The sequence below is a fragment of the Acomys russatus genome, chromosome 23 (assembly GCF_903995435.1).
Source record: "Acomys russatus chromosome 23, mAcoRus1.1, whole genome shotgun sequence".
Taxonomy (NCBI): domain Eukaryota; kingdom Metazoa; phylum Chordata; class Mammalia; order Rodentia; family Muridae; genus Acomys; species Acomys russatus.
In genome coordinates, this window is record NC_067159.1 from 54,772,224 (window position 1) to 54,896,977 (window position 124,754).

Genomic DNA, 124,754 nt, shown 5'->3' on the forward strand with positions numbered 1-124,754 from the left:
TGAAATTTTATACCCTTTGATCACTGTCCTCATCCTCACCAGCACCCCTAGCCTCAGTCCCCCCATTCGACTTTCTGCTTCTGTTAGTTTGATACTTTAGACTCTACACACAAAAGCAGAGACGTGGTATTTGCTGTCTGTACCAGGCTCATGTTGCTTAGGATGCTATTCTCTGATCCACTCAGGCTATAGCAAATGGTTGAATTTTCCTTTTAGCAAGGCTAATTAATGTTCCACTGTGCATATACATAACATTTTATTTGTTCATTCATCTGTTAGCTATCACGTAGATTGCATAACTTGGCTTTGGTAAATACTGCCACAGTGATCATGAGGATGCACACGTTTCTTCTGCAGGCTGATTTCAAACGTGGGTGGACACTCAGAATTGGGATTTGCAGATAGGATGGTCATTCTGTTTTTAATTCCCAGTCTTCCATAGCATCTGTATCAATTTATATTTTATCAACAGAAGACCAAAGTCTTTCCTATACATTATCCTTGCTTCTTGTCACCTTCTGTCTTTCTTGTAGTAGCCGCCTGACGGGTGTGAAGGACATCTCATTGTGGTTTTAACTGCACTTTCCGAACTATTTGCACACATCACTGTCTATTTGTAAATCTTCCTTTGAAAATTACTGACCACATTCCCTTGTCCCCAGAATGTCTGGATTTTATTACTACCCTGTTTCATGAGAGGTTTTCTGTACTTCAGTAAAATGAAACCCAAGTCAACTCTATCTCCACAGGCTGAGATGGCACAGGTGGCTTTTATTGCAGTGGGTAACTATAGCAATTTGAACTTAATTTTCCTAGGTTTGAATCATAGATCAAGCAAATGTTCATAAAACTTTAATGATTTTTTACCTTGACATGAGAATAATGAGCTGAAGTTTTTCTCCAGGGCCTGTGAACTGCCCTTGATACAGCATACTTTGATAACACAGTACTGCAGCCCCAGGGCCCCATGGGCACTTCATCAAAAGACCCTGAGTTAGAACACACTCTGGACCGTGCACCGTAAGCCCTGGTCACTCAGGCACTCAGAGAGCCACGGTGCTCATGTCCTACTTAGGAGTGGGGTTTGGGTAGTGTCCAAGCAGAAGCAGCAGGAAGGACTTTGGAGCCATCTGGTCCAAACAGGCTTCACTGGTACGTGGCGATAGCTTTGTCTGAACTGTCTGTGCTTGTCTGTGGCCACTGTCAGCCTCTTTGGGGCTTATCTTGGTGTTTATCCACACGTTCCATGTTCCATGTCTTCCTTCTCATTCTTCTTTCTCTTCTCTAGTCCTCACGAATATGCAGAGTGTATCCTAGGCTAAGAATCACATCAGTTGATGATAACACAGTTCTGAGCTGCCCTTGTTCTTAAGGAATTACCACATAACAGAAGGGGCTGGTGACTGACAAGAGTTTGCAGTTCAGTGGAGGCACAAGCTGGGTACAGCAAGAAAAGGAGTCCCTTTTTAGTGTGGTCTCATGTCACTTTGGTTCATAAGATTAGTTTTCACAGATTGTCATTCAGTGAATAATTATTTAGCATCTATTATGTGCATGAGTCCTTTCCACCCCAGTATCTAGTTCCCCCACATTCTTGTCCACTGTGATGTGAGAGTCCTTACCACACAGCCCTGCTGCCATGACCCGAGCTGCCTTGCTGTGCCTTCTCCACAACACCCTGCAGCCCTCTGAACCCATGACTTGAGCTGTGCCTCCATACCTTCCCCTTCATGCCACAGGGAGGCCCCCACTGCTGTGACCTGAGCTGTTCTACCACAGCTTCCCCTCCTCAACATAATGAGGCCCCTCTGAAGCCATGAGCCAAAGTAAGTCTTTCCTCCCTGAGTCTTTTCTGTCAGGAGTTGTGGTCACAATAACACAGAAGCAGCTAAATGTGAAAGGCACATGTTCTGGAAGAGAGAAAACACAGAGCAGACAACATTTAAGGAATAGCGTAAACACAGGGAGGAAGTGAATGGGGTAATGTGGGGCCTGGGATGGGGTGGGGAACACAGTTGATGCCAGAGAAGAGCTTCCCGTGTAGATGTGAACTGCAGAGGAGTGGGGAGTCAGGCCGTGGCAGGGTGCTCTGCGTGCTAAGCTTTGGATGGGGGAGTTGGGCAGCAGCAGGATGCTCTGCATGCTAAGCCTTGGGTGCAGTGGAAAAGTCACTGAAGAAAGCATGAGTTCTTCTAACGTCTGCTTTCTAAGCCACATTCTGACAGCTATGTGGACAACAGTTTTAAAGTCACCAAAGTCAGAGGTGAGTGGACACTTTCAGAGCCGCCTGAGTGAAGGGCGAGGTCACCTGGATAAAGTGGTGGTAGTGGACACAGAGAGGAGAGACATGAAAACTCGGGATACATTCTGGTGGTGTAGGTGAATCTGCCTATGGGCAGGATGAGCCCTGACAAGCAAGAGGTAGTAAAACATCAAGAATAATGAGGTTTGAACAGGAGGCGGGTGATATATGGAAAGATGGCTCCTTGGTGCAGTTGGTCTTGCAGAAAGCAAGACGTTGGCTGTAGCTTTGTTAGTGTGGAATGCCAACTAGGTAGCTTCCTGATGAGGATGTGCATAAGTTGAATAAGAGCAGCTGGAGAGAGAGAGAGAGAGAGAGAGAGAGAGAGAGAGAGAGAGAGAGTGTGTGTGTGTGTGTGTGGTGAGCGTGCGTGCATATTTTCATGTGTGAGGACATGCACAAATGCATATAGGTACATGTTGAGGCAGAGTATCTCAATCGAAGCCAGAGCTCATCAATCTATCTAGTCTCCCAAGTAGCTTGCTTTGGGTATGGGTCCCCATCTTTGCCTTCTGAGTTTAGAATTAGAGATAGGCTGCCATGCCCACCAGACCTTTAAGTGGGTTCTGGGGACCTGAACTTGGGTCTTGATGCTTTCTTGCCATGTGCTGTGACTGCAGAGCTATCTCCCCAGCCCGTGCACACCCATCCCACGATGTGCGTCTGAATTTGTGTCCCACTCACAGAGGTGCTTCGCTTTATTACTTCCAACCCTGCCACGCCTGGCTCTATTGAGCTGATGGCCAACATTGCCCTGGCCGACTGCAGCACTGCCTCTCCTGTATCTGTGCTACTTACACCATCCTTTGCCTACAGTAGTTACGGGAGCTGTTGATGCAGTGCAAACCGATGAAAGAACTATGGCCTGTCTATGTGATGGGAGCTGGCAAATCTGGATTAAACCAGCCTTACTCAGAGCTTGAACATTTTTCTTCAGTTTATTTTGAAGATCATTTACAACTCATCCTTAAGCCGCCTCATTATGTCTTTCAGAAACATTTGTAAGAGAACAACTAATCAAGAGGTCTGGGGTGTTGGGAGTACATTGAGAAAAACAGATGTTTGCTATTTAAAGCTGTGTGGATGATTGTTAATTCTTTTTCCAGTGAAAAGACGTTCTTATCCACTAAATAAATATATTGTCTTCAAGTGCGAGCCCTTCTGTGTCATGGCGATGGGACAGTTTCACTGATGGAGTCGGAAATGAAAATGCCTGCTCATTTTGCATAGTAAGGAAGATGGGCAAGGAAAGCAATGGTAAATTATTCACTCTTCTTAGCCTAACATGAAGAAGGTGAATGAGAAAGTGCCGTAGGATTCTGGGAAATGGTAGCAGGCTGCATGTCCTCAATAGCCAACACGTTTGGCTGACTGTGTAGGCACACGCATGTCCTCAATAGCCAACAAGTTTGGCTGACTGTGTAGGCACATGCATGTCCTCAATAGCCAACACATTTAGCTGACTGTGTAGGCACACTAAAGCTGCAGTCATGTGTAAATGTAAATATCAACATTTAGCCAAATGTAAAGAGGAAGTGGGAGAAGGGAGTCAGTCACACCTATGATTTCCTACTACCCTGAACTATAGAATTTTTTAAAAATTAGTATCATTTAGTACTTAAAATAGCAGATTCAAAACAATTACCCATTTGATTAGAAAAGAATTTTAGAGTTTACTCAGTTGGGCCTCCTGTTGTGGGTGGCATAAACAAGTCTGAAAAGATTGGAAAAGCCCTAGTGACAATGATGTGGTGCTGTGCTGGCACGGTGCGTGGACTCATGTCTCTAGGTTAGGCCCGTACCAGCCTACCCTGCCTGTGCCACAGAGAGGGAAGGGTCCCCTGAGTTCAGACCATTGACTGGGTTCACAATTCCTCACCTGCTGTACACCTGGTACCCACAGTTCTCCCCTGGCGTGCACTGCCCATGGTTTTCCCCAGTGTGTGCTGTCCACAGTTCTGCCCTAGTGTGCCACGGAGCACCCCAGTCAGGTATGGGGGTCCCTGGGACGAGGGTCCTCGAAGACTTGGTGGGCAAGGATTTGGTGGTGACAAACAGAGACAAATACAGAGGCAGTTTGAATCTGAGTGTATCTTGCAGGCAAGCAGTGTAGATTATTATACACATTTTGAAACAGGGAGTGTTTTGTGGTTATATTTTCCACAGAATAGATTCAAGGGGGTCAGTGAAGCAATCAGGCATCTAGAATACACAGTACAAAGTACATAGTAATAACATCATTGTTTCTAAGTCATTAACTTGGCACAGGCAGATATTACATTCTCAGGTTGAGCCAGGGGCCGGAGACAGTCCTCAGTAAGATTAACTTTTTGCTGTTAGTCAATGTCTGACACCTTGTTCCCATTGATGACTACCCATCCATCCCCTCCCTCACACACTCCTGTATAGGGGAGAGGTGGATGAGGTATAGCAGCCAATCCATAGGGTCCTCTATATCTAGGAGGACACCAGAGACTGCCCTTCAATACATATGCCACGCCATATGGAGTTTTGTATTGTAGGAATTGAAATTCTGCTTTTACTCTCACTCTTGTCCGAGCTACCTTTTCCTCGAATGGGCTCTGCCTTTGGTAAAGACCCTTCATTTAATTGAGGGGATTTTTCAACCACCTCCTTTTCCTGTAATTGATTTAAAAAGTTCTCCATTGTTTTTTATTCTTAAGAACTTTCAGGATGACTAATAATAAATTAGGCGCATGAGGAGGAGGCGTCTCATTCTGTGGTTTCTAGGCTGGCGCTTTGTCTAATTCTCCTCCTGGCACCGTATCCCTGGTCACCTTGTTGTTGCCTTGACTGTGAGTGAGGAGAATAATAGGACAAATAAGAAGGAATCCCAGGAAGCAGGTCGCTATCAACACTCCAAGGGAAAGAACATCATGGCCTCTTCCAGGAGACTCTCCATTTTGGGGTCATTGCCTCAGGCCCGCGGAACAGCATTGTCATGGGGACTCTACTGGAGGTGGCGTGGTACTGGTGTGTGCTGCCCACACTTCTCCAGTTCCCTGAGCTCCCAGCACTGGCTGGCCAGCACTTCTCAGACCACCAGCCCCAGGACTATACTTCCACGCATTGAGCTAACTCCAAATGAGCAAATCTCAATGCAAAAATGGGAACAACACAAACCCAAGGCTGCACGTCTCCTCTAAAACTTGCTAACCCTAGAGTCCTAGACTCCAGTGAAATGAATGACTTCAAAGAACTTCCAGAAAAAAAAAAACCCTCCAAGAATGATTATAACTATTAAACAATGAATCTAACAACCCCAAGAAGACAAAAGCAAAGAGGAGGATGAAATGTTAAATGTCAGTACAAGACAGGAGGGTAGATTCAATAGAGAGATAGAATCAGCGAAGAACACCAAACTGAAATGATGCTGGCAATGAAAGGCCGAGCGAACTAAATGAAATTCTCAGTGGGAAGCCTCATCATCAGAGTATCAGAGCCACAAGACAGGGTAGAAGAATCACATTACTCAGAAAAAGTCATGATAAATTTATTAAAAAGCCATAAACAGAAAACAAGAGAGTTCCAAGGAACACTGAGTAGACCTAACCTTCAGATTAGGATGGGCCATAGCAGAGGTATAGAATATTCTTAGTAAAATCATAGTAGAGAAGTTTCCACAGCCAGAGAAACAGAAGCCCATCTAGGTATAAGAGACCTACAGAACTCCACCTAGACTGGACCATCAAAGAAACCCTATGATGTATTATGGTTAAAACATCAAAAGATGCAGGATAAAGAAACTGTATTGAGAGCTGCAAGAGCGAAGGATCAAGTCACTTATATGGGCGGGGCCATCAGAATATCATTTGATCATTTAATAGAAACTTTTAAAAACAAAAGGAACTGGAAAAGTGTATTACCAGTTCCAAAGGATTGAGTGCCCCACCCCCACAGACTATTATACCCTGAAAAGCTATTAAAATTCAAAGAGAAGTAAAAGCTTTCTGGAGGAAGTTATTTCCACTAAGCCAGCTCTGCAGAGGATATTTAAGCAATACTTCCGTCTGAAGAAGAAGAACACAGCCAAGAGGCCACGGTGAACAATTAACAATGCAAGGTCAGGGAACCAAGAGGGCTGAGAGAACATCACAAGCTCAACAGAACGACCGGAGTGGACACATCTCTTAGCCACGGCTCTGAAGCTCAGCACTTGCAATTCCCTAGTGAAAAGGCGCCAGCAGCTTGGAACACAAAACAGGATCTATCCTCTTGTTTCTTCCAAGAAAATCATGTTACCATCAATGATTGCTGGATGCCACCATAGGGTAAAGGACAGGAAAGTGTACCCAAAGCAAATGGATGTTAAAAACAGAGTTAATATCCGACAAAATAGACATCCATCTCTAGATATCCATCTTTAGTTCCTTCTTCCTTATTTCCTAGTATATAATAATTGTCTAGTAGGTCTAATGCTTTGGATTTCAGTGCAACGTTTTATGTTTTGTGTCTTGCTGCAAGAGGAAGTAAGCTGGTTGTGAAAGGAAATCCATATTTATGCTCTTGATGGGGAAAGAGGGAAGGAAGAACAAGTCTCATTATAAATTGAGTGCTGCCTCAGCCCCCTGAATTATAATTGTCCTGGTTGCTGAATGCTCTCTGGCTTCTCCCAGACGGCTGACAGCACTCGGAATTAAGTCACGTTGTGACAACCTGCCTATATGTAACAATCACCACAGTCCTGACTTGAGATCACTCAGAATTAAGTCACATTGTGTCAACGTGCCTATATGTAACAATCACAGTTCTGACTTGAGATCATTCAGAACGAAGTCACATTGTGGAGACATGCTTCTGTGTAACAATCACAGCTGTGACTTGAGATCATTCTGGAGTTTACCTGACGCAGTAAGTGAGGTCTAGAGAGAGCAGGTGCACAATATGTATTCATTCATTACCCCCAGCCATACAAAATAGCTGATGTTATTGTCAATAACTTTCCATTTTCAGTGCAACACTAAAAAGAGTTACACTGTTGACATCACAAATGAGGTTTGAATTAAATTTCTTGTGGAAGTATCATTCCTGGTAACTTAAGACTGAACCTGATGCAGCTTGGAGTAACTGGACTATGAAAATAAGAACTTAAGTAAGGACAAAGATGTAGCTGTTAAGGATGAATTAAGAAAATGTTGATTTATCTTGGAAAAGTCAGAGTTATTCATATAATGCATGATGTTATAGTGTGATTATAAACACAAATTGGATATAATACGTACATATTTGAATATCTTATTCATCTCATTATATTTTTAAAATAATCCTGAGCATCAGCTGAACATCTATGTCTTTCATAATTCATGTGGTTGAAAGCCAACTCCCTGATGTGACAGTACAGTATTTAGGTGTGGGTCCCTTTAGGAGGTGAAGAGATTGAGAGTGACGGAGATTCAGTGTTGCAATCAGTGTCATAATGAGAGACATAAGCAAAATTTGTTCTTACTATGTGAGAACTCAACAAGGTAAATTTTCCTAGAGAGTATGATCTGAGGGGCTCAGTGGATAAGAGTACTTGCTGATCTTGCAGAGGACCTGGGTTCTATTCCCATCACCCACGTGGTGGCCTGTAACATCAGCTCCAGGGTAACCTATGCCTTCTTCTGGCCTATGTATGCACCTGTGTGCATATGGTGTGCACAAACACATGCAGGAGCATTCATGCACATAACTAGTAAACAAGTCTCAAACCCACAGGCAAGAGCAGAGAATTAATGCCTGCATGCCTAGTGCCCAGCTTGCTTTATCTCCTCTCTGTCTATTGATCCCAAAATGCTGCCGCCCACACTTCTCCTGTATCGAGTTAAAAAAAGGCAATCACCTCACCCAACAGATATGCCCACAAACTAATGTGATCTAGATAATCCTTCACTTATGCTCCCTTCCCAAACGATTCTACATTGCCTCAAATTGATATTTAAATCTACGCATCGCAGCTCTTTAGATCTGGGTGTGCACACTGTTGTCCTCACCCGTGTGGCAATGGCTGCTAGGCAGTTGTAGCTTCCGTATCTACAGAAGCTGATTCCAGAAAGTAAACAGCAGGTCCTGGCTCTGAGACTTAAGATCTAATTCCTTTACCACGTGCTTAAAATCAACTTGTAATTAAAACACTTTAATAACGGCTAAGGGTTTGCTGAGTCGTAGATTTTGTTTGTTCATGCTGCAACAAAATTGAACCACAAAGTCTTTGCAACAAAACTCAGTGCACATACATCAGTGTATCAGCATGGAGCTATGTTTATAGAACTTTCTGCCATTTGGGTTGATCTGGCATCTGCGTCAAAGGCCGTTTCCCGTCTGCTACTCATGTACTCATAGAATGTGTTTGTCCAGAGACCAGGGATGGGGAGGGAGAGGAAAGATTGTGTTTCTCTTCTGTGCAAATATTAACATATCCCAAAGCACACGGAATCTGTACAGGATCACATGAAGCTAAGTAAAAACCAACACAGTGCAATGTTTGACAGACTTGCGTCTAAATGTCAGCTTGGCAAGACCTGATTGTGGGCTTTCTTGTTTGAGAGTTTGACACACTTTTGACAATGAAACCTGCACCTCTGAGGTTGCAGATTGGTAGTTGTAGAAAGGCTGTGGGACGAGGATTGGGTCAGGGTGGGGTGTTGGCAGTGCTGCTGGTGTGAAAATTGAACTGGGTGTTTTACACGGAGAGTGCTAGATTAACTTTAAGTCGTGGTGCTGAAGAGCAGGACACAAGCTTTGCCATCTATGTTACCACAGAGATCATGTCCTCACGTCTGACAGGCACCATTAATGCTGTGGAGACCTTGCGAGGGGACACCACAGAGGCTGACACTGGCCATGTGCCCTGGGCTGAAAGTCGAGCATGGAATAAGATGCTGAAGAGCGAGCCAGGGGTGAGACCTCTTCACTGACAGCCCCGGGGGACCATGTGTGTTAACCTGGCATTAGTGTCACCATTTTACCCTTTCTGGAGCTTGTTTGTCCTGAGAGTCACAGACATGAAGCCACATTTCACCATGCAAAACCTATCTGTAATGTCCTAAAACTATACTTTCATGGGGCTTAGTGGTCTGTACTTGGATTAAAAAAAAAAAAGCAAACAAACAAACAAAACAGATTATCTTGCTTATAATTAAATATACTCACCAAAGTAAAATGTTTAAACATATACTTCAGTTTAATTTACACAGCAGATTTAAGTAATTACCAAGATTGTTGGAGGGGCTTTGGGGTGGGGGGGAGGGGGGAGAAGCACACAAGCATGAGTGACACATGTGTATAGAAGTCAGGGACCAGTTGTGGGTGTTGGTGCTTAAGCTCTGTTCACCATCGCTTTTGGAGGCCACCAATTCAGCTAAGCTGGCTTCCAGTGAGTCCTGGAGATCTGTGTGGCTCAGCCTTCCCCAGCAGTAGAATTGCTAGTATGCATCACCACACACAACTTTTGTCTTTTCAGCTTGGTTGCTGGGGGCTACACTGAGGCCCTTGTAGGCAAGAAATTGACCGCATGAGCCACCTGAGCCTGATGCTTGTTTTTAAGGGACCCGGTCGGTGGTAGCTTGTTGTAGTAGCCCAAGTTGATTAAGACACCCAAGATGCCCATTCTGCACACCAGGATAGCTTTGCAAAGTGATGAAGACATCTCCCTGTAAGTGTGAATGGAAAATGGGCGGGGGGGGGGGGGGGGATTATACACTTACAGGAGTAGTCATTGAGAATCTGTCATTGGATCCGTCTAAGGAATTCACTATATTTAATCATTGAACCATTTATACAAACCAATAGCCATAGGCCCCTTCTGTCTATGGTTGTTGGGCTTGCTAGCCTGCCCCTGTCATCTGAGCTCCAATGGAGGTTGAGTGAGGATGACAGGCTCAAGGCTTGCCTGGGTGACACAGCAAGTACAGAGCCCACCGCAGGTGCTTCATGGGACTGTTTCAAGGTGAAAAGTGAGAGGAAATGGCTGGGGATATAGCTCAGACGGAGTCTGCGTATCTAGTTTGGCCTAGGCCCTGGTCCTTCCACAATACCAAAAGCAAAAGTCACTTTGGTTCCTGGTGCATTTTCAGTGCTTGGGGTTTGGGGTAGGGAATGGCTGGGGTGAGGTATGGTCCCTACTTCTGGTTTAAGCCTTTCCTGGGTCCAGGACTTCATCCTGGGTCTCTCACTGGTCTTCCCTGCTAACACACCCTACTTGTATGGTGATAAGTCAGGCCAGGTAGCCAGCTTTGTGGTACCAGAGATGACTAAAGAATCACAGCACACAGTCCCTTCTTCTAAAAATCACACTTCTGAAGTGTGTAATATTCTGACTTGGGAGGTCTGTTCCTCTTGTTACACATCGCACCCAGCCTTTAAAACGCAGACATCGTCCCTTCCATTTCTGTTGCTCTGCTCTTGGGTGTCTCTGCCTAACTAAGTCAGCAGATTTATGAAATGCCGGGCGTGCGACTTTCAGGAGCTGGAAGCTGGTCTCGGCACCCAAGACGTGCAGAGAGCGGCTCTGCGGGTGAAAGCATTTGGTGCTCCGGGTCATGTGCTATTGGTGAGGAAGTTTGCTGGTGTCCATGGCACCTGATATATAGAAAAAAACCTATGGCTTAAATATTACCAGAAATTATCTTAGGGTTGCTTAGAAATTATCGTCCTTGAGCTGGTGTCTGCTCTGCATGCAAGTGTGCAGGACTGAGTTCTTTATTGTTGCTTTTGGTTTTTCGAGACAGGGTTTCTCTGCGTAGTCTTGGCTGTCCTGGATTCACTTTGTAGACCAGGCTGGCCTCACAGTCTCTGCCTTTCCTGAGTGCTGGGATTAGAGGCGTGTGCCACCACATCCAGCTAGGCCTGAGTTCTTAACCATAAAACCAGGTGTAGCAGTATGCACTTCTAAACCCCAGTGATGGGGAAGAAAAGGCAGGCAGGGCCCAAGGCTGGTGTTCCAGCTCGCATAGCTGAAATGGGGAGAAACCCTATCTCCCAGAAATATAAGGTAAAGAGTGACAAACAAGACACTGGAAGTAGACCTCCAGCCTTCAGGCATGCACATGTACATGCGAGTAATACTGCGCGCGCGCGCACACACACACACACACACACACACACACACACACACACGCTAATTTAAGGAAGGGGACTAGATGTCCGTGAACTTTGCTTTAGTGTTCTACTTTACTGTTTGGCCACTGAGTCCTTTAAACTATCAAGTAAAAATCATAGCATTAAATAAATTTAAGTACACGAATGCCAGCTTTCACTCTACTAACTGCCTTCTCTCACTCATAAAGCAGTTCTTCTGTAAATGGGTCTTTTGGTTTGTTCCAACCCAAGTAGGTTCTGAAGCTTCTGTAACTGTGTAGCCCTGACTTCGTTCCTACCAGTTCTTTCTTTGACATGTGTCGTGTGTTCATATTCATGTGTGCACGTGGAAGCCAGAGGATGCTGCTGCCTTCCTTCCTCATGAGCTCGTGAGTTCAGGTGACTGGCTGCTATCCCTCTCTCAGGATGTTCCTGTCTCTTCCTAGGCAGTGCTGGAGTTACAGGCATGGGACACCTCACGCAGCTGCTTTTATCCGGGTGCTGGGGATCCAAATTTGGGTCTTCATGTTTGTGTGGCAAAGATTTAGTGAGTGAGCTATCTCCCCAGCTCCTGCTTTCCTTTTTTAAATTTGCTTTTTAGAAATAGTTCTTTTCTATTTTTTTAATCTTGTTTCCCTGATTTTTTTCTCTTTTATCAATTTCCTCCTTTATCTTTCGTACTTCAGATTTTAATGAGTAGACTCACAGTTTCCTTGTCTTCAAGTCACTTTTTTTTCTTGTCTTGATTTCAGCTGCCACATTTTCTTCTCCTTCCCTGTCTTTTCCCCTAATATGCCACTGACAAGTGTTACAAAGGCACCATTCAGTAACTTGTCATGTGTACTTCATCAAGGCGGGCTCTTTTTTGAGACACTAGGACAACCCACCACCCTTGCAGGTAAAACAAGCCAAAACTGACCAGTCGCAAAAAAAATGAGAGACACATCTTTGATCTCTGAAGACTCAGAGGAAACACACTTTTATCAAGTTGATGCATGAAATCAAGGGGAAGCCCAGAGATTCAAAAGAGACAAGCACAAGCTGCGTTAGTGTCTCCTTTCCCTCCCAGTTAAAAAGCCTTAGAAACCTGTTCTCACCTGTTCAGTCAGCAGGGTGTCTTTGAAGAACTGAAACTGCTCCTGTGGGGTCCCGTGCCTCCACACACTGCAGTGGTGTCCAGCGAGAGGACCCGGACCTGGCAATGGTGCTGTAGTAATCAGGCTGGGATGCACTCTCTCCCCTGCAGCTCGCATCTTCCCAGCTCTCAGACCCAAGGTTTTTCTACTTCATCTCTATTCATTCTGTGTCTGGATACCTGATGAAAGAAAACACATCGTTTTCGAGGTACCTGTCTCTGCAAGAGTTTCCAGTAGGCGATGAGCCAGCTGAGATTGCAGATGTGAGTGACTTAATTGTTGTCACAATCCAGGTGAGAAAATATCTGTTACAGTTAGATGTGAGCTCTTAGGTTCCTTAATATCTGAAATACCATTACTGCAGATTTTCCAGGAGACAGGTTCACTGGCCTCTGGGGCCACTCGCTCCTCCCAGCCTCCTCCTGTCTCCTGTTGCTTTGTTCTGTCTGGGGCTCCTGGGCCACACCCTGACTGTGCCCACCCTTGGAGCCTTGGCTTTTGCTCTCCCTTCCCTCTGTACACAGGCCACTCTTCATGTTCAGTTTCACAGCCTCGCTTTTATTTTCAATCTAACTGATCACATGGTCTGCCCTCGCTTTATTTATTAGCCTTTCCGCACTAAGTTGGAGCCATGAGCCTGCCTTGTCTGTCCAGTTCTCAGTGTGCTCACTACACCAGGGAGGATCATGGTTAGGGACACAACTGTTATCGCAACAATGAGAGAACTGGCTGTTTTTGTTTATGTGTTTTGTTTTGTTTTTAATGTGGTTCAAGATATTTGTTTGAGCCAATGAGAGTTCTAGGTAGCCAGGTCTCTATCCCATCTCAAGTGTCCATGCTTGATTTTGTGCCTTGGTTCTTACCCTTTCTTTGGCTGGAACTGATTTCTCTTTTGCCACCAGGTAACATCATATGTGACTAAGACGTGAGCCGCCTCCTCTCACTCGTGACTCATATCGTCGCACTTGTCTCTCCTCTGCTTTGGCTCCGGGCTCCTTGACTATAGAGCTTGGCTTTGCCTCTGCGCTTCAAAACGTTGTCTTTCATGATACCCTTTTTATCTTCATGAGCTTTTGTGAAATCATGAAGTTGTGGTCTATAAGAGGTTGTATTGTGGTTTTCCAACTTTTCCCTTCTCGCGAAGGGAAGTAAGCCTAGGCATACTTCACTCTTGTCTTTTTCTATGTGCATACACACACATGTACATACATGCGCGCACACATGCACGTACACACACACACACACATGCGCACACGTGTGCTTCTCGGAGCAGCAAACAGCGGATGTACTTTAAACATTGAAAACCACCTGCTAGTTGTTTATGTGACGGCCTGAGGAGGAAGGAGCCCCATTCGGGCATGGCTCAGAAAATAAAAGTCCTGTACAGACATACTGAAAAATGTCAGGAGACCAGGGCTGGAAACTAGACCTCATGTGTGTTCTGTGGCAGTGCTCGGTTTCTTTATGAGGATCATGGTCATTCTCGAACAAAATAATGCTGCTGTTCCAAGTGTCTAATGCTGAAATGACAGAGACCCTGCAGTTTGTGACATGTTTTATGTCTAATGATCAAAAACTATATGAGCATTTCAACATGCAGCCTGTGAGGACTGCAGTGTGTGTATTTATAAGGACTTTATTTCCATTTCATACTCCATTCCCTTGAATGTGAGCATCAAGGACTATATAAACAATTGAAGTTAAAATATAAAGTCATTCAGCTATAAGTTCCAACAACTTGCTACTCTTCTGTTATGGTTCCAGGTCTAGAATAGGTTTTGCTGGGAAATGAGCAGAGGGTTGTCTTACTTTGAATTGTATAAAAATACAAAATTCTCTGTTTTCCTAGACTAATCTTATGAAATACATAAGTACTTCATAATAAAGAAAACCACACATTCTTTAGATAATCCATTTGGGTGTACTGGATATTGTTAGAAAAATAATATTCTTAGTATGATTTGTGTGTAGTGTATGCATGTGTGTTGCAGGGCACACACATCTGTACATGTTTGTGTGTGTGTCCTTTGTTTTCTTTCTTTCTTTATTTCCCTCTTTCTTTCTTTCCTTTTTTCTTTCTTCCTTTCTTTCCTTCTTTGAGGCTGGGTGTCCCACTAACTGTGGAGCTCTCTGCTTTGGCTAGATCACTGTCCAGTGAACTCCTGACATTGTCATCTGTCCATCTCTCCAGTGCAGGGATTTCAGGCACATGCCTGCCACATCTGGCCTTTTTCATGGGTCTGGATATTTAAGCTTGGGTCCTTATGTTGGTGTGGTGGATACTTTACACACTAAGACATCAATCTAATTCCTGTAACAATTACTCAACTTCTCTCTGCGGGATTCAGGGATCTTTGATGATTTGTCTTTCTCAGCATCCATTCCAAGCTCCTGTCTCTCCAGCCTGCTGTGATACAGAGGCAGAAAAGCCCAAGGCTTCATGTTTTAACCACCATCCTGTAGCAATGGCCACGCTGCAGCTCTGACCAGTGACTCAAAGAAGTATTCCAGGGACTTTCAAAGTCTAACTCGGGAGAATTAGGTGCCTGTGTGCAGCCAACTTGTGACGGGGGTGTTGACAAGAAGCTGTGTGTGCAAGCTAAGCATGAGGTCAGAAAGAGGCAAGTGTCCAGTTCTGAAGGATGTGGCACATCAGCTCAGGATCCAAGCATAGAGCAGCTTCCACAAACAAGTTCTGTGGGATTTAACACACTCGTCTTAGTTTTGCTCCCAGCCCCACAGTCAAATATTTTTAGTGAATGTACCACTAAGTTCCCATGTGAATACATTACATGGAGAGCATTGTTAATGATCTAAAAGTCAACAGATATTTTAAAAATCTTTAGTTTTGAGGGAAAGTGAGACAGCTCAGCAGGTGCTTGCCGGCAAGCATGATGCCGTGAGTTCAGTCACCGGAACTCAAGAGGTGAAGGAGTGACCAACTCCTGCTCCTCTGACCTCCACATGCCTGCCTATGTACACATAAGCAAATAGATGTTAACACCTACAGAGTTAAAAAATCAGTCTCTTTGCCTACTTATCTATCTATCTATCTATCTATCTATCTATCTATCTATCTATCTATCTATCACCTATCTGTCTGTCTAATCTATCTCCCTCTCCCTCTCATAGAAATGGCCCCATTACTAGAAAGTTTGTGGTATATATAGCCAATTCAACTTGTACATTGTATCAGTTACTTTTTGTTGCCATGACAAAGAAAAAAAAAATCAAGAAAAGCAACTTGAAAAAAGAAGGACTGGTTTTAGGTCATAATTTGAGGACACAGCCCATCATGACAGGGAAGGCATGTTTGAGGGAGCACAAGGCGACGGGCATGTTAGATCCAGTCAGTAGTCAGAGAGGGATGAGACTGGTGCTTAGCAAGATTTAGCTGTGACCAACAGGACACCCAAACCACCACAACGTAAAACCTTTGTTATCCTGGGACAAGTCATGCTCGTCAGCTGGAGCTGAGGAGTTACACTGGGTAAAGAGAGACCAGCATCACTGAGGTGAAGTCTTCTGGCAAGTGTTTCCTGAGACCCAGCACACAGAAGCTGTGTCCCAGAGGCGGCCAAGGTTGTACCTTGCACTGCTAGCCAAACTTGGTTTTGTAAGCAATGTTATGGCATTTTTATTAAAATGTAATAAAAATTAAATAAATATAAGATGTCATAAAATATAAAAATGTTATGACATTTGTATTCATTCTTTGAAAGTACCTACAAGGTGTTAAATCTGATGTGCGTCCCCTGGGGAGGCAGGCATTGGGTGGCAAAGCTTTGCTATGGAAGCTCACTGTTGATTACTTCATCGCCTCACAAATCTGCTTATTTTCACTACAAAGCCAGAAGCCTTCTACATAGGTGCACGTCTCCCAGCCACACGGGTCCAGCGCTTGGCGGAACTGCTATGAGTGGTGTATGCACTCCTGGTCTCCCCGAACACTGAATTATAGCGCTCATAAACTGCAAACAATGCTTTGTGGCTCAGAAACTGTGTTTCCTACTTGTGTGGGTTAAATTATGATTAGCTTCTAAGATGAGAAAGTCTGCAGTGCATTCAGGGTGCATTCGGCACCAATGGCAGCGAGGTGACGCTGTGGGTCAAGGTGACAGCTGCCAAATCTAACACCTGAGCTCAGTTCCCAGGCACACTTCAGCTAGTTTCCTCTGACTTGCATTTGTTATTGTACCTGCTTTGCCTCTCCAAAATATGTTTAAACTAATTTAAAAGCTAATTAGATTTCTAATGACCAAAGTTCAAAATTTCAATCACCATGACTTAGTAGATGTGCAATCCCAGTATGGTTTTTTCTTCTGGGAACATGTCCCTAGTGGCTTTATACCTACCTAGCTGGTAGTGTCGTCTCCATGAGGCTGAGAAATATCACTGCATCAATTTCAATATCTGAGCTTATTTCTATGACTAGGGGTTACAAAACAAGATATAAATTTGTATTTTAAAAGTGCTTTTAATTTGAAAATATAAGGAATCGGTATACAATTTAAGAGGTACACAAAGATACATTAAAAATGGTTCTCCCTCCCTCGCTGTTTCTGTTGCCATTTTTAAACAGTCACTAACTCCATCCCCCCATGTAATCTATAAAAAAAAAATCACTTAAAATGTGTTTTTCATTTAATGGACACCCAGTTGTAAATATAAACATGTTTTACAAATGAAGAGGTTTCGTTGCTAAGCTAATGTGCAAAACTAATTTTTATCTCTCAGTATGAAAGCACTATGATGTCTGCCAGGGCGTCTGGTGTTTCTTAGTAACTGCATTGTGGTGGCTACGCCTGGTGTGTGAGTGCTCAGACGCACACGTGCTGTTTCAGTATAAAGTTTTCCTTTCCTCTTCTGTGGGCTAATATGGTGCCGGCCTATGACAAATATTTTGCTATTTCTTTCTATTTTGTGTCCCTGTTATATGTGAAGTGTGTGTGGGGTATGTGTGTATATGAGGTGTGTGTATATGTGTGTGTGGCATATGTGTGTTTGTGTGAGAGGTGTGTGTATGTATGTGTATATGTGTGTGAGATATGTGTGGTGTTTGTGTATGTGTGCGTAAAGTTTGTGTGTGCGATGTGTATTTGTGTGAGAGGTATGTGTGCATATCTGCATTTTGTGTGTATATGTGTGTATTGTGTGTGTATGTTTGTGTATGTGTGTATTTGTGTATGGTATATGTGTATGTGTGTGTTTTATGTGTATTTACTGTGTGTATATGTGTATTGTGTGTATATGTGTTTGTGTGTTTTATATATGTGTGTGTAGGATGTGTGTATGTGTGTGTGATGTATGTGTATTGTGTGTGTGTGTGTGTGTCTGTGTGGGTATACAGATGTATGTGTGTGGGTATACGGATGTGTGTGTGTATGAATGTATGTGTGGTGTGTGTGTGTGTATAGGTGTGTGTGTGTGCATATGTATGTGTATGTGTGTGTATGTGTTTTGTATGTGTGTGTGGATGGATGTGTGTGGTTTATGTGCATGTGTGTGTATGTGTATTGTGTGTGTGTGTATGTGGTGTGCATGTGTGTGTATGAGGCCTTACACACCTGTGGTATACACTGGGGGGGTATCCTGTTTTATCATCTGCCTCTTTATTCTCTTGAGAAAGAGTTTCTTGCCTCACCTGGAGCTGGGCTGGTGCACAGGCCCCTCCTGTTTGTGACTCCCACAGTATGAGGCAACAGTTGTAATGCTCAGCCATACTGTATATTTTATATAGGTGCTGGGGATTTGAACTCAGGTTCCTGAGCAGCATTATCCATCTCCACATCTTCAATAATAGCATCTTATACTGATAGGAATTCTCCATAGCAGGCATTGCTAACTTTGGAGAAAGGTGCAGGCTGTCCAAGACCTGTGTGTGTTGTACCTCTGCTGTGCTGTCCCTTTGGTCTATGATGCCAGGTGTCAGGTGAGGAATGCCTAGGACCTGCCCTTGATTTCCTTTCTTTTTTGAGACATACGCTGTCTTTGTATATAGTACTATTCCGTACTCCTGCCTTGCCTCACACTTGTGGAAATCCTTCTGCCTCTGTCTCAAAAATGCTGCGGTGCAGATGCCTGCCACTGTGTCCAACATGGCTTTCACTACAGCAGCAATTTACAAAGTGATTTCCACCTGCTGACAGATCCTAGAATGCTGTGCAAAACTCATAAAAGTCATGAATCATCCATGAAGACCAACTTTATCTAGTCCCTACTCCATTGGAAACCAAAGACATTTATAGAAGCATCACCTAAAGTCTGTGGAAAAAGTAGGCTTTGTTTTCCTTGGCAAATAGAAAATATAAACCATGCCCAGCTAAAGCTGTTTTCTCAAGATAGCAGGAGCTCAAAAGCAAAGATAACAGAAGATTGATCGTGGAGAATACAGAAGGCTTTAGGACAAGTATTCACAATTAACTAAAGTGGATGCACACTCAGCAATCTTAAGTGACCTGGTGACTTGGATGGAGTGGTCCACGTAATCCTATAGTTCTGTAGGATTTTGATTTAGTTATATTTTAATTTTCTTTTTTAAATTAATTTATTCTTGTTACATCTCAATGTTTATCCCATCCCTTGTATCCTCCCATTCCCCCCCCCCTTTTTCCCATTATTCCCCTCCTCTATGACTGTTCCTGAGGGGGATTACCTCCCCCTGTATATTCTCATAGTATATTTTAATTTTCAACAACAGTTCTTAAGTTCCTTAAATATTATCCCCACATAGTAAGTATCCTTTTCTCGATGGGGGTGCCGGCACCCCCTTTGAAGGCAAATGGGACCTTTGATACAAAATATTAAGAGATTTGAAAAGCCACAGTTACCCTCAAATATCCAGAAATACAGGTCGATGTAACAAACAGCCTTCTTGATTAAGTTCCTGACTTTAACAAATGAAATTCTTCCAGGTGTCCTAGAACTTCACAATGAAACCTTAAAATGTGTTCTAGGCCTCTTCTCTCACATGCGTGTTACCCACACAGATCAGTCTCACACCAACTTTCCTTCCTTCCCTGTCCCACCCCAGGTCCACAAACCTCTCTCCCACATTCATGTCAGTTTGCTGTATGTTGTGACCACTGAGTTTAGCCAGGGCACACAGACACATACAGACACACACACCACACACACATACATAGACAAACAGACAGATACATACACACACATGCACACACGTGCACATGCACACACACATGGTACAAAGCAGCTACTGTAGGGGACAATAACTGACCTTTTAGGCAGTGTTTCTAGGAATTAGGAAGCAGGGGGTGCAGGTTAGTTCCTCACACGCAAGCCCTGAGAGCTTGCTCCCCTCACAAAACCACCAGAGTGTCTATTAACCCTGAAGAGCAGAGAGATGTAAAGTGCCAGGACAGAAGCTTTACTGGCTCACAACGGATGCGTAGCCCATCGTGACCAGAGTCATGGTGGCTGGAGCTGTGGCCCAAGGAAGCAGGAGGCATATTTATATTATGTCCCTACCAGGAAGCAAAGATGGATGTTACCTTCAAGGCTAACTTCCCACTCCTGCCGGCGAGGCCACAGTCCCAGAGGCTCCACAACCTCTCCAAAGGGGGAACACTCACCAACTGGGGACCAAGTGTTCAAACACAGGAGTCAGTAGGGAGCACTGACACCATGTTTGCCCAGACTCTACCGTAAAAAACTCCCCACGTTTTACCAGATGAATGGCTTGTCATTGACTGAGGTGACAGATGCCACTCACGCCACATTCTACACTTGGCAGCACACATCTTAGTCTCTGACAAGTCTCTGAGAAGTGAAGCATTTGTTCTGTTTCCTGGAGGAGGAGGAGGAGTGTGTGTGTATGTGTGTGTGTGTGTGTGTGTGTGTGTGTGTGTGCATGTGTGCACAGGTGTATGTGTATGTGCATGTGTGTGTGTCTGCACATGAGTGTGTGTATGTATGTGTGAACATGTGTGTACGTGTTTATGTGCATGTATGTGCTTGTGTTTGTATGTCTGTATGTCTATGTATATGTGTACACATGTGTATGTATGCACACGTGCATAGGTGCATACATGCTCTTGTGTGTTTGGGTGTACCTGCATGTAGAAGTCAGAGGACAACCTTAGTTATTACTCGGGTGCCATTCACTTGAATTTTGAGACAGGATCTTCCATTGGTTGGAACTTGCTGTATGGCCACTGAGCCTCAGTAATTTTCCTGCCTCTGCCTCCCCAGCACTGCGGTGAACCCACAGACTAGCATGTCTGGCCCTCCAGAACATGGACTCAGGGTCACATGTTCCCATGACAAGCACTTTATTGACATCTGATGCTCCAGCCCTGGAGTTGACCTTTGTACTGAGAGCATGTGGGGCAAGAGAGGGACGATGGTGTCACTCTGTCCCATGGGGGTCATACATGCTGCCATGTTGGAGACAGGACCTTTCCGTGGCTGGAGTTACCAACTGTGGGAGCCAGTAAGCTGACTCATTAGGCAGTGACAGGTGATCTGTCGAAGAATAGTGACTCCCTGAGCTTCTGTTCTCACTCTAGCACTCATTATTAATGACCTTCCAGGATGGATGATATTGGAATTCCATCTGCTGCAAAGAAAGAAAGCTAGAAAATGAATCAGTTTCAGCGTGAGGGCAGGAAGCTGTCCCCTAACAGGAAGCCGTGTGACGTCACTGGGGGGGGGGGGGAAGCCAGCTTTTAGCTGAGGCGCACTGAGCAAATAAAGCTGTTGCCACTGTGGACTTGACTTGTTTTCGGTGATTTTCACTTTATTGGTGGCATGTGTAAACTAGGTCAAAGCAACTGCATCTCTAGACAGCTCACTCACCGTGTTGGGGCAGAAGAAAAGAAAATAGAATCTGAGCTCGGAAGCACGGAACTGGACCTGGACAGTTAGCAGAGGCTGCCGTGACTGGCCTGTGGTCAGGGGTGTCTGTAGGCAGTCACGGTGTGTGCGTGGGTTGTCAGGCCACGAGCTAAGTGCTGCTTCCCAGGGCTCCATGTCTGGAGTCAGAGTTAAGCTAACCTTTTCTACAATGGTACAAGACACATTTTGCAGGCTGGGTGACTTCTTATTTAACTACCAAATCCAGCCATTATAAAACAAAATTGGCCACAGATTAAAAAAAAAAAAATCTTACTTATGGGCACTAAAATTTGAATTTTGCTTATTTTTTATGTTATAAAATGCAACTACTGTGCTTTGGGGTCTTGTTTTATGAGCAGTTTTGTTTGCTTGCTAGACATGATTTTTCTGTTTCTACATGGCCTAGGCTAGCCTCAGACTCATAATACCTCTCTCTGCCTCCATGCCTCCAGGATTGTGATTTATAGCTATGTAGCTCCATGCCACACCAGTAGGAGGAGACAGAGGTCCACGGATCTGAGACTACCCTGGTCTACACAGCAAATCCAGACCAACTGGGGCAGCATGGTGAAACCCTTTCTCAAAACAAGCGAACAAAGTAAAACTCATTCACAGATCAGCACATAAGCAAGTGGACGCCAGCTTTGCTGTTGTACAGCAGCGCTCCATCCCACCTCCACTGCGCCGGTCTATGTTACAATGAGGAGAGTGTAGGTGTGAGAAAATGTACAAAGGGGATTTCTGACGTCTGCAGATCTGAGAGAAGTCTTGTCTAGTTGAATGCTTACTTGAGAAGTCCCACTTTGAGCTGCTTAAAGAGTGAGGTTTTATTTAATGGGGTAGAGACGCCAACTTGGACACTTTTGAGAGTAAAGGGAACATTGTTGATGGGGTCTCCAGCCCCACAGGTGGAACCGAGCTCCGATGTACCAGATGGGGCATGCGGTACCAAGGAGGGGAGTTGAGTGGTTCTGCGAGCAGAATGCTCTGGACGTGACTGGGAGACACTGAACTAACTGGGCATGAGTGAAGAAGCAAGCTTAGGTCAGTAGACGCACTGTGAGAAGCGATGAGGCGAAGACCGCCCTGGGAAGGAGAGGGTTCTTGAGCAAGGATTGGACTTTGGGGTGGACGTTCAGAAAGTAAGGTGGCTGTGAGGCTCTGCTTGAAGGAGGAAATGATGTCCCCATGTCCCCGTGGTATCTGATTACAGAATGACTTGGGCCGAACAGAGTGCCTCAGGAACCCAATTAAAAGAGGACAGCAACAGGTTAGAGAGAAGATGAGAAAACCTAGGCCCACTGCAGGCAACAGGATCAGAGAGTGAGAGGTGGATGAAAGTCAGAGGAGAGGACCTGCCACTGACTATAGAAGATGCCACTGAATATAAGAGAAAGTGGGAACTCCCAGTATTTTCAGTATAGGTGGCCAGGCATGTACCACATTCACAGTTTAGAGATGTTGGGGGAGGGGAAATAGACGTAGGTGCATGTATAATTGAGTCCCAATTCTTACATGTTTGGGAATTAAATAGAACTGAGCAAAGTACTTTTAGAATTTAACTCGAAAATACATTTATGCCGGGTATACTCAATCTGAATAATGTTTTTGGAGGCTTTCTGGTAAACAGGGCGTGAGCAGCCTTGCTTTGGAAAAATGAGACTTTGATTGGCAAGGAATAAAGAGGAGAGTTGGGCCTATTTCTTCGTTAATATTTGCTCCGGGACCCCATGGGATGCGGCCCACTTTCCAGTTCCTACAGTGGCTCTTAACATTTGCTGTGATATAAAAACGAGCCCGCCTGAGGAGAAGGTCCCTGGGGACTGCCCTCTAGCTCATGTGTGCTTCAGAATTACTTTCAGACAGAAATTCCACAAACCACTTATTTTAATATTTGTCTTGGGATTTTTTTAAATTATCCAAATGAAATACATGATCTAAAAAATCCACCTCATTTCCTGTACAGTCATCCTGAGCACAAAAGACTGGAACAAAGATAAATCTCAACAGCATGTGAAGAGAGAAGTGGCCTGATGTGCCCCTTGGCTCACACAGTCGTACCTAAGTTGTAGCTCATATTCCTTGGCAAAATACTTCCCAATAATCCTCTAGGCACTGTTTTTTTCCAGAAAGTATATGAAAAAAGAGACAGAAGTAAATAAATACAAAAAGTAGATAATTATGACAGATATTTGTAAGTACCTGAAAGTAAATACATGAGCACAAAGAGACACAGGCACAGAGACCCACACGCACAGAGACACACATGCACAGAGACACTCACACACAGAGACACACATGTACAGACGCACACACACACAGACACACATGCACAGAGACACACATACACAGACACACACATGCACAGAGACACACATGCACAGAGACACACATACGCAGACACACACATGCACAGAGACACACACAGAGACACATGCACAGAGATACTCACACACAGAGACACACATGTACAGACACACACACACACAGACACACATGCACAGAGACACACATACACAGACACACACATGCACAGAGACACACATACACAGACACACACATGCACAGAGACACACACACGCAGAGACACACATGCACAGAGACACACACACAGAGACACACACGCACAGAGACACACACAGAGACACACATGCACAGAGACAGACATGCACAGAGACAGACACACACACATATTCAAGCACATACATAAACACAAACATGTACAAAGGAACACCCACACACACCTCTCACTTGTGCTAAAATACTACAATATTGAGATGTGTCCCATTCAAAATATTTTGCTCTGAAAATTCTCTTGTACAACTTTTAATCCTATCAAATTGGCTGACTTTTTTTCTAAACAGTATCCCCCAGTACAGCCAAGATTATATTTCTCCCGCCTCATCTTCCTGAGCGCTGAAATTACAGGCCTTACCTTGTATGCTTAGATTTTTAAAAACTTAATAATAGAGTCATAATTAAGTTTCAAATAAAGACTCAGTAGTGTTGCTCAGTTTAATGATGTAACTAACTTTTAAGCCATTGAAAGCTAAACACAATATTACAATGGAAATAAGAAACAATTTTTAAAACCTTGTTTTCAGGGCTGGAAAGGTGACTCAGTGGTTAAGCGCACTGTGGCCCTTTCAGAGGTCTGATATTGGTGTATCAGTGCCCATATGTGATGCACAGACACACACGGAGGCAAAACACCCGCACACATAAAATAAAAGTCAAAATAATGAAAAAAGAAAACTTTGGGAGTTCTTGCTGTTCTGTTGGTTTATAATCATGATTTGGGAAATTAATGGGTCTCTGAACTGTATTCTTTCTAAATCCAATCTGACAATATCCATTTTGCACAATTCTGGAAAGATTAGAGTTTGAGAACATTTTCAGCAGCTTGTATCAGGGCTAGAATATCCACAACCCTGTTCCTCAGAGAAAGTTAGTGTAGTTAGTCCTCTCTGTAAAATAGCCATGCCAACGACACACGTGGGAAAGACGTGCAGCAAGGACTGGTTGTTTTAGAGCATATGTTGGGAAGGCGTGAAAAAGAAAACCACGTGACCAAACTACTCAAAGTACACTTCAAATTTGACCTTTAAGAATCACTAAACTACGCCTGAAGTCCCAGTGCTCAGGGAGGCAGAGGCAGGCAGGTCTCTGTGAGTTCCAGGCCAGCCTGGTCTACAAAGTGAAGAGAAACCCTGTCTCAACACCCCCTACCCGCCACCCCCACCCTCCACCTCCCCCACCTCACACCCCCACCCCAGCCAGAAGAGTCACTGAGGTGCTGAGGTGACTACTGTGCAAATGACTGGCTTGCAGTGTCAATGAGAGGACCCTTGCCTGAATGTCAAACCAAAGAGGAGTCAAGAGAACTTACCAGCTGATGTGAGACGCTGAGAAAAATGAGAAATCCCCAGCACCTGTGTAGAAGTTGATGGATTTGTCAGCTCACTTGTAATTTCAGCCTCTGAAGGCGGAGACGGGAGATCTCCCGGGCTGCCGCACATGACTGGCTGCTGCACGTGACTGGTCGCCGGCACGTGACTGGTCAAATCCGAGAGCTCTAGGTTTGAGTATGGGCTTTGCCTCGATGAGGTAGATGGAAATTGATTAAGGAAGTTTCCCAATATCAATGCTGATCCCCCACACATGCGAACACACGTGTATACACGTGCAGTGCATACACATGCACAAAAAGAGAAAAATCCACGTGATGTTAGAATTTGATGATCTCTAAAAATGTTTACGTATGAGCCAAGAGAGTATAAAATGCATGGAGCTCTGAGGGGGCTGACTCCTCACTCCTACTTAAGTCTTTGACAGTACAAGTAACGTCTCTCCTGCCTCAGAGACACTGGCTCTAGGAGGCTTACAGTTATTTTGTCTTTATGTTTTTGTGAACAAGTGACTCGGGGCCTTTTTTAATTCTTTGTTCCTCTTTGTCTTCAGGAGTTGTACGGATGCTCTGTGCTGTATGATCTTCGTGCTATTTGTTATGGGCTACGTCCTGTTAGGACTCGTGGGTGAGTAACCCAGGCTCAGACAGCAGTGACTGCTGGCTGGTCATCAAGCTCGCTGGACACGAACGCTTCCCTTCCTTCTTGTTATAGACTGTTATTGTCTCTGGCCTTATTTGGTAGCAGATACAACACTAGATAAACACAAACCAAGAGCAGCCAAATGGAACCCAGGCCACTTAGGTGGGAAGGCAGCAAAAAAAAAAAAAAAAAAAAAAAAAAAAAAAAAAAAAAAGCAAAGGCTTCTAGTGGCTTCTTAATAATGTCTACACTTTAGTTCTTTAGTTCTGCTAAGGGGCTGACTGTATCAGTGCTGCTGCCTGCTGCAAGAACTAGGAGGTAGTTCTTAGGGTCATTGGGCAGTCTATAAACTTGTTTATTCATAAGCTAGCCAAGGGTAAGAGGCAGTGATTTCACCACCTAATTCATTGTTTTCATTGAACCCTGCTCTCTCTACCTACCAGGAAGAGCCTCTCTTGTTTGCTGTTAGGTTAAAGATCTTTCTAGAACATAAAACAAAAAACACAACCACATAAGATTATTATTCTTTAAAAGCACAAAAGGAAAACCAAAAAAAATCATATATTTTCCTCTTAAAAGGTTTTACAATTGTAGTCAGTACACCAAGACGTATAAATTCTGTCTTCTGGTTATTGACTATTGTTAGGGTAAAAGCCATGGAGAGCAGATATTAGCTTCTAGCACTGATAATTACTGACATTCAGTTAGCACAGAGAGTGACTTGCACCAGGTCATAGAGCACTGTAAAATATTCTGGCCTTCATTTTTATCCTTTAGTAAGAGAAGTGTCCTGAAGATGGTAATGAAAAGTAACTCCTGCAAGCTAATCTCCATATCACCATGCAAACTATTTGGAATTGGAGAATTTGAAATTCAAAACAGGAAAATAGGGAGAAGAAAAATTTAGTAGGCATTAACAGAAGAATTAATAATATGTTCTTGGAAGGCTCGCAAAACATCTCTCTTGTTCTCAAGTATTTAACTTCGGAACTTCTAAACATTAGTACCGATTGAGTACAATCTGCAGGTTGAATATTATGAAATATTTTCATATGCAAGTGGAATTTTAGCCTGACTAAATTCAGGACACATTTTTCTAGTGTACATAAATACTTGGTTATTTTTACCTACTGTCATTGAGATGTGTCTCACAAGAGGTGGAGGATTTGAAGCCAGAAGGTCTAGATTCTCATATTCTTCTGTGGGGTTTAGACAATTTATCTAGTTTACTCCTTGGGAGGGATAGAAACACTTGCTGAATTTCAAGGCCAGTTGTGAGGGATGGTCAGCAGTGCACAGCCGTGTCTGTGGTGTAGGGGAGAGTACTGAGCAGTGCACACAGAACATGCTTGCCTCAAGGTGCAGTAAATTTGTTTTAAGTGTGACTTACAGTACTGTTTCTATTGCAAACCATACTTTTGGTTATTAGAGTTTGAGTGCAAACAGGACTTCCCAAAGGGCTCCTGCTGTGAGCAGAATCTTTCCTTGCAAGGCCTAACTTCCTGGTGGGCTGAGTCTCTGTTCTTACAGGGAACAGCTAAAGCCACCTCTGTCCCTGGCAGGCTCAGAATAGGAGCTTCCACCATAGTTTCCTCTGGAGCAAGACAAGAAAGAATCCCACCACTTCCTTCAAGATCTCTGGATTCAAGTTGTAAATGCTTTAATTCACATAGTAAATTGGAGAGCACATGTTCCTCAATTGAAGCCAGTGTCCAACATTAAATAACTCAGCATTTCTTGCAAATTAATCCTAATGGCACTGAGGGAATCACATGACCCAAGAAGTTCATTAAATATCTACATACTATGTCTGGCAACTATGTCTCTCTTTGTTGGTTTGATTTAAAAGTATAAACCTAATCCCTGCTATGTTTAATGCTGGCCTGGAAGAAGATTGCAGGGATACAGTTGGCAGGGGTAACAAGAAGTGTTAAGAATGGGGTTCCATGCAAGAATGGGGGGGCTCCCCTGAGAAGGCGCTTTCATGGCCAGCTGTGGTGCTGGAAGCACTGTGGTGTCTGTCTGTCTGGAAGCACTGCGGTGTCCGTCTGTCTGTCTCTGTTACACCACAGTGCTCATGAGTGTTACCATGCTTGTTAGTGACCTCCTGATGGTGCAATAAAACATTACACTCAAGGCAACTTACAGAAACGTTTATTTTCGTCTTATGGTACCAGAGGGTAAGGGGGTCCATGATGGAAGTGGGGTAGAGCAGCGAGAAGCTGAGAGCACAGCTCATAGCACAAACCCTAAGCAGAGAGAGAAACTGGAAGCAGCATGAAACTCTCAACGCCATCCCCCAGGGACGAACTTCTTCCAGCAATGGTGCACCCCACTGTCTTAGGGACCAGGGGTTCAAATACCCAAGCCTATGGGGACCACGTCTCAGTCATACCATCATACCATGGAAGAGCCATTCTGCCACGCACGCACACACACAGCATCAACAGCAGGGAAGACACTACTCTTTGTGCCTTGTATGTGGGTGGCCAGCAAGGGCAATGCCCACAGGTGAGGAGGGCTTTGCAGGAAGCTGACAGAGAGAAGACTGTCTGCTGAGTGGGTGGAGTGGATTCTGGGTAGAAGGGATCAAATCTCCTCAGGTGATCATGTGAACTTCATGATAATAGCCCACTTTTCCCTTTGTCACTGGCAGTTGCTGATCAGTTATTGCAATAATAGGAATTCTTGTTATGCAAATTATCCTCTGTAAACCTTGGGGTAACAGTATACATATAAAAATACAATTATAACAGTCTACAAATTTTCGTTTTGTTTTTCCAGTTGAACGGGTTAGTCCACTGTTACATTTACTTAGGAAATACCTCAAGTTGGAGCCCAAACTCTGTTTTGGTTTTTTATGTTTTCCTGCAGTGATTACCCTTATTAGCAGAGAGGAAGGAAGTTAATAAGGACACTGATGCATGCAGGCCCAGAACTCTGTCCTGCTCCTGTGAGAAACCCAGAAGTAGTGAAAAAGCCTGAGATAGCACGAGAGGTCCAGACAAGAGTGTGAGCTGGGCACCTAGGGTTTATTACCCCTGTTGGAATGATGACTTTCTGTCTGAGAGACCCCAATTGAAAGACAAGCTTTCCCCCCAATCCCCAGATCCTCAGGTTATGAGCACAACACAGGCACATTAAGCCAGTGTGCCCGAGAGAAAGGCAGCAGAGAACCAGACAGAGCCTGGAAACAGGAAGTAGGAGCTTTGTGGAGTTAGCATTGTCTCTTCGCGGTGTTAGCTTAGGGAGTTTGTGTTCATTTTGGCCAGGAGACCTAGCTGAGCAGCTGCCTGATCTATGCTGATGTGAAATCTCAGGGAGTTTGAGGGATTACCTCTTCATCTCTTAGGACAAATTGGTCTTTTGTTAATCCTGAGGCTCACCAGAGAAAAACTAATTCCACCATTTTGGGCCAAATTTGAGGCACGCTTTATTAAATATTAAATACTGACTATGAGGTGAGCTTTGGTCAGGACAACTCCCTGAGATCTCCCAGATGAATGGCCTGAGGCACGTGCTGCGAGGGTTTATGAAACAAACCTACAGGCCACCGTGCTTTGCCTCAAGGCCCTGCTATTTTCCAAGAACTACAACTCCCAGAATTCCAGAAAGTTACCTGGTCTTTGGGCAGGAGCTTAGAGGATAATTTTGGGAATTACACTTTTTCCATTGAAAGGATATGAGGAAGGGAGAAACTCCCTGTAAGGTCACACACTCATGTGACCTTTTCAGGAACAAAGATAATTTTAGTATGACTTTTCTGTTCTGTCTGTATAGAAAAGCAAGGGACTGCTTCTATACAAGTAAGTGTAATTAAACACTTTAAATATTATTTTATTCATTTGAATTTTACATGTATTAGTGTACAGTGGACAAAATATTGTAGGTATTTGAGATGTGCAGCATAGAGAGTTTTTAGCTGGCATTTTGCTATTTGTGCATCTTGTATGATTACTGTCGTGCTTAGCCTGCTTAGCACACATGCATCGCTTGACATAACTGCCTTTTCTGGGGGGTGAAGAACTTACGGTGTGCTCCTTGAGAACACTTCAAGCGTGCAACGCATACAGCTGTACAGTAGGTCTCTGGAAGCCAGTCATATTGAACCTAAAGTTTTATTATTGAAACACAGTCGTGAGCAGTTAGTACCGAGTTAGGTATGCTGTGACTTAACAGCTCCCACTTTATGGGTCCTGGCTCCGCCAAGCTCCTGCACATGCGCTGTGCTGAACTTAGTCCTGTGGTGTGAATCATGCCTCTACCCTAAAAGGTGATAAAACGCAGCCTCTTCCTGTTGTAGAGATTGGTACAAGACTCCCCTCGCCCTGCCCTGGGGGTGGGCTGGGTAGCTCAGGGACTTGGTCCAGAGATGAAGGCTGCTCTCTGAAGGTTCCTTTACCTGCCCCCTCATAAGGCCACTCGCCCTTCCGCTCTCCTTCTCCCTTCCCCTCGCCCCTCCTCCCTGTGATGAAGTGGCTCTCAAGGCTTTGAAGGGAAGCCATCCCTGTCCCTCTCCCTCCTTTAAGGCTCCTTCATAGTTAACTCTCCACCATTGTACTGTTTCTAATGCTTTCCCTCCCACCTCAGGCCTTGAAGCCTTCTCATTCAAATAAACCTCATACCTGAAGGGCATTGTGGATTATGTGTCCTTCCCTGACCGGCTGTTGCTGTCATCTCCAGTTTTATTTAAAATTTATATCCCTTGATCTGTATCTTCCCACTTTCCCCACCCCCTCACTCTCGGTTGCTGCCTTTCTATTTTCTGCTTTGTGAGTTTCATTCTGGTTAGAGTTCACGTATTAGTGAAATTCTGTTGCGTGTGTGCGTGTGTGTGTGCCTGGTGTGTGTCACTTAGCATAGGACCTCTGAGCTCACCCCTGTGGGGTTTCCTCCTTTTACTGATATCTTATATGTATATTCCGTGTGTGTGTGTGTGTGTACACTCTCCTTAGTCATTCATCCGTAGACAGACACTTAGATGGTTTCTGTGACTTGGATATTGTGAGTAACACTGCAGTGGACATGGGAATGCAGACTTCTCTTTGTGTGCTCTCACATGTGTCCCCAGAAGGAGGATTGCTCGCAATTTTAATTTCAGTGTCTGGAACAACCTATTTTCCATGATAATAGAGCTAATTGACGTTCCTACCTACGAGGCACATGGGGCTCACTGTCCCCATGCTCTTCTCAACTCCCCTCTGCACTCCACCAAGCGTCCTGCACTGCTGTCTCAGGAGTAGACACACTGAAACATTCACTGTGAGAGAGAACTGGCCACATCAGACAGGGGCCACGTCATGCTTCTTGTTGACTCATAAGCAAAATGGACTTACCTGTCAAGTCATAGCTATGGAGCATTGTTTGACCAAAATTGAAGAATAATTTCTTCAATTCAGGAGCAGGCTTTTAAAACTTTATTTCCAGTATTTTGAGAATGGTTGTATCACATGAATGAAAAAATATGTTGTGCACTAACAGGATGACAAAGACCAGTATTAAATGTCCTTTTGCTTTCTTTGTGAATATGGACACATAAAGTAAACCGCACAGTCACACTTTGGTTTGTGACATCTTCAGTTTAAAAAGAAAATGTTTGGTCTGACTGAGATTTGAGCTTGTCTTTAGTGCTGAGTGGTCCTGACTTTTTGTTGGATTTTACTGCGCACATCTGTGATTTCCAGATTTCTTGAAGTATTGTTAGCCTAAAAAGGACTGGCTTGTACTCAAGAGCATGACCTTAAATTCACCACTGGGTGAAGGAGGCCACGTGTGAAATAATAAACGTTTTCTAACCCAGGCACCTGGAGACAGGGCTGCGTCCCAAAGTGTGTCTATAGCAGCGCTGTCACCAGCGTGGATCCTCAGAGCCGGCTTCAAGTGTCCCATTATCTGCTTCACTGCATTTGTAAATTGCATGTGTTAAAAAGCCATAAACACAATTTGGCTGGCCTGTTCCTCACTTATTAAGACAGTTAAGATGTACCTTTGAGGGGTACACACTAATGACCTGAGAGCCAACATCCCCGTCCAGCAAGTGCCTAAGGAATGAACGCCTTAGCTGCCCAAACTGACTTGCAGCTAATTTTTAAGTGCCAGTGTGAGGCACCAGGTGAGATCATTTTCTCCCCGACAGAGGGCTTTGAAATGGCTGCTACTACTCTACTCAACCCAAGAGCACAAGAGCACAGCAGGAGCGTGTTTGGGAACATCTGAAAATGAGAGAAGACATTAGATAGTACTGCGTGCTCTCCTGGACGTACAGGGTTGTACATTTTCTTGAGATGAGTGATAAGATCGCTTGCCCAAATAAGGCTTTCACCTGTCCCTTGCCAACTGTTTCCTCTGGGAGCCACCTCAGCAGAATGTGCAAATGTGCAGTCCCCCCTCCTCCCCCGCCCCACGCACACATACCATATAAGTATGCATCAGTTCAGCTAAAGTGGTCCTTTAAAGTTGTTTCTAGGAGCTGGTGAGTTGGGGCCGTTAATTAGGTGTTGGTCAGGCAATCATGAGGACCTGAATCCTGTCCCCAGAACCCACCGCTGCCTGTGGTGATGTGCAGCTGAAACGCCAGCCCTGGTGACGACGCTGGGATAGATAGATCGGACAGCCAGCCTAGCAGAATTGGTGAGTTCCAGATGAAAGAGACCCTGCCTCAAAAAAACAAGGTGCACAGCACCTGAAGCACGACAACTGAGGTTGACGCAATACCACACACACACACACACACACACACACACACACACACACTCACACACACATACACACTCACACATACACACTCACACACACTCACATACGCTCACACATATATACACACAACTCACAGACACACTCACACACAAACACACACACTCACACACACTCACATACTCATTTACACACTCATATACTCACATATTCACACACACTCACATATACTCACATACACATTCACACACCCTCACACATACTCACACACAGACACACTCACACATACATACACACTCACACATACACACTCACACAAACACACACACTCACCCACACACTCAAATACTCACACACACTCACATACTCACACACACTCACAGACAGACAGACACACACACAACACAGAGTTATTTCTAAAACACTGGGTTAATGAAGGGGGCAAAATGACCGATTCCAGTGTGTACAAGTTGCTGTGCAAACTGTTGTTGGTTTTGTTCCCCTTCATAACCCAGACAGTTTAGTTGCAGAGTCTACACTCTAACCTACTGAGATACACTGGTTTTTCATGACTGAAGAAGTGCAGTGAAGTGGAGGGTGGGGCAGAACCCTTGACTCTTCTCTGACGCTGTCTCTCACTCCTTCCCCTCATCGTTTCAACAGTGCCAGAGCCCGGGTTGGTCTGCAACTCACCATGTAGCCCAGGGTGGCTTCAACCCCACGTTCTGGGAACACGGGCATTAGTCCCACTCATGTGGGCTTTTCTACAGGACTGGGTGGCATCAGGTGGCATCTCCTGGGGCCAATGGAGCAGATGCTGTGGTGTCTTTTACGAGCTACTCTTTTTGTTGTTTTGTTTTGTTTTGTTTTTTGCTTTGTTTTTTGTTTGTTTGTTTGTTTGTTTTTGTTTTGTTTTGTTTTTTTGAGGCAGGGCTTCTCTGTGTAGCCCTGGCTTTCCTGGACTTGCTTTGTAGGCCAAACTGGCCTTGAACTCATATTGATCCACCTGCCTCTGCCCCCTGAGTGTTGGCATTACAGGTGTGCACCACCACACCCGGCTTCACGAGCTGTTCTTAAAAGCCACAAAATCCAGTGGTACTTTACATTATGTTTCTCAGAAGCAAGTCATAAGTCCATTTCACATCCAAAATGTGAGGGACTAGACACCTCTTCTAGGAGAAATTCTGACTATAGTTGCCACAGCTGATCTCACTCCATCTCTCCAGTGTGCCAATATGCATATCATTAAAGGATTGATTGGTTCCTATTTATCATTTATATTAAATAAGGATACTGTGTTTATTTAAAATATATTTTACTAAATGAAGATTTCATACATTTATTTTGATGATATTCATCCAATTCTTCTCAGAATCACCCCTACTCCCCTCCTAACTCCCAGTCTGGTTTGTGTCGCTAGGTACATAAGGGTACTCGGCCATCCATTGGAGTGCAGCGGATGCACCACAGGCCTTAAAGAAAACTGACTCTCCCCTTACAGCAGACATTATATATATATTGACATTTGGGGAAATGTTATTTTATTAGTGACCATTTTGAAAGGGACACTTTGTTGCAAAGTATGTGATGTGTTGGGTACCATAGTCTTTTGGGTGACTTCTTAGCTAGATCAGCTATGTGACAACACTGTGCGTCACCTTGTACCAGAAGCGCACACTTGTGAAGACCTCTTCTAGACCAGATCTGACAGAAAGATGACATCTTGAATGACATGTGTAAGCTTCAATTTTCTACACTTGAGAGTGTTTTCTTAAAACAAAACAAAACAAAACCAAGCATACAAACAAACAAACAAACAAAAAACCCTGGAAACCAGTGAATTTATTTCAGTGAGTTAATGTATTTTAAGTATCATTTCACTAAATAAATAAATGGAAAATTTAAAGGGTGTCACTCCAAAATGTAAGTGGTATAAAAATATCGAGGAATTCTTTTATTTTGCACACTATGTTTGAAATACGTGTCTGAGAGGGTGTGGCTGGGTTGGCAGGGTGCTTGCCTAGCGTGCACAGTGTCCCACGCTCAATCCCTGGACCACACGGACTAGGCATGTCAGCACACACCTCTGACCCTGGTATGCTGGGGGCGGAATGGAGGAGCAGACATCCAGAATCATCCTTGGCTACATCTGTAGTCCACCCTGGCATGCAGAAGAGTGCATGCTCTAACCATCTGTGTAGTTCTTAGCGGACACGTGACTCCTACACCAGATGCCCCTGACTTTCTGAACATCATCAAACATGCACATCTCCTTTCCTTTTCTTCCTGGAAGCTTAGAGCACAGAGTCTCCATGCTCCCGCTCAGACTCACACCACCTGTGGCCCGGTTTCTTCTCCAGAGTTCCTCAGTAAACACGGCCACAGCTCTCAGTTCCCGAAAGTTGAGAACGGAGCTCCCTCTTGCACACCTTCATCCTTTTCTCCTTCTCTCGTCTCTGCACACCCAGATCCAGCTGGAGGCTCCCTCCCCCTCTCGCCCTCCTCGCCTCTCTGCAAGAACAAAGCTACCAGGTTACCTGTGTTTGGGTTTCCTTTCCCACACAACAGACCTAGCACTGTGCTGCTGTCATTGCTGCTTCCCAGTGTGGGCGGCAGGCTTTTCACTGCTGTGACAAACACCTAGGAGAGTGTAAAAGCGGGAAAGGGGTGTGGTGTCTCATGGATGCAGCCCTTGGTCACCTGCATTGCCTGAGGTGGGCTGACCATCAATGTGGGGACACCAGGTGTTTTTCTCAGTGCAGACAGGAAGTGGGGGAAGATAAGAGGGCCAGGGACAAGGCACAGCCCACCAAGATCACTTTCTCCCAGTGACCTACTTCCTTCAGGTTCGCCTTCCTGAGTAAAGTTCCTACCACCTTTTAACACTTCTGTGAACTGTCAGATGTATCAGTGAGTTAGGCCAGTAACTTCAGAGTCCATAGGTAATCACCTCCCAGGGCCTTCCACTCTGGTCACTCTGCAGTAGGGACAGAGTAACTGTTGTAGCAGCTACTTCCCTTCCCAGCCATGGTTCTTACTAGTGAAAAGTTCTGCCATGGCTGTTATAATTGTCAGCTTTGCACAATTTGAAGTGAGTCTGATTGGGGTACTGTCTACACAGGTTGTCCTGTGCATGTCTTGGAGGTATTGTTTTGATTACCTCAACTGATGTAGGAAGAACCAACCTTAAAGTATGCAGCAGCATCGCCTACTGGCGTAGGGTGGTCCCAAGTGCTGTCTGAGCAGAGACATTGGCTGAGCACAGAAGCAAGTGTGGCTCATTTCTCTCTGCTGTAGATGTTGGCTGTGATATGACTGCCCACTCTCAGTTATTGCTTTGACTTCGGAATGACACCATGAAAGTGTGAGCTAAAATAAGCCTTTCTCCCCTAACCTGCTTTGGTCGTGGTATTTTATCACAGTGTCCTGCCTATTCCTATCTCCTCTGTTGCTCTTAATCATTCCAGGATCAAGCACCATTCCACCTGTGGAAGCTTCTAGAAGACCCCTCCCCCCCCAAAAAAAACCCCTATGCATCAAAGTCTGGTTTCAGATTTTGATATTTGAGAAATTAGAAAGCTAACATTATCAAATTCAGAGTGGGTTCTGAGGGCTCCCCAGGTTCCACCTTCATCATCTTTCTCTGCAGTCTCAATATTCTATGTATTTTGATACCATTATGTTTATGTTTAGTAGTTCATTGGAAAGTTGATATTCAAAATAAGTAAATAAATCGATCTGGTTGTAGATAATAGAAATATATATCTAGATCTCTCTATCTGTCTATATGTATATATATATATACATATATACATATATATACAGAGAGAGAGAGAAGAGAGAGAGAGACAGAGAGAGAGACAGAGAGAGAGAGAGAGACAGGGGGAGGGAGATGGATAACATAGATACTCAATACTGGGAATACTCTCTGGTCTCTACTCCTTTGGGGAGCTTTTGGCCATCTATAATTACTGGAGAAGGGAGAATCATTCTTTTTTGAGGGTGTGGCAACTGGTTACTGGGGTTCCAGTGCACGGCTCCACACCCATGCACATATGAGAAGTGCTAGCTGGACTTATTAAGGAATGAATGCAGAGGAGGGAAGTGTGTTACGGTGACACGGGGGGAGATGGGTGGATGTGATCATATCGTGTGTGCATATGTGTGAAATTCCCAAGACTAAAGAAAAATTATATAAAAAGGAACCCAATGTCTAATTTACAGTTAATAATTATTTAGAATGCTGGGCGTGGTGGCGCATGCCTTTAATCCTAGCACTTGGGAGGCAGAGGCAGGTGGATCGCTGTGAGTTCAAGGCCAGCCTGGTCTACAGAGTGAGTTCCAGGACAGCCAAGGCTACACAGAGAAACCCTGTCTCATAAAACCAAAAAAAATTACTTAGAAAAAAGGATAAAACATTTTAGGATAAAGCTAAAAGATACACATTAAAACACAGAGCTAGATAAAGCTGGATTTGTCTCTTAGGCTTAGCCAATACATGACAAGCCAAGGCATAGGAGTGGTGTCGTGAGGTCCAGTTGAGCACCAAGCACTTGAACGTCATTTACACAGCTATTTATAGTTCATTTTCTTTATTCTGGAAAATAAGGACAGGAAGACATGGCAGTGGACAGCTATCCCATCTCACAAGCTGATATTTGAAGATGGAGCCGATTTGTCATCTGTAGACAAAGGAAAACCTTCCTGGTACTTAGACACTGAACAGAAAAGCTTGGACTGATGAGGAAAACACTGAGGGGAAAAAATCCTTCCTTATTCCGAATCCTCATTCACAAATTGATTTTTTTTTTTATCATCTCAAGTCACACCAGCCACATACATAAGGGTGATTGAATTATAAGGCAAACTGTCAGATCCAATACACGAGGGTTAGGAGAAGGCCAAGCAACGGTAACAGACGCAAAGGACAAAGATGTGTTTTCATATGCAACCTAGACTTTTAAACACTGTGCTGTTCAAATTTGAGAAGGTAGAACCACTCAGTTAGAATGAACAAGTATTAGCTAATTTGGTGGTAGAGCCTACTTTCTATCTATATAGGTTTGTGGTCTAGCTGTCAAGCCAAGCTCACCATCCACATGAAAACAAACAAACAAACAAAAAGATGATGGTTTTTTTTAAAGCAGAGCTCAGTGTCTCCACAGAAAGTATGGCCCAATCCTTAGTCTCCTGAAATCAGGGCATGCACTGTGTGCATTAACGCTGAGATTGTCAGACATATGCTGCGGGGTCTTTCCTGCAGGTGCCGCTGCGGTGCCCTTGGTTGCCCTTGGAGAGCTAGTCGGTTCATTCTGCTCAAGTTTTCGGCATTTTTCACTTCTGTTTATCCCCAAAGCATTACGTCATGCTGCTTGCTGTAAATCTATCAGCTCCGGGATGAAGTCATTTCTGCTAGATCTTTAGAAAAGGCACCGTCTTTTTCCAGGAGAGCTTTTGTCTGTGCCCTCTTCTCCTCATTTTAATAACTCTCATTTTCTAAGTGCATTACCTCATGTTTTGGCTGCAACCCAGATGAATCTGGAGGGAAGACAAACGTGCTTTCAGAGCGATTCATCCGTATTTCACTTTACTTTTCATTAAGAAATTACTCTTTTGAAGAAAATCAATAATGTTCTATGACCGAAAGGGAAGGGGGTGAGCGCTGAGGTGCCAATTTTAATCTCTCCGATCAGACTGCCTTCAGCCAGATGTTGCTGATGGAGAATTTGTCCTTTCTTGTTCCTGCAGCTTGGGCACATGGTGACCCCAGGAGAGTGGTCTATCCCACAGACAGCCAGGGACACTTCTGTGGTCAGAAGGGAACACCCAATGAGTGAGTATGGCGTGCTGTTATTTGCATGGCTTTGCTGACCTACACACATCAGCGCCAGCCCCAGAGGCTTCGCCCGTCTCACACACAGCTGTAAGAGATTTGGAGATTCCATACTTTGCACCGCCACTCTGATCAGTGCAAGGGTGAGACCAGGGACTTGTTGGCAGCCATATTTAGAGCACGCCCTTTGGACTGGGCTATTGTAGGTTGTACTGAACAGTAGTGACTGAGCAACCTGCACCTTGCCACTGTCAGACCGTTTTTTGCCATAATGTTTACTGACAATCATTCTGCCTACCCGTCACCTCAAGACAGGGATTTTCTGTGTAGCCTTGGCTGTCCTGGGCTCACTTTGTAGACCAGGCTGGCCTCAAACTCATGTTGATCTGACTGCCTCAGCCTCCCGTGTGCTGGGATTACAGACGTGCACCACCATGCCCGGCTCATTTTTCTTTTGTAGTGTTCCTAGGTCTTCAGTGATCTCCAGGGGCAACTTGACATCTGTGGGCAGTGCCCTAATAGCAGAAAAGATGTGCCCAATGTCAGTCATAACAGAGGTGTCTGGTTTGAAAGCAAGCTTTCTATTTTACCTAAAATTAAACAGGCAGACAAAGCCATAGGTCACATTTTAACAAACTTGTACCCCTTTCTCACGATCCTTTTCTTTTCTTTTTTTTTTTTTTTTAAATCTTTACTAAAGGGATTGCGGCTAGACCTTGTGGCTCTTTGCAACCAGTTGAGTTTCTGGTATTGAGTAATTATGAAAACACAAAATCTCAGTTAACAAGAGGGTTGCCACCAATAGAAACACAGCCGAGACAGCGTCAGTCCTAACTGTACTGCCGCCACAACCGAGAGCACATTGCACTAAGGGATACAGCAATTTGAAGGCAGGCATTCAGTAAGGAGCCGAGGAATCCATGGGGTGGACCAAGGTAGAGAATAGAGAAAACCTAGAGGTTTGGGGGACGGAGAGGGAGACTCTTAACTGTGCAAGGGCAGATCTGGAGAAAGTTCCCCCTACAAAAGGCCCCTGTGTAACAGACACCTAAACTAAATTTAAATCCAGGCAGTAATTGTATTTTAACCTTAGAAAACTAAAACAAACAAACAACAACAGCAAAAATGAAGACTTTTACACTGTGGGGGCAAAGAAAGCACCAGGTGGTGAAGAGAAAAACCAATAGAAATCTCTAAATTCTCAGTTACTTTGAAACAGGCTATTTAATTTCATTTTTAATATATTTTATTAATTTATTCATATTAATCTCAATTGTTATCCCATCCCTTGTATCCTCCCATTCCTCCCTCCTTCCCACTTTCCCCCTACTCCCCTCCCTATGACTGTTCCTGAGGGGGACCTCCTCCCCTGTATATGCTCATAGGGTATCAAGTCTCTTCTTGGCAACCTGCTGTCCTTCCTCTGAGTGAAATAGGCTATTTTTAAACAGAAGTTGTATAACAAGTGTTCCAGGCCTGAGTCGCTGTCCCACTTACATCAGACAAAGAGACAGCACCTGAGGTGGCACCCCGAGGCAATTTTTGCCTCACAAACAGATTATTCATCCAAATACAAAGTCTGATAAAAATAAAATTGAAATGGAACAGATTTCAAAAGCATATGAGTGACAGTATGTAACAGACTCTTTGGGAAGATTCTCATGGTTGCTCACGGCTCTGTCCATACTTTTTTTATTTTAGCTATATCTGTGTCATGGCCTTGAAAACATCGTTTGCTTGTGGTTCTATAGTCCTTGTTATAATATCCTTTTATATGTTTAAATTTCCAACTTAGCTGAAAATCACTTTTGTGTAAGTAGGATGAAGCAGGAGTGAAGCTTTTTTTTCTTTCCAACTGCAAAACCAATTATTCCAAAATATTTTGTTGGATAATAGGATTTTATATTTTCAATTCCTTATAAAAATATTCTATAGTAAGCATATTTTTATTTCTGAACTTTAAGGCTATATCAATATATTTAAGACTTTCTGTAGCTTTTAAGTGTATATTATTTATTCATGTGTGTTTGTATGTATGTGTGTATAAACATGCATATAGATACACGAAACCCATGAGGCCAGAAGAGGTCACTGGACCTTAGACCGGGTAGTTTTATATCAACTTGCCACATGCTAGAGTCATCAGAGAAGACTGTGCCCCAACTGAGAAAATGCCTCCATAAGATCTAGCTGTAGGCAAAGCTATATGGCATTTTCTTAATTAGTGATTGACATAAAAGTGCCCAGACCATTGTGAGTGGTGCTATTCTTGGGTTGTGGTCCTGGGTTCTATAGAGAGTCCACTGAGCAAGCTGTGAGGAGCAAGCCAGTGAGCAGCGCCCTCTGTGGCCTCTGCATCAGCTCCTGCCTCCAGGATCCTGCTTGAGTTCCTGTCCTGACGTCCTTGGATGATGAGCTGTGGTTTGGGTTAGTAAGCCGAGTAAACCCGTCCCTCCTCGGGTCGCTTTGGTCATAGCGTTTCATTGCAGCAATAATAACCTCAATTAAGCAGATCCCCTGGAGTCGACGTCTTAATTCTCATGATAAACGTGTACCAGTTTAAAATTCTAGTAAAAAATTATTTTAAATTATGACTATAGACTTAATAGTAAGTAAAAATAGTTATAGAAAAATCAAGCTTTGTTTAATATTAAAAATTTGAGGTAGGGGACTGGAGAAGTAGCACAGCATTTAAGAACACTGCCTTCCCTTTCAGAGGACTCAGGTTCAATTCCCAGCTCCCGTATGGAGGCACATCTTAACTCCAGTTTCAGGGGATCCAACACCCTCCTCTGACTTCCACAGGTGCTTCATGCATGTGATGTGCAACTATATATGCAGGCAAGATATATATATTATAATGAAAGTTTGGTTGTTTTTTTTTTTTTGTTTTTTGTTTTTGTTTTTTTTAATTTAAGGGGCTAGAAAGACACTTCAGCAGTTAAGAGTGGCTTATTGTTGTAGAGAGGTCCCAGGATTGGTCTCCAGTTCTAGGGGATTGGATGCCCTCTTCTGGTCTTCATGGGCAACAGGCAATGCACACAGTGCCCATGTACACGTGCAAGCAAAACACTCATACATATAAGATAAATACATAAATCTTAAAAATTAAATATGTGTAAGTGTCCTTGAATAAATATGTCTAAGAAAAATATTAGAGTAAATCCGTCAGAACAGTGATGTTATTATACAGTGTGGAACGGTCATAAAAAGGGCAGAAATGAACCCAATTGTAAACATTTTTTGGGGGGATTGGTGATAGAATCTAGAGTCATGCACAGAGACATGAGTGTTCCACGTGAGTCATGTGTCTGGATCCCATTCCTCTACTTATGTATTCTTCAAAAATTTTTAATTTTGGAGCCAAGTCTAAGATGCCTGTGGTGGCCTTGGACTCACTTGCAGCCTTCCTCCCTTGGCCTCTGAGGTTATAGTCCTGTGTCACTACAGAGTTTTAAGTCAGTAGCAGGAAAATGCATTATTATGCAAATGATATTGAGTTAAATGGAACGTTATTCTTGAAAGTAAACCACATATCTCTACCACAGTTCCTACCTAGAAAGCACTGGGGCAGTGGAGTCTTTGTGTATAAGATAAAATCAGAAAGTAACACAAGGCAAGAGTGAGTGCTTTTATAAAATTGTGGCCTAAACAGCATCTTCTCAACATAATAGCAAAACCAAAAACATAAGAGAAACTTTGAAGAATTCTGTCACTGAAAGTAATCCACCCAAAAGTCCAACTGTGTTGGCTCACCCCTGTAATCCCAACACTTGAGAGGCAGAGGCAGGCCGATCTCCATGAGTTCTAGGTCAGCCTGGTGTACAGATTGAATTCCAGGACCATGGTCTACAGATTGAGCTCTGAGTTCCAGGACCACATAGAGAAACCCTGTCTCAAAAAAACAAAACAAAACAAAACAAAACAAAAAACCCAACCAACCAACCAAACCACCAAAATCAGTGTAGACAAAAGTAAAGATAAACAGCAATCCAAGAAAAACAAAGAAACACGATTATTAATGACAAATAGAACAATGCCAGTGGCTTTATGATATGAGCACAAGAGTTGTGAGTGAAATGGTGATTATCCAGGGGCTTTCAAGGTGGGTCAGCAGGTCAGGATGCTCACTGTGCAATCCTGGTGTCCCGGGTCTGACCCCAGAACCCCATGTAAAGGTAGGGTTCTCTGACTCTCATGGACATGATTGCACACACATGTGCACAATGTGTCAATTTTTTTAAAAAAAGTTGATATCTGCTAAAAAAAATGAGAAAAAAGTCACAAGAGGGAACAACGTACTGCAATGTCCAGTGGCGATAGGAAACCTGTTATCACAGGTGAAAGTGGAAGCTCAAATTTAAAAATTATTTTTGCACAGGCAGACCACACCTAAGACAACCTCTGCCGGGTACCATGGGTAGGGCATAGCACTCCTGAGGTGACCCCAGACACCCTGAGGCCCAGGTGCCACTAAGATGAGCAAGTACATGGTGAAGAGTTGGAAGAGAAAGAGAAACAGAAGGTGTGTGCACAGTGAGGAGAGGTGGAACTGGAGACTTGAGGGTAATGAAGAACAGCCTGATGTGAGTAGGTGGTGATGCCACCTAAGGCCACGGTGAGGTCCTGGCTTGTGCCTCCACCAAAGGCAATGTTTGGGTCCATGGCCCTGCAGCAGCAGGAGGCCTGTCACCACCAAAACCCATGTGGACATCCATGGTCTGGGCTACTGTCTGGAACCATATTGAGGTTTGAGGGCTTTGCAGAGCTGGCCCCGCCCATCACTAGCATTAAGGAGAGCTGGCCCCATCCCCGTCAGCAGCTCCCCACCCCAGTAGGACCCACCTCTGAAAGGTTCAAACACTTCCCTAGTGTTCCCCACTGGGACCTAGCCTTTAAGGATGGCCTGAGAAGCACTCTCAGAGGGATTCAGACTGCCTCCTGTCAGAGCCAAACAGTAACAATGATACTAACCGAGCAACTGTAGCCAGTCCCAAGCCGAATGGTATGCAAGCAGCCTACTTGTCTGTCAGAGAGATTGAGTAAGTGGGCCATGTTATGACTCTATAGTTAAATACCATTAATGCTTCGAGTTACTGTTTACAGGTGTGTTTTTGACATGGAAAAGTGCCTGATATGGTAGCAAATCAGGAAGTCAAGTTGGGCCAGAGAGATGGCTTAGTGTATAAAGGCTGCCATACTTGGCCTCCTGGGTTCAATTCTTCGAGCCCACATGGTGGATGGAGAGGACTGACTGACTCCTGTGAGTTGTCCTCAGCCTCCCATAGAAGGGGCCAAGGGGGGTGACATAATTAGTAAAGTGCCTGCTATGTGGGCATGTGGATCTGAGCTCAGTCCATTCAGCACATGTTTAACAGGCTGGGTCTGGGGGCCCACACTTGTGATCTCAGTGTTGGGGAGCCAGGAGCAGGCAGACCACCTGACCTTACCATCCAGCTTACTTGGTAAACTCCGGACCAGATAGGAATCTTGTTTTTAAATAAAAAAGAAACAGGTGACTCCTGAGAAATGACATCTGTGTTAATAACCTTTGGCCTCTATGTACACACACACACACACACACACACACACACACACACACACACACGCACACCAGATGCAATGAAATGGACTCTCATGTAATGTTAAATCTAGGCCTAGCTGAGAAAAAACGTATTCAGTAAAGTAAGGCACTAAAGAAATAGGCATGCTTCTGTGCCGGGATGCAGGGTGAGCATCTCAGGATGAGTAGATGGTTTAGGCGAATCCAAGGCAGGGCCACACTCTGGTCAGTATAACCACTGAAGTGACTGTATTCCTGTCAAGATGGCCTTGTGGGTGTCCTCGGATTCTCCTGTAAAAGAGATTCCTGTTTCAGGGTACACCAGCGGTCGTACCTGGCATGGTGACGAATCCTGCCTTTTAAGTTTTAGCTGTGCCCAACCAGGACTGCGGAGGAAACACTGCTGGTTTCCTGAGATACCAAAGCAGATGAAACTCAGGCTTCAGAGGGCAACAGATGCTTTGCGGCCACGTGTGAATTTCTCTGCCTTTCTTTCAGGACAGGGGAACTTGCTCATGACCTTTGGCTTCAAAGCATGCTGTACATATTGCCTCTAAAAAGTGGGAATTTGGTTGATTGTGGCACCACCTTCTGGCTACTACAAGAACTTCGGCTTACAAAGACTCCTGGGAAGGATTTCCATGCACATCCCTGAACATGAGAAAGAAGGAAAAAAGCCTTTAGGTCACCTCAGAACTGTTCACAAAACGACAGCTTTACCCCCCAAATATGCCTGGATACATGACCAACCCCTATTAGGTTTAATTTTTAAATTTTTCATTAAAATACTATATACATTTGAAGCACATTAAACGGTAATGAAGAGCCCATAATGAAAGGAATGCCCCCAACCCTGACTCTTTGCCCATAACTGCGTTCCATAGAGACACTCTTTCTGACCTCAAGTTGGTTCTTCCAGGTTTTTTAAGGTATCTTTTGATGCTATCTCTAGTCTATTAGTTCATACTACGTTACCCATAGAGCTATCCATTGATAACCTGCCCTGGAAAACCAATTTTATTCCTCTTTTTATCCACACCACCCATGTCTGGGCTCAGAGTCGTCCTCGCCCCTTGTAGTGACTTGTTAATAAAGTTCTCTACTTCCTGTCTTGACTTGACCGGCTGGACCCTCTTTATGCAAAAGAATATTACCTCCCACACCTTCTCTTCCCCCGCCTTTTTTTTTTTTTCTGTTTTTATATTTACTTTTACTTATATGGTCCACCTTGTCACCATGTATATTAGTTCTGTGACTTCAGCAGAGCCCAGACTCCTCTGCTGTGTTTGATGATAAAAGCTGGAAGCGCAGTCTTTATTCACTGCCAGGCCACTGTCCTTTTATTTCTACCATGCTTCTGACATTAAATCAAAATTTGCACTTTAATAATACTATAGGATCAGCCCACATTTTAGTTTGTCTCAACATAGAGCTAAACACACACACACATATAGAGGTGGGGGAGAGAGAGTGGAGAGGGAAGAGAAAGAGAGGGGTGTGGGGAGGAGAGGGAGAGGGAGAGACCACACGTAGAATTCTATTTGGCTAGTAATTTTATCTTGAGCACTGTAATGGTTAATCCTGTTTGCCAGCTTGACATGACTCAGAGTCACAATGGAAACCAATCTTCTGGCGAGTTACATTAATTTGAGCAGGAGTGTGTAAGGCACCATTCCTGAGCATGGGGCCTGGAGTCCATCAAAACGAGGAAGCAGGTGGAACCCCGACATCCACAGCTCCCCATTTCCTCACTGTGCGACGCGGTCGCTTGTCTCATGATCTTGCGGTGACTCCCCGCCATAGTAAACTGTGCCCCTTCCTTCCCACCTCTTCCTCCCCACACTGCTCTTCTCAAGTGTTTCGTCACTGTCGCAAGACAGGAGCTAGTGCCGATGGCCTCCACCAGGACCAGCCCACTCTTCCATGTGCCCCCCTTCTCTAAAGAGTGGCCACGCTTTTGGTCCACTCAGGGACACTGTGGGTGACTGTAGGCCTCTCACAAGCTTTGATCACATCTCAGAATTTGCCAGATTTAGCAAGCAAAGTGCAGAATGCCCAGTTAAACTTCAGCTTCGGCTAAACAGCAGCCGTTCTCTTAGTGTGCCTTCTGCACCCCTATGCTCAGGTGGCTCCCCTCTTGTTAGCTCTTTGTTTTGGTGAAGGTTGTTCTTGATTGGCCTTCCTGAGATCAGAGAGCACAGGGGGAGAGCCTGTGGAGGCGCTGGAAATGGGTTTTCTCCCATGGTTTTCCTTTCTCCGTGTTTGATTTATGGCACAACGGCATAGAGTAGTAGCTTGAAAGGTGATTTTCCCCAGGAGTCTGAGGACACCGCGTCCTGCGGCCCGAGTGTCTAAGGCCAAAGTGGTGACCGTGCTGGGTGGTGACCTTTTCCTGTGGAAAGTGTTTGAAATAGCACACTTCTGATACTCTAAAGCCTCACGATTCAGAACAAGTCTTTTTTCTTCTTTTTAAAATTTAATTCTTAAAAATAACCATCGAGAGTCACACGTTTTGTTGTAGCATTTTTTTTCAAACAGAATTTGTTTTTGTTGATTTTCCTTCTGCCTCTTCTCCCCTCCCCCCTGACCCCGATGCACACTTCCACTCTCACCCGCACGACATAGTCTTCTTTTTGCTGCTGTGTCTTGTTGCGCTCTCTCTGTCTCTGTCTCTGTCTCTGTCTGTCTCTGTCTCTGTCTCTGTCTGTCTCTGTCTCTGTCTCTCTTTCTCTCTCTCACACACACACACACACACTCACACACACACACACACACACACACACACACACACACACACACAAAGAGCTGGATCTGAACATACAAAATGAGTGACCCCTGTACTATAAAGCAATAGTACTTAAAACAGCATGGTACTGGCACAGCAACAGGCTGGTTGATCAGTGGAATCGAATCGAAGACCCAGATATGAATCCACACACATATGGTCACTTGATTTTTGACAAAGAAGCCAAATCCATTCAATGGAAAAAGGATAGCATCTTCAACAAATGGTGCTGGTCTAACTGGAGGTCTATGTGTAAAAAAATGAAACTGGACCCATATTTGTCACCTTGCACAAAACTCAAATCCAAGTGGATTAAAGACCTCAACATAAAACCAGAGACACTAAGCCACTTAGAAGAAAAAGTGGGAAAGAGCCTGGAACATATTGGCACAGGAGACAACTTCCTGAACAGAACACCAATGGCCCAGGCCTTAATGTCAACCATTAATAAATGGGACCTCATGAGGCTGAGAAGCTTCTGTAAGGCAGGAGACACTGTCAAGAGAACAAAGCGACAGCCTACAGACTGGGAAAAAATCTTCACCAACCCTACATCTGACAAAGGTCTAATATCCAAAATATATAAAGAACTCAAGAAATTAAACACCACCAAACCGAATAACCCAATTGAGAAATGGGGCTTGGAACTAAACAGAGAATTCTCAACAGAGGAGTATCAAATGGCTGAGAAACACTTAAAGAAATGCTCAACCTCCTTAGTCATCAGGGAAATGCAAATCAAAACAACTCTGAGATTCCATCTTACACCCATCAGAATGGCTAAGATCAAAAATTCAAGCGACACCACATGCTGGCGAGGATGTGGGGAGAGAGGAACACTCCTTCATTGCTGGTGGGAATGCAAACTAGTACAGCCACTTTGGAAATCTATCTGGTGCTATCTCAGAAAAATGGGAATAGGGCTTCCTCAAGACCCAGCTATTCCACTCCTTGGAATATACCCAGAAGATGCTCCAGCACACAACAAGAAAATTTGCTCAACCATGTTCATAGCAGCCTTATTCATAATAGCCAGAACATGGAAACAGCCTAAGTGTCCCTCAGTAGAAGAGTGGATAAAGAAACTGTGGTACATATACACTATGGAATACTACTCAGCTATTAAAAACAAGGAATTCCCGAAATTTGTGGATAAATGGATTGAGCTAGAAATGATCATAATGAGTGAGTTAACCCAGAAGCAGAAAGACTCAAATGGTATATACTCACTTATATCTGCATACTAGCCCAAGGGGCATGTCCCACGAAAGCCTTCACTTACCAGGAAACTGGGACAGAGGGGAAGGCATCCTATTGGGACTCTAAATGAGAGACGCATGGGAGAACAGCAAAATAAAAGGATCCAGAGGGTCCTAGAAATCTACAAGTAGAACAATATGATAGGCAGATTTGGGCCCAGGGGTCCGGCTCAAACTAAGGCACCAGCCAAGGACAATACAGGAGGTAAACTTTAAACCCCTTCCCAGATCTAGCCAATGGTCAGAATATTCTCCACAGTTGAGTGGAGAGTGTGATACGACTTTCTCACGTACTCTGGTGCCTCACATTTGACCATGTCCCCTGGAGGGGGAGACCTGGTGGCACTCAGAGGAAGGACAGCAAGTAGCCAAGAAGAGACTTGATACCCTATGAGAATATATAGGGGGACATAATCCCCCTCAGGAACAGTCATAGGGGAGGGGAATAATGGGAAAATGGGGGGGGGGAAGGAATGGGAGGATACAAGGGATGGGATAAACATTGAGATGTAATAAGAATAAATTAATAAAAAAAAAAAGAGAAAGGCTCAAAAAAAAAATGAGTGACCTTCTGATGCAGGCTCACTTATTATAATACTTCCCAAATCAATCCGTTTCTTGCAAGTTTCATAATATTTTTCTTTATGGCTGAATAACCTATGAATTACAACATAGGTCTTTTTTCCCCTCAGCTCTCAGTGAATCTTGTGGGTGTATGTATGTGTTTGTCTAGATGTGTGCATGTGTCATGTGTGTATGCACGTACACATGTGCCTAGATGTGTTCATGTGTAATGTATATATGCATGTACACATGTGGACATGCATGTGGAAGCCTGAGGTCGATGTTGGGTTCTTCTTTGGTTGATCTCTACATTATTTTTTATGGATCTTGGAGAAGAACCTTCAAGCACTACTTTACAAAGACAGCTCAATCCCTATCGGCAGTATAAACACCTGCCCTTACGCCCACAGGTAGGTGTGGTCCTCACCCCTCACCAAGGAGACCTCTCTTTGCAGCAGATGGAGACCCTCCCAGAAACAACAACCAATCAAAACGCAGACTTGTGGAGCCTAGTTTCAATGGACATGTCTACAAAACATACCCACACCTAATATTCAGGGACCATTAAGGAAGCAGGAAGGGGCAGAAAGATGGTAAGAGCCAGAGGATTGGAAGTTTGCTGCGATATTGTGTCTCCAGAAATGTCAGAAGCTACACCAACACAACCTCACCAACATGGCTGCCTAAACATGAGGTGAACAGGGATGACACCAGTAGACACGCCATAGTGCATGAGGGAAAGCAAGCCCAGGAGATCTCAACCTAGACAAAGAGCTACAGGCAACAAAGGAATGCTGACAGGGAGAAATAGTTTTCTTCAGGGAAAAGCAGGCCAACTGAAGATCCAATCACAAATGATCAGCCATGAAAACATATGTATGAGTTGCATTATACAGACTGAGCAGGTTGAGTCGCATTATACAGACCAAGTATATATATATATATATGTATATATATGTGTGTGTGTGTGTGTGTGTGTGTGTGTGTGTGCAATACAAACATACATGTGATAGCAATTAATGAAAGAAGACATGAATTTGAAAGAGAGCAAGGAGGGATATGTCTGGGGTTGGAGGGAGACCAAGGAAGGGAAAATTGTATGACTATATTATAATCTCAAAATTAGAAGAGAAACAAAAAATGGTTTATTATGCATGGCTGTGGTGTTTGTATATCCATGCATACGTGTGTGCATGTGTAGTTGTGCACACTCGTGTGTGCCCTCAGGGGCCAGATTAGGATTTGGGACATCCTCTTCTGTCACTCTCTGCCTTGTTCATTTGAGTCAGGGTCTCTTTTCAGTCGGCTGGTAGCCAGAGCCCCCAGAATGGTCATAGCTGTACTTCCCACAGCACCAGGGTTACAAGTTGCTGTGAGAGCACAGTGGCGTTTAGACGATGCGTCCTCAGGATTGGCACTGGTGATGGGTTGATTACTTCTTCACAGTGACAGTAACGACACCCTGTGAGGCTCCGTCAGGAGGCTCGTCACATAAACATGAATACCTGATTTGAATTCCCAGTGCCTATATAGAAGTATGGCTACTGTGGGCATCTGTAGTCCCCAGACTGACAGGGCAGAGGTGGGCAGATTCCTGGAGCTCATCAGTCACCCATTTTAATAGTTGTCTAAGTAGCCAAACCAATGAGGCCTAGGTTCAGTGAGAGACCTTGTCTCAGAAAATAGAGGAACCAAAGAGATGGCATAGAGGCTGAGAGCACTTTGTACCCAGCCATGAGGACCCGAGCTCAGAGCCTAGTGCCATCTAGTAGGAAGGGCATCTCTTTGGAGAGACAGCGAGCCCTTGCTTAGTTGTTCAAAGTGTGATGACATATGTTTAGAATGCAGTTAGGTACTAGGCTGCTTTAGTAAAGTAGTGGTTGAAAGTTCTTCTCCAAGACATAAAAATAAGGTGGAGAGAAATCAAAGGAAAAAAAAAAAACCCAGAGTCAATCTCTGGCCTGCACATGCGTGTGCATATGTGTGCATACACACCTCATTACACTAGCATACACCCATGCATGCAAACACCACCTCTCTTATGAGGGATGGGAGGGTCCTTGACTAGTTGTTTGAAGTAGAATGTCAGCTTCGCTTTGCTCCCCTCCACACGCCTGCAGGTCTGTCCTGGTGAGGCGCCACCACCATGGTTTCTACTAACAGGCAACGTACAGCCAGGAAGATGCCTACTGCACCAGTCTGCCTCACCTCTGCCTCCTGCTACATGAACTCCTTTAAGTTCTAGCGTCTCTTCCTCCTCAAACAGGCACAGAGGCAGGTCTTCCACAGCCGAGGTCGTCAGCAGCAGAGTGACACACTGGTCTGTCCTTCAGGTTCTGTGAGAAGTTCTCAGCCATTTGACATTGGAAAGACAGCCCGCCTCTCCTCAGCAAAGCTCCTCTGAACCCTCCTGTATCTTGCCCACAGCTCGCTCTCTAATCCGCTCCTCCTGCCATTTCTGCTTACATGCTCAAGGGCAGGAGAAGGTGGGAGTAAGGAAAAAGACTAGCTAGACTAGCTGTCCTGGAGCGCTTCCTAATTCTTAGGTCTGGATCTTATCGGGAGTGGAGGGGGAAGTTCTTTTCAGGAGCCCCTTGCTCATTTCTGCTCTCTATACAGTCACAAGAGTTAACTAGGGGATTGGATAAGTTCTTGGGGAAAATTGTTCTTGAGTTGTTAAAGCTGTGGCTTTTGTTGTTGTTGTTGTTAATTTTGTTTTGTTTTTTTGAGGCAGGGTCTCATGTTGCCCAGGCTGGCTGAGAGCTATGAACTTCTGATCTAGCTACCTTCACCTCTCAAGTGCTGGCATTAATTATTATGGGGTGCTGGGGGATCAAACCCAGAGCTTCAAGCATAGGAGACAAGCCCTCCACAGATGAGCTAAATGCGCCCCCCCCCCCGCCCCGTCTGTGCTTCTTAACATGTAGGGACCATCAACCTCTGAATCAACCACTGAGGAGCTTAGAGAAAGGGTTGCCTGTTTCTCAGCCATGCGGGCAGACATTTGGACCCTCGGGAGTTGAGAGGGAGCTAGGAAATGCGACCTAGAACCAGTGCTCACGCTTTCCTGTTGTACACTGAGGTCGCACACTCAGGCCCATGTCATCTAGGGTCCTTTCCACACCACTGTTAAGTAGGCAGCCCTAGTGCTGTCTTCAGCTCCCTAACGAATAATTGAAAATCAAAGAGAATGTCAAATGACAGGGTACTTTTCCATTGGAAGCTTATGACTGCCACTTACCACATAACACATGCTTATGTTAAAGGAATCTTTAAATACAAAAATTAAATGAAAGAACATAATCTCAAAATTCATATGTAATAATTTAGTTTTACATATAATTTAAAACTTATTTCCATAGTAAGATCATATTTTAATAATAATTTAAGTAAATTAAGTAACTTTCTTTTTAAAATAAATATATTAGTAATTTCTGCTTCCATTTAAACATGTGTCAACATCATTTCCAATGACAATGTGATTGTCTGCCTCCTGTCATACAGTCTCTCCCTGGTGGACAATCTATTTCAACTTTTAATAACTACAAAACAATGCTTTGATTATTAGGCAATGTAAAGGCAGCTTGAGAATACACGCATCTGTATGCAGAAAATGAAGTTGACCTTTAAAGGCAGTGCTTTGAAGGTTTTTGTGGTTTGACATGCATCCCCACCATCACTGAAAAGATTATGTTTTCTTTTTTAACAGGAACAAGACCATTTTGTTTTACTTTAACCTATTCAGATGCACCAGCCCGTCCATGATGCTTAGACTGCAGTGCCCCACCACACAGGTAAGGCTGGCTGCTCCTGCGGTGCTGTTCGTAGTCCCTGACATCCTGGGCAAAAGAAACAATCAGTTCTGTGTTGAGTCTGTGTCTATGTGGTGAGACGCAACAATGATGTCACGTTCATTCTCATCCAATCAAAGCTAAGGCTGACATGGATGGTTTCACAGTCACTAGGGAACCTCAGCGGTGCTGACCATTTGTTCTTATGAGTAACCACAGTCCAGAAGTCATTGCCTACTTTTTGTTTGTTTTGTTTTGTTTTCCTGGCCTTTATTTCACACAAATCTGTACAAGTTTTTAACATTTAAATTATTTTTTAAATTTAAAATATTTTTTCATAAAATATAGTTTTATTATGGTTTCCCCTGCCCCAACTGCCCCCAGCTTCACCACCCACCAGAATTCATTCTCTCTCTCTCTCTCTCTCTCTCTCTCTCTCTCTCTCTCTCTCTCTCTCTCTCTCTCTCTCTCTCACACACACACACACACACACACACATACACACACACACACACATTAGGATGCACATGGACATCTATAAATAAAAATAAGTAATAATTATGATAAGAGAAAATAAAAGCAACCAAGCCAGAATAGGACAAAACAAACAAGCCAAAGAAAAAAGAGACAAAGAAGAACTTTAAGAAACACATAACCAGTGCTGGAGCACACACACTCACACTCACAGATAACAGATCTTCTAACACTCACACTCACACACATGGATAACAGATGCTGGAGCACATACTCCACTCACAGGTAACAGATGCTGGAGCACATTCTCACACTCACAGATAACAGATACCGGAGCACTCACACTCACAGATAACAGATGCTGGAATACACACACTCACAGATGGAGCACACACTCACACACAGATAACAGATGATGGAGCTCACTCACTTACACACATGGATAACAGATGCTGGAGCACACACACTCACAGATAACAGATGCTGGAATACACACACTCACACTCACAGATAACAGATGCTGGAGCACACACTCACACATAACAGATGATGGAGCTCACTCACTTACACACATGAATAACAGATGCTGGAGCACACACACTCACAGATAACAGATGCTGGAATACACACACTCACACTCACAGATAACAGATGCTGGAGCACACACTCACACATAACAGATGATGGAGCACACACTCACACACAGATAACAGATGATGGAGCTCACTCACTTACACACATGGATAACAGATGCTGGAGCACACACACTCACAGATAACAGATGCTGGAGCACACACTCACACTCACAGATAACAGATGCTGGAGCACACACTCACACATAACAGATGATGGAGCACACACACTTACACCCAGATAACAGATGCTGGAGAATACACACTCATACACAATCACCGATATGGAGACGAGGGGAGAGGCGAGAGAGATGAGAGAGACGGAGAGAGAGGGGAGGGCAGAGAGCGAGGAGGGAGAGGGAGGGGAGAGAGAGAGAGAGAGAGAGAGAGAGAGAGAGAGAGAGAGAGAGAGAGAGGAAACAGACTGTGGAGCACACACACTCACCCACAGATAACACACAACTGGAGCACATGCATTCACACACATAGAGAACCCATAGAAACAGAAATCAGAAACCAGTATATATAAGCAAAGCACCTGAAGTGCTAGATAAATCAAGCCCAGTCATTGTGTTATGAAACAGAGCTCCTGTGAGCACTGCACTCACCTGCCTGCTTCCTCTGAAGGGTGCAGGCAGGCTCCTGCTCCTCAGTCTACACTTTGCTCTATGCACAGAGTACTCTTCTTCCAGGTGGCTCAATGACTTGGCCACCAATATGCAAATCTTTCTGTGATCATGTGCGCGCACACGTGTGTGATGTGTGTGAGTGTGGAGACCACAGATTCACTTTGATTATCTCGCTCAATTGCTCAGCCTTATTTTTTGATAGAGGGTCTCTCACCGAACCCAGAGGCCACTGATTTAGCTAGGCTGGCTGGTCAGAGGGGCCCCAGGGACCGTCCAGTGTCAGCCCCCAAGCACTGGGGCCACAGGCCTGTGCTGCAGCAGACTTTTCACATGGGAGCTAGGAACCCAAAGTTAAGTCCTCCTCCTGTATGAAGTCCAAAAGCGCCTCATTTAAAATTGGAACTGAACCCATCCATCCATCCCTCTCTGGCCTCTTTTCTGGCTTCCTGTAACAATTATTCTTGTCTCGTGATGAATGTTTTATTGTCTCTCTCCATGAGTTAAAAGACAAGCACCTTGAGGGTAAGGATTCTTATCAGTTTTGTTTCCTGCTGTGTCCATGTTATCTTCCACCCCTCAGGGTAGGTGATCAATAAATATCTACAGAATGGATGAATTAGGAAATCAATGGTTGAGTCTTCCTACTCTTTCCACTACACCTTACAAACCAAAGTCCCTGTAATAAAACAAAGGTTTTGCTATGTAGCAATCAAATGTAGTAAAATCACATGTTTGTTATTTTTTTTGTTTGTCTGTTTGCTTTTGGTGACAGGGTTTCTCTGTGTAGCCTTGGCTGTTCTGGACTCATAGACCAGGCTGGTGTCGAACTCACAGGGATCAGCCTGCCTCTGCCTCCTCTAGTTCTGGGATTACAGGAGTGTGCCACTGTGCCAGCTATATTTGCTGGTTTCATAAATGATTTTCTTGATTATCTAAGATATATATACACAGACACACACACACAACTGCACTTGCGTATCCAGTGCTACTCATCCCGCAGCAGTGTATTTACAGATCAGAGCTGTACTCTGTGCCTTACGTTGCTGTCAACTGGCAGCGTGGTCCAGACATGTGTCGCAAGCACTTAAAGAACAGACCAGGATCAATTAGGACACTCAGCTTTGGTGTGACCTTCTTCTCTAGCTAATTATATAATTATAATTGCTTCTAATCAGCATCCCTTTTGAAGTAAACAAATTGGTCTGATGGGAGGAATGAAGAAAGAGCAGTTGCTATGGCTTTTTTAAATAGTTCATTTGTGTTTGGGATGAAATTTTATGTGATTCTTTTGGACAGACTGCTTTTCCCCATTTAATTGCTTCCTTTCCTGTGTTATATATGCACCAGTTTGCATGTGTGGTATTCACTGTGGATGTGTTTGTACATGTAGAATTGTCTGCGTCCCAGAAGCAGCGCCTCACATTATATAGAGCTCAAGAAAGTGCTTGCTTCTTGAGGTCTCACTTTTATAAATGCACCAAAATGTGTCTACTTCAGTCTTTCACTGACTCAGCAAAGAGTCAAAGCTAACATGTCTCGGAGGTATCTCTGAAATGTTCATGATTTACTCAGCCTGGCTCCGACCAGAGTGAACTTTCCCCATTCCTATTGATAATAACTTTGACCTTCATGTTGGATGCTGTCAGTGTCTCTATATGCAGCTCTTCAGCTTTGAGACCTCCAGTGCTTCCTCTAGAAGTATGTGTGTGTGTGTGTGTGTGTGTGTGTGTGTGTGTGTGTATGTGTGAGAGAGAGAGAGAGAGACAGACAGACAGACAGACAGATAGTCAGAGACAGAGACACAGAGAGAGACAGAGACAGAGAGAGACAGAGAGACAGAGACACAGAGAGAGACAGACAGAGAGGGGGAATAATCACCATCACTTTGACCTGCTGTTATTCTCTGCATTGTCGTAACCTTCTGCACACACATTGCTCTCTGAACAATGCTGAGACCAGTTCTAACTAGCCTATGGATACAAAAGTATAAATATTTAGACAACAGTTTTACAACACGTGCATTCAGAAAAACAACAGCAGTAGCTTCCCGCTAGGGCCTATGTATTCCCTGTCCGTGTACTTTTAAACAGGCTTATAGTACCAGGTATCATCAATTCTCTACTGTAGAGCAGGCCTCAAATCTAATTGGAAAGCATCTGGTTACCTACATAACAGCGATGCCACTAATGTACCAGTGGGCACATCCTGGTGTCAGGTTGACACTGTAGCTCACAGGGTTCACAGATGAGTAAGACATTCCAGCAATATGAAAACTATAATTGATGCTGTGAGAATAAGCTGTTGTTGACTGCGTAGCCCGAAGCAGCGCATCTGTATCTATCACCTACTGTGATGTGGCAGAGAGTGCACAGAAAGAACCTAAAGAGGATGGAGAAGGCTGCTGTGGAATGCGGTCTTCTGGACGCAGTGTGGTGGTTACAACCGTGAGCTCATAGCAGGCATGTGCAAGGTGGGGCCCATCAGGATCCCAGCACAAGGGGGTGGGCAAGGGGAGGCTCGTGAAGGATGGCTCCTCCCTGGAGCACTATTAGCAGTTGATGGTCGGATGCATGGTGAGGAGTTATCTTCATCAGCAATATAGTCACTAGTAAGTTGCTGGTGACCCCAACCCCAAAATAACTCCCCACCTGTGGTCATCCAAGCAACCTTAATTATACTTTGTGGGTCAAAAATGAAAGTAGAAGAGGAGGAGTTTCGGCAGGGTGGGAAGAAGAGGAGAGAGGAGTAAAGGCGGTATGAAATACATTGTAGCATCATGAAAAACGTCTAAGGATTGTAGCATTGAGAAAGAATAGTTATTAGGATTGACAGGAGAAGATGGAGTGGTGAGGTCGGGGATTTCCACAGGAGGAGCCAGACTGGTGGGAGGTGCACAGAAGGTGGTGCAGCCCTCTCAGTTTGATGTGGCTTTTATGTCTTTTCTTTTGTTTTTTAATTTTTTAATTAATTTATTCAGGTTACATCTCAATTGTTATGCCTTCACTTGTATCCTCCCGTTCCTCCCTCCCTCCAGTTTTATTTCCTTTTAAAACCACAATCAAAAGCAAAAACAGCAGACCACACCTCACTGCTTCCATCGTCTTTTAATGAAATTATTCACTGGGTTGCTGTCACTTTGTCGTGGCTCTGCGGAAGCCCACAGTAAGCTGGAGTGTCACTGATGTACTCCAAGTCCATCGCTGTAGAGTGACTGCGCAGGAGGCCTCTCTTGCCCATACCTGCGTAGTACTGATAAACGACTTTGTGGCAGATATCTGGACTTGACTCATTTCTCATGGTGACAAACTCTAATTATGTTTTCAGAATTGTGGGAAACGCACGGACACACTAATGAATATTTCCCGTGTACGTTAACAATTGTCAGGGGATTTCAAAGCCATTTTATTTATATAGAAAACAAAGCAAGATTCTAACCTAGAATATACACAGGCTCTGCAAAATTAACCTTGAATTGTGCACCTGATCTGCTAATTCAGACAGCTGTAGGAAAACGCCTTATGAGGAAAATCACGGCAGAGACGGAGAGATGCTCCGTGGTTAGTAGCACCTGCTGCTCTTGCAGAGGACCTGGGCTCAGTTCCTGAGAACCACGTCAGGTGACTCACAACCTCCTAAAGCTCCAGCCCCAGGGAATCCACTGCACTCTTCTGGCCTCTCTGGGCACCTGCGTGCACATTGCACACATTGACATGCACCCACACAAGTGTGCGCACACATGTGTACACACACAGGCACACACCACCACCACCACCAACAGCTAAAGTGAAAACCTTTAAATCAAGTTTTAAAAGACTCATCATTGTCCTATGGTAGAAGTCCCCAAACCTGCACAAAGAACTATCCCTCACAGGCTGAATGGATATAAACTCAGGACAATCGAAGTAAAGTGGGTGGTTATGAAACGTTACCTTATAGTTATGCAAAGTGACGAGCGTGTGGAAACTTCTGTTTCTCACAACTATTCATGGATCTGCATTTACCAAGTTAAAAATAAATCCATCTAGAGTTTTTAAACATAACCCCCCCCCCACACACGCATGAACACATACACAAACACACACACAAACATATTACAGGCTAGAATCTGCATATGAGCAAGAACCACTGCTTTGGGTTCTGAGTCTGGGTCACCTCACATAATATTATGCTTTTCTAGAGCGCTTGGTAGTAAGTGTGTGAGGAGGGATGGATGGGGGCCGGGGGGGGGAAGGGGAGGAGGACATGGGATGAAAGAAAAAAATATGGGGGTTGCAAGAAAGGAACGGGAGCAACTGGGTGGATGATGGGAAAGGAGGGCCACAATAACACCGGGTGTGAAAATGTTAAAATGTCTCTAATGGAGAATATGCTGATTAAAAAACCCAAGCCTAAATACCGATACTGTCCAATATCTTGTTTTAGGACAAGACTGAGAAAGCAAGAAGCACACATTGGTAGAATTATATAGTCAACTTAATTTTATACAATAAAACTAGAGCCGTGATTTAAGTCACTTAGATGGAAAATGATGCTTACTCCACACTGGCGGGGAATTCAGAAGCCGCCCCACCGCGCTGATGTCTAACCTCAGTTCGTTCTTGTCCCGCCAATCACTGAGCTTCTCTGCTCCACAGATCTGCGTCTCCAGGTGCCCAGAGAAATTCCAAACCTACCTTGAAATGCAGTTTTTGAACAAAAAAGACAAACACCACTGGGAATACTACCGCCAGTTCTGCAAGGCCACGGCCAGGCCTGCGAAGGTGCGTGCTCGAGCTCTGGCCTGTGAGGAACTTAGCTGCTGTTTCGATCTTAAGTGGAAAAATGTCCAGATCTAGAAAATGAATGTTAGTGGTGCCGTTCTAGTGAAACACAAGTTCACATGGACACTCAAAGCACAAACTGCTCACGTCTTGGTGTATCAGTGTGCACACTTGTGGGGCAGAAAAGACTGTTAAGTCCGCGTAATTGGCTCCAGCGAATGCCTGACACCACGAGATTGCCCTGTATCTAGACAGGCTCACTGCTGGCAGGAGCCACAGTGTCATGTCAGGGAAAATCATCATTACAAAACCACACTGCTCATGGCATAGCCGATGAAGGTGCCTGCCACCTGACTTGGGTGTGATCCCTGACACTGACACCAACACAACAGAAATAAAAGGCTGAATCTGGCAGCTTGGGACCTCCACATGGTGGCTTAACATGCATGGTACATCATACACACAGACACACACACACACACACACACACACTCATGCATGGACACACTCTCACACACAAACATATGTGCGTGCACACGTGCACATGCACACGCACTCTCACACACACACACACACACTCATGCATGGACACACTCACACACACAAACATATGTGTGTGCACATGCGCATGTGCACGCGCGCACATGCACACGCACTCTCACACACACACACACACACACACTCATGCATGGACACACTCACACACACAAACGTATGTGCGTGCACGCGCGCACATGCACACGCACTCTCACACACACGCATGCACACACTCACATGTATGTACACATTCACACACACACAAACACACATGCACGCACACACACAGGCACACAAATACACACACTGCAATAAAAATGTTTAACATACTCAAGATATCCCTAAAGCTTCGTTATATTAAATACTACTATTTGGTTGTTACATTATAGAAAATTCAGAGTATGACTAAGATATCTTCAGTTATGTCTTGTTTTTATAAGATGTAGGGTTTTTTGGTTTTGTTTTTGTTTTAATCTCTTTCGGGTCATTCAGAACACTTACAGGCATTTTTCTAACAAGAATTTGTATGTAATAATCTCACAATTACTGGCAGTGGAGAAGTGGTTTGGGAAAATGAGAAGCTAAGACATCACCCTTATGATTTTGATGCTGGGAGTGTTCACTGCTGACTTTGAGTGTTAACGAGCCTTCCTTCCTTTTCAGTCCCTCTCAGATCTCCTGTCCCGAGGTGACTGTCCCTCGGCAGTCTACCCAAGCAGACCTTGTAAGTGCTAATTATTTTACCTTTGAAACATAGAATCTACCAAATTTGATTTAATTTCCTTGTAACACAGTTGAGGCTGAGAATGGACCTGCCTCATTGTGAGAGCCCAGTCAGTCAGGAGGAGTTTCTCTGGCCACATTTGTCCTTACTCCAATTGGGGCATTTCCAGCAGAGCTCTGGGAGGCTTGGGCCTTTGTACATAAGCATGTTGGAGAGACATGGGACTGAGCGCAAGGAGCCCACCAGCGTGATTGTACATTTCCCTCCAAGGACCCCCCCAAACAGCCATGCACACCTACTCCTGACTTCAGTCCGTCCAGAAATTGCCCAAAAAGCAGTTTCTTTTTAAAAATATTTTATTAATTTATTCATATTACATCTAAATTGTTAGCCCATCCCTTGTATCCTCCCATTCCTCCCTCCCTCTCGCTTTCCCCCTACTCCCCTCCCCTATGTCTGTGACTGAGGGGGACTTCCTCCCCCTGTATATGCTCACAGGGTTTCAAGTCTCTTCTTGGTAGCCTGCTATCCTTCCTCTGAGTGCCACCAGGCCTCCCCATTAATGGGACGTGGTCAGAAATGGGGCACCAGAGTTCGCGTGAAAGTCAAACCCCACCGAGAAGCAGTTTCTAAGTTGTATATCTTGCCTTTGTAATTTGACATTTGAAATTCTTCTGTGTTTCTTTGGTGAATTTGTATTTTGTCTCTTTACAAATTAAGCGTATGCTGATACGATATTTAGAGAAAGTGAAGTAACCTCTCACCCTCCTTTCTGAGGGATGCTATTCTAATCACAGAGAAAAAGCCTTATGTGAAGATTTCCAACACGGTGTTCATGCAGAGGAAGGCAGAACAATCAATGCAGAGCAATGAAAAACACAGATGGAGCATCAGAGAGAAAGGAAAGGTTGCAATAGCCAAAGGCAAGAGGACACAGAAATATACAGTGTGTGAGAGGAAATCTCTCAGAACAAATAATATAGAGTAAATTGCATACATACAAAATAGTCAATAAAATGTTAAATATTATAGACATTTTTAATAGCAAGCATATAGAATCTTAATTTTAATGTATCCTAGAAATATTTAAGGACAAAGATCAGAAAGAAATATACCAAAAATATTAAGTTGTTTGCCAGAGAGTGTGGGAAGGGGGACAAAACTGGACATTTTCTCTTTCTTTTTCTGTTTTTCTATTATTCAATATTTCCACAAGTTCTTCTAAAAGAGAAGAAAGGCAATAGGCATCAATCTAAATAGGAAGTGAAGTATGTAGAATTAGTTGCACAAAATCTGTATTCCCATCATCTCTCTCTGGGCCATTAAAGACCCTGAAGCAAAAATTCTGGTCCCTGTGAGAAGAGACAAACCAGGAAGCCGTGCAGGTAACTCCACGTGGTCAAGAACAACGTTGAAACTTTTTTGGAAAAAGGAAAAATAGCAGTTATGACTATTGTATTTCATTTAATTCTCATGGGTTAAAATGAACATTGGGGCTGGGCGGTGGTGCATGCCTTTAATTCCAGCAGTTGGGAGGCAGAGGCAGGCGGATCGGTGTGAGTTCAAGGCCAGCCTGGTCTAGAAAGCCAGTCTAGGACAGCCAGGACCACATGGAAAAACCCTTGAGGATACAAAATGACTAGCCCATGATGTCCCAAGTCTAACAAAGGAATGAAGCATTAAGGTCAACCCCAACCAGCGTGTGTCTTTCTCAGCACAGGATCAAGTGTCCCACTAAGTGTACAAGTGTTAACACGTAGTCCTTAAATTGCTTCCCTTCTTCCCTTCCTCCTATAATATTTATTTATTCACTTTAGAGCCTGATTCAGCCCCCTCCCTCCTCTCCTCCCAGTCCCACCCCCACACCCCTCCCCCACTTCCCTCTCTCCTTTTCAGAGAAGGGGAGGCCTCCAAGGGGTACCAGCCCAGCCTGGCAACTCAAGTCAGAGCAGGACCAAGCACATCCTCTCCCACTGAGGCCTGACAAGGCATCCCAGCTAGGGGAAAGGGATCCAAAGGCAGGCAACAGAGTCAGAGAAGGGCTCTGCTCCATTTATTAGGGGATCCACATGAAGAACAAGCTGCTCATCTGCTACATATGTGTAGAAGGCGTAGGTCCAGCCCGTGCATGCCCTTTGGCTGGTATTTTAGTCTCTGTGAGCCACCATGGGCCCAAGTTAATTTACTCTGTAGGGCATTTTGTGGTGTCCTTGGCCCCTCAAGCTCCCTCTACCCTTCTTTCTACTCGTCCACAGACTTCCTGAGTGAGCTTGATCTATTGTCTGGCTGTGGGTCTCTGCATCTGTTTCCATCAGCTGCTAGATGAATCCTCTCAGAAGACAGTTATGCTGGGCTCCTGTTTGCGAGCATAGCAGAGTATCATTAATAGTGACAGAGGTTGGCTCTTGCCCGTGGGATGGGTCTTAAGTTGGGCTAATCATTGGTTTGCCATTCCCTCAATCTCTGCTCCATCTTTAGCCCTACACTTCTTGTAGACAAGACAAATTTTGAGTCGAAGGTTTTAAGAGTGGGTTGGTGTCCCCCCTCCCTCCACTGGAAGTCCCACCTGGCTACAGGAGGTGGCAACTTCAGGCTTCTTAACCTCCCGCTGCTAGGAGTCTCCGCTAGGGTCATTCCTGTGGGCAGCTAGGGGCCTGCCCTGTCCCAGAGATGCCTGCCCCAACTGATTTCTGCTCTCTCTGCCAGTCCTCTCCCCAACTCCGCTCTCCCGACACCTGTTCCCCACCCCCATTACCCTCACTATCCCTCTCCCATTCAGTTCCCTCCTTTGATTTACTTTAGATGTCTATTTTATTTCCTCTTCTGAATGAGGTTCAAGCATCCTTCCTTGGGCCCTCCTTGGCTTCTTTGGGCCTGTGGATTGTAGCCTGGCTATCCTGTAGTCTATGGCTAATATCCACCTATGAGTGAGTGCAAACCATGTGTGTCTTTCTGGGTCTTGGTTTCCTCACAGAGGATGATCTTTTCTAGTTCCATCCTTCTGCCTGCAGATTTCAAGATGTCAAGGAGACAAAGTAAGACGACGTGAGAGGAAGAAGAAAAAGAATTCTATTTCCTGTATTATTTTGATATTCAGAGAGAGAGAGAGAGAGAGAGAGAGAGAGAGAGAGAGAGAGAGAGAGAGAGAGAGAGAGAGAGAGAGAGAGAGAGAGAGAGATTTAGAAGGTAGAATGGAAACTGATCAGCAAGACCGCCCAGTTCCCTGTAGGTGGCTAGTCAGCACATCACTTTGTAGTTTTTCTTCATAAGTTCTGTGCTTTCCAAATATATTATTGAGCATATTAATTAATAGGTGCTAACAAATTGGAATAACAAGTCAGAAATAATATGTGAAAGAAGGGCTGGGGGAGATTGTAGGCATGAGTGTACACTCAGGGGATGCATAGGAACCACAGGACTGGAAACACAGGAGAAAGGAAATATACTGAGGCCTGCTGTGTGCCAACACCCCCCGGGGAAGGGGGAGGATGAGTTCATCTGGCGACAGGTGACTGGACTGAGGATGGGAGGAGAGATCACAGAGCCTAAGACTTCAGGTCTGCCCCAGAAGCCGAGGGAAGATCTGGAGAAAAGCAGGGAAGTGACAAAAGAAATCAGCTACGTCTGCAGACTTTGAGAGCTGGGAATGGACAGGCAAGGCAGGGAAGCTGGGATGGGCTTCAAGCGGGCTTGGTCATTCCCTGTTCCAGTCGCTTCAGGGTTTTAGGTCCAAGGTCCACATGCAAATTAGTGATCTAGAAGAAAAAATATTATTTACTTACTTTTGATTTCTCCTACTGCTTCACTTAAAATTGGGTCTCTAATATTAAAAAATACATTTGCTACCCAACATTAAAAATAAGAGTTAAAATAATGTATTTTTAGAGGTCAGGACTCTATTTTATCAAAATCAGATCATAAATGATTTAACTTTTCTGAGAAATGGCAATAGTCGGAAACAATGTGGCCCTCCATAGACAGTTTCCATCCCTCAACAACATGTACATAAAATCTCTGGTAAGGAGGGAAGTTATTAAGAATTCATCAACAGCTGGTTACAGTGGAGCATACCTATAATCCCAGTACTTGGGGAGGCAGATGGATTTCTGTTAGAGGCCAGCCTGGTCTACAAAACAAGTCCAGGACATCCATGGCTACACAGAGAACCCTTGTATCAGAAAAACAAAAACAAAAAGAACCCAATAGAAGTCCAGTCTTCATGAGAGCTTGAAGTTTGAGCTCTCTCCAGGAATTTCTCCAGGGGATTCTTTGCTCATCTCTAGTTTCTACGGTTTCATTGAGGAATAAAGAAAAAATATTTTTAAAACAGGCTCTTTTACATCCCAGGCTGACCTTGGGCTCATTAGACTGCCAAGAGTGTCTGTGACCTACTGATTCTCCTGCCTCCACTTCCCAAGGGCTGGGATTGCAAGTGTGTACCACGACAGCAGTACCCACCAGGCGTCGTCCCCAGGCCCACCCAAGGCTGATAAAGTCGCTCATCATCTCAGCAGCTGTAGCTTTTCTATTAAAATGTGTTCAGCATATGTGGCACGAGCCAGTGTCCCTCAGTGTGCACATCTTATTTGTGCAATTTGATGAACCTTTTGTGTCGAAGAAAATCTGCAGGTGGTGATGTCACTTCAGATTATGACGCTGTTTTCATTCAGCCTCTCAACCACCAGGAGACCCTGAAGTTGTCCACAGAGGCCAATTAGCGTCTACTCAGAAAAGAGCCTTCCTGTAGGTGACAGAGGTTTTTTTGTTGTTGGTTTTGTTTTTTAAGGAGAGAATAAAAAAGATTGTTTTCTGTGGTTTTGATTCTCTTTTACAGTCCTGAAGAGATGTCTGCCTGACTTCTCAGCCATCAATGGTAACTTAACCATGGGAAGCAGGGTACATTTTGAAGATGGACATGGAAGAACCAGAAATGCCGTAGAGCTCAGGGAGGCCGCAAAGTATGCTTGCATTACTATTTTCAGTCTTGGTGCATTCTATTATTACACAAAGTGTTAAAGTACCACTCAGAGCTGCTGGAAATTACTTCTGCACTTTGATAAAAGGCACATGTCACTCTGAGGCATCCTGAAATGGCATTCAATAGATTGTTGTGGCTCGTGAAAGAGTCACTGCTGTAGATGTTGTTTAAAAGCGTGCTGTGAATGGAGTCTTGCAAAGTCTCTTTTATTGTAAGATTATTTTTTTCCAAAATTAATCACAAATAATAATTAACCAAAAATAAACTTTCCCTCCATTGAACTCAGTGGCATCAGTCAAATCCTTGATGCCAGAGCGATTGGGCTGAAGGTGTTTGAGGACTACACAACTACGTGGAAATGGATCCTCATGTGAGTGACACTCTATGTATTTCTTCTCTGGCCCCTGTCTGATGACTTCTGTAGATGCTTTAACGTCCTCCTTCTTATTCAAGAGTGAAAAATGGACTCAAACCTCTGGATCATTTTCTTTTTCCTGCCCCCCACTGGGGTAAGGACAGAGTAAAGAAATTTGAAAATATGCCTCAAAGAATCTAACTTTCAAGTTTACGTATTAATTTACTAGTAGAACTGGTACGTGTGTCAAGTCGCTGGCACAGTGTCTGGGGTCCTGCGTTTTTCTCTCACATATCACAGAGGGTGGGTGTTGTTTGACTTCCGTGGTTCTTTTTCCTCCTATGTCCCTCCCTTGACCCCAAAGGATCATTTGTAGTTTTTCCTGTGTTCTTCACACATGGTAATCATTACCATTACAGGTTACTCTAGTTTGGAGAGACTTAAAACACATATGAAAGTGGAGATTTAGATTTCCAGACATAAGGTTGTTATTTTGGAAAGCTGAAGAATTGAGTCACTGTCCTGACGTAGGCAGGTGTTTCTGGTGTGTCTGAGCATGTGTTTTCTGCCACTGTGCCACTTTCCAGAGCTGAGGAACTCCTTTGTTTCTTTGACAAACTCACTAGTGACCAGGGAAAACATTAATGCTTCCTTGCTGACTCCGAGGTGTTTTATACCCATGTCAGCACTATTTCTTTAGCACACGCCCATCTCTTGCTTGAGTAATCCTACATATTGAAGACAGGTTCTTGGTGGGTAGCAAGATGGCACAGTGGTTAGAGTACTTGTGACTCCTGCAGAAACCCATAGTTCAGTTCATGTTGGGTACGGAACAACTTCCTGTATCCCCAGCCTCGAGGATCTGGTGCTCCCTTCCAGCCTTTGTGGGTATCTGCATATAGACAGACAGACAGATGGATGGACAAGCAGGTGGGTGGGCAGGCAGGCAGGCAGGCAGACAGATACATACACACACAGACACAGACACTCCCCCACACACAGAGAGACACATGTGTGCGCGATGCACACATACACACACAAACACAAAATGCACATACATGCACCTGCACACACAGACAAGCACACACATGCACAGGAAGACAGACAGACAGACACATACACACACACAAATAAATGTAGGCCTTTCTGTAGTCTAGTCTGCCTTGGATCTCACTGTGTAACCATGGAGGTGACCTTGAACTTCAGTTCCAGCCTCCCAAGTGCTGGGATCATGTGCAGGAGAGACATCATTATACAGTGTTAATGTGCCGGATAATCTGACACCCCTGACTGTGAAGTCCTGTGTCTGTGCATCTGTGCCAGGTCCTCCTTCCCCATATCCTCAGAGTCCGGAGTTATTCCTTTTTGCCATTTTTATTTTGTTAAGTTCCGGAACTCAGCCAGGGGCTTTGTGCATACCAGGCAGGCTCCCTTCCATAATGCTACATCTCAAACTCTTGCACGTCATCCTTTAAAACCAGTTTAATGACACTTATGAAATGTCTATAATTTTTTTCTAGATAAATTACTTCCCCATCTGTTTTTCTCATATCTATTGTGCCTGCTCACACCTCTCTCTATATATAGGTACTTGTCTTCTATATAACATCTCTTATTCTATATTTTATTTACCTTTTTCTCTTCTTTGATAAAGACACAGTTGGTTTTTTTTTTCCTTCCTTTTCATTTTTGTTTTTTTAAACACATAAATTTATTTTATTACACGTGAATAAACCAAACTACATACAGCAGGGAGAACCATGAGATAATCACGAGTTATATAAATGTTACATTCATAGTGATTTGGCTATTTGTATTTGCCAAACTTGAAGTAAACACCTTTCCTGTCTTGTTGGGTCTAAATTTCTGAATGAAAATCAATATCTATCATATCTCATCTCTATCAACTTAAATCCTTTACCATGATATAAAAAGATCTTATCCCCTAACCAACTAAACTTGATTGTAAAACTAAACTATCTGGTCTTTGACCTGCCTTAGAGACTTGAGAAGGAATAAAACTTAAATACTTGAGTAAACTGGTAGTGCAGGTTAGCAGCTTCCAAAATGAAAACATGACTGAGACAGTTTACTGCCTGAACAGTCACCCAACTCTCTCTATAACATTGGAGCCTCATCTTCGGCCCTCTAGCCCAATATCTCTGCCAGACTTATTCTAGAGGAAGGAACTATTGAGGACTTGCTTTCCCTGCCTTGGCAGAGTTCAGCCACTGATTCTGCCTGCATCTAAACTTGCCCATTTTTAGGCAGAATTCTGCCTGTGCCTAGTGGCTTGTTTGTCACATTTGAAGCCAACTCCATAAGGAGGTTCTTTGATATTCATCATCTTCTTTGAGGTTGGTTGGGTGTTGCCAGGAGTTAACTTGTCTTGTCAGAGAATCTTTAGAATAATAAAAACATCTTTAAATGCCATATTCTGTGGGTCTCTGAGGCTTTTGAAGACCTTATCTAACTATTTTACCTTATGTATCTATAGAGTCATATCCATCTGTTAGACCTAGGATATATATTCTTGTGCTAAATCAGACTAGTATTTGACATGACCATAATTTGCATCAATATACAAAACTCTATACCAATGACTTAGAGATAACTTTCTTTGTGAGGAACATTAAGGCCTTGAGTTAAGGAGTAGATTCAATAATCTACCTTTTGTTCTATTCTCCCTCTATATTTCTATATCCCCCATTCTTTCTTTTCAGCTCCTATCTCCTTACCTCTGGATTAAAGATAAAGGAAAAGAAATACATCCCTGAGTTCAGCCTAGTTTTCTGTCTGTATAAGACCAATAATAACTTATAACCACCTCCCAATGAAAATAAGCATTTGTAGACCCAGAGAGCAAACAGAAACCTACCCAACCCCCATTAGAGGGAATGGGATGTAGTTCTCTTAAGGTTTCTTCAGGTTGAATTGGAACATATAATACCTTAGAAGGGGTCCAAAAAATTGGGGAAAATGGTTAAGCAAGCCAAGGATTGCATTTGCGATCCAATTTCTAAGTGTTGCGAGATTCCAGGCTTAGTAGGAGTCTTGTGTGGGGCAGATTGAAATGCTGGACCAAATGGGATCAGAAGCTTTCTACAATGCTGTCTGGGGAGCTGTCCAATTCTGATGGGTTAACAGCAGCAGAGGTGTCTGGGGTTGGAGCAAGGGGGATGCAGGATGTTAGTGTCCAGCATGCTGAGAGGAATGATTCCTGTCAAGTCTGATCCAGCATCAGTGTCCGGTTCTTTTGTTCTGAAAACATAATTTCTCACAAGCATTATACAGTCCTAAAATTATAATTGTATGAGGTTTGTGGGGTGTACAGAGCACTTAAGACTGCAAATACTCCTTTATGCCATACTAAGTGTGGCCTCTAGTAATAAGTCACAGAGAGTCTGTGGCCAACATGAGGCCTCTCTATGCACTTACATTCATATCTCTGCCAGTCTCAGAGCTATTCCCATGTAGTGGGATTAGGAATATAAATTACCTGCTTGTTCTGCAGTCTGAATTATTTACATCCCAATTGCCACCGCTGCCCTCAACACTTCCTTGAAACTGCATCTCCTACAGCCAATGTTGGCCTTGAACTTTCTTATTAGCCAAGAAAGTTGGCTTTAAATTCCTGATCAACCCACATCTACCTCTCACACGCTGGAGTTAGTGTCATAGGCTACCATACCTATCTAAACTACCAACTCTTTAGGATGACAGCTATGAGTGACTCATCTTTATCTTCTTAGCTCAAAGCATCATTCTTAAAACAGTAGATGCACAGAGTTATGAGTTCAGAGGCAGTTATAGAAATGACTGGAACAAGCTAGATACCATGTCTTCAACCACAGGGAATTTGGTAAAGTTAACACTGTGCTGTGAGTAAAATACTAAAGAATCATTTTCCTAAGTGTAGAGCTAGTCCCTTTTGTGAGATTTTACTCTTCACGTGCTCTGCTCGCAATAACTCTGTAGTTGAGGTTGCAACCTGCACTTTGCTATAGTTAAATGGGATTCCTACTGTCACAAACATGTCACTAAGTAATTTCTTTAATGCTTGTTCTCTTGTTTGTTTGTTTTTTCTGCTCTTCCATTACACACCTCACCCAACACACATTAAACCTGTGTCCACTCCATATTCCTCACATCCCTGGAGCCTGAGCTCTCTTTACTTCCAGCCCTTCTGTTCCCAAATCTTTCATAAACACCATTGTCTTAAGTATTCCCTTTGAATCGTGCAGTAGAGTAACCTTTCCACCATATTTAAATTTTAGTCATCAAAGTATCTACTGTCTCAAGAGGGAAAGGCGTTTGAAGTTAAAAGTGTGCATGTTCCTTCTCCTTGATACCACACTGTTATATATCAAATGACAACTATTATGAACGGTCTCCTGGAAGATGGCTTTTGAGACTATCTTCCATAAAGACACCAGGCTCTGTTGGATGCTGATTGGCAGCTTATAGATTTCACCAAGGATGTGAGCAGTTAGTAGGAAAGTTGGTCACGTTTCCAGTATTCCTGAGTTCTCTTTGAGGACATTGGACCAGAAGACTCTCTTCTGACCTTCAATTGGGGTCAGAGGAGGAGGGTGGAGGGTGGACACAGCCCTCTAGTAGCTTGGTCAGGCTCCTGGAAGAAAATGAAAGCATATAGAAAATATTCTTCCTTCCTATGTTTGATAAAGCCACGTGGCCAGGAGCCTAATCTTGCCTGCTGGTCCTGTACCTAGATTCCTTGGGACTCCAAATATATGCTGGGTGATGTCAGATATCTCTTGTTGCTCAAGATAATTTACACATGACAGTGACTACAAGCCATGAGTTCAGAGACTATGTGGCAAGCTGTCTTCCACATTTTCCACCTTATCAATTCTATTACTTTCAAACAACCATGGTCTGCGACATTGCTCTGAGTCACAGAACTTCACAGTTTCAGCATGGAGTTATTTTATAATTTACTACTAAGTAGACAGGTGTGAAGGAAAAAAGCACAACATGGAAAGAATGGCCAATAGTAAAGCTGTAAGCTGGGGAACTGCACATAGGCTCGATTAGGTGGAAATGCTGGGGTCTCTGGAGATACATAGGACAGCTTGGATGTAAAGCCCTCGCTGGGCCTCTGCTTTTTTCTTTCATATGAAATTCTTTTTTCTTAAATATATTTTATTTTTACATATACATTTGTATTATTACACATATATACAATAAACTGCCTATAGCAAGAAGAGCCATGACACAATCAAGAATTATATAAATGTTATATTCTTAGTGTTTTGGCTATTTGTCTTGAGCAGCCTTGAAGAAAATATCTTTTCTATTCTTGGTGCATCTAAAATTCTGAATGTAAATCAGTATCTATCATATCTCCTCATTATCAACTTAAAACATCTAACTAGACCTAAAAACATCTTAACCCCTAAACAACTAAGCATCATTGTAAAATTAAACTATCTGGTCTTCATCTCCATCAGAGACTTGAGAAGGAATAAAATTGATTACTTAAGTATACCAGGAAGTGCAGGTTACTAGCTTTCGAAATGAGAAGATGACAGAGACAGTTTGCTAACAGTCAAGACTCTCTATAACGTTGTAGCATCACCTTCAGCCTTCTGGCCCAATGTATCTGAAAGACATATTTGTGAGGCAGGAACTATTGAGGACAACAAAAGAAACAACCAAAAGCCTACAAACTCATGCGAAATTCTTAACGAAAACCATTGTTTATAAGTCTTAGAATCGCATGCATGAATCCAGTAAAGTAGACTGTTCTAGAGTGATTTCAAACAGAAAGGGCTCTTACCTTGATGTTTGTGTGGTGTTTGTTGCACATGGCACCCCTGACTGTGTCTGTTGTGGGTCTCCTTCTAGTGGTCTGACTCTCGCCATGGCACTGAGTTGGACGTTCTTGATGCTCCTGAGGTTCATAGCTGGATTCCTCTTCTGGGTCTTCATATTTGGTGTGCTGGGAATTATAGGATACGGTAGGTAACACACCTTTTAAAGTTGCCAAATATGAGAATAATTTTTTCCTGTCATTTAGCAGTTCTTGGAAAGCATTTACTTGCTTTAGGCTCAGTTGGTTTGGAATATTAACTCTACAAAATTTATTTAATTTCATGTATACTTTCTTCATAACTCTTTTTTTGCCATGATCTTGAGAAAAGTTCCATAAGGGAAAATCTCCTATCACTAGCGGCCTTTGGTCTCTGGCCTGATAGATACTGGGAAGGGGCAGAGTGGGTTTGTTTTAGGTTAGTGAAATCATCTCAGACAGTTAGCCTTCCACCGTAACTTGTCTATTGATCAGCATCCAGGTCTACATAGCTGATAGTTTGATCTATTTTTCTTATCAGTTTCAGGCTCTATCTTACTTTTTAGTAATCAGTCTCCACAGTGAGGCATCGCTCTCCAGGCAAGCACATTAAATCACACTCAATGGAGGAAGGGTTCAATTCGGTCTTCCCAAAGATCAGGTAAACAGTTCAAACAGCCCTATAACCCCTAAGTAGATAGAAGCAGTAATCAAAAGTCTCCCAGGACCAGATGGACTCAGAACAGAATTCTACCAGACCTTCAAAGAAGAACTAATTCCAGTTCTGTTCAAACTATTCCACAAAATAGAAACAGAAGGAACATTGCCAAACTCATTATATGAGGCCTTGATACCTAAATCACACAAAGACCCAACAAAGAAAGACAATTTCAGATCAATTTCTCTTATGAACATTGATGCAAAAATACTCAATAAAATACTCAAAACCCAAATCTAAGAACGCATCAAAAATATCATCCACCATGACCAAATAGCCCTCGTCCCAGGCACGCAGGTTGGTTCAATAGACAGAAATCCATCAGTGCAATCCACCGTATAAACAAACTGAAAGAGAAAACCCCCACACGAGCATCTTCTTAGATGATGAAATAGCATTTGACATAATCTAATGCCCTTTCATGTTAAAAGTGTCGGAGAGAGCAGAGATACAGGGCACATACCTAAACACAGTAAAGGCAATATAGAACAATCCAATAGCCAACATCAAACTAAATGGGGAGAAAATTAAATCAATTCCTCTGAAATCAGGGACAAAGCAAAGCTCTTCACTGTCTCTGTATCTCTTCAATATAGTACTTGAAGCCCTAGATAAAGCAATACTAAAACTAAAGGAGATCAAATAGATACAAACTGGAAAGAAAGAAGTCAAAGCATCACTATTTGTGGATGATATGATAGTATATATGTGACCCCAAAAATTCCACCAAGAAACTCCTACAGCTGATAAATACCTTTAGCAAAGTGGCTGGATGCAAAATCAACTAGAAAAAAAATTAGTAGCCCTCCTGTATACAAAACTCTGACTTGTCTTAAGCAATGAGAAACCTGAGATTGGCAGGCAGCAGCCTTGACACCACAAACATAGAGATACAAAGAGCAAATAAACCATCAGTCTCAGCTGCCTATTGGCTCCCCAGGTAGTGCTTACCCAGAAATGTACTGCATGGCAATTAAGCTTGAAGCGATTCACAGCGAGGAAATGTCCAATTAGGTTGTTAACTGTAAATAAAGGAGACTAAATGTGACAAGCCTCTGTGACTGTCTTTGGCTGGCTATCTACTCACATGGAAAACCAAGAATTCCTATTGATAGTACCAAATTTACTAAAGCATAAAACTGTGCATATGCGACAGTGAGTAGATTAAAAATCTAGACTCTGTGTGTGTGTGTAATAATGAAGGATTAACCAAGATGGACAGACTACAAAGAACACTCAAGGCTCATGACCCTCCTGTGGTCAACCTAGGACCCTGAAAGGACCCCAGAGGTTGGGTTTGGCAAGAATTTCTGCTGCCAACAGGGCAAGAGCCAATCCCTTTTAGATGAAATCAGTGTCAATTTATGTCAGTCCCACAGCTCAAAATCAACAGAAGTGTGAGGTTTATAAGCATTGCGGGAAGAAGCCAGGTGTGGATGTACACAGAAGCTGTCAGTGTCAGACTGAGATGTACAGTAAGAGCAGCTGAAGGAAAACTGTGAGGTGACCATGTATAAAGTGTTCAGTGAGTGAAGGATGATATCACAGCACCAGGACAGCAGCAGAGATGCCTGCACACATGTCAAAATGAACCAAATGGAATTTTCAAAAAAAAAATGTTATAGTAAAAATTAGTACAACAGAATGAGACCAGTTGGGAGCCCACTAAAATAGACTGTGTTCCAGGATGCAGTGACCCCTGGCCGGAGGCAGTGGGGGAGATGGTCCTGTGTGTAACCAGATGTGTTTCCCAATGCCTGGAAGAGAGAGAGAGAGAGAGAGAGAGAGAGAGAGAGAGAGAGAGAGAGAGAGAGAGAGAGAGGAAAATGATTCCATGCAATAATATGAGATGGTGAAGAAAAGTGAGCAAAGAGATGATTTGGCAAACGGTAGAGAAGTGAAGTGAACTTTTCCTATATAAAATAATAACATTGACCAATGTTTAGGTTAAAATGCACTAACCAAGATACTGGACAAATAACCAGAATTAGGGGGTGGGGGGGGGTGATGACTGGACAGAAATGTGCTTTCGTTTTCTTGTTAGATTTTCACTTTGAACCTAATGACTCAGCTTGTGGTAAGTTCCAACAGTGATTATAAAAACAGATGTCCAGAAAGTAGGAGGAAAGGAATACATGTAATAAAAAACAACAAAAACTGTCAGTCCAGATTAAAATGTACACATGCAAGTTGTAATTGTTTTGTTATTTACAAACTTTACAGAATGTGTAAGGAAACACAGCTGTTAAAAGTAGAAAAATTATTTTTAAAAATAGCAGTTATGAGAAGAAATCTAGTAGTTATAATAATATCAGACAAAATAGAAGTCAAAATAAACCTATTAGGAGCAGAATCAGCCTAATTCATCAAAACAAAATAAATTCTAAACTAAATGCATCTATTAAAATACTCCATACTCCCCTCCCCTATGACTGTGCCTGAGGGGGACTTCCTCTCCCTTTATATGCTCATAGGATATCAAGTCTCTTCTTGGTAGCCTGCTATCCTTCCTCTGAGTGCCACCAGGTCTCCCCTTCCAGGGGACATGGTCAAATGTGAGGCACCAGAGTACGTGTGAAAGTCATACCCCACTCTCCACTCAACTGTGGAGAATGTCCTGTCCATTGGCTAGATCTGGGTAGGGGTTTGAAGTTTACGGCCTGTGTTGTCCTTGGAAGGAATGGGAGGATACAAGGGATGGGATAACCATTGAGATGTAACAAGAATAAATTAATAAAAAAATACTCCAAAGACTTGTGTTCTGTACACAATATAAGTAAGTCAAGAAATAACAAGTCAGTACTGAGCGTAAGTCAGGGGATATCAGCACATTCTCTGGGGACAGATGTACTGTAGCATGTTAAAGTAGCCTGTTGGTGGCTTTTAAGGTTGCTACAAGGCAGGAGCACACTGAACACCACAGCAATCCAGAAAGCATTTATGTCAGTCAGAGGAGCACAGTTAGATTATTGCAGTCAAGCATGATTCTAACTTTGTAGAAATGGCCATATTGATTTTTTTTAATGTAGATACATTTGATAATCATGTAGCTTCTACTTCAGAAAGTAACACTATACATTGGTCTTTTCCTTTCAAGGAATATGGTACTGTTTCCTGGAATACAATGACCTGCAACAGAAACCACAGTCATCAATCATGATATATGACATCGGGATTCAAACTAACATAAGCATGTTCTTCCACTTGAAACAAACTTGGTTCTCAATGAGTGAGTAGATTTTAAGAGTCAGTTTTGTTAAAATGGTAACCATGAGGAAGCCTTGTTTGTCCCTGTTTAAGTTTGGTGCATCCCGCTGAACACATCCATCACTCAATGGCGACTGTAAATGTCTTCAAGCTGTAGTAAATGAAAAATGTTGCTGTGAATTTATTGTGTAGCCAAAGATAACACTATTTTAGAAGACTCTCAGGCCATTTACCATTAGCTTAAGATGGTTTGATTGTGGGCATTGATTGATGTTAATCTATGAAAGAAATGATTGGTTGTGTGTGTGTGTGTGTGTGTGTGTGTGTGTGTGTGTGTGTGAACTTGCTTTAAAGAAAAAGAAAATAAGACACTTATTTTGCCTTCATAGCAAAGCATTCCATCTCTTCATTTCAGGAATTGTGAAGAATAACTGAAAATAGATTTGCATTCTTAACTGTTCTGGTCACTGAGTTACTTAGAGTTGGTGCTAATTTCTGATGCAAGTTTGTCTCGAAGACGGCTTCTTCAGTCTTGTGTTTCTGGGATCAGAGATTTGTGCTTGTGAATCTAGGTTTTGACAGTTTCTCATTGAATTTTTGTCTTTAAAATTCCCCTCTCTTGTCATTCATACTGGTCCTTGAATGCCAGGGGAACTCAGTGAGGAGTGTAGAGAGATGCGTAGGCACACAGGCCCCTTCTCCATGGACTGCAAGCCTAACTTTGCCCTAACTTTGCCTCTTCATCCAAGAAACCCTGGACATTCAATGGTACATGAGAATAAGTCCCCCAAGTGACAGTGTTATCACACTCTCCCTGTGGCCAGGTTTTATCTGGAATGATACTGTCCTGAGTCAGAGAAAACTGGGGACAAGATCACCAGTATGGAGCATTTTGGGCAAAGGGCTGTCTTCTCCATGCCCGTAGGATACATATAGGGCAGATGTCTCAGTAGGAGGGCTATTAGCTCTATAGGACACATGTCTTCACCACATTATTCATCTGGGAAATTCAACTACTCTTCTCCCTACATAGAGTTTGATGGATAGGCCAAATTCTTGGATTTTTACCTTCCCATTCCCAGCCCTTACCCAAACTAGTTCCATTTGCTTTCTTTATTTTTTTCAACTATATATGTTATATCTTTTCTTTTTACCTACAAAAATCTGGAATTGCATTCTTTTCAGTTTTCCTGAGTTTGAGTGAATGCCCCCCACCCCCCTAAGCCCCAGGCATCCACATACTGTTGCTGGTCCTTTCCAAAGGAAACCACTGTTGCCCAGGGTTCACTGAAGCCTTAAGGCCACTCTAGAAAGGAGCCTAGGCACATGGGCCCATGTTGACACCCTCAGCCATCTCTAAAGAACCACCCATAAAACTGCCACAGAGAAGGCCAGTTCCTGTCCCTGGAAAGTTAGCAGGTGTGTCTCCAGGAAGTACAGAATTTTCTAAACATCTAAAATGTTTAAAAGCCTGATGACAGCAATCTTTTCTGGAAGTTTCCTAATTGAGTTATCTAACATTGATTGATACCTGATCTGGGTAGGGAAAAATTCTGGGGTGCCAGGAACAAGGACATAGGTGTTAAGGTATATTGTTTCAGAAAAACCCTGCGAACAGGTGGAGCAACCACTCTAAAATTAACTATCTTATCATCCCTGGCTTGTGATAGGCAGAAACTCTGTTTCTACTTTTGCTGTTGGCTCCACCTTTGACTTTGGGTAAGTCTCTTAGCCCCGGGCCTGAGTCTTCTCTTTACTTGGTTATAGTGCCTGTTTTATATTAAATATGTTTGTGCTGCTATCCTCAAAAACAGCAGTGTATCAATGAAAGGGCAACCAAGTGTCTCTAATGTGGCACTTTTGTGCCCTTGTATAAATGTGCAAGTCTAACATACAGTACTTTTTGACAATGCAACTTTAGAACACAGAATCATTTTTATATATTTTATTTTCTTAGGTTCGTTCATGGGAAACAATGTTGGCATGAGTATACTTCACAGCTCTGACTCAAATTAGTGTTTCAAGAAAGTAAAATATGCCCATGAGAGCGAGTGCATTGTTTAACTTAAAGAAAAGGCAGAAGCATAATGATTCGTTACCAAGTTCTTCCTGTGACTTGGAGTTAACTGATTTCTGTAGACATAGGGACGGTCCCCAAAGTGCAGTGTGGAACCAGAGCCATGGTGGCAGAACAACTAACTGAGTGAGTCAACAGCTCCATCACTGAAAGCGATCAACATGAACAGAATAGCGGGCTAGTGATGGGGTAAGGAAGAGAAGTTGGGCTTCTAACTCCCCAAGGAATTTGTTTCGTATTTTCAGGGCCTGTTGCTCGCAGTATCATATTTTTCTCCATCTTAGAATCCCAAACTTTCTACTTCTTAGCATCTCTAAAACCCCACTGCATCTTACAACCATTGACTACCCACTTAAAATTATTTTTAAATTTATTATAATTTATTCATATTACATCTCGATTGTTACCCCCTCACTCGTATCTTCTTGTTTCCACCCTCCCTCCCTCTTCTGCCCTATTCCCCTCCCCTAGACCTCTGACAGGTGGGGTCCTCCTCCCCCACCATATGACCACAGCCTATTAGGTCTCATGCAGATAGCCTGCTTCCCTTTCTTCCGTGCTGCCTGGGCCTCCTCACCAAAAGGAAGTGATCAAATTGGGGGCACCAGAGTTTATGTCAGAGGCAGTTTCTGGCTCCCTGCACAACCGTGGAGAATGTGCTGTCCAGTGGCTAGGTCTGAACAGGGGTCTAATTTCACTGCATGCATTGTCCTTGCTTAGTGAAACTTTTTTGCAGGCCCCTGGGTCCAGATTCTCCAGCCTTTGTGGTCTCCTTGTGGGGCTCCTGAACCCTCTGGGTCCTCTCATCCCCCATGTCTTCCATATAACTCTCAGTGTTCCAGCCATGGTCCACTGGGAATCCCAGTATCTGTCCCAATTCCCCACTAGGACATCTATGTTGTGCTAATATCCACTATTAAGTGAGTCTATACTATGCATGTCTTTCTGGGTCTGGGTTACCTACCTCACTCAGGATGATCATTTTTAGTTCCATTCATTTGCCTGCAAATTTCAAGATTTTCTTGTTTTCAATAGCTGAGTGGTATCCCAGTGTGTAAATGCACCACAGTTTCTTTATCCATTCTTCAGTTGAGGGACATCTAGGTTGTTTCCAGACTAGTCATTTTTAAAAGTAAGTAATTACTGGCATTTTCTAAAACTGTTGTAACTTAAAGGTGTGTGTTGGAATTGTGGTCTATAACAAGAGTGTGACTACCAGATAAGATAAAAGTAACAGGTACAGGAGGTGTCTCCTAGTCTACCAGAAGGGAGGCAGTGAGATGCCCAGACCCTTGCTTCTTCCTCCCCAGATCTGTGAGTCATGGGAAATGTGTGTGTGTGTGTATCCTTTTTAACACATAAATATTTTATTCAAGATATATTTTCTTTACATAGCAGCTTCACTGGGGACATAGTTCTATAACATTCAGCCTATGTAAATTATAAATCTCAGCTCAGCACTAAACTGCAGAATAATCCTGACCTTCTGATCCTCCATCTCTGCCTCTTGAGTTCTGGTGACCTCTTCCATTTTACACAGTGCTGAGGGCCAAGCCTGGAGTGCCATGCAGGCTAGGCGAGCACCCTCCCCACTGACCTACACCCCTTCCTTCTGACTCTGAGATGTTACTGCCCACGTTTCCTTGGAGTTACACCTTTGTTCTATTAATAGTGTCTATGGCGGGAAGAGTCACAGAATAAAAGTGCAGCCAACAGTGCTCTGCCCTGTCAGTCAGCAAGGTTAGCGAGCCAGGTACCATGGGCAGGATAGTCACCTTAGCAATTGTCTTCTCTGACAGTTCCTTACTTAGTACCAAGGGAGGCCTTCTTCATTCCTTCTTCTTTCCTTCCTTCCTTCCTTCCTCCTTCCTTCCTTCTTTTCTTCCTGCCTTATTTCCTTCCTGTCTTATTTCCTTCCTTCCTTCCTTCTTTCCTGCCTTCTTCCTTCCTTCTTCTTCCTCCCCAACTCTATGATTCATGGGAAATGTTTACTGGGGTGAGATGGAACCAATTCATGGGGTGACTTGAATCCCAACAAAGGTTCTACTCTGTATTTATAACATTCTTGGAGGGGTTGACAGTGAATCTCTAGGCATTGGGTGTGGCACTGATTAAATCATGAAGTATTGGAACTATCAGAAACAATCTGATAAACTCAGTCCTAGGGTTTGTAACAGGAGCTTGGTTCTGGTTCTGACTTATGTTGCAGACTGACGTCTTTTCTTGTTCAGTGATCATCTTATCCATCATTGAAGGCATCATCGTCATTGTGCTGATCTTCCTCAGGAGGCGGATCGGAGTGGCCCTCGTCCTGCTGAAGGAAGGAAGCAAGTAAGGGGCTCAGCCAGTGCTCATGGCAGGTGTCAGGTGGTGCGTGTGCATGCGTGTGTGTGTGTGCGCGTGCGTGCGTGTGTGCATGTGTGTGTGCGCGCGTGCACGTGCATGCATATACGCGTGTGTGCGAGCAACTGAGTGTGGGGCCCGTAAGCTGGCACTGGATCTCTTATGTAATGGCTATCCCCTTCAGTTTCGAGAGAGGATGTCTCGCTGAGTCTGTGCTTCAGGGCTTCAGCTAGAACTCCTGATAGTGGGTTCTCCTGGCATCCTTTGCTCTGCCTCCTCACCGTCAGGACTATGGGCATGCAGTACCATGCCAGCTTTTAAAGTGGATGCAGGGATAACTCAGGCCCTCATGACATGCAACAGCCACTTTATCAACTGAGCCATCTTCCCTGAACGCCCCACAACACTAGGACTTTTTAAGGAAGAAATTGAAGAACAGCTGTTTAAGTTCAGACAGTGTCATTTATTGGACACATCAGGGTCACCCTAACAAGTCCTTCTGTCTCCCCAAATCACAGTGCCAGCTAAGATGGACTCTGAACAAGGGGGTGTTTGCAGAATGTAAGTCACGAAGTGCTGTGTGGCGCTGGCTGTACCACAGGTTACATTGCCCTGTGGTGGGTCCTGTGTTAATATTACTGGCTGACTGAGAGAATCACCATAACTCCATCACCTCAGCTGTGGGCTCTGCGCTGTGCACGCACATGACAAAGCGCTGGCTCTTGAGCACCTGGCTATGCATTCTGTGCGTAAAACACATTCTCCAGGCACACTTAGTACCCAGGGCCCTTCTCACTTTAAAACGTTACAAAACAAACTTTAATAAAATTCAATAATACCTATAGTTTAAAGACTATTCCAAAAGGTCACTTGAGAATAATCTGTGCAGTCAGTTTTTGAATGAGGAGCAGAGAAAACGCTGTGGGGAAGCTAACAGGCCCTCTCCATGGAAGAGTGCAAACAGAGTTGTTAGCTACCAAGGACCAAATGGTTTTTAATTGTCTTTAGGGCCTTTTTAAACAAAATTGCCATATTATTATAATAATAGTGCCACCCGAAGCCAGTGGTTTAAACAACTAACAAGCTGTTGGATAAACTCTCCCCACCCCACAATAAATGAGGCCCTATCATTATCCCCTGAAACTACTGATTTTCTGGATTTATTTCTTAAATAATATGCTATTGTGTAGTTCACTGTAACTCAGCTCACTTCTTACAGCCTTAAATGTGCATGTGTGTGTGTGTGTGTGTGTGTGTGTGTGTGCATGTATGTGTGTGAGTGCGTGTGTGTGTGTTTTTGTGTGTGTGTGTGTGTTGTGTGTGTATGTGTATGTCTGTGGTGTTAAAGATTAAAAGGCCAGTATCACTGTGACAGGCTGATAGATTATCAGGGGGAGGTAAGAGCTGGAATAAATGGCTCAGAATTCAGAGTAAACTTTTGAATTCCTAGCGGCTTAGTTTTAGGGTGTACAGAAAGGAAGAGCAACAGAACTCCACAACAAGACCAGCCATGGGCCACACATTTGATGCGGTCTGGCTTCTTTTGTATCTCTCCTTGGCAATGCCAAACAAGAGTGCATGTGATCTGGAGACGCGGGCTGAAGCAAACACCTAAGAGCTGCTAAAGACACAGTCAGCTGGGAGCATTTTATAAGCTGGCCCACAGGGAAATGTTCTAGAGGGAAAGCCAAAGATAAATAAATAAACAAGTAAACAAACAAGCACATGGGTACAGTGTTACTAAAGGCATTTGTAAAAAGTAAAAAGTTGCTTAGAACTATGTGGCAGAAGTGACAGCATAGCTACCCCCAGGAATTAGTGGGTGTGAGATGAGGAAGGGCAGAGGAGGAAGACCCTGGTGCTGCCCTGTTGAGATGCAGTGAACCACACCATGGAGAGGGAGGTAGTTCTGCACTCAGAGCCCACGGCAGAGGCTGACACTACTTTTACACATAGCACAGGTTTTTCTGGATCATGAAAGGAGCCTCACACTTTAACAGAAGGCCCACGAGTCTTCTCTCATTTTAGGAAGCTAAGAATCTAAGCAGAGGAAGAAGTCAGAGAACTGTGGTCTGTCAAAGCCTTACGCTTCAGATAGAAGGGGAAGGGGAATCTTGTTCAGGAGGCAAACACGGCCCTGGAAAACTCCCCACTTTACAACAACTGAACTATCAAAGCCACCTCAGAATTTGCAACAATGATCACTGGAGAAGATTATCAGTGTCTGTCACTGCTATCACCAGAATCCAATCTGAGGCTTGCTTCCAGTTTTTAATGGACAAGCGTTTAATTATTGAGAAAACACAGACTCGACCCAGATTCGTTTTGACTGCCAAATACTTGCTTCCTTCCAGAGCCATTGGCTACGTCCCCAGCACATTAGTCTTCCCGATGGTAACTTTCATCTTACTGTCGATCTGCATTTCCTACTGGGCTGTGACAGCCATGTATCCTTTGGCAACTAACTCTGCTCTCACCTTTTTAAGTTTGTGTACAAAATAATAGATTTCATTATGACACATGTCTCACATACACATACACACACATGCGCGCGTGTGCACACACACACACAGACACACACAAGGAGAGAGAGAGACATAAGTTCGCCTTAATGCTCAGGACCAGAAGCTTATGTTCAGGGTTTTTCATCCCTGTGAAGATGAGAAACAGCCTAAAGAAGTAACTAGGTTAAGTTTCAGGCCTTAAAAATATCTGTCAATCGAATGTATTTACCCTCCAAAAAGGTCACAGAGACCTGCTCTATTCTGATGGACCGTCGTCTTGGCAGTGTCCTGGCTGACTCCTCTACAGTCCTGTGTAGCTCTGCAGCTGGCCCCTGATGCATGAGTGGTGGCCTGGCCTCCCAGGAGGATGGCTGTTACAGAGAGCGTGGAAAGGAAAGCCTGCTAAGGCTCATTTTCCTCAGGCTGCTTGATTGTCTTTACAGTTTTCTCTTGCCTGTTTGTTTTCAATTTAACAGTAAATAGTTTTTCCTTAACCGAGTTTGTTCAGTTTCTTGGCTACATCAGGGGTACCAATATTCAAAGTTATGGTCCCAGAGGGGGAATGTATACATGAAGATGAAACTTGTGATCCAGAGGTGAGTAAGAGAATTCTGCTATACATCGCCATGAGCGGATACCGGGGAAAGACGTGGAGAATGTTATCAGGAAAGCACTGAAAACGGCAAATAGAGCAGAGCTCGCTTGTGTATAGTAACCCTGAGAAGCTGGCGTGCTCAGTAAAGTCACTAATAAGCGTAAAAGTAGAGTAGGAAGAGGACATGTGCATATAGAAATAAGCCCCTCCCAGAACTCATTAAAGAATTCTGTAAATTAATATATCAGAGAAGTGACAAATGAAAGTAAATTAAAAAAAAGAATATCCAGTTGGGGACCACAAGAAAAGATGAGGAGGACCACATTTAATGCCATATTTTCATGTTTTCTTCTGGGTGCAGATTTTTCCTAAAACTCACATTCCCGAAGTCTGCCCTGGGGCATCATGTAACTTCGCTTTCTATGGGGGAAGGAGTGAGTATCACAGTTACATGGTGACCTTCCAGATCTACAACTTCTTCGCTTTCCTCTGGCTTGTAAACTTCATCATTGCGTTGGGTCAGTGCACCCTTGCTGGTGCCTTTGCTTCCTATTACTGGGCCATGCGAAAACCTGAGGACATCCCGCGGTACCCACTCTTCACGGCTTTTGGACGAGCAGTCCGGTGAGCTCAAGGCCAAATCTCATGCCCCTTTTTCTCAGTTATAGCTTGTGCTGTGGTATTCATTCTTGGCTGGTGAATTCAACGACAAAATGCTAATGAGCTGAGAAACATGATTTGAGATTCATGGGTGCTTCTTGCCTTGTCTGGTTACACAGCTACTGCCTTGTAGTGCTTGCCCAGGTCTTTGCCCTAAACGCCATTGCCCTGAGTCCCATAGGTTACAAGAGATGGGAGGGGATAGAGCTGGACATCGTAGGAATTAGTGTGTGATCAAGTCAAATGCTCTTTTAGAAGAACAGATTATGAGTTCTATGAAAAGACACTTGGTTTCAAACCTTCTGTTGAGACCTCCAGAAATTTGAGTAAGAGATCATAAAAACCCCTTCAAACATCATGACGGGCAGATCTGGACCCAGCGGGGTCTGCTCCAACCAAGGACAATGCATGCAGTAAGCATTGAACCCCTACTCAGATCTACCCAATGAACAGGACATTCTCCACAGTTGTATGGAGAGCGGGGACTGACTCTGACATGAACTCTGGTGCCCCATATTTGACCACTTCCCCTTGGTGGGGAGGCCTGGTGGCACTCAGAGAAAAGATAAGAAGGCTACCAAAATGAGACGTGATAGGTTGTGACTATATGGTGAGGGAGAAGGTCCCCTTCTGTCACAGACCTAGGGGAGGGGAATAGGGTGAAAGAGAGAGGGAAGGAGGAATGGGAAGATACAAGTGAGGGGATAACAATTGAGATGTAGTCTGAATAAATCAATTAAATAAAAGAACCCTTCATTTCTGTTGATGCACTTGATGCATAAAATTGTTCAAGAGGCGCCCTGTACTTACAGAACGATGCTCTACCCTCCATTCTGTTTTGTCTTCGCCTAGATACCACACGGGTTCCCTAGCCTTTGGATCTTTGATCCTCGCATCAATTCAGATATTTAAAGTGATCATAGAATACCTGGACAGGCGACTTAAAAGTAAGCTTCCAGAATGGACCATAGACTCCTGTGGTGAGAGTGGGGTGGTGTGGGGTGCAAGAACACCTGGTGACTAATAAGGATCAGCGTACGAAAGGTTGAAGTGGAAAGGTTAGAATGCATTTTGAATCACAGCCCAGCTGGACTTGCTAAGGTCCTTGGGTACCAAGAGGAGGGGTCGGAATGATGGCAAAGGAAGAAAACATATCTGATGCACTCATGTGGAAGACAGAGGAGCAAAATTCTAAAAGGAATTGTAGAGTTCTGTCTTATCATATTACCGAGAAGAGTGTAGTGTGAGATGTGCAGTCCCATGTCTACATCTCAGATCAAGCCAGGCTCAAGACATAACTCCGAGTCACTGGCATCGGTCTTCATACGTGAACCCATGCAGTGTGCAGGCACACGGGCTCTGCTTATACCGTATCATAAGATAATTACTTGCAAGAGAAGGGTGGAGGCCTCACATTTCCTGATTGATTTTCTGATTTAAGACAAAATGGTATCCATCAAAATGGGGTGACTCGGGGTAACAGATAGTCCTGAAACAGCAGACCTCATACATAGACTCTCACGGTTAAGACTACTCAGCTTAATGGTGAGGGAAAGGTGGAATGCCCAAATGTAAATGTGTGACGTTGACCCCATACTTACAGTAAATACAAAATTAACCCAAAACACATCAAAGACACAAACATAATGGATAATGCTATAATACTTTTAGAAAAAAAAAACATAAAAAGAAATCTTTACACCATTGGATTTGATGGCGATTTCTTGATTTTCACACCAAAAACACAAAGAAAGAAAAAGCAAATTGGACTTCATGAAAATTAAAAATGTGTACGCATCAAAAGAGCCGCAGAGTAAAGACGCAGCCCACACAGTGGAGGGAGATAGTGACAAACAATGTGCCAGACAACACACAGAGCTCCTGTCACTCAGTAACAAACAGTAGAAGTTCAAAGGTGGCCCATGGGGTTGCGAAGACCTCTTATATGCACAAGAATGGTCAGCAAAGGCTGAGAAGACGCAGCATCTTTAGACAGGGACCCACAAACCAGAACCACATTGTGATCCTGCCTCACCCCCCATTAGGATGGCTGTCAAAACACTGCGACAAACAAACGGTGGCTGAAAGAGCCTTGTGCACATTGTAGGCAAATGCTCCACAGCGTAGCCACTGTGGGAACAGCTGGCTTCTAAAATGCTAACACTATAATGTCACAGTAAACCAGATATTCCACTTCTACATTTGCGCCCCACCTATGTCCACAACAACATTATTCACTGTAGCCTGAGGGTGTGAACCACCCACGAGTCCACTAATAGTGGACAGGACAAGGATTGCCTTATATACCTATGCTGGAATGTTAGTGTTGCAGAGACGAATGAAATGGTCAGTTTTGGAGGCATTGTGCTAAGTGAAAGAAGCCAGATGAAAAAGAATCGTCTTCATATCACTCTGCTTAGGGTTTCTAGAGGAGTCAGACCAGCAAGTAAAATAGGAGCTACGGGGAGCCAATGCGAAAGGAAGATGGGAGGGTGATTTTTGGTTGGGCGTTGGTTTGCTTGATTTGGTAAGAACTTCTGAAAATGAACAGTGAAATTATTTTTACTACATTGTAACTGTGCTAAAAATCATACCCTGAAGAATGACTAAAATGTCAATTAGGTATACATCACAACAAAACTTAAATCATATCTCTGGTGTCATTGTTTTGAGTTGAAGGCTGACAGTCATTAATGAACTTACACCTCCTCCCACAGGGGCTCAGAACAGCGTGGCCAGGTTTCTACAGTGTTGCCTACGGTGCTGTTTCTGGTGTTTGGAAAAGATGGTGAAGTTTTTAAACAGGAATGCCTATATCATGGTAAATAGGCCTTGGTTCACTTATGGCTTCCCTGCTTTGCACAGTTGACCTCATGTCTGCTCTGCTTCCTGGAGAGTGTCCTGCTATCACATGATTGCATTTGTCACTCTGATATGTGAGTGTGTGGCTCCCACACATGACTCAGGGCTGCATTTTCCTTGAGATGCCATTACCTTTGATGTCTCATTTCAAGGGAAACATATGTGTTGAAAATTTTAAAGTGTGCTAGAGGGCCAGAGGGATGGCACTGGGAGTAAACATGTTTGCTGCTAAAGCCAACAAGCTAAGCCAGGTCTGGCTCCCTCATGGTGGAAAGAGAGAACCGAATCCTACAGGTTGTTCTATGACTTTCATAAGCACGCTGTGAAGTGAGGACACACACACACACACACACACACACGCACACACACACGTGTGTGTGTGCCTGCGAACACGTACACACACACACCCATATCTGCACACACCAACACATAAACACACACATCTGTGCATACACGTACATCTACACACACACACACACATCTCACACACACACGCACACATGAACACACGCACACAGTCATGCATGCACACACACAAGTATTATATGTATAATATTTTAAATAATAAAAATAGAAGTATGGTAGATGGAAATGGTGCTATATGTTTGACAATTGTGTAAGAGGAAAGCTGATGTCCCTCGTTCCCTCAGATGAGAAAATGCCTAATAGAGGGACGTGCATGATTTTAAGGAAGAGATTGGTCATTTTAAGGAATCTTGTGTTAAAGGAGAGTGAGCAGTGGTAATGCTTGGGCAAATCTCTAACTCATCTCCTGTGAGAATGCAGAAGCCTCTAAAGGGTCATTTTGTTTATACAATAGATGGAGAAAACAATTATTTCAGAAGTTGCAATGTTACAGTGCTTGCTTATTATCACAGTGTGGTGGGGGCCCGGAGATGAGGTCCATATAGTCACAAATTAAAGATTCAATCAATTTACCTGCAGTGAGAGTGCAGTGTTGAGCCTTCAGTCAGTGAAGCCTAGTACAAGGGCTTGGCTTCCCTTAGGAGTATTCTTTTTAATGTGCTGACAGAATTCAACCCACTTAATACCTACTCTAGCCATATGTTTCACAGACCGAGTCCCTGATCTGAGATCGAGGAAAAGGCCTACCCCTACACACAGCGCTCGGCAAGTCGCTCAGTGTCAGTGACCTTGCATTACGTGGGGTCAAGGACAGAGAGATCCAAGGCATCCCACAGACCCCAGCTGTTAGTGTGGACAATGGTGGTGAACTTGCACATCCCCTGACACTGGGTTGTCCTGGGTGATGCTAGTTTATGCTATTAACAAGAGTGTCGATCATCTTCTTCAGATTGCATTATATGGCAAAAACTTCTGTGAGTCAACGAGAGATGCTTTCAATCTGCTCATGAGAAACATTTTGAAGTAAGTAATTCAGCTGAAGAATGGCCACAGACAAGCTAGTGAGACTTGGCATGGCATCCTTCGCTTGTGGTCATCTGCGCTGCTGTTGGCCTCATCAGCCACGGTGTTACCGCTGGGTTTGATACATTTTAATCAACGTTCATTTAGTTTCATATATTAGAGTTGTGACTCTCCTCATCTGCCTCGATGATTACAGATTTGATTTTTATTGTCCCTTTGGCTCAAGAAGTTCTCCAGGTGACATTACTGTTCCCTTGGTACATGTTTCCTCCTGTTAGAATTGTTGGGAAATTGATGTGCAGAATTGAGAAACAAATTCACTATTCTCAGGATCCAAGCAGTGCTGTAAATCCCACTGAATGACAGTGAAGTTCATACCCAGAATCTTTGATCAAATTAAGTAAGCTTTATTTTTCTGTCAGTCAGGGATAGCTGCCTAAAGTGAAGGGGGCTGAAAAAAATTGCATTAAACATAGGAGAGGGTAGGGTTTACAGAGTCAAAAAACAAACAAACATACAAACAAAAAACAAAACAAAACAAACCTGCAAGACTATGGAGTTTTCAAGAGTAAGGGGGGTGGTTTCCAGAGGAATTTTGGTTATGCAGGAACTTGGATGAGTATTTTCAAAATGATTTGACAGAACATATTATCTTATCAGGCTACATACAAGGTGTGAGTCAAACTCCATGCGATGGGGAGCTTGTCTAATTTCAGAAACAGGTTACAGCATGGTCAACTTGAATTGTGCAGCAAACAGAAATGAACTCGCTCTGACCTTCTAACAAAATGGCTTCCATCCTTAGGACAGAGTCAGGCTGGTGTATCACCTCAGAGAGAGATCCTACAGTGCCCTCTTCTGTGGGCTTCCCTCATTAGAAACAAGAATCTCATGCCAGCTTCTACACTTATTTCTTGCATTTAACAATTGCCAAATAAAATGTCACCAAGGGCACAGCAAAACGAGCCCACTGAGTGTGTCTAAACACTGAGTCACACTTTCTTCTCTTCCCTCCCCCTCCCTCTCCCCCTCCCTCTCCCCCTTCTTCTCCCTCTCTCCCTCCCTCTCCCCCTCCCCAACGCTCAGAGTTGCAGTTACAGATGAAGTCACACACTTTGTATTACTCCTGGGGAAAATTCTAGTTTCCGGGATTGTAGGTAAGTAGTGAAAATAACACATATTCAGAGGTATAGAACGTTTGGAAAGCACTTTGCTACAACTGTGTTGATAACCGTTCTTGCTGTGTGACACCATGTCCTGCGTTTTCAATGTAGGTGTCATGGCCTTCCTGCTCTTCACAGAGAGACTACAGATGATTATAGAGGGACCAACAAGTTTAAATTACTACTGGGTCCCTTTCTTGGTAAGAACTTGGGATGCTGTAACAAAAACAAGGCAGGGTGAGTGGCTTTGGCAAATAGATGTGTATTCCTCACAATTTGAAAGGCTTGGCAATGGCAGCTGGGCAGAGGTTGGTTGCTCACACCACGTGCTGGAGAGAAAGGTGGCAGACCCAGTCTCTTTGTAGCAGGGCACCAATACCTAGATAAAGTTATCACCATGGGGAGCTAAGTACTTCCCAGAGCCCTTCCCTCCGGTTCTGTCACGTTGGGATGATGGTTTTAATGTATGGATGGGGGCAGCAATTCAGTTTCTGGAAGCTCAGCTTCCCTGATGTCATGATTTATCAGAGATGGAAACGTAAGGAAAAAAAAAAAAAGGAAACCAATAGCGAAGGCCGTGGGTGTTACTGTTCTTTATCTGTGCCGCTCACCTCCTGCGTTCGGCGCTGTGCTCCTTGGAAAGCTCTGCTCTGTTGTTAAGGTTGCGTGCAGAAGGCTTACTGGGTGCTCAGTCATGAGATACATTTATGAGGAAGTCGGGAGACCTGGGTGGGGCAACAGAAGCTGGCCCACAGTACACTTACTGCTTGGTCCCCAGAGAGAATGGCAAGACTTTCTGGAAAAGCAGCTGGCCTTGTGAATCATGTCAGCAGCTGTTAGCCAGGAGCCAGATGGGGTTTTAACCCACATGAAGTGGTTCCTGGAAGGGAGGGGGGGGCCTATGCAGAGCCATATCTGAGTCTTCTTTGTAGCTGACATTTCTAATCACTGGGGGTGAGTGGATGGACAACTGGGGAGAGTTGAGGGGACTCCTGCTGGACCTACTACAGTGACCCAGCTCCCCTAACCTGTATGGCATAGATGTTTGCCTTCCCAGATGTCAGAGCACAGAGACGTCAGGCACAGAAGGCTGAGTAACTTTGAGGACCCAGGTAGCACATGCTCTCAGCCCATTAGACTACTGTGTTCATGTGCAGGGTCTTAAAGTTGAGATTCTTTGGGTAAGTACTGGGAGCGTTGGTAGGAGGTGCTCACGTGAGCGAACACATGGTGCTTTAAATCTCAGGACAGCTGTCATGTGACCCAGCGCACGCCATGCGTCCTTACCCCACCTTCCACACGCATTGTTGTTCTGAGTGAGCTCGGTGACACGTTGTGTCCCTTCTCTGTCTGTCCACAGACTGTTGTGCTTGGATCTTACCTGATTGCTCATGGGTTCTTCAGCGTCTACTCAATGTGTGTCGAGACCATTTTCATCTGCTTCTGTGAGTATCCAAGTGTATAGTGTCAGTCCTGTGGAGAGCTGAGAGGTGAGAAGATTAAAAACCCAATCGTCCACCTGGCTTGGTAGATTTACTGTTAACCAGCTTCCAATGTGAAGCTGCGTTTATTTGGAAGGAGACATTACTTTGTAGATGCTCTTTAGTTCTGTTTTGTGTTGGGGAGGGAGAGAGAGAGGACTAAGACGGTGGTGGCACTGGTGGTGGTGGTGGTGATGGTAGTGATGGTGGTGGCAGTGGCAGCGGCAGCTGTGGATTGAACCCAGGCCATGGGAAAGCACTCGCCACAGAGCTCTGTTCCTAGGTTGGCTGTAGGAATTCAATGGCATCTCATACATATAGACTGTGGTTAAGTCAAGATGCAAAAGGTTTCAGAGAGACGTGGGGTCAATACGTACAGTGAACCATGACGTACCTATATCTGTGTATGCCTCTGTATAGACTCTGCATTAGAAGCTTTCCCTGGAGCTCTCGCTACGGATGCCATGCCCTCGAGGGAACATGCCCTTATACTTACACCTACAGAATGGATGCTTCCTATCAGCCCCTGACCTACAAAAGCTCAGGGAGTCTGCCTTATCATAAATGTCTTTTCTCCCTGTATCTCTGGCAAACCTGGAGGGATGTAGAGTAAACACGTGAGAGGACAGAACCCAGCCCTTCTATAACTACATCCCCAGGGGTACCAGACATCTCTCGCCTCTGGACACCTGCATCCACGCAGCCCTCACTCTCGTACACACACTGATAAGATAGTGTTGATGACTTTGGGGCTACAGAAATGGCATAGTCAGGAATGTGCTTCTGCATAAGTCTGAAGTCTTGAGCTAGGTCTCTAGAACCCACGTAAAAAGTTGAACATAGTGGTGCGTGCTTGTGATCCCAGCATTGGGGGGTGGGGGAGGGTGGCGGAAAGCGGGTCCCTGGAGCCCACCGGCCAGCTAGCCTAGCCTAAGTGGCAAGGTTCAGGCCCGTGCACAACCTCATCTCAAAAAACAAGGTAGGCGGCTCCTGAGGAATGACGCCTGAGTTTGATCTCCAGTTTCTATGTGCACACACATGCATGCCTATGTACATTCCGCCCCCCACACACACATGTGCACTCATGTGAACATGCCTCGCCCACAAATAAGTAAACAAGTAAAATAGTTTGGCCTTTTGCCTCCGTGCTGGGAGGCTGAAGAAAGAGAACCTCCAACTCAGTGCCAGCCTGGGCAAGATAGCCAGGCCTTCTTGATCTGTGGAATTACATCTCTGCTTTACATTTTTCACAGCAACCAATATGTGCCAATTGGTTGCTTTCCAAATGAACAGCCACAGAGTTGAAAGGCAACACTTTAGGACCCCCAGGAAAAAAATCTTAGCTTCCTTATGGTGGTCACTGAGATACCGCTCCAAGGGCCCCATGAGTTGTGAGGTGAGGGAGGGGCCCTGCTTCCTGGCAGAGGCCAGTTTGCGACTTCTCAGTCACCAGCATTATATCTGTTTGCCTTACATTTGCATGCTGACGCTGATTTCTCTGATTTCTCCTTGTTCAACTTTGTAAAATCCCGGGTCCTCGCTCTACAATGGCTCCCTGCTTCTGCCCTGCCTTGGCTACTAACACACAGGTGAAGATCTGGAGAGAAATGACGGGTCTGCAGAGAGACCTTACTTTGTAACCCCCAGCCTACACAGGATTCTGAGCAAGAGGTGTCCAGTCCCCCAGAGACAGACAGAAAGAAAAGTTCCAGCAGGGACTGTGTGAATCAGGCTGACTGCAGTATGAAAGCGTTGCTGTGGAGCAGTGTGCAAATCCCCCGCCGTTCCTGAAAAGGTTGCACTTGGTGCTGTGTGAGGGATCGATCAGGCGCTTGACAGTGGCCTAATTTACTTTATAGCCTGTGGCCCCAACTGCAAAAACCTGTAGCTGACAATGTTTTAATAACTTTTATAACTTTGCTAGCCTTTCTTTTTTTATAAATGTATATTTGTAAAGGATATTCAGGCAGTTTTTTAAAACAATGCTATAAACGTGTAATCAATTAGCCATAAAAAATAGGGTTGTAGTTGACCAGCATATGGTACTAAATTTGTAAATATGGTGCTATGGTCATAGTTACTGTTCAAGCTGGTGAACAGCTCTCTAAAACTGTGATTCAACTTGTAACCTTGCTTTCCTAAAAAACCTGTTTCAAGTGGTTCAGTTGGTTCATTATAAGCTGCAGAAGTGCAGATCCCGCGGCTCTGCACATGACCGCAGTTGCAGGTGAAATGAGCAGCAACCCTCATGGTCTTCGTCATCTAAGAGAAATGAGACTCAGACTTGGGCCAAATCTATGTTTGGGACATTGTTTCTATCCTCATGAATACTCTGAACAGAGCAGAAACGGCCACCTCGCTCACCTCTTGCCCCTCACCTGAGTTTCCTGTCACAGCCATGCAGAAGGCCTGCAGACTCTCTTTGTCATGGGTGCACACTTGGTTTTTTGTGTGTGTGTGTGCAGAAGGTCTAATGTTCAGTGAGGGAAGAAAGCAGATGAGCCTGTTCAGATTTCACTCTGAGGAGATAGACCAGTGGCCTTCTGTCAGGTACCACATCTGGTGCTTTCATGGGGTATGTATGTTTCAGATTGGGAAAAAAAAAGTCTGCCCTGACCACAACCCCAGGGCTTAGAGTGGAAACTGGTTTGTTGTGGCCATGTGGCCATGCTTAAGTCTCACAGGGTGCAGAAAAGCACGAACGGGTCCTGTACACATTGCCTACTTTTCCCTGTGTGTGGAGGTGGGTCACGTGGGTGACTAAGTATTAAGAGGCCCCCTCCACAGAGCACAGGATTAACTGGGGCCCTTTTGTTTTTGATGCTAAACTCATGTCAGATTGTCTATATATTAATAATGGAATGTGTGAATACCAATACAGCCCACACATTAGGGTCGGAAATACATCCTTGTGTTATAAGTTAATATAAATGCTAACTTATTTACTTATCCTGAAGTCTGTGAACTTAGATTTAGAACGGTTTTGTGGCAACTTCCTACACAGAGCCAATGGTTCCAGAAGGGTTTCAAAGTGTTGGTCCGCGTGGCAGCCGCAAGCTTGTTCTTGGCTTGCTTGGTTGAGATTATTCAGTCTCACATGTCACTTGGCCAAGAGCCTTCTTCATCCTTCCCTTGGTGATGTAGAGAAAAGCAACCGCTTATATATTTCCCTGAACTTTAGTAGTATTTTACTTACAGCCATCCAAAGCTGAAGACCCGTGAGAAAGGGGGACTCCTAGTACTGAGCCTGTGGCTGCAGGTGGTCCCCTAACCACGAGCTCATGTTTGGATGTGGGCCGCTCTCTGCAGCATGATGAAGCCCTCTGATCAATTCAGATAAACACAAAAATTGAGAAGTTGGCTACAGAGCAGATGTAGAAGTTAGCTGTCTGGTTTGCTGTGTTATTGGTGTAATCCCACTAAGAAAAAAGTAGTCTCCGTTTATTACTTCTGTGGTTAAGATGCATAGAGTAAAAGTGAATGTTGTTCTTGAGAAGACTTTTTAGAAGCCATTTTATTACACAGCAATTAAAGTTTTTTTTTTTTAAACACAGAGCAATATTTCCAGAACTGTCGTGGAAAAAAAAATGTGAGATTACACAGAAGGAACCCTTTGTCACGACTTTAAGTTCTAAATTGCCATTGGCAAAACAAAGGCGATTTGGAAACATCGTGATTTAGAAAGTAGATTTGGTTGGGAATAAATGTTACTTTCTCACTCGTTCCATGGAAATGCTTGAACTGTCGCCAGAACTGACCTGGGACACAGAGGGAAATGATACAATAACAAGGGCTGATTGTTTCTCATAGCTGTTTACAAAGATGCCGATGCTTTTCTGAAAAGGCGCTGTTCGTTCGGCGTTGCTGTGCAGCGAGCGGGCAGCAGGTGGCGACGTTGCTCCTCCCACCGCGTTGCCGCTCCATTGACGTTCTACCTTCCTCCCTCCTAGTGGAAGACTTAGAAAGGAATGAAGGCTCTCCTTTAAGACCTTATTTCGGGACTCCATCTCTAAGGAACCTTTTGCTGGAGCGGAACTTGAATAAGAAGCAGTAGGAGAAGCCAGCAGGGCGTCCTGTCGCCTGTGTCACCTCCCACACTATATCTGGCCAACATGCCTTCCACAGAGCTTTGGTTGAGGACGTTTGTATCCAAGGCCTTTGCTGGCTTGTGTTTGCATCTTATACCAAAGCCCACGCTGTAACCTGTGAAGCCACCAGAAGTCGCAAGGGAATTCTTAATTACACGCAACATTTTTATACTAAGATCTTTCATTTTGTAGTTTATTTTTTATTTGTCAATTTTTTAATATAGAGTGGCTTGGATGTTTTGAAAAATATATTGAATATATTCATGTTCCTTTTAATAGTAACTTGATGAAGGCTACATGATTTAAACTGATAGCTCCTGATATATTGAAAACTAAAAGACCTCTGCAGGGAAAATTGATAGATAAAGCAACGTTTTTTAAGGCCCTTCCCTGCTCGTGTTTGACAGTCAACCCCAAGCGGACCACCCAGCCGCTTGCTCTTTGCCTGAGTAGAGAATGCTTCCCGTGAGAGCTGCCAGTCAGGCCTCCAGCCCTCACCACTGAGTTCTCTCACAAGTGCCTTCCTGGCTGGTCAGTACTTCCCGGATCTTGTGGGCACGTGTCCAGACCTTGTTTGAAAGAAATTAAGCCCTGCAATGTTGAGTGATGACAAGCCTTCTCTCACTTTTTCTTTCTTTCTTTCTTTCTTTTCTTTTTTCTTTTTTCCATCTTGCTCACTGACTGGTCGCCACTGGTCGGTTCACTGCTTTTGATACCCTCACCTTCACAGACAGTTCCCCTTGTGCCTAGTGGACACTCACACACACTCAAAAAATGTGTGCTATACGCAAGCAAAACAACCCGAGAGAACATTTGTTGGATTTGTCTTTGTTTTTACTAAAAGAAGGTTTTAAAATACAATCTTTTCTATAGTAGCTCCTTAACACAGTAGGTGGGCATCTACACATCTAGTGTCTTATGGTACAGGAAAGAGACGGGTGGGGGAGCCACACAGGCAAACCTCCTCCTCAGAGGGTGCAAAGAGGTGCGAACTGTGCTAGAAAGCACTGTCACACATGCGACCCTTCCATGAGATCCTGTTCTGTATGTCATTCCGCTAACTTTTTTATATGAAAACACCTGTTTACCTGTTGACTTTTTCTTGTGCCAATAGAAACAGGAGCAGTTTTTAAATTCAGTTTTGAATAGTTTTATGAGGATTGCTAAATTTTAGGAGAACTGACTCCATTTGCCAGCTCAGCATTACAGTGAGTCGGGCCCCGTGATTAGATTAGAGCCAACCAACAGTGACTTAGCGTCTTATTGATGAGCTGTTTGTTGGAAGGTCACTTTAGATACACTTTTATACCAAAAAGTTCCCACTGGCGCCTTGCGATGTGGGCTCGCCCCTGTCCCGCCCCACGCCTGGTGGTTGGGCTCTCCGGAGCCCGTGGCGGCGTGGGCTCTGTAACTAGTGTCTCTGCCGTGCAGGGACACTGAAACCACATTGATATTTAAAATGGTTAATATTTAATGAAATTTGTTGGTACTCATTGTATATTTGGTTTCTTTCTTCTAATAAAGATTTCCATAAGAGACTGATAAAAAAAAAAAAGAAAAGACTGCCTTTTGATTTTCTTTAAGCTAGAAAAAGGTGTGTGTGTGTGTGTGTGTGTGTGTGTGTGTGTGTGTGTGTGTGATTCCTGGGTGTCGTTCTTCCCCAGGCACTATTCATATTGGATTGTTTTGTTTAATTATTATTTATTTTTAGATTGGCTGCCGTGGGGATTTTGGACAAGACCTTTTATTGGCCAGCCATTTACAGATTAGGCCTGGATGGCTCCAGAGAGCCCACAGATCTTCCTGTCTCTGCCTCTCAGTGCTCAGATTATAAATAAGCCCCATGCTGCCTGGTTCTTGTAACTTGGGTCTTTTTTTTTTTTTTTTTTAGCTTGGCTCCTGGGGGTTTAATTCATGTTTGAGCAGTAGGCACTGCATGACTGCGCTACCTCCTCAAGGCCAGCTTTGCTTTTACACCCACCACACAGCAACAGCAACAGCATCTTCTCTGCATCAAGTAGCAAGGTCTTCAATATGTAGATTTATTTTTAAAATTTTTCCTGTAACCATGTATTGTTGAGAAAAACCAAGTAAAAGTTATATAAACGAATAAGTCTAAGACAGAATAGTAAAGAATGGTTTAGGAGGGAGTGTGGCCGCCGAGCAACGACCTTGCCTACCATCTGCTTGTGGTCTCCTTTGCTTTCGCCAACATCCACAAAGGGGAAACGATCATTTTCAAGGGGAAGACAAATGTGAAGAAGAACAGAAAGCAAACGGTCACAGGTGTTCTCTGGAGCAAGACTCCAGCGACCTGGCACGAGTCTGTTCTAAGCTGGGTTAGCATCATTTCATGAGACGATTACTGCTAAATCTTCAAAATCAATCTCTCTTTAAAATTTAATGAGTTCCGGGCATGGTGGTGCACGCCTTTAATCCCAGCACTTGGGAGGAAGAGGCAGGTGCATCGCTGTGAGTTCGAGGCCAGCCTGGTCTACAAAGCGAGTCCAGGACAGCCAAGGCTACATAGAAAAACCCTGTCTCGAAAAAAAAAAAAAAAAATTTAATGAGTTCCTTGCAAATATAACATGAAACACTATTCCTACCTTTTCAATGTTCTTAAAATGTTATAAACGTAATATTGTATCTATTGATATAGGTGATGGTTTTTTAAAAATTCAAAATTGAAACACAGGCTGCTTCCCCACCCCCCCAGAAGAAACCTTAAGTTTGGGGTTAGTACTAGCAATTCCTTCTTTTAGTTGATAAAACATTGATATCTGTAAATAAATTTCATAAAATTGGTCTGTGACTGATTTGACTTTTCTATCTATCTAAAAAGCTTAGAGTTTATCAATATATTAAAATCACACTATGGAAGGTTCTAGAATCATCAGGGTAACGTGACTTATTTAAACTGGAATTAGAAGAAAGGTTCTGTGCAACAGTCCTCACCCTCTTATGGCATGGCCAGCCAGAACTCACAGCAATGTGCTCTTTTGCTCTTATGATGGAGCCTCAGGAAATTGCTCTTAAATTCTAACCAGGCAGAGTAATTGCTCCATTATTATCTGGTTCTGGCTTGAGGAGCCTGCTTTATAGGTCAGTCTTGCTTGGAATAAGATACGGGGACATAATTGAACCAAAAACCTTTACTGCAAGCCTGTGGTGAACCTTAACCTGTTTCCCAGTTTCTTGCACATATTACCCTTGCATGTTTTTCCTTTTTAAATATGGGTATAGGGTGACAATAATTCAGTGCAATAAGCCATTAATTAAAATGTATGATCAATATCTCAGATGCATTGAAATCCAATTTTCATTTTGCTGGTTCAATTAGAAAAAAATTATATATGAAATATATAAGGAACAAATTATCTCTTCAAAAAGTATTTCCCCTATATGTTTTTAATCTTGGGGCTAAAACGGGATTGCAGACTTCTCAGGGTCCAGCCAAGTTGCTGGGGAAGCTCAGTGGATCACCACACAGGAAACACCAGCCCAGTTAAGGCAAACACAAGTCCAGTCATTCAGATATAGTTATGCCACCTGACAAAGGGTGTCTTGACAGGCCCGCAGATCAGTAGCCCTTGTACAGCTTTCCAGTCCAAAGTGAAGTGCCCCTTCCTCACTGATAACCTCCTAGTTGCTCAGAAGGAAAGGTAGTCGAGGCAGTTGAGAACCTGGCAGCATCTTCCTACAATGATTTCTCCGCAGAGGGAATGCAGGCTGTTGTGGGACACATTGTCAAGCAGACAATTAGGCTTTACGAGTGGACATCACCCAGTTTTTCACACTTAGCCCCGACTCCTATGTCTTTTCTTATACACCTGCCGCACAAATCATAAGAACGTAAGCAAGTGAGTGATGGAATTGAGGGAACCCTTTCTGTTCAAAATTACATCACACTTAAAGCTCATAATGATGGCTCAGCAGAGGAAGGAGTTGGCATTTGCCACTCAAGGCTGTAGAACTGAGTGGGCTCCCTGAAACCCACATAGAAGTTGGAGGAAATAGCAGACTTGACAAAGTCCTCTCTCTCTCTCTCTCTCTCTCTCTCTCTCTCTCTCTCTCTCTCTCTCTCTCTCTCACACACACACACACACACACACACACACACACACTGTGCACATAATCATATTATACACATGTACATTAGACACACATACAATAATAATAAAATTTAAATTAAAAAATAATTGCCTTTCTCTTCTGACTTCTGGTCTCTTGCTGTTAAGTAGCACAGTGTGCCAAAAGGTGGGGGAGGCTTATCCAAGATGGAAGCTGTTTGTCAACTACACATAAGCAAACATGGAGCAGGGCTCGCTTCATTGTAAAAATAGTCTTGGGGTTGACATGTGCCACATTCTTCCACCCAGATGACTGTCCCCTGCTGAGTCAGTGTGTGCACAGAACACAGGTGAGATGCTGGGCAAAGCACTGGCATCCCCGTGGGGCACAGAAACCCTAAGACACACAAAGAAATCTTCAGAGACCTCAGAGTGCAGGCATCAGGAGCCTTCCAAATGCCACTCGTGGGCCTATTGAAAGGGCTGCTTGGCAAATTAGAAGCCAGTAATTAAACAAATGAAAATAGTTTTCAGACATCTAATGAACAGCACGGAGCAGACTGGGCTACAATAAAGCTAATCACTTGGTATTTAGCTCAAATAAATAATAGATGAGAATGGCTCATGGTTAAAGAATTTTAAAAAAGTCTGCCTGTCTCTTGGAGAGTGAAATGTTTGCTGCTGTGATAGGTGTGCTCTCTCTGCTCTCAAGATTGCTTTCTGCTTTTCCCACTCTGTGATCAATAGACCCAGCCTCTTCTTCTCTTGCCCCCTCACCTACAGAGCATCAAGTGCTTATGTTACCCTCAGAGGGAAATGGAAGTGGGTGAGGAAAAGGAAGAAAGAGAGAGAAGGATTGGCCAGGAGGCCAAGTGGGACTTTGGAGTGAGTACCATGTCCTCCTTCTGAGTCCTACATGACAGGAGGGCATCTAGAAAGGCAAGGCATAGCTTAATGATAACAGGATTAGACTCAAGGCAGCTATCCCAGCATCATCCTGCGGCCATCAAAGGTGTGCGACTGCTCAGCAACTCTCTTCGCTGAAAGCTGAGCTCACGTTCTCCCTCTGCTGAGCTGGGCCCATTCTTGACACAGCCACACTGGTCCCTGTGCAGTGGATTTGAACTGCTGAGAGCATCACAAAGGTGGGAGCCTCCTCCTGCTGTCACAGGCCAGAGAGATGAAGGGGGGACACACTCCACCCTCTCCAAAGCTTCATTCCAAAGCCAGCAGAAATATCCTCTGAAGATATAGTCATTGAACAATGTCCTGTTGCAGCCTTAAGAGCTTGGGACATGGTTGAAGAGCCTGGCAAAACAACCATTTTATTTACTAAGGTATGTCAAGGCCCTGGAGAAGCCTTTGCAGAATTTGTTGTTGTTTTGGTCCCAAGTATGGGATGGGGAACAGATTTGTGAAAGAACAGGTGATGTTTATCCACTTTGAAGTCAAACCACTTCAGGGGGGAGAGGTTGGTTTTTGCCAGCTGAAACACATCCTAGTACAGGCTCTGAGAGGAGATACACACACACACACACACACACACACACACACACACACACACACACACACACACACACACACACACGAGATATATATAAGAGCCCAAAACAGGAGACTGGGGCTTCTGAGTCTTGCTATTGTTTGGCTGTTCATTGCTCCACTTTGAGACATTCCTAGAGAGACCACTCCAGCAAAGGCTTCGAGGCTCTGGGTTCTGGCTGCTGCTCCAGGTTCCAGCAGCAACTTTGGTGGAATTGCTGGTCTGCTGAGATCCTCCCAACTATACCAGGGGAATCACTCCCAGGAACTGAATTCAACAAGGTCTACTTCTCTTTTTCCCATTAACCTCTTTTCTCTTCTATGTAGGGTAGGTGGGTTAGAAGGGAGGTATAAGCATTTAAGGACCCCAAATAAAGTAGGTTTGGAAAAGGTGAAGCCTACAATTTTCTTTTATGGTTATTTAATTATTCATTCACTTTACATCCCGAACGCAGCCTCCTCCCTCCTCTCCTCCTTGTCCCACCTTCTTCCCCATTCCATCCTCTTCTCAGAAAAGTGGTTCCCCATCCCCCTCCATCAACCCACCTGAGCACACCAAGTCACATCAGGACTGAATGCATCCTCTTCCACCCAGGCCAGGCAAAGCAGCCCACTAGGGGACAGTGACCAAAAAGCAGGCAACAGAACACAGTCCATGCCAGAGATGGCTCCCATTTCCCTTAAGAGGGGACCCACATGAAGACCAAGCTGCCCAACTGTTACATATGTGTAATGGGCCTAGGTCCAGTCCATGCATGCTTGTTGGTTGGGACTTCTGTCTCTGTGAGCCCCCGTCTGTCTCGTCTGTCTATGCCAGTAGACTCTGCAGGTCTTCTTGTGGCATTCTTGTCTCTTCCCAGTCCTTTTATCCTTCCCCCAACCAAACTCTTCCACAGGACTCCATGAGTTATGCTTAATGCTTGGCTGTGAGTCTCAGCATCTGATTTGATCAGCTTCTGGGTGGGGTCTCTCAGAGGACAGGTATGCTAAGCTCCTGTCTGCAAACATAGCAGAATTATATAAGTGTTACATTCATAGTGTTTTGCCTATTTGTGTTTGGTAACCTTGAAGAGAACATCTTTCCTATCTTGGTGTGTCTAAAATTCTGAATGTAAATCAACATCTATCATATCTCATTTTTATCAACTTAAACTATCTGGTCTTCAACCCCACCAGAGACTTGAAAAGGAATAAAATTTATTACCTGAGTATACCAGGAGTGCAGGTTAGTTGCTTTCCAAATGAAAAGATGACAGAGACAGTTTGCTACCTTAACAGTCACCCAAAACACTCTGTAATGTTGGAGCTTCTTCTTTAGCCTTCTAGCCCAATATCTCTGCTAGACTTATTCTAGAGGAAGGAACTATTGAGGATTTGCTTTTCCTGCCTTGGCAGAGTTCAGCCACAGACTCTACCTGCATCTAAACTTGCCCATTTTTAGGCAGAATTCTGTCTGTGGCAGAAACAAGGACATTTTGCCCAGTGGCTTGTTTGTCACATTTGAAGCCATCTCCATAAGGAGGTTCTTTGATGCTCATCATCTTCTTTGAGGTAGGCTGAGTGTTCCCAGGAGTTAACCTGTCTTGTTGTCAAAGGATCATTAAACTAATAAAAACATCTTTAAATGCCATATTCTGTAGGCCTCTGAGGTTTTTGAAGACCTTATCTATTTTACCTTATCTATCTATAGAATCCTATCTATCTGTTAAACCTAGGATGGATTTTCGTTGTGCACTAGCACTTTCAAAGCATTAGGAGTAAACCTTGTATTATACTTGAGTTGTGTGTGTACAATGCCTCATATTTAAGAATAACATTGAATTTGAATTCTATACCAATGTATCAAAATTAAACTTATTTTGCATCAATACACAAAGTTCTATAGCAGTTCATTAAAAAAAAATAACTGTTTTTTTTTAAGGCATTAATTTAAGGAGTAGATTCAGTAATCTATTTTTTGTCCTATTATCCTAATATATTTCTATATTTTCTTGTTTTTTCAAGGAGGGTTTTCTGTGTAGCTCTAGGTGTCCTGGAACTCATTCTGTAGACCAGGCTGGCCTCGAACTCATAGAGATCCACCTGCCTCTGCCTCCCAAGTGCTGGGATTAAAGGCTTATGCTACCAGCTGGTTATAGGACTATCTAATTTGTTTACCTGATCTCGATTTAACTTTGGTAAATAAAATCTATCAAAAAAATTGTCCATTTCATTTAGATTTTCAAATTTTGTGGAATACAGGCTTTTGAAGTAAGGCCTATGATTCTTTAGATTTCCTCTGCTGTTATGTACCACTTTTCATTTCTGGTTTTGTTAATTTGGATACTGTCTATGTCTTTTAGTCAGGCTAGGGGTTCATCTGTCTTGTTGATCTTCTTAAAGAACAGCTCTTTGTTTCATTAATTCTTTGTATTGTTCTATTTGTTTCTAAGTTATTGATTTCAGCCCTGAGTTTGACCATTTCCTGCCATCTACTCCTCTTGGATGTGTTTTCTTCCTTTTGTTCTAGAGCTCTTAGGTGTGCTTTTAAATCGCTAGTATGAGAACTCGCCAGTCTCTTTATGAAGGCACTCAGTGCTATGAGCTCTCCTCTTAGCTTCCATTGTGTCCCATGAGTTTGGGTGTGCTGTGCCTTCATTTTCACTGAATTCTAGAAAATCTTAACTTCTTTCTCTGACCCAGTGGTCATTGACCAGAGAGCTGTTCGGTTTCCATGACTTTGTTGTTTCTGTTGATGTTGAAGTCCAGCTTTAATCCTTGGTGATCTGATAAGATGCAAAGTGTTATTTTAATTTTCTTGTATCTGTTGAGGTTTGCTTTGTGGCTGAGTATGTGGTAAATTTTGGAGAATGTTCTCTGAGGTGCTGAGAAGAAGGTGTATTCTTCTGTGGTGAAATGGTCTGTAGATATCTGTTAGGTCCATTTTATTCATGACATCTGTTAGTTTCATTATTCTTATGTTTAGTTTCTGTTTTGGTGGCCTGTCCGCTGGTGAGAATGAGGTGTTGAAGTCTCCCACTATTACTGTGGGGCCAATGTGTGATTTAAGTTTTAGTGATGTTTCTTTTATGAATGTGGTTACCCTTGAATTTGGGGCATAGATGTTCAGAATTGAGATGTCATCTTGGTGGATTTTTCCTTTGAGAAGTATAATGTGTCCTTCCCCATCTCTTTTGATTAATTTTAGTTGAAAATCCATTTTATTAGATATTAGAATGGCTGTTCCAGCTCGCTTATTGAGTGTGTTTGCTTGGAAAACTCTTTTCCATCCTGAAACTAAAAGATGTCATGCATCAAATGAACGCTGAGGTAATGGCTGTCTTTGTGGTGAGATGTGTTTCTTGTATGCAGTAGAATGATGAGCCCTGTTTCTGCATCCATTATGTTAGCCTGTGTCTTTTTACTTGGGAATTGAGTCCACTGATATTGAGAGATATTAATGACCAATGGTTGCTAGCTCCTGTTGTTTTGATGTTGGTGGTTGTAGTGTGTTTGTGTGTTTCTCTTCTTTTGGTTTTGTTGCAGTGGAGTTACTTATTTCCTGTGTTCTCTTGTGTGTAGTTTACCTCCTTTTGTTGGAGTTTTTCTTTTATTATCTTCTATATTTGCATAAATATTGTTTAAATTTGTTTTTGTCATGGAATATTTTGTTTTCTCCATCTATGGTAACTGAAAATTTTGCTGGGTATGATAGTCTGGGCTGATATCTGTGGTCTCTTAATGTCTGTTAGATATCTGCCCAGGCCCTTCTGGTATTTAGAGTCTCTGTTGAGAAGTCAGGGGTGATTTTGACGGGTTTGCCTTATATGTTACTTGGCTTCTTCCCTTGTGGGTTTTAATATTTTTTATTTGTTCTGTACATTTAGTGTTTTGATTATTATATGATGGGAGAAATTTATTTTCTAGTCTAATCTACTTAGTGTTCTGTAGGCCTCTTGTATCCTTATAGGCATCTCTTTCTTTAAGGCCCACAAGAAACACACACACTCCATAGAAACATAAAATCATAAATATACAAGTTTCTAGAATTTTATATAGAAAATTGTAAAGTAAGAAAATACTAGCAATCCTCCTGTGAGAGATACCCAAACAGCTGGAATTATTATTATGTACCACCAGGCTGAGCAGAAGTCTCGTATATTATATGCCATAATATATAAGTAAAAGACCAGTAATATTTTTCCTTCCTTCCTTCCTTCCTTCCTTCCTCCCTTCATTTCTCTCTCTCTTTCTCTTTCCCCATATCTCTTTCTCTTTCCCTCCCCCTCTCTCTACTTCCTTCCCTCCCTCTTTTTCTTCCTTTCCTTTCTCTGTCTCTGTCTCTGTGTTTGTCTTTCTCTCTCTGTCTCTGTCTCTCTGTCTCCCTCTCTGTCTCTCTCTGTGTCTCTGTCTCTGTCTGTCTGTCTGTCTGTCTGTCTGTCTCTCTCTCTCTCTCTCTCTCTCTCTGTGTGTGTGTGTGTGTGTGTGTGTGTGTGTGTGTGTTTGTAACAACTTAGGTTCTAAGACTGAGCTATGTTCCTGGCTCCTGGCACACTATTCTTACTGGTATACGGCAAAAGTCCCTGACTTTGGATTATGACTTTTGTTGTCTAACTTATTTAAACCTTGATTTAGTTTCTTTTAATGTTGCTCAATTTTAAATATTTAAATGAATTTTGTATATAACACAATATATTTCTTTTAATAATGAGAATAATGATGAAGAAGAAGAAGATGATGATGATAATACATTTTGGCTCTCAGATTATAAGAAGAAATGTCTGGACCCCTGTGTCTGGGACCTTTAAGGATGTAGTTTCCCAAGGGAGACAGAACTCGGTCATCAACAAACTGTAAGAACCCAGGACGTGGCTTTCTGATTGAGAAGAACATGGATCTTCCTCCTCAGAAGCTACAGTTGTGCCCATGATGGTGGGTTCTGAAGAACCACTGTGGGTAGGGGTAAGGCAAGTCCCTGTGTCCTCCTCTGCATCTCCCTAAGGTGAAACATGCCAACTTCAGACAGACAAAGGAGCTGAAGACAGATGTACGGGTCAGGAAGAAAGGCCATCAAATGCAGAATGAAAATGACAGTGAAAGCACATTTCTAGATAAATCCTCTTGGTGTCTGTGTGGTAAAGTTCTGGCCCTGTACCATGGCCTTCCTTATGATAAATGTAGTGGACCAGGCTCAAGGTAGCTCAACTCTTGACTCTGTCTCAGGCAGGAGCCACAGTTCTCACAGTGGAAGCTCTCAGTGTCCTCCCACAACCCTCATCAGATGGTGAGGACCTTCAGCGTGCTGGTCTCGTTCTTTGGGTCCTGCCACAGTCTGCATCTGAGACTGTGCACAAGCAGCAACTGAACAATGTTGGAATAATGGGCCAACAAGATGGCTCATCAGGTAAAGGTGCTTGCTACTAAGACTGGTGGCCTGAGTTCGATCCCAGGACCCACATGGGAGAAGCAAAGAACTGACTCCTGCTAATTGTCCTCTGAGACACAGATGATAGGTAGGTGATAGATAGATGGATAGATAGATAGGTGGATAGATAGATAGATGATAGATAGATTATAGAGAAATGATAGATGATAGATAGATAATAGATAAGTGATAGATAGATAGATAGATAGGTAGATGAGTTAAAAACAGAAGGTGGAAGCTATGTCTTAAAGATGCAGGGCAGCCTCGATATGGATAGCAGAACAATCCTGTGCTGTGTGAAGATATCCAGGCACCTTGGAATCTTCAACCATGACTTTGCATACTTAGCTTCTCCCATTGTCCTGAGCAGGTCTTTCTTCCATGAAGCATTCCCTCAAAGCTCTCAGTCTGCCTGCAAAGGTGGCAGATGCAGAAAAAAAAATACAAAGCAAGATGTGAGCCCTCTAAACAGGATTAGGGGTATGAGTGGTGCTGAGCAGGGAGGAGAATGCTGGGGAATAGAAGCGCTCTTTGGGTTGCGGCCTCTGTATCCTATCTTCACGGAGTTACAAGATTTTGAGTATCATTAGTAGATGCAATAAGGCAGCATTTCAAGCGAAGAGTAGAAGCTGAGTAAAACAATGTCTGGAAAGTCCAAGTCGGAGGAGATACAGGCTGGTTAGATTGGTGTAGGCTCGGGTCTGTGGGAACTTCTGAAGCGCAAGATGAGGTTCTAGGGTGCAGCTCCTTTGCTGACTGCAGAATTGTGTGAGCCGTGCTACTTTCACATGGAAGGGTAGTAGAGAAGTGTAAAGAGTATGTACATACAAACACCAAAACTAATAAATTAAGAGTAAGTACCTGAATTCAGGGCGCTTGTTAAACGATTATGTTTTGTACTTTGAAGTGTGAGCCGTGGTCTGCACAAACCTCCAAACGCAGATCTCTGCTAGGCTATCCTAGCGTACATTCGAGCTTCAGAAGGGCAGGTCAACAGAGAACTGGGACGGGAGGGACAGTGGGGACAGACATCTGAGAGCTGGCAGGCCAGAGGCAGAGAAGAGCGACGTGAAAAAGGAAGTGTGCCGAGGGCATGTAAGGTATCCAAGACTATGACACGGGAGTGTGGGACCAGAGCAGATGGGTGGTTCTCAAGGACCTTAGGATGAAAAAGGATGAAAGGTTTATGGGAAGACAAGAAACAGAATCCTTTGCTTTCACATACAGAGACAGAAGGGCCAATGGGAGGAGCCACAGATGCCTAAAAATCATTTGGAAAAGCATACAGGATCAGAAGGTTCTCTTACACATTACCTTGGCAATGAATGTATCCAAGAGAAAAAGGAGAAATTACTCAAAATGTAGGAGCACCAAGTATCACACCTGCTGACATCATCCAGTCCACACTTCTCCAAAAATGGGAGGAATGACAAGTCTGATAGGGACAGGTTTTGACAGGAAGCCTAATAAATAGATTCTCTGTGGTCCAGCTACCAACTTAAGGTCTATGGCATCTTATTGTACCCTAAAGAACTATCCGCCTCAGAAGTCATGGATGCCAGGGTAGTGTTTGAGGAAGTATGATTAAAGGTCTAGAACAAATTTTAAAAATGGCCCAAAGATGATAACTCTGGTATTTCTGCAAACCAACCTCTTTGCATGGTGTACACACCAGGGTCAGGTTTCATAGTTATCTCAAACTCCACATGCTTTTAGATACTTTTTTGGTCTCTTATTGACATAATTTCTACTCGTCATCTAATTTATTTATTTATTTATTTATTTATTTATTTATTTATTTATTTATTTTGTCTGATTGCTTGTTTAAGGCACACTCTCACTAGTTAGTTCAGGCTGGCTTCAAATTTTCAGTTCTTTTGCCTCCAACCTCCCAAGTAATGAGATTATAGATGTGTACCAGCAAGCCAGACAGTAATGACCATCTCATCCATGCCCTTTGCCTCAAGGATAAAATCTCCCCACCTGGATTCTCTCGATCAGCTTCGGAGCTAAGGTTTCTATCCAGTGAAGTGGAGTCCAAGGCACGGCTGTGCCTGGCTCCCTGTCCGCATGCTGAGTGCCACCTACTCACATTTCCCGGTGAGATATCTTCCAGCCATCTTTCCCTCAGAAGGTGTTGGCACACACTCTCCCAAATAACTTCCCTGGGCTGGTGACAGCAGGCCAAGGGTGGGGAGCAGGGAGAGGCAGGACTGCCATGTGAGGACCCGTGTTAATGGCCACGCGCGCAGTGCCTTTATTTTCCACACATCTGACCAAGTCAATTTCCTGTCTTGGACCCCGTTCCATCTTCTCAAATCCCAAGTTTTCTGCTCTTCGATCTTGGCCTGGCTTGGTGGGTGATGGATTTAAAAAATTTTTTTTTCTTAAAAGGTACCAAGTGTTTGCCTTCGGGAAGGAATCCAGAGCAGTGTCAAGAGGGAGACATAAAGTTTAATTTTTTCCAAATGATAAAATCGAGTCAATTTTTTTCTTTTCCACCCTCTCTTTTTTTTTCAATTTATTAAAACCTTAAACACACATAACAAAAATCAACATTTTAAACATACAATTTTACTATGTTTAACAAACATAAACACTATCATAATTAGGTCTTGTAATTCCTTTAAACAAAATGTTAAATAAGCACGTTAACACTTCCACTAACATCATAGAATTGCTATTAGCTCAAGAATTGGTTGATTTTTTTTTTCCTGCCCAGAAAGGATTATGTTACTCATTAAGACATTTTAAACATTGTAACGTTCTGTTTATACCCAAGAGAAACTTCCAGTTCCTGGATACACAGATAGAAATAAGCAAGATCAACATTTCCATGGTCTAATACAACAGTTCCTACTAAGCATAACTTTTGGTCCTCCTCCGCTTTGGTCTAGTCTGCATGATGTTTGCAGAGTTTGTTTTTAAAGAATCTTGATTTTATTGGTGTGTTTGAGTAGTTATTTACTTAGAACAAAACACGCAATATCTGTTGTACACTCTATTTTTATAGTCCACCACGCAGAGAGCAACCTCGCAGAAACAGAAGATGGACGGACTCAAATGTCAAGCTTGACTGTCACATCCAGTCAGTCTCCAGCCTGAGGAGAAAGTGATCACAGCCTAAGACTGGGATAATCTGTCTGCAGCTTGCTCAGCAGGCCGGAGCTGCAGGGAGGAAAATAATCTTGATTAATGAAGCCTAATCTGAGTGGTTCCTGCCACAAGGCAGTTTAGACGGCTTTGACCGAAAAGCTCCAAAGAGACCCCTGCCTCTGAGACTTCTTACTTGGTAAATAATTTGCATATTCCATCGTTTCTTCTGCCTCTCATTCTAAACGACCCAGCTAAATGGATTCCTTCTCTGAAACAATTCTCTTGATGCTCCAGGGCACAGTTAGCCATCTCTTGGCTACTCCTCACAGGTCTCACACATTTAGAGCCATGGTCACTGATAACAGTTATCAGTCTCTCTTCCTTCTTGGGCTATGAACCACCTAAGAGGGACTGTGTCTTTTCATTCTATACAGAGCCCTAGCAAAGAAACCACTTGTTAATGGATTAAAATAATAATAATGAATAAATAAAATCAGACAGGGCTGGGGAAATGGTGCAGTCATAAAGTGCTTGCTGTGCAAGCCTGAGGCCATGAATTCAGATCCATGTGAAGATACAGGCGCAGCAGAGCCGTGCACACTTACAACTGCAGCATATGCTAATTAGTAACCCTGGTGTTGTGGAGGCAAATACAGGAAGATCATCAGAGCTCAGTATCTAGTCTGGCCAAAGTGAGTCCAAGTCCACTGAGAGACCCTGTCCTGAAACGTAAGGTGCAGAACAGTAGAGGAAGACACCTGGCACTGACCTCTGTCTTGTACACACGAATACATACACTCAGACATGAGCACCTGCATGCACATGTGGCACATGCTCACGTGAAAACACACACACACACACACACACAATTGACTGAATAGTATTCCTATTCACTGTTACCCGTGTTAGGTTATGGTTTGGTATGAAGGACACAGTGATAAGATGGAGGTGGCCTGTGGCCTTACCCCAGTTACTGGCTGATGAGGGAAGAAGACAATGGCACATATCGTTGATATTTTAAATGATGCGGTGTTTTTTCTTGGTTGGCAGAATCCACTTGAAGCCAAATGAACTCATTTTCCATTGTCATTATTTTGACATCACCAACATTTGAAATCACTGTGGCAAAGTTACAGTGTTGACACTTTATTTTTTAAATGTGTGTGCGCATCTGCGCATGTGCAAATGAGTTCGTGTACATGAAAAGCCAGAGGTCGATGTGAGGTCAGAGGTTGATGTCTCTACCTTACACTTTGAAGCCGGGAGCCTCATAAAGCTCTCACTAACTCAGCCAGTGAGGCCTGGGGAACCACCTGTCTCTGCCCCAGTGCTAGATTAAAGTTGTGTGCCAACGCACCTGGCTCTTTATGTGGGTGCTAGGGACCCAACTTGGTCTTCATGCCTGGGAACTAAGCACTTTACCAGCTTGTCCATCTCCCCAGCCTCCACAGCATTTTTATTTCTGGAGTTTTCTTATTTTTGTCAGAGAAAGATGAGACACTTAATGCCAAGCCCTTGTCTTGGGACACATTTTCTGTTGTAGCTGGTCTTTGTTCCTTTGTGGGTTCTTCTTTTTCCCCGTCCTGTATCCCTGCCCCATTTCACCCCCTAATACTAGATAGGAGAGAAACAAGGATAGAGGGAGAGGAGAGAAAAAGATCCCTGGATCTCTTTTCTTTTGTTTTGTTTCTTCTTTGACCACAGCTACTAACAAACCACAAACAACATCCTTAAATGACCACAACTGCACACCTCACCTCTTTGAGCCCTCACATTTATGAACATTCTGAAAATTTCCCACAATTTCAAGCATCACACAATCACAGAAATTACCAGCAGCTGGCCAAACCCACACTGCTTCTGTCAGAGCAGGAGGCAAACCATGGTCAGCTGTTGCAGACAACAGTCCAAAGCAGCTGCACATGCCCACACCTGGCATTAAATGAAAGTGTGTTCTTAACACCATTTCTGTGTCTTTTATTTTTATTATTATTATTTTCTGTTTTTTGTTTTTTTTGAGACAGGGTTTCTCTGTGTAGCATTGGCTGTCCTGGACTCGCTTCGTAGACCAGGCTGGCCTCGAACTCACAGTGATCCACCTGCCTCTGCCTCCTCGAGTGCTGGGATTAAAGACGTGTGTCACCACGCCCGGCCTGTGTCTTTTAAAGAAACCGAAATCCCAGAATTCTCAAAGATGTCGCCATACTCCATAAGTGGCATTCCACTCGCCAACTGAAGTCAGTAGAGCAGGCTGCTGACCCATCCCGTTCGCACAGGGCTCACGGTACATATCTGATGACGTGGTCACCATGTGCTTTAGGACAGGACATGGTAAAAAAAAAAAATTTAGTCCTAGCACTCAAGAGGCAGAAGCAGAGCTGGGCGTGGTGGCACACGCCTTTAATCCCAGCACTCGGGAGGCAGAGGCAGGCGGATTGCTCTGAGTTCAAGGCCAGCCTGGTCTACAGAGTGAGTCCAGGATAGCCAAGGCTACACAGAGAAACCCTATCTCAAAAATTCAAAAAAAAAAAAAAAAAGAGGCAGAAGCAGGAAGATCCCTTCAAATTCCAGCCTACCCTGGTCTACACAGTGAGCTCTAAGCCATTCGGGGCTAAATTATGAGACCCCATCTCAAAACAAGCAAACAAGAATAATAAATTAGTAGTTCTCCTGATTGGTTAACATCCAAGTTTCTCTTTATATAATTTTAAGTACAAAAAAACAAAACAAAGAGAAAAGAAAAAAAAAAAACATGATTTTCATTTTCTTTCTGGTGTCTTGTTTTCCTTTACGCTGAGAGAGAAGTACCCTGCTTATATTTTGATAATACTGTTTATCGGTGAATGGTGCGGGCAGAAGCCAGCTGTTTCCCATAAAGCTATCTTGGGAAATCACACCAGAGCTGTCCAGAGCACACACTATCGGATTCCACTACCAGGGGGTACTTTCTGCTGAAATGCTGTAGGAGGGTTTTCTAGAGAACAGGCCAAGATGTCAAGAATGGTTAGTGCTGATAGATGCCAAAGTCAATGCAAAGTAAGGGCAGAAGTGGGAAACCCCTCTCTCTCTGACGAAGACGGAAGAGCTGTGGACGACGCAGGCTGAAGTTGGGTCACTCGTGTTCTGAGTGCAACACGTCTTGTGACAGAGGTTCTCAGAATCCGAGGCAGATGGCTGCGGGGTGGGGGTGGGGTGATGGAGACCACGGATGCTGGCCCCTGACATTTCATGCTGGCTAATTTCCCAGCGACAAGCATTAAGTAATTGTCTTTGAAGTCCCTGAGATAAATAAAGCTTTTTTTTTTTTCCTTATGGAAGTCTTTTTTTTTCTTTCTTTTTTATTAATTTATTCTTGTTACATCTCAATGGTTATCCCATCCCTTGTATCCCCCATTCTTCCCTCCCTCCCATTTTCCCCTTATTCCCCTCCCCTATGACTGTTCTAGAAGAATGGATAAAGAAACTGTGGTACATATACACTATGGAATACTACTCAGCTATTAAAAACAAGGAATTCCCGAAATTTGTGGATAAATGGATTGAGCTAGAAATGATCATAATGAGTGCGTTAACCCAGAAGCAGAAAGACTCAAATGGTATATACTCACTTATATCTGCATACTAGCCCAAGGGGCATGTCCCACGAAAGCCTTCACTTACCAGGAAACTGGGACAGAGGGGAGGACATCCTATTGGGACTCTAGATGAGAGAAGCATGGGAAAATGAAGCTTTTTGATGATTAATATTCACTGGTGACTTGATAGACTCCAGACAAACCTCATGTCTGTGAGGGTCTTTCTATAATGGGCTAGTTGACGTGCAAGCCCCTCCATGAATTTCGAGGTTCTGGAGTGAACACGAAGGCGAAACAGAGCCAAGCGGCAATGTTCATCCTCTGCTGCCACCTGACTGCAGGTGCAATATGACCCGCTGCTCACACTTTTGCAGATGTGAGTTCTCCACCCTTGAGCCATGAGCTACAGTGAACCCATCCTTCCTTAAGCTGCTTTTCTCAGACATTTTGTAAGGACAATGTGTTAAAGTGACTAATGCCGGTCTCAAGGGACGGAGGACTGGGGCAGGCAAAGAGTCTGATGACCCAGCGGGAGAGGGAGGGGCCTGTGAGCATGCGCAGTGTGCCTCAGGGGAGCCTGCCGAGCTTCCCTCAATGGAGAGAAGGTGAAGGAAGATTATTCTAGAGACTGGTGTGGGAGAAAATTGTCAGACTGAGCTGCATGTACTCACAACAAGGGTGCTATAGACCCGAGCCGCTTTGACACGGGAGAAGCTCTGAGGGACAGACGAGGAACGGAAGCCAACGCCAGAGCGGTTACATGGCCTCCTGTGCGCCCCTTCTCTGTTATGTCTAGAAGACCCAAAACCCCGGTGGGAGGAGAAAGGGCAATAGGCAACCGTCTGCCTTTGGCATCAGTGTTTTAGACTACACACTTGAGGCCATGTCTGTTACTTTAAGCCTCAAATGTGCTCTTTCTCTAAAGGGAGGAAACAAGAAGACACTGACTGACACTCCATCCCGCACTGGAAAAGGCCACGTGTACTGAGCAGGACAAGGGAGCAGGCATCAACGCCAACTTAGGTTTTTATTTCCACCCAAATATTTTGCTTATCCATCACACTGGTTTTTACTTACACTCGAGGTGAAGTATGCTATAGGACTACTTCACTGAGTTTCATGAGCTCACAGACCCAGACTTAAATGCAATGGCTCTTCCCTCAGCTTCTGAGGGAAGCTCACTGTGATAAACACTGTGACCAAAAGTAACCCGGGAAGAGACACCGCTCGTTGTACAGCTTACACTCCAGCACTGAGGGCCTGCCTTTGAGGCTGGAGCTTGAAAAAGAAACCCCCTGCTCCCTGGCTTGATCCCTCTGGCTCCCTTAGCAAGCTTTCTGACACAGCTCAGGGCCACCTGCCCAAGCATGGTACCGCCCAGCACAACGGGCCCTCGTCCATCAACTAGCAATCAAGAACTGCCCCGCAGACATGGCAACAGGCTTACCTGATCAAGGCAACTCTCTCTCTCTCTCTCTCTCTCTCTCTCTCTCTCTCTCTCTATATATATATATATATATATATATATATATATATATATATATATATATATATATAATCTCACATTTATTTTCCCAGCCCCGTTCTTCCTCCAATAATCAAGACATTGAGAAAGGATCAACTGTGGCAAAAGGCAAAGTCATGAAAAAGAATATAAAGTTTTTTTTTTTCTAGTTTCAATTACATCATAGCTGTGGGGGGGGGGGGGGGAGTTTCCTCACGGTGAATTTAACTTTCTAAGTATTAAAGTACCAAGTAACATTCTTTTGCATCCGAAAGAATCCAACATCTGTTCTTCCTTTAAGGCCATGATTTTGAAAGTCAGGTTTTTTTTGGTTGTTTGCTTGCTTTAATTTTTGGTTTCTTAAAATTCCATTGACCATTTATGCACTAGGACTTAGACATAATAAGTCACTGCATATATTTGTCACATTGACTCACTATGGAAAAGTAACTTTTTAAAAATTTGGTCTGGTTAGAGGAAATTTGTAACCTAAAATTGTTCCTATTCCCTTCTGTTTAAGACTCTATCAGGCCTGGCTTGTTGGCCCACACCTTTAATCCCAGCACTCAGGAAGGCAGAGCCAGGTGAATCTCTGAGCTTGAAGCCAGCCTAATCTACAGAGTGAGTTCCAGGTCAGCCAGGGCTACACGGAGAAACCCTGTCTCAAAAAACCAAAAACCTATCAGCTCGTTGTCTTGCAGGGTTATTTAATGGTAAATTGTACTGATATAATTGGGTTTTTGCTTTGTTTAACTCACTAGAAGACAACAATGCAAACCCATCATAGCCTCCAAGGGAAAGGGCCAGGGCACCACAGGCAACTTCTTCCTCATTGCTACCTGTATTTCCCAAGGCACGCTAGGGCAAACTTGTCCACTGTAGTTTGAAAAATACGAAATGTGCCCAAGGCCCTCACACAGCACGATAAATAGCACATGGCTATAAAAGTCCTCCACCGGGGAGTCGGAGGTGGATACAGAACTCATCCTTTCACAGTTTTTGCTGCCAGAAGAGGCCCACAGTCCAAGAGGGATAGCGGGATAGACCACAGCAGTTGAGAAATTGTTAGAAGATTTGCTTGCAGCTGGGGGAGTACAAAAACCGAGTTACTGGAGATTGGGGTGAAATTTGTGGGGGGAAGTGTTGGAAGGGCCCTTCCCATCTGCTCAATTCAGGGAGTGGGGATCCCCAGGGGCCACTTGGGGAGCAGGCAGCGGGGTACTCATTTCTTTTAGTTGGCAAGCACAGGACCAGGGAGGATACGGGATGTTAACTGAGTGCCTATACCACAGAGAGGAGCTGGGGAAAGCGAGGGAGGTGGGAAAACAAGCTGGGGTTGAGGGTTTCTTATATCTCAATAAAGCTTCCCGGTCATAACGCATGAGTAGCTCTGAGGTGCACTGCCCTGAATGTGTCCTCATTCCTTTCCTGTCTTCTCTGTTTGCTTCATGTTTGCTACCCAGAAGCCGTAAGCTCACAACAGAGCTCTAGTTCATTGGCGTGATTTATCAAGATCTCAGATACTTTTAATAAAGTGTTTACATTTAGAGTGTGTGTGTGTGTGTGTGTGTGTGTGTGTGTGTATGTGTGTGTGTGTGTGTGCAGGCGTGCCTGCACCATAGCACCTCTATGGTGGTCAGAGGGAAATCTATGAGTCACTTCTCTCCTTTCACCTGTGGGTTCCAAGGATCAAACTCAGTCCTCAGAGAGCAGCACATGCCTGTTGAGCCCTAAAAATCTATATTTTTTTAATCAAAGTAAGAAAGGGGGTAAATGATCAACAGTGACTCAGATAACCATCACCCTGACCTTGCAGGCTTGTCCAACATTTTGATTGACAGGACAAGGTCAATTACAAAATTCATTCCTGGGAATCTCATGATTGAATTTTAAAACAACAACAACAACAAACCCAACCAACCAACCAAACAAACAAAAACCTCTCACAAAGTTTTAATTAAGTTTATGATATGTGGGCTGCGTCTGTAGCTATCTCTGGTGGCATGTTGCAGGCTACAGAGTGGGCATGTCTGGAAACCTTCCAGGCCTGCCAGAGGCTGAATGACAAAATCTGTCTCAATCTAGGTCCATTTGTTGGAAGCCCAAGAAGCAGAACGCCTGTTCCTCTCAGGCAGCTGGCTCCCCCAAAGAAAAGACAGTGGAACAGACCTTCCCCATAGGTCCATTTGTTGGAAGCCCATTGCTGCTATCCATGAAAGCAAACCGCTCCTTCCAACATCAAGAAGCAGAACGCCTGTTCCTCTCAGGCAGCTGGCTCCCCCAAAGAAAAGACAGTGGAACAGACCTTCCCCATAGGTCCATTTGTTGGAAGCCCATTGCTGCTATCCATGAAAGCAAACCGCTCCTTCCAACATCAAGAAGCAGAACGCCTGTTCCTCTCAGGCAGCTGGCTCCCCCAAAGAAAAGACAGTGGAACAGACCTTCCCCATAGGTCCCCTAACATCGCTGATCCAGCATATTAATCTATATGGGGGGAGGTAGGGCTGGCAATGGGACAGAGTGTTTAGGGAACACTCAGGAGATGCTGTGTCCTGCAGACCAACCAGCTCCAGGAACAGTGAAGAGGAGAGAAGAGAAAGTCTTGGGGGTCCGAGGTAGGGAGAATTGAGCAGGGGGTCATCAGCCAATTAAGGGAAACCAACCATGGGGGAACACTATTTATAGGAACCAACTATTGAGAAGTTGGAGAACGGAGGGAAAAAGAAACACTAGACTCGGGCATATGTGGTACAAACAGAAAGGTCTTATAGCCCAGGAGAGCCTTACTGTTCTGTCTCTCAGGCTCTGTTACTTTCTCTCTGTTTCTCACCCTCTATTGTTACTAGCTTACTGTTACTCCTTGGGCCAACCCCAGCACTTTATTTAAAGTGAAGTTCAATTTTTTTCATAACATATTACATCATGATTTTTCTCACATTTTACAATCAGTAGAACATTTAACTATCAACAGAGCAAGAGAACAGTCTAACAAGGAAATACAAACAATTCTCTATAAGCTACAATAAGGTATACAGCAAAAATCAACCAATATCCAAGCAATGGTCAGCATGACCTCATTATTATTTCTTAAACAATACAAGGGAAAGTTTAATCCTAAATTTCCCTGGGTTTACATGATTGTCATAGCAACATAGCTTGAGCTAAATGTTCTCTAATAAATAAAAAATTTGACTTGTTACCAGTCCCAAACCTACAGGTATGCTATCCAAGCCTAGGCTAACTGCCAAGGGGTCCTCTATTATAAAATATCTGTAAATCGTGGTGTTTTAAGCCCACCTTCTAGTGCTCTCAAAGCAGATTCTAAAGAAACTTTTCTACAGTTAACAGTATCTAGCCAGGTACTGTTATGTCAAGGTCCTAACTTTCTTCCAAGCAGTTTCTGCCTGACTGCACACAGTCAGAGCCAAGAACTCTCTCACCGTCTCAAGCCTTTGGCCAGATGCCTTCTTTCAACATTCTCTGTGGGAAAAAGTTTTCCCTGTGTGGATTTCCTTAGGGGTCATAGTCAAAGTGAGAAATAGAAAGAAAGACAGTTTTAGAAGAAGAAGAAGAAGAAGAAGAAGAAGAAGAAGAAGAAGCAGATGTCAAAGTAATTTTAAGGCAAAATTACACCTGGACCATACATAATATTTAAGGGTAGTGATGATCAGCCAGAGATCTTTGGAACTTTGTCAAGCAAAGGCTCCACAGTTGTTCTGGATGTCTAGAGATCATGCTGGACAGTCGGAGGTCTTTGGAACTTTATTGAGCAAAGCCTCTATGACTTGTCCTCATGTCTGTGACAGCTGTGCACTTTGTGACAGGTCCAGGTCTACTTTAGATAACAAGTTATCAGAGAGAGTAAGATTTCACTAGAGAAAAGGACGTTTACTCTGACACCAGATTGGCTTTGGGGGTTGACAGTTCAGGCATACATGGTGGAGCAGGGTGGAGAGGCTTGCTGTGTGCTTCCGACCCTTGGCAAATGATCCTGGGGAAAATGGCTGTGGTGTTTCAGGCTCTGGGGTTCAGCGACAGAGACTGCTGAGCAAGTCCAGGGTCTTATTTTCAACTGGAGAGCCCTGAGTAGCACCAGGGGCAGGAGCAGGCACTTGATGTCACTGGAGGTCCTCTTCAGTGAGCATAGTTTGTTACAGGGCCCAGTAACACTGTGTCACCCAATGGTAAATGAATGGCTCTTTGGCAGAATGGAAAACATCTCTTATTCAGGACTCTATCAACAGAGCCTAGCTCCTTAGACTGGAGGGGATGGCTGGGGCCCTTTCATGGCATGAAGGAAGGACTCACTGGCTGCAGTGAGTCCTCAGAATCATTTAATCAGAAGAGGTTAAGTTCTAAGTCATCTCAGGTTGGTAAACTAAGATGGTTTAGGATGTACGTGTGTTTGTGGTCGGGGTGGGGTTTCCAGTATTAGCCTAACATATATGAAGCCCTGGGTCTGAAGCCCAGCACAGAAAATAAATGTAGTTTTCTTATTTACATCTCATATTTTTGGAGGTGGAGCAGGATAGGTAAGGAGAGAGAGAGAGAGAGAGAAAGAGAGAGAGAGAGAGTGTTCTCCAGTGAAGCAGCTGAGTTTTAAATGCTGACCCGGCAGTTTAAATGCTTTGTGAGCAGGACTGAGTCTGCCAAAGATGAAGCAGGGGGTTATTGAAGAAGCAAGGACTAAGAGTTACTCACTGGTCACATCTCCTGGCACACGCCCAAGGCCCACCTGATGTCAGGGGCTGATGTCACACTGACTTGGGTTACAGCTGGTTTGGGTTGTGCAGATTATTTGTTTCTTTTTGTGGTGCTGGAAGTGGAGTCCAGGTTTTGGGGCAAGCCAGGCCAGTGCTCTACGTCCTGGCTTCCTCCTAGCCCTTGGCCTTGCGGTCAGCTCAACAGAGGCCTGTCTTCTCCAGTGCAAGTGGGTGTGGACCCAGGACCAGCATGATCAGTCTGCACCTAATCACCTCCCCCTTTCTTCAAAAGAAAGGGAGCTGGAGAGGGGCAGAGTGCTGGAATTTGGAAGTTTCCATCTGAGAGCTATTTTAAGGCACTGGCAAGTAGTCTTGTGAAGACTGAAGGAGCTTGGCATCTCACAAGGAAGTCAAGTCACTACTTTCCAGCTTCTCCAGCAGAGCCCAGAGATGCCAAGCGCCCTCCCACAGCAGCAGGCTTGATTCTGTTTCTATGCCCAAAAGAGAAGCCATGAGGAGGACAGGGACTCAGAGAAGAAATTGAGAAGATCCATCGAGGGAATGCAGAGGTGTGGGCATCTAACAAACACTGAGGCCCTGAGGATGATGCTAAGAGGTGACGTGGCTAGTCCAGGCAGAAGAGTCCAGGCACAGGGAAGTACATCACAACTAACTTCCTACCGAGCTAGAAAATGAACGGAAATTGGGAATGGGGGTGGGGGTGGGGCATGTGTTGGGGGATGGGGCATGTGTGGGGGAATGGGGCATATGTGGGGGATGGGGCATGTGTGGGGGATGGGGCATGTGTGGGGGATGGGGCATGTGTGGGTGTGGGGCATGTGTGGGGGATGGGGCATGTGTGGGGGATGGGGCATGTGTGGGGGATGGGGCATGTGTGGGGTGGGGCATGTGTGGGGGATGGGGCATGTGTTGGGGGAGGTCTTATATTCCGAAGACAGGAGCTGCTTCCAAGGGCCTCCTCCTTCCTCTCACTGGGCTTGAAAGGCAAGGAACTTCAAAGGGAGTTAAATGAAAAACAGTTCAAGAATCTTTTACCACCTGAGACCTGGGCCTAAGGACCATGGCCCAGCCAGCTTTGCAAAGTAAACAGGCCACATTTTCTAAGAAATGGAGCAGGTACGTATGACAGTCTGTGGTGTTTGGTATTGGATCATCACACAATGGCGCAAAGATGGGACTTGCGGCTGATGCCAGAGAGGTGGTCGTATGCTTCAAGAGACAGAGAGAAGGGGGTTTGTGCAAGACCTGAGGTGAAGTCTCTCTTTGGTACTAGAGCCCTTCTGAGGATACCTACCCAGGTCTCCTTCCCTCCAGAAACAGCAACCATGCCACGTCAGGTGCTGGCTCAGAGTACAAACTCTACTCTGCACTTCAACGTGACTTACTATTCTCCACCTCTCTTAACACTCAGTCCCTTAGGGCCATCTTTCAGAGAAGAGAGAAAGGGAAGTTGGAGAAGCTTCAGAAAACATCACCCAGAGCCCGAGGCTGCCTGCTCAGTGAGGCCTCTATCCTTACAATGCACTGCAGAACTGCCTCACAGCTGTGCCTCCAGCTTGAGTTCCATTCTCCTGAAGCAGAGATAGCACTGTGAGCTAATTCCTTCTGTCCTCACCGGCTCCCTGTGAGGATGGGCTCAGATGACACCATCTTGCAACCCCCTCCCATTTTGGATGAACTGGTGGCACGGAGTGTGCCAAGTATGATAGCAAACAAAGAGCAACAAATCCTCAGAGCCTTTTGTCGCCCAGTAACTCAGAATTCCTACCTAAAGAATAGGAAGTGAGGCTTGAGCCAGTGTCTCTGGGACCAGCCAAAACGTCTGGAGATTTGGAAATACTGAAGTGCTGGGTACCAAATGCACCCGTGCTATCCAAACCATTGCTTCACACCTTGGCAGCCAAGAGATGCCAAATAGCGTTTGGTCGGGGATTTCATGGGATTAAAGAGTCAGTGAAAGGAATTTTGCTATAAACAAAATAAGTCCAATTGTTTGTTATGATTTTTGAACCCCCAGGGCCAGTTAAGTTCTCAGCATGCTTTAGTTGGTTAGCTTCCCACGCTACCTGCCTGCCACTCCTTTTGTCTTAGATCCTGATTCCAAGTTGGGGAGACTCCACAGGTAAGTGTGCTTGCTTTGCCAGCAGGAGGCACCCTGCATTTGAATCTCCAGCACGTGTGGAAAGCCAAGCATGGGTGCTGGAAACACAGCATGGGGTGGGGGGATGCGGGAGGGGGGGCGCAGAGGCCAACAGACCCCAGGAGGGAACTATCCAGCCAGCTTGACTTGAATGAGGAGCTCTGTTTAGCTAGAGATCCTTTCTGAATGCAGGAGGCTGGGAACACTAGAGAAAGCCACCCAACACCCTGCTTGGGCCTCTGTAGGCATTCATGTCTGCACACACACGTGTACATACAATGCGCACGCGCGCACACACACACACACACACACACACACAGTGGTGGGGGACTTGATTCAAATCACTGTAGCATCTGTAGACACAAAGGGACAACGGCTTACTCCACTGCCCTGCCATTCAATTGTGACTTAAGTTCCTGGCTCTACTCAGAGCAGAACTTGCTGACTGAAGAGTATATTGTGGGGGCAGACACCACATGGATTGGACCTGATGAGGTAGAAGCATTCACCACAAACCTGTTCTTTCTGCTGCTTCTACGGCCTTGAGGTCCCCAGAGTGTGACCCAGGACCTCTGATGCCAGCAGCATAGCCCTCCTAGGGTCTGAGTAAGGCTTCCAGACCCCTCCACAGGGACAGCAAGCCATCATCTCTGGATCTATTTCTAACACACCTTCATTCCCCTGATAAGTTTTTTTTTTTTTAGTGTCTTAATATTAGGCACCAAACTAGAACATTAGTTCAGATTTACCACCCTTTTCAGTCACTGTTTCCAATAACCGTGTAGCATTCTCTGTAGTTCCTGAAACTGTGTGGGAGCCGTTACAAAGCCAGCCAGGTGGTTCACAAAGTAGGCAGGCTTGGGGCTGGAGCAATGGCTCAGGGGTTAAGAGCACTGACTATTCTTCCAGAAGACTAGGGTTCAATTCCCAGCACCCACATGGCGACTCACAACTGTCTGTAACTCCTGTTCCAGGGGATCTGACACCCTCACACAGACACATGCAGATAAAACACTGAAGTACATATAAGAAAGAAAATTAAAAAAAAAAAAAAAAAAGCAGGCAGGCTTAGTGGTGAGGATATGGTTTGGTGGTCACGTGCCTATGTAGCACACGTAAGGCTCCTAGGTCCCATTCTTGTTTGCTTGTCTGCATGAGACTGGCTCTCACTGTGAAGCCCTGGCTTTTCTGTAACTATGTAGATGAGGCTGGCAGCACAGACAGAGATCTGCCAGCTTCTGCCTCCTGAGTGCTGGGATTAAAGGTGTACCGCCTGTCACCACACCCAGCCCCAGATTCCATTCTTAACATATTAAAAAGTCTTGGTTTTGCTTTTAAGGTTTTTATTGGGTTTTGTGATTCACTTGCTGTCCAGCTGGGAGTTTTTGTGTTATTACAGTCCCCATATGCAGCACATGCCTATTTCCCTGGGCTAGTAACAGAATTTTATTATGAACTCATTTAACTTTAATAAAACTCCAATTACATTCGAAGGTGCCTGGTCTAAAATCCACTCACTCTCAGACTTGATATCCCCGGAGAATTCCTTAACCCGAGGAGTGAGGTGGGGGCTCTGCGTGGAGCAGGTGCGACACAGTTGCCTACTCTGGGCATGGGATGATGCAACAGGAAGGCCCAAGCAGGAAGTGCTGCTCTTTTCCTTGGGCAATATGGCCTGGTATTTCTGCTGAAAAGGCAAAAAGAGCTATGAGACCAGAATGAAAGTGGACCAGTCTCACTGCCAACATTTGGGAGCCCCCAAGTCCTTATTAACTGAGCCCCATAGCCAAGCAGCGATCTGCAGAGGTTGGAGAGGGGCTGCAGGCAGCGATCAGATTACCCCTGCTTCAGAGGAGTAAATCCTCCTAGAATTGGGCTCCTTTGGGTGAGAGTAGGTAGAGCTGTGGTCTGGGAAGTGTGCCAATTAACAGCTGGGACGCCCGAGTAACAGTTGAGACTAAAGATCTCCTCTGATCTGAGTATCAGAGAACTACTGTACTTCAGTGTACAGCGGGCTTGCAGCTGAAGACCTGGCTGCCAGGGGAAGTTTCACCAGTGTGAGAGTCTAATGCCACTTTCCCACCCAAGGGCCCTCTCCTGCTTAGTGGGTGCCTTACTGCAGGCACAACCCTGGTGTGGACGAGGGCATGCTCATTTTCAGACACAGGCTGAGTGAGATGAAGCTTCAAGTTCACACAGAAAGGTAACCAGAGACCCGATGGGCTCAACTTTGCTTTTTCTCTCATTCACTGCATCCTGGAAAAGCAGTAAGTCAAGTAAGCAAGTGTGTGAGTGGAGAGGGAATGAGAGATGAAGCCAGAGGGCTCCAGAGTGCAGGCAACTGTGGGTCATCTAATGACAAGTACCCTTTGGGACCACAGCACGTCATATATTCTTCTGAGTACATAGGAAACCACGGGAAGGGCACTCAGCAGAGAAACACCCACACTCCATGTATTTTAGGGGAGGAAGGAATCAGGTGCATGGTTATTAAATAGCCCCAGTGAGAGAAGATGACTTACTCGGCAGTGTCAATAGCGAGATGTGTGTGTGTCACAAGCCTTAGAGATAGTCCCGGGGCAAACAGATACATGGTAACTTGGTCTAAGGCCCCTAAGTAGCAAGAGGCAGACTGGGGTTTAGATAAGGCTTATTTTAGTTTGCTCTCTGTTGCCATTATAAAACACAAATCAAAAGCAACATGGGGAGACAAAGATTTACCTCACAATACAGCTTAACATCCATTATGAAGAGAAGTCAGGGTGGGAACTTAAGGCAGGAACCCAGAGGCAGGAACTGGAGCAGAGGCCGTGGAGGAATGCTGTTTGTTGGTTTGCTCAGCCTGCTTTCTTAGACAACTGAGGACCATCACCCATAGTGTACTGTGCCCTCCCACATCAACCATTAACCTAGAAAAAAGCCCCCAGCAGATTTTCCTACAAACTAATGTGATGAGGTACCATCCCAATTGAAGTTCTCTCTTCCAAGGTGACTTTAAAGTGGGCCAAGTTGACAAAAACTAACTAGCATAAACACATGAAAACTAATTTTGTGACCTTCACACTACCTTTAGTGATCTGTGGTCACAGGTGATGAGAAAAATTTGCAATGTCCACACCTGAAGGCAAAGCTGTAACAGATCCCACTGTGTAAAACTCAGGACAGAAGTGGTGTGTATGCGTGTGTGCACATGTGTGTGTGTGTGTGTGTGTGTGTGTGTGTGTGAGAGAGAGAGAGAGAGAGAGAGAGAGAGAGAGAGAGAGAGAGAGAGAGAGAGAGAGAGGGAGAGAGAATATGAAAAAATCAATCACTTCTCTCCAAAATGAAAAATCAGCAGAGATTTCCAGAACAGGAAGAAAGCAGAGAGCATCTGCACGCGAACCTCCTGGTCCTCTCTGAGGACTAATGGACCAAAGTGAGCTGATGGACCACCACAGCTACTGTGGGTGAAGAGAAAGGCCTCGGCGACATTACCCAAGAGCCAGTGAGGAGGCTGCACACTGTGGCCACATTTACACAAGGAAAGCCAAGTAGAAGATTGAGCAATTACCCCAGTAACTACAGGCTGGGGAGCCAGCCAACTTGGGCAACTTGGATGCAAACATGTGTGCTGGCTGCTCCCCTTGCCAGAATCACTTGATAATCACCCAACTGTCTGTTTTGCTTAGATAAAGAGAACAAGAAACAGGTCTCCGTCTGCGGCAGCACCTCCCATGAGCCACAGTTCGCTGAGGAGGTGCAGGAGGGGTTGTCCCCGGGGCTCACCTCCAGCTGCGTGGAGGTGTTAACCACATGGATGACAGTGGGTGGGTTCTGGGGACCCTGAGATGAACAATGCCTTTCCCACACTCTCAAAGTTAAGCCTGAGACAAGCTCAAGAAGGGAGGACTAAATGTGTTGTCCAGACATGGCCTTTGAGGGACTGACGGGAAGGCAAGAGCATCATGTGACATATAGGGAGGTGGAGCTGGTACAGGGCAGTTATCCAGGAAAAGAAAACCTGGGAAAGGAGAGGAAAATCGAAGAGAAAGGGGGAACCCTTTTCCCTCCTCTAGTGGTGAGAACTAGTTTAACAAGAAATTAGAGAACAGGATATCTATTCAGCACCAGGCACACTGTGAAGTGATGTGTGTGTGTGTGTGTGTGTGTGTGTGTGTGTATATGTATGTATGTATGTGTGTGTGTGTGTGTGTATGTATGTATGTATGTATGTGTGTATGTATGTATGTGTGTGTATGTATATATGTATGTATGTATGTATGTGTGTGTGTGTGTGTGTGTGTGTGTGTGTATGTGTG

General features: G+C 44.1%; 1 protein-coding gene across 1 annotated transcript; it reads left to right on the plus strand.

Annotated features, from left to right (window-relative positions):
* Positions 1-25,832: 25,832 nt before the first annotated feature.
* Positions 25,833-94,597, plus strand: Slc44a5 (solute carrier family 44 member 5). Its single transcript, XM_051165877.1, has 20 exons — positions 25,833-25,907; positions 38,364-38,448; positions 52,329-52,413; positions 58,780-58,905; positions 60,106-60,166; positions 65,001-65,124; positions 65,431-65,514; positions 71,371-71,483; positions 75,130-75,261; positions 79,548-79,647; positions 82,014-82,106; positions 82,672-82,759; positions 83,120-83,382; positions 84,271-84,365; positions 86,136-86,239; positions 87,596-87,669; positions 88,756-88,826; positions 88,944-89,032; positions 90,193-90,277; positions 94,264-94,597. The coding sequence occupies exons 1-20, from the start codon at positions 25,859-25,861 to the stop codon at positions 94,365-94,367; spliced, it is 2,025 nt and encodes a 674-aa protein (XP_051021834.1). The 5' UTR covers positions 25,833-25,858; the 3' UTR covers positions 94,368-94,597.
* The last annotated feature ends 30,157 nt before the right edge of the window (positions 94,598-124,754 follow it).

Excerpts from the sequence above, each read along its gene's own strand:
- Slc44a5 (XM_051165877.1), top strand. The coding sequence starts at position 25,859 with ATGATCTTCGTGCTATTTGTTATGGGCTACGTCCTGTTAGGACTCGTG. Across the intron at positions 87,670-88,755 it reads CTCATGAGAAACATTTTGAA|AGTTGCAGTTACAGATGAAG; the intron begins GTAAGTAATTCA and ends CCCAACGCTCAG. Across the intron at positions 89,033-90,192 it reads ACTACTGGGTCCCTTTCTTG|ACTGTTGTGCTTGGATCTTA; the intron begins GTAAGAACTTGG and ends GTCTGTCCACAG.